At 44.3% G+C, this 144,179-nt stretch overlaps 2 protein-coding genes, 1 long non-coding RNA gene and 1 other non-coding gene across 4 annotated transcripts in view; 2 read left to right on the top strand and 2 right to left on the bottom strand.

The window, feature by feature from the left end:
* Nucleotides 1-470: 470 nt before the first annotated feature.
* On the bottom strand, nucleotides 471-66,486 carry TRAF7 (TNF receptor associated factor 7). The gene is given in 23 exon segments (XM_030211393.1): nucleotides 471-1,256; nucleotides 4,695-4,814; nucleotides 5,165-5,296; nucleotides 5,839-5,958; nucleotides 11,387-11,509; nucleotides 11,749-11,865; nucleotides 13,999-14,038; nucleotides 16,884-16,966; nucleotides 18,637-18,677; nucleotides 18,680-18,763; nucleotides 20,486-20,534; nucleotides 30,013-30,086; nucleotides 33,626-33,843; nucleotides 38,013-38,147; nucleotides 38,869-39,052; nucleotides 42,609-42,642; nucleotides 45,809-45,901; nucleotides 57,231-57,347; nucleotides 60,742-60,833; nucleotides 62,940-62,997; nucleotides 65,108-65,224; nucleotides 65,324-65,360; nucleotides 66,415-66,486. Coding segments are annotated over 21 exon segments (2,010 nt in total). The 5' UTR covers nucleotides 65,189-65,224; nucleotides 65,324-65,360; nucleotides 66,415-66,486; the 3' UTR covers nucleotides 471-1,241.
* Nucleotides 66,487-66,607: 121 nt separating this feature from the next.
* On the top strand, nucleotides 66,608-78,098 carry LOC115475542. The gene is made up of 4 exons (XR_003943062.1): nucleotides 66,608-66,682; nucleotides 70,154-70,203; nucleotides 76,992-77,037; nucleotides 77,347-78,098. It is a non-coding gene; the product is annotated as an uncharacterized LOC115475542 (long non-coding RNA).
* On the top strand, nucleotides 77,132-77,215 carry LOC115477017. The gene has a single exon (XR_003943266.1). It is a non-coding gene; the product is annotated as a small nucleolar RNA SNORD60 (small nucleolar RNA).
* A 12,082-nt stretch (nucleotides 78,099-90,180) lies between the features above and the next one.
* RAB26 (RAB26, member RAS oncogene family) overlaps nucleotides 90,181-144,179 on the bottom strand; it is a 166,166-nt gene continuing 112,167 nt past the window's right edge. Inside the window, exons 5-9 of the mRNA XM_030212107.1 lie at nucleotides 142,452-142,504; nucleotides 111,988-112,053; nucleotides 99,502-99,558; nucleotides 94,548-94,624; nucleotides 90,181-91,152 (exon numbers count right to left, since the gene is read on the bottom strand). Of these exons, the coding sequence (XP_030067967.1) occupies nucleotides 91,050-91,152; nucleotides 94,548-94,624; nucleotides 99,502-99,558; nucleotides 111,988-112,053; nucleotides 142,452-142,504 (356 nt within the window). The 3' untranslated portion in view covers nucleotides 90,181-91,049. The remainder of the gene's footprint in view (nucleotides 91,153-94,547; nucleotides 94,625-99,501; nucleotides 99,559-111,987; nucleotides 112,054-142,451; nucleotides 142,505-144,179) is intronic.

The raw sequence follows: 144,179 nt of genomic DNA on the forward strand, positions 1-144,179 counted from the left end.
TAATGAGTGCGATTGCCTTTCCTCTCTCCCATCTCCGGGGCATAGTCCCCTCTCTCTTGCTATGATGCAGTTTGCATGTTATCTGGACACAACCCTAAAGAGTCTTCACAAGCTGTTTTATCTCTTTTCTGTGAAACAACCCTTTATCAGAATTTTCTAGAAGTTGCCTTGCTGCTGGACATTGAAAGGCGGTCTACTAAGAGTCTAGATAAATAAATTACACTTTCAGACGTCAGACCAAGCAATTCAGATTCTCCAATACACAACAGCAGTACGTATTTTTGCTATGTGAGCTTAAGTGGAACATTCATTGGCCCCGAGCCATGTGATGCCAACCACACCACCTACCCCAAACTGAACAGAGCACCTGACATCACAAAGCTCACCGTGTTAGTACGCCACTTGTCCCAGGCTGTGAGCTGAAACGGAGCACCCACCGATCTAGAAAAAAGTCAGACTTATCTAAAAGGTATCAGTGCAGAATTTATTGTCACTAAAAGAAAAACACCTATAGCACAGCCTTAAAAATGTAGAAAAAGGTGAGAATAATCAATTCCAGGTGTTTCCTGCTGATTTAGAAGGCCATGATGTGTAATAATAAGCGAACAAAGATTTTTTTTTTTAACCTTAATTTGAGGAATTAATCTCCAGTATAAAAATCGTACCTGGTCACTCATTTACTGAGGAAATAATTGCCAAGGTCATATGACAGTTTGCTAGTCTTGTGAAGTACATGTGTACTGTCTCTAAAAAAGCAAAGAGAGGACACAATCCTTACGGACAATAAACAACCAATGAGGATGAGAAAGACAGTGGCTGTCCTTTCCTGGTTTCTCTCTAGGGTAAGCTGCCATCCTTTCTTGCTTCTGTGGTGTCCCTTTGGGAAACGTACTGTGGGTATTGGGAGTGTGATTAGGGCTGGTGATTCATTTTGGCTGAAGTGGTTTAAATGATTCAGTAGTAATGAGTTGTCCGGGATCTTTGAACATGCAAAACCTATAATGCAGGTGTGTATGAAGATGTCAGAAGCTGGAGTGCAGGAAAGCAAGGAGTGTGTTGTCTGAAGGAAGACCCTGTCTGAACAAATCCAGAGGTTCCTGTCTTCCAGTGAGGTTAATATTCCAGACTTTTTCTGCTGTGAACGGCACAGGTCCAACATGTGGCCACCGGAGCACAGGAACAGCTGCGCTGTTTGCAGTCTTCTGAGTAAGCCAGCCCGCCATGAGACACAGAGAGCAGCATTAGCACGTCCATACCTATGAGGAAATGCAGGGAAAGGTATTTAATAATACAACTGGGAACAAAAACTCAATATTTTACGTTTATGAAATCATTATCAGGTCAGGGAGGACACCGCCTGGCATTGGTATTGCACAGAAGACATCAATGAATACATTGAAAGAACCACCAAATCCAGAAGTCAATCACTTTTAAAGTCATCAGATTGTATCTTGGAGTGTTTCATAAAGGTCACCAGGGCACTTCCCAGGTAGAGCATCCTGGTTTCTTGAGCTACCGCAAGCAGACCAGAGGGAAACAGTGACCCAAATCAGACGTGAAGCGATAGTAGCATAGAGGGCCACAGACACGGGCCAGGTTTCGGCATTAACTCAAACTAATAAATGAGTAAGGCAAAACTTGGCTTTGCTAATTTATTCCCAAAGAGCCATGTCTAACTATATCGTCAGAAATGCTGGTTTTAAAAATACCTTCTACCACTTTGCCCAGTACCAACACTAGGCTCACGAGTCTATAGTCTGGCATTAACATTAGCCACCCTCCAGTCTATTTTAGGGGTAAATATTCATCTGGTGGCGGTCAGTGGCTTTTTTGGCCACCTCTGGAGCTATGCCTGGATATTCAATGCTAGGGTCTGGCATCGAGTATCTGGATTTATGCAGCCGGCTCTCTCTCATCCAGTTAAGGGCAATGTTCAGCACTTAACCAGCTAAGTGCTTCTGACTGACGATGTATTTGTGATACACTTTGATTTTTCTGTACTTGTTCATTGTATTTTTTTTTTATGAATGTTTGATTGACATGTGGGATCTCTTAGGAAAAGAAGAAGTTAGTGGTTACTAAGGAAGGGCAGACTCGATGGGCCATTTGGCCCTTATCTGCCATCATGTTTCTTTGTTTCTAACACACCCTGGATAAGGATGGGCTAAAAATAATAAATCTAAGTGAAACACTGCCCCTGGACCAACCACAAAAAGCCAGTTTTCAGTTTAGCGGTTAGTGTCCCTGAATATCAGCAGATACCCATGCAAAAGCAATTTAATCCCTTCAATGATAGGTTACAGATTGCTAGTAACGGATTAGTAATTTCCTGGTTCAGCTCTTTCAGAACTCTGCCATGAATACCATCCAGTCCTAATGATTTCTTACTCTTTAGTTTGTCAATTTGCTCTTTTACATCTGTTAGATTTACAGTAATTTGCTTTAGTTTCTCCTAATCATCACCATCAAAGATGTGAAGGTACAAGTCCAACATCCTGCTTAGTAAAAACTGAGGCACAGAATTAATGCACTTCTTCTTCTTTTACCTTATCCTCCCTGCGCTTTCCTTTTACACCTTGGGATTTTTATTTCAAATACTTGAAAAAGATTTTATCGTTAGTTTTTTTGTTTCTACGGCAAGCTTCTCCCTGAAGTCTTTCTCGGTCTGCCTACCACTGTTTTACAAATGATTTACCAGTGACAAGCACAGTAAATAGACTGTACGAATGGACAGACTGGATAGGCTATACGGTCCCTCTACAGTCATTTTCTCTGTTTCGTCCACATTTTCCTCTTTACAGTCTGCTTCCCATTTGCTGAAAGATGCCCTTTGGATTTTCACCACATTTTCCACCTTGCCATTAACTAGCAGTTGTTTGGTTTTCTTTCAACCTTGCTATGTTTTATAACACAGATTCCAAAATGTTTCTTTTTAATAATAATCGAGCCTGATGCAAACTTTTGACCCTGGCAAACGCTCCTTTTACTTTTTTCTTTTCTAGTTTCCTCATTTTATCAGAGTCTCCCTTTTAAAAATCAAATGCAGCAGCAGCAGTTTTCTTTACCGTCACCCTTCCAGTGTTGATGACGTATTTGATCGCATTATGAAAACTATTGCTTCGCACACCAGGCCCTGTGTTCAGCAAGGACTAGATATCTGGAGTGCAGGAGTAGCCGAATGGTTAGTGCAGTGGGCTGAGACCCAGGGAAGCCTGGCTGAAATCCCACTGCAGGCTCCTTATGATCTTGCAGGTGGTATAAAAGAAATAAAATGAATGAATACATATAAAGTAATGGCATCTAGAATCTACCTTTCTATCATGTTGAAGGGGGGCAGACTCAGGAAAGATGTCAGGAAGTATTTTTTCACGGAGAGGGTGGTGGACGCTTGGAATGCCCTCCCGCGGGAGGTGGTGGAGATGAAAACGGTAACGGAATTCAAGCATGCGTGGGACAGGCATAAAGGAATCCTGTGCAGAAGGAATGGATCCACAGAAGCTTAGCTGAAATTGGGTGGCGGGGGAAGAGGGGTTGGTGGTTGAGAGGCTAGGATGGGGGAGGGCAGACTTATACGGGGTCTGTGCCGGAGCCGGTGATGGGAGGCGGGACTGGTGGTTGGGAGGTGGGAAATACTGCTGGACAGACTTATACGGTCTGTGCCCTGGAAAAGACAGGTACAAATCAAGGTAAGGTATACACATATGAGTTTGTCTTGGGCAGACTGGATGGACCGTGCAGGTCTTTTTCTGCCGTCATCTACTATGTTACTATGTTATGTTACTATGTGCGGATGAGTAAAATAGCTCATCATTGCTACTACATTTCATAGCTTTCAGTTAACATTTCACTGTCTCTTTCTTCATCTTGACCAGCTGGATGGTAGTATAACCCCACCACTATGCTCTTCCTCAGTACACATGGAATTTCTATTCATAAGGATTCCATCTTAAATTATGTTGCCTTCAGGCCTTATCATCACGTTAGACTTTGTGCCATCTTTCACATTTCCTGAGCTTAGTGACTGCTCTTCCCTCAGGGCTCCACGGACAGCTCTAGATAAGCTCCAGCACTTTTAGTAAATTTTTTTATATACGACTGTATTCAGTCTCTCATTTTTATATTATATGCTGTTTTTGCTCCTTTGTTCTTCCATGTTTGGGATCTGGTGCCAACATTCGTTCGCAACGCCTTTGGAATTTTCTACGTCCTCCAATGTACTCGGTCTGATCCTAGCAGTTAACAGTCCTGGCCCAGAGGCAACGAACCACGGCTCCTTCTGGAACCCTACACAAGCTGTTTTATCTATGAAACAACCCTCTCTTAGAATTTTCTATAAGTTGCCTTGCCTGTTGGACATTGAAAGGCAGTCTACTAAGAGTCTAGATAAATAAAATACACTTTCAGACATCAGACCGAGCAATTCAGATTCCTCAGCCCCCGCCACTCAAGGAATGAAGACCCAACTTGGGAACTGAATGAAGGACTTTCTGTACGACATTACAACACTGATCACCTAAGCCACTGGCTGGCTCCTATATTATTCATTTTAATTCACATTGTGCCTTGTCTGTAATCACTAAACTCTCTAGAGCAAATGAAACAAGTCACAAAACTGAGTAACACAGCAAAAGAGCCATAATCACAAAATCCTGCACTGAGGAAGGCCTAATCACTAAATCATATAGCAGAAATACCTTGACAGTGCTGTCCACAGCGCCAGAAAAGAGTCTTCCCCTGGAGACAGCAAGAGCAGTTACACTGCCCTGGTGTCGTAGTAAGGTCTGGGTGCAAATCATATTATCCATACTCCAAACCTAGAAAGGTACAACGTAGGATTAGTACAAGTACAACATTAAACAGTATCGGACAAACTGCTCCACAGAATCACATCTCTGCAACAGCTCAGAAAGATGAGTCCAGGACTGGCTGCGCTTTATAGTGCACATCATGGACTGAATGTATTTTACTGAGGTCAGCAAGCGTGAGTTTAAATTAAACGGGTCTTTACTAAGTAAGAAATTGGATCAGTTAGACTTCAGATCTAGCAATGATGGCGTGAGCAGAGATGTTACCAAGATACAGTGCAGGAGTCATGGGGAGAAGACTAGAAGAGGTAGAGGGAGAGAGAGGGGGGTGGAGGGGAGAGGGGGGGTTGTGTACGTACTCTGAGCGAGCGATCGTATGAGGCACTGAAGACTTTGGTTTGATCTGGTGTGGAGATAACAGCCAAGGCATACACTGTGCCTACATGACCTGTCAGAGTCCGCACCTGTTCCTTTGACTCAATATCCCAGACCTAGGAGAGAAATGCAGGACAGATTATATCTACTGTAACAGTATCCGTGTTTTCCTCAGTCTTCCAGATTGCTTAAGAAACTTGCATATAGTCTTCTGGCTTTGCTAAGGTGAGTGCTAGGTGCCCTCATGAAATACTGAGGGCAGTGGGTTTGCTTTCCTAGCAGCACTGTGGGCAAAGGTGTAAACTGTCAAAGTGGAGATCTGTACATTACAGGGGGATATCTGGACACAGAAGGAGTTTGAAAGCTCTCACACAGTTTTCATCTCCTCAATCTTAGTGGTGATATCTCAGGCAGACAAGAGTGTATATGTGGGCCCCCCACCCCATACCCTCTTTCTGTGTGTGTGTGTGTGCTTATGTAGCTTTCTCTCACTGTGCACCATTCATGACAGCATGAATTGACTGTACCACAGAAAGCTGGTATATCAAATACATGACCCCCTTATGGTAGCAGCTAAATAAAATTGTGACCCCCTGGTCATGACCCCAGTTTGGGAAGCTCTGATTTATGAGGTAATACACCTCTGATGATCTCTTACATGGATGAGGTTTTCGTATGTCCCACACACTATGTGATGGTTTGTTACGGCAATGGAATACACACTCCCACCAGATGTCTGTAAAACATGGACACACTCCAGACTGCGAATATCCCAAATCTGAAACACAAAAACAAAGGTTTAGAAAGAGCTGACTCCCCTCAATACACAGCAGAGCATGGAGACCCTTCTCTGGGGATACCAGCAAGGTGCAGTCAACTGAAGGAAGGCAGTACCCAGTGACCTTGGACACTTTTATTCTTCAACTCCGCCCCTCATCTCTTCCCACCCTAGGTATCCCTCTGACCTTCTCAGCATCTCTCGGGCTTCACTGGGCCAGGAGATAGGTTCTCTGCCGTGGTTGCCATCTGTCATTTTTGTTTCCCACCACTGCCAGTTCTGCAGCCTATCAGGACTAGACTTAACTAAGACCTGTTTTACCCTACATTCCTGACCTAATAATGTGGGGTAGATAAAAAAAACCTGATGCAGAACTATCAAAGTGGCATCCTCAGGGGCCTTTCCACCCACATCAGTCACCGGGCCAGACATGAGACTGGAGCTCAAAGCACAAGCCACCTTCTCAGTAGGAAGAGCTACTATAGGGGCCGAGACCCTGCCTGCAGGTGTCAGAAGAGGGCTGGTCTGCTCTTGATGTCTGGAAATTAGTTTAGTCACTTACATTCCACAAAACCAACACAATATAAATTACATTAAAAAGGCATTCCATCTTCTCCAAGTAAACTAACCTTCAGAGACTGCTTAAAAAAAACATACCCATAAATTCTCAATCCTAAATGCTGAACAGAATGTGTGTTTTTAGAACTGTTTTAAACTGACTGGTGTCCGTCACCACAACCATGGACCAGCAAAAGAAAAAGCTTTTTGCCTTGTTTCTTCAAAATGAACTTTCAGCAATGCTGGAATAGACAGTAAACCTACATTCATCGATCTCAAAGATCTGGCTAGTTGATAAATGTTAAGAACTATTCTCAAATAATAATCAGATTTCGACAACACCACCTTATGAATTAACAATAATATTTTAAACTAAATTCTCATTTCTGCTGATAACCAGTGGAAATCCTTCAAAATTAGGGAAACATGTTGAAAATGTGGTTATCTGTCTGGAGACAAAAGAACTCTCAAAATTAACAGTTCAGGACCAAATCTGGCATTGGGCAAAAACAGTAAAAAGACACTGCCTGTTTGAAAATGGGTCAGATTGGACCAGGCTTCCAGAGAAATAACTCTCCCAAAAAATGCTACTTTAAAACCACCTCTTCCTTCATCTCTATGTCACACACATACCTGCAGAAATAATTCTGTAAGTCACGCTCCACAAGCTTTTACTCATCATGTACACACACCCTCCGCTGCTATACCACTATCCCTGCTGGGCTCTTGGTGATTCAGATGTGTATTTCGTTTTCCTTGTTGCAAATTGTACTGTGACTCATGCAACTGTTCTGTGTGTGCTGCCTCCTAGTGGTAGAGAAACATGGCAATATCTGACCCTGCAGTTAATCTGTAAAATCCATCCTCTGAAATGTTTGACAGTGACATCTAATGGCTTGATATATTATCACATTGGTTTCATTTTATTACTCTTTCCAAAACAGAATGTTATGAGGTGTAAATGTCTGCACTCAGATGATCAAATAAGCTAATAAGAAGATAAAAATAGTCATACAGGGTCAGACCAATGGTTCCCACACCTGGTCCTGGAGGCACCCCAGCCAGTCAGGTTTTCAGTATATTCACAATGAATATTCATGAGAGAGATCTGCATGCAGTGGAGGCAGTGCATGCAAATCTCTCTCGTGAATATTCATTGTAGGTTCACCATAATGATGTCAGCTAAAGATATTTATTGGAACTTTTTTATTTTGCCAAAGAGATGTCGTCATTACAGTGAACATTTTGAACTTTGAATTACGGATATACGATTTGAACGTTTGTTGTCAATCACATATATACGATTTATAGAAGGTTTTTTTGACCACTGATTAGTGGCTTTAGTCCAACATGCCGCTGACCCGCTGAAGTCTTTTTCCTGCTTCATCACAAACTATTTGTAGACGTGCAACAAAATAGTCAATAAAAGAGGTTTTTTGGCAAGTTTTGTTCACTATTTGTTTATATTGTGCTAACATTTTTTAAGATTAGCGGACTGTTTTTTCTTTATTTTGTTCAAAGGCCGTCAACGACAACTCCCACTCCCCTGATTTGAGGAGTGTTTGCCTCAACATTCTATACACTCCCACATGCAACTTTGCCCAATAAAGAAGAAAAAGAGCCTCTTGAGCCACTGCTATATTTTTCTGGCCTCCGTGTTTGCAGATGTATGCTACCGTGGTTGTATTGACAGAAAACACTCTCATCGTCTTGTCTTGAAGGAGAACCGATATACTCATATCACCCCTCTCCTCAGGTCACTTCACTGGCTTCCAATCAGATACCGCATACAGTTCAAGCTTTTCCTTCTCACCTACAAATGCACTCAGTCTGCTGCCCCTCACTACCTCTCTACCCTCATCTCCCCTTACGTTCCCGCCCGTAACCTCCGTTCACAGGACAAATCCCTACTCTCTGTACCCTTCTCCACCACCGCCAACTCTAGGCTCCGCTCATTCTGCCTCGCCTCACCCTATGCTTGGAACAACCTTCCTGAGTCCTTACGCCAAGCCCCCTCCCTGCCCATCTTCAAGTCTTTGCTTAAAGCCCACCTCTTCAATGCTGCGTTCGGCACCTAACTCTTCTTTCAGGAATTCCAGACTGCCCAATTTGTCTGCCCCTATCGGTCTGACTGTTCACGTGTCCTTTAGATTGTAAGCTCTTTGAGCAGGGATTGTCCTTCTATGTTAAATTGTACAGCGCTGCGTAACCCTAGTAGCGCTTTAGAAATGTTAAGTAGTAGTAACAGTGAAGGTGAGCAACATCTTTCTTACATCTCTCAGCTCCAGACAGTTGATAGACCAGGACGCTTTGTCACAGTCCATTTCCCCTGTGCAACCTAACCTTGACAGTGAGCCACCCAGTGAAAGATACCACTACTACTTATCATTTCTATAACACTACTAGACATACAACGTAGGCAGAGCTATACACATTATATGCATGTACTTTCTCTGTCCCTAGTGAGCTCACAATCTAAAGGTGTTTTCTGTATCTGGAGCAATGAAGGGTTAAGTGACTTGCCTAGTGTCACAAGGAATCGAATCCAATTTCCCAGGATCTCTGCTCACTGTACTAACCATTAGGCAAATATGTTGGCATTTGTGGTCAAGACTATCCAAGTGTGAGCTTCCTCTACAGGAGATCAGGCGTTAAAGCCACCAGCTCAAGCTGCTTCTTGCTTGGGTTGTCCAAGGCAACTGAATCTCATAATCCTGAGACTGCATGGACCACCTGCTCAGCAGGGATGCTTGCAAGAGAAACGGGATGGGACTTGATATACCGTCTTTCTGTGGTTACAATGCATGAACATGTATACCCTGGAGGAAAGGAGAAACAGGGGTGATATGATACAGACGTTCAAATACTTGAAAGGTATTAATCCGCAAAAAAATCTTTTCCGGAGATACAAAGGTGGCAGAACGAGAGGACATGAAATGAGATTGAAGGAGGGCAGACTCAAGAAAAATGTCAGGAAGCATTTCTTCACGGAGAGAGTGGTGGATGCTTGGAATGCCCTCCTGCGGGAGGTGGTGGAGATGAAAACGGTAATGGAATTCAAACATGCGTGGGATAAACATAAAGGAATCCTGTTCAGAAGGAATGGATCCTCAGGAGCTTAACCGAGATTGGATAGCAGAGCCGGTAGTGGGAGGCAGGGCTGGAGGTTGGGAGGCGGGATAGTGCAGGGCAGACTTATACGGTCTGTGCCAGAGCCGGTGGTGAGAGGCGGGGATAGTGCTGGCCAGACTTATACAGTCTGTGCCAGAGCCGGTGGTGGGAGACAGGGATAGTGCTGGCCAGACTTATACAGTCTGTGCCAGAGCCGGTGGTGAGAGGCGGGGATAGTGCTGGCCAGACTTATACAGTCTGTGCCAGAGCCGGTGGTGAGAGGCGGGGATAGTGCTGGCCAGACTTATACAGTCTGTGCCAGAGCCGGTGGTGGGAGACAGGGATAGTGCTGGGCAGACTTATACGGTCTGTGCCCTGAAGAGCATAGGTACAAATCAAAGTAGGGTATACACAAAAAGTAGCACACATGAGTTGTCTTGTTGGGCAGACTGGCTGGACTGTGCAGGTCTTTTTCTGCCATCATCTACTATGTTACTATGTAATACCTGGGGCAACAGAGGGTGAAGTGACTTGCCCAGAGTCTCAAGGAGCTATAGTGGGAATCAAACCCAGTTCCCCAGGACTGCACTAACCATTAGGCTACTTCTCAAGTGGGCATAAGGCTAAGGAACTACTGTCTAAGAATGCCACTACTAAACCCAGAACTTGCATACAGTCCACCACTCGAGAAGCTTAAGAGAGCCAGCAGCTGATGGATCAGGAAATGTACCTTTTGGATTCTCTGACGTGGAAAGAGAACTTTTTCTTCCTTGGTGTCAATATGTATCCCCAAATATTCAATGGGATGTGAAGGAGACAATTTGCTTCTGGTGTATTCACCAGCCATCCTGGCAACTGTAGAAGAGGCAATACTCTGACCATAGCTTGTTCACTGTCTTTACCCATGAATTAGCCTATAGTCAAGGTAGGGATAAACTCTGAATCCTTTTTTGTGGAGGCAAGCTGTTTATCGCTCTGTAAATGTTCTGAGAGCTGTTGCCAGGCAAAAGGCATTGCTCGAAACTGGAAATGCTGAACCAGAATCACAAACCTCAAGAACCTCCGATGCGAGTGTGAAGATATGACTCTTTCAGATCTACTGCGGTTAAGAATTCTCTTTTTTGTACTGAAGTGATGACCGAACTCAAGTTTTGTTCTGAAATAAGGGATCCACAAAGCCCAATTCACCTCCCTGAGGTCTAGGAAAGGATGAAACATTCTCTTTCACTTGTCAGCAGTAGTCTTAAAAAACTGCTTGTTTTTGTCCAACTTTAGAATAAAATAAAGTAAAAAAAATATTAATAAACTGCCAATCAGACTAAAAGATTGAGACAGAGAGAGAAAAAAATAGAGTCCTCTAAGAATTCCCCAAATAACGTCTCTTAAAACAATTAATTTTTATTTTTTTGTTAATTTGGAAAGGACACTCCCTGCTCTACTGAATCCCAGTTCTCCAACTGGCCCAGGAGCCTGCCTCACCAAACCATCCTGGAGCTGCACAGTCTGCCCATCACCATCCGCTGGAGACAGAGAAATACTGAGGAGCAATAGCTGCACAGTGCCCTTATAAGGCAGAGCACAACTCTCAATTCTGCAGCTGGCTTCCAACAGGTTGGTCATGTTTAAGCGCGTTGAAGTCAACTGATTGGAGTTAAGGCTTGGTTCTGGCAATGTGACAGATGTCTGCCTTCGTCACCGTTTTACAAATATAATTAAAAAGACTCTATATAGTCCAATAGGCAGCAGCATAGTCCAGTACCTTAATAGTTTGATAAGAGCCACTGTACAGATAGTTCTGTGATGCCACCAACGCTCGCACCCAATGATTCAGACCAGTCAGCTCCTTCTTTAGTTTCAGTTCTGTCCCCACAATATCCCACACCTGTAGAAGAAAGACATAGTTTAATGAAACCCTAGAGCTTCTCTCAGTCATTTGTAGTCTCTGTAGTTTAATTATCAGTACAGCTGGAGCTGCAGAAAGCTGTTCTACCAAGCAATAAATGAGTATGTAAACAAAGTGATAGTGTGATCTGTAAGTGACTCTGGTCCCTTTCCTCTGCATCTACACAAGCAAGCAAAGGTCTGAACTTTACAAAGATCATTTTCACACATTGTACATACCTTAATGGCTTTGAGGGAGCCACTGAACAACATATTATGAGAGGAGACCAACGTACACACGGGATTGTCATGCGCTCGGATGGTGTTAACCTTCAACAGGGTTTGTATGTCCCAAACCTTCACAGGAAGACAAACTGTTAGAGACTAAGTATTTCCAATTAGATATTTCTGCTTAGCGTAACCATGGATCTGTAAGAGTATCAGTTTATGGTTATTCTATTGGCCTCTCTCTTTGGGATTCATTAGCCGTTTTTGGTTGTGGTGAGACATTGCCCTCTACTGATTGTGAGTAAATGACAAAAGAAATGCCATACTGAGCCAGACTAACAGTCCATGAAATCCAGTGGCCAATCCAAGGTGCCTGGAAGAAATACCCAACAGCGCCTAATGGCGAGATCCCTTCACTGCTGTGTTCCCCAAACCTAACTGGCTGGTAGTTAATGGGCCTATCTTCCAGAAACTAATACAATCCTCTCTTTAAACCCAGCTCTGCTTCTGGCCTTAATCAAATTTCCAGCAACAATTCCACTTTTTTACTGTGCATTGACTGAAGAACATGCTTTCTCAAATTTGTTTTAAATCTAATATTGATTAGTTTCATAGAACATCTCCTTAATCCTAAAATGATCTGAAAGGGCAAGTAAAGTCTGTAATACTAAATATCTATCTTATCATGTATTTCCACTATTCATGATGTATTGCAAGCCACATTGAGCCTGCAAAGAGGTGGGAAAATGTGGGATACAAACGCAATAAATAAAAATTCTTTATTTACTTGTTGCACCCTACTCATAATTTTATAAACTTGTCAGATTCCCCCTCCCCCCCCCCCCCCCCCCCCCGTTGCCTCTTCTCCAAGCTGAACAGCCCTGAAATATCAATTCCTTCTTTATAAGGCATCTATTCCAAACGTTGCTGAAACAAAGTAAGGGATTCAATCACATTCGATTCCCATGCATCACACTTTGTCAAAATCCTACAATGAACTTTCCCAACATCTTGCAATTTAATCCATTTGTCACCCTGCAAAACATCTTCTCAAAGCCACATAACTTTCCAGCATCCCACAACGCATCTGTCTATCTGATAACATAGTAGATGACGGCAGAAAAAGACCTGCACGGTCCATCCAGTCTGCCCAACAAGATAACTCATATTTGCTGCTTTTTGTGTATACCCTACTTTGATTTGTACCTGTGCTCTTCAGGGCACAGACCGTATAAGTCTGCCCAGCACTATCCCCACCTCCCAACCACCAGCCCCTTGATTAGTACCTGTCCTCTTCAGGGCACAGACCGTATAAGTCTGCCCCGCACTATCCCCGCCTCCCAACCACCAGCCCCACCTCCCAACCACCGGCTCTGGCACAGGCACAGACCGTATAAGTCTGCCCAGCACTATCCTCACCTCCCCACCACCAGCCCTGCCTCCCAACCACCGGCTCTGGCACAGACCGTACAAGTCTGTCCAGCACTATCCCCGCCTCCCAACCACCAGTCCCGCTTCCCACCACCGGCTCTGGTACAGACCGTATAAGTTTGCCCAGCCCTATCCCCGCCTCCCAACCACCAGCCCCGCCTCCCGATCTTGATAGCCGCACCCTCCCCTCCCAATATATCCATACAATGCTCTACAATGTTTCTTCATTCCATTATTTATATACTGCTTAGACCTGAGCGGTTACAGTTTCATTTTACAGGTACTGGGTCCATCCCTAGTGGGCTCACAATCTAAGTAGTACATTGTACTACTGTTGTACCTGGGGAAGTGGAGGGTTAAGTGAGACTTGCCCAGGGTCACAAAGAGCTGCAGAGGAAATTGAACCTGGTTCCTCAGGATCTCAACCTACCGCCAACCGATCAAGCAGCAACGGGAATTCAAACTCAGTTTCCCAGGTCCGCAACCCGCTGCACTAACCATTAGGGCCATTCCTCCACTCTTCCCACAGAGCCCCAGATGTATCCAACTAATTTAAATTCCATTTTCCAAGCATTGCGAGATTATGATAGATAATACGAGGACATGGTATATCATATAAAGGTTGGGAGCTATGTTTTGTGAGCACCTAGGTTTGTCAGCATTTATCACACACAATTTTATAAATGCTGTTCTATATGTTCAAGTCACTTATAAAGTGACCTTATACATATCTATCTATATTTGCAGATACATCTCTCTACATATACACATGACTATAACAAAGCCTGCATTACATTTGCTTTCAATATGCTACTTGAGATCATTACTTACAATTATAGTGCAATCTGCGGATCCACTGTATAGCTTATTCCTATAACGAGGGACAAGAAAAAACATGTGGTTGGCACCACAACACCTCTGCCCCTCTCTCCCCCCCCCCCCCAAAAAAAAAAAAACAGTGTACAATGCAGATGACCTGCACAGCGTAACATAACTGGGTAGTTATAGTATATGCAGATGAGGACTATAGGTGGACAAGAACAGGGTCGCTAAGGTCCCTTGCGGAGCTGCTTCTCAGAAAAACACAGGCAGACTTACATAAGACCGATAGATGGAGCCCATCAGCACTGCTGACTGAGTCTAGAAGGCTACTCAGGACGAGCTCTCAGTAATTACCGACTTGCTACACAGCTCAAGACTGATCCCACAGACCTTACACATACGCGTTTTCATTGAAAGTTGCCCCAATCCCTCTAGTCTGTCTATCCCTGGACATCAGCTGCTTAACTGCTGCAGGGTGTCCCTGGAGCAAATTCAGCTTTCCAAACAGCACAAAAAAAAAAAAAAAAAGCAAAAATTAAAAGGCTCTTCAAACTACGCCTTTCTTTCAAATGGGCTGGTTGATTTCTGAACTAAGACAATACTGACTGGCTGAGCTTCTCTGCAGAACAGTCTCCTGGAGACAAAAACATCTTCAGTCGGATATTTTTTAATCTTTATTATTTTTAATATACTGCAATATGCCAAGCGTCAAAGTGGTTTACATTATATCCTAATAGGACCTAGACTCCTTCTTCGTTTCTACCTTTACTACTCAACATTATAAGCAATCTGTAAATCACAGCTCTGCTTTCCCTATACTCATGTGCTCTTGTCCTGAGTGGGACACCACCTGTTAATAATGTAATGAAATATACTCTAGAAACTGCAGATTTGGAACTGGAGGAGTGTGGGTGGAAGATGCAAAACAACATAATACTTTCTAACTGAACACTGGATTTTAGCTTTTTAACATTTTTGCTCAGTGGCACAGGATGAAAAATAATTTGGAAACTGAATTGGTGGTAATTTGGCTTGTCAGGGTCACACATCACATAAAATATATCTTTTTATCAGCCCTCAGAAAAGAAGAAACTAGGTCTTACCTGTTCAGGAACTGTAAGATTTGACACCTCCATTTTGCTTTTGAAGGAAGTTGAGAACATAAGAACAGCCATACTGGGTCAGACCAATGGTCCATCTAGCCCAGTACCCTGCTTCCAATAGTAGATAATTCCAGGACAAGCAGTGGCTTCCCCCATGTCTGTCTCAATAGCAGACTATGGACTTTTCCTCCAGGAACTTGTCCAAACCTAAACTACCATAACAAATGAAGGATTAGGAAAGATCTCATAAAAAGTGGCTCCACTGAATCGAGCCACGAAGTATCTCCTGTACGGACAAGCAGCAGGATTAACCAGGCAGTAACTTCTCTTGCTCAGTTACATCGTTTTACCCATGGCCACTCCCTGTCCATAAACAGATGCATTTTGGGTGGTCGTCATCAAGTTGTCTATCCAAAATGTAATCACATTACGGACCCTACCATTTCAAAAGGTCCATACTGTATGGGGTCTGCACTTGCTGCTGACTGCGCAAATGCTCCAAATATTGACCAGTCTATATTTAGGGGGAAGTTATCTAGCTGCATTAAGAGTTCTAAGTAGCATTATTTGCCCCTTAACATGCGTTAAAGGGCACTAAAGTGAGTTAGATTACAATAATGCAGTGATAACCACGTCACCGCGGGGTACATAGTAATGAGATGCAAAATATGTTAATGCATGTGAAGAAGCTCACAGTTATCTATATTCTATAACTCGAACTACGGCGAACGTCGCACGTCATGTTATAAAAGGAAAAATAATCCCAGCTCAAAGCTGTGGCCTAATGTTCCCGGGCTGCATCTCAAAGGGTCTGTGCTGCCCCCCCCCCCCCCCCCCCCCGCCTCAATCTGAATCCCTAACTCCCAAATGCCCCCTCCCCCTCTAGTACATACCTGGTGGACTAGAGGGTCCCATAGCAGGAGCGATCGATTCAGTGGAGCCATTTTTTATGACATCTTTCCTAATCCCTCATTGGTTATGGTAGCCCTTGGCGTCTGACGTCATGAGGACTGTATATAAACCGTCACTTCTAGGCACTTTGTGTTGCCGACAGCAATGTCGAGCTGGGATGCTATCGTTATAGTAAGGAGGAAGTGACTGGGATTTAATTTCTTCTTTAATGAATATAGCTGCTACATGAATTGTTGCTTTCTTTTTTTTGCGGCCGCCACCCGTCTGGACCCTGAAGCAGCATTGCTCTCTTTAGCACGAGCGAAACGCTGGCCACTGTCGGTCCGTGGGTTACCATTCAGCGTGAGGTATATGTGTTGTTGGTATTCAGGACAGTGAAGTTTTACCTCCACACCCACCGATTTTTTTGTTGTCACAGAAAAGACTGCAAGGGACACACTATGTCTGCCTGTTCAGCCCAGAGACAAAACACTTGTCATGCTTTAGCTAAATCAATTTTATGAGAGTAGCAACCAGCTGGGTGCTTCCTCAAACATGCAACATATTTCATTATTCTGAGATATAAGTACAAATGAGAGTGTCAAAAAAATCTTACAATCACTGAACTGCAGAGACTACTAGAAGCAACATGCATATCTCCCATGAAGAGATGCCCGTGATCTGGCATGACCCTAAAGGAGGCAAAGACAGATTTCATTGCTTGCCATAGCGTCACTACCACTGGATTACAAAATCAGGCTTTTTATTCCTGCAACTATATTGGGTCAAAGACAACAGAGCTCTTGAAATTTAGAATGTATTAAGTCCGTTCAGCATTAACAACTTGTTTATGGAGCTTAATTTCTAGGTTAACAAGAGAAATGAATGACTCAAACATACCCTTGAATACAGAGAGCAAGAACAATACCATCGTGACCTTCTAGAGTCTTCTGGCATTTATACGTTGTACAAGTATCCCAAACCTAAGAAGAAGAAAGAAAAAAAAAAAAAAAAGAGAGAGAGATTAATTCAGTCTAGTACCAATACCTCTCACTTCTTGGGAACCACAACAGTAGGAGAATGTCTGAAACAGGATATCAACCGATACAATAAAAAAAATCTAGGAAGGAGACCAGACTGTATCTGCTCTACATCTCTCTGTAACACAAATAATCTAAGCTAGGAAAGGAAATCCAGCATTATATGTCAGAGACTAATCTGAAGAGAGGGCCAGAGATCAATCCCTTTTATATTCATGCAGAGGGTCATCAAACTGGTATTGACTGAGCAGGAAACTTGGGAATTATCATGGTCAATTCAGCACACTGTAGTTTTTACCTAATTTGTAACATATTTTTAACCCCTTTTTTATTTTAATCACATTGGGAGAAATTTTAGAAAAGAGCCCACTTAACCTGTAGAGGTATTAAAACACTTGTTTCACAATATTTGCTACTCCACGAAATTACCAGAGTACATTTCACTTGCCATTAGTACACATAAAACTTTAGAGAACATTTACACTAGGGTTGCATTTTGATTAAACATTTTAATTGTGATAAATCACACAATCTCCCTTCCCTAAAGGACTGAGCTCCCTCCTTCCCATCCCCAGATCCAACATCTCTCCCTTTCTCTTCCTTCCCTCCCTCTCCTCTTCTCCCAGATCCATCATCTCTCTCTCTCTTTCTGGGGTCCATTATCTCTCTCTTCCCTTCCTCCTATTGTCCAGCATCTTCCCCACCCTCTCCTCCACCCCCATGAGCAGCACCAATCTCCTCTTGTGGCTGTTGGAGCTCACTTCCTCAGTCATAGCTTCCATTAATGGCCCCTCCAGTTCTGCAGCTCTCTCCCTTCCCCCCACCCGGGTTCAGCATTTGCCCCGCCTCTCAATCTCCCTGTCCATCTACCTTAAAGGTGGTTTTCTGTTGGTCCGCAGAAGTGGTAGTGTTGCACAAATACTGCCTGTGGCCTGCTCTGAAGCTTTCCCTCTGGCCTGTACCACCTCCTGTGACATCACTTCCTGTTTCTGCCTGGGTGGAATGCATCAGAGGGAAAGCTTCAGACCAGGATGCAGGCAGCATATGTGCAATGATGCCATTGGCGAGGATCAACAGAAGGCCACCTTTAAGGTAGACAGGCAAAGGTGGGTGGGTTGATGTTGAATCGTGGATGAAGGGGGAAAATGTTGTATTGTGCCGAGGACAGGGGATGGTAGTGGATGAGATGTTTGGAGAAGGTACAATAAGTTGCAATGTTATTAATTTTTCCAATCACGATTAGTGCAATAATCGCAGAGTTAACTTTGATTAAAATGTAGTCCTAATTATTTTGAAAAATCAAAAACAATATGTGTGACTCCAAACCCCACTTCAGCTCCATCCCGGGAAAGCTTCTGATCCTAGGAGTGATCTGGAATTCATGGATACCCTACACTACTACTTAACATTTTTCTAAAGCGCTACTAGGGTTACGCACCTGCACCAACCAAAAATATAGAGGAGAAGAGAGCTGCAGGTTGCAGGGCCCTGGATTAGTATTTTACAAGACACACATGTATACAAACACAGCTGGGAAGAAGCAACATTTTGGTCACCAAAACAGAATCAGTAGTTGCAGTTTTAGTTCAGGATAGGCGGGATAACAGTACTACCTTGATGGTTTTGTCTGATGAACCACTGAAGAGTAGATCCCTATGGAGTAAACACAGAGACACCACACTGGACCCTGGTGCCCCACGAAGGTGCCTTTGCATTTAAAGATCTGTTGGGGATCATAGGCTGAAAAAGAGGAGGCAGATGAGCACAGGATAAGATGAAGGTTAGAAAAATGCACCTGAAAACCAAGGCTTCACCCATCAACAGTCACATCCCGTCTCCTCTTAGTCTGAGCCATTTCATTTCTGGGCTTCTGGCCTACTCTGCCTCCCTCACCACTGTGAGTAGAACGTGGGCTTGAACCTGCGACTGCCCACACCTCACAGGCCTGACAACACATTTTTTTGGGCTACAGAAGAGAAGTATTGCACGTGCCTACTTCAGCCCCATCACACACAGCCAGGGGGCCAGATCCAAGGAATCTTAACTGCCTCAATCTTCTCTTTTTCCCATCTAATGAAGCAAATTCAGTACAATAAAATGGTCGCAAAAACTCAGAGCTTCAACAAGAAACATTTTTTTCCATCTACGACCCCACAAGGCTACCAAGACTCTGGTTTAATCACATGTCTATGCATGTGCTTTCCTCCCATCTGGAGGCAACCCCTGCAGGGCACAATGTGATTACCAGAGGGGACAGAGGACGTAACCCTAGGATGCTTTACAAAGACGGCCTCGTGTTTTGTTAGGTATTTAAAACTATGGAGCGGCAGTCATATTCAGCGCCCATCCACAGATGCCCTACCCAGTTCGCTATTCAGTGCCAGTGTCCCAATAACTTCACCCCAACTCTGCCTCTGGACAGTCACAGCAGGTATTCAGTGGCACTATCGCACTGTTTCTCAATCCAGTCCTCAGGGCACATCCAGCCAGTCAGGTTCTTGAGATATACACGATGAACATGCATGAGATAGATTTACAGACCTATGAGGCAGTACAAGCAAATCTCTCTCATGCACATTCACTGTGGATATCCTGAAAACCTAATCGGCTGGGTGTGTTTCGAGCACTGGGTTGATAGCCACAAAGTATCTCCTGTACAGACAAGCAGCATGATTACCCAGGCAGTAACTTCTCTTGCTCAGTTACATCGTTTTACCCATGGCCACTCCCTGTCCATAAACAGATGCATTTTGGGTGGTCGTCATCGAGTTGTCTATCCAAAATGTAATCACATTACGGACCCTACCATTTCAAAAGGTCCATACTGTATGGGGTCTGCATTTGCTGCTGACTTGCGCAAATTCTTCAAATATTGACCAGTCTACATTTAGGAGGAAGTTATCTAGCTGCGTTAAGAGTTCTAAGTAGCATTATTTGCCCCTTAACATGTGTTAAAGGGCACTAAAGTGAGTTAGATTAAGGTAATGCAGTGATAACCACGTCACTGCTGGGTACATAGTAATGAGATGCAAAACATGTTAACGCATGTGAAGAAGCTCACTGTTATCTATATTTCATAACTCAAACCACGGTGAACATCGCACGTCATGTTATAAAAGGAGAAATAATCCCAGCTCAAAACTGTGGCATAATGTTCCTGGGCTGCACCATAAAGGGTCTGTGCTGCCCCCCACCCCAATCTGAATCCCTAACTCCTAAATGCCCCCCCCCCCCAGTACATACCTGGTGGTCTAGTGGGTCCCACAGAAGGAGCGATCCCCAATCACTCTTACCCCTGCCACCACCGCCTGCCAATATGGTGCCCCTAGCGCTAGTCTCACATTGGGGGTATTTTTATCAAGGTTGAATTGGTTAAAATCTACTATCTAAAGCCTTATTTACACACAGTCACAGCAACAATCAGTGTTGTTTCTGCAGACATGCATGAAATGCATTACTCACATCCCAGGATTCCCATGTTCAGTCTTGCATTAATGTGGGAAAGTTCATCCTAGGAAACAAACAATGGGACAGATATAAATTGCTCTAACAGCCAAGGTGCACAGTAAAGAAGGAGAGATATATAATCACATTGCTCCCAAAGGGGTCCATATTCTTTAATCTGGACGGCAGAAACCATATTCAAAGAAGATGAACTCCCATATAAAGCGAGTGGAAGCCAGGGATGAAGTGCAAACTGACTGCGGATAAGGAATGGAGAACCTATCATTTGTTCAGTTTCACTGCTGGTGTGATGTCAGACAGATCCAAGTGGCTCTTTTACTAAGGTTTAGTGTGCACTGAACGTTAAGAAGCCCACTTTACAGCTCTGTGCTTCTTACAATTTAGCGTTCGCTAATGCCATTAATACACGCTAAGCTTTAGTAAAGGGACCTTGAAGCAGGTATTCTCCATGAACAGCAGGATACATGGCTGATGTCATCAATGGAACCTAAGTTTCTAGAACTTTTGAGCAGGCTGACCGCATACACATGCCACTGTCTTGTGGGACTGCTTCAGTCTATGTCAAAGCTTAGCTCAGCAGAGAACACAACTCCTTCATCCACAGAGAACACTCGCTACAGATAAGCAACTTGGTTTTCTCTGAGGATAAGCAGGATACTACAGGATGCCTTTAAAGGGAAAAAATGTGCGTCACAACAGACAGACATACAAACAGCTTCTTCTTCCCTTTTTTTTTTTGGCAATAATACATTTTTCTTGTTGGTCTCTTTTTTTCTTTTTATATAGGCAACCTTGAACTGAAAGAAACGAGTCTATTGAATGGGGCTGGATTTTAATCTCCAAACAGATTCTGGAGGACAGTCTGGCCAAACCTACTGTTGCACTGGAGTCTTGCTCTAAACAATAATGAAATGTGAAGAAACTTTTAAGCCATATCAGAAAAAACAGGTGGCCGCGCTTATGCGGTTCGCACCTTTCTTTTTTTTTTTTTTTTCATTTGTTTAAACTGCCGCCGCCAAAACGCAAGAAAATGGAGGAAATTAAATCTGACGAGAAAAATCGCTGTTTAAAGTCACAGACACTGAATTATTTTCTTCTGTTTGTTGTTTTTTTTTTTTTTATAACCCCTCAATCATAATAAAACACTGGAGCTGCCTGCTCGTTAGAAGTCTGGGGAAAGAAAGGCTGCTTCTTTGAATTTCCTTTTATTTGATTTAATTCTTTTAAAGCAGCTGCCTGTTAAAAGTGGCTGCCTCTCCCAAAGACGGTACACCTTTCCAGAGAAAGAGACGGCCCTTCCCTGCTAAGCCATGGAGATGGGGAGGAAGGGGGGTGGACTCGAGACACCCGAGTTTAACACCCCCGAGGCTGTCAAAGAAAGAAGAGAAAGGAAACCCTGTCAAGCCTCTAAATAAGATTCCAGGCACAGAAGAATTATCACAAATATCTGTAATATCTAAAGAGAAAAGGAGAGAGACTAATGGGCTCACTTCCTACCTGCTGGGAGACTGAGAAAATACTGAGGCTAAGGTCACATGGCCAGGGCTCCTATTGGCTCTCTAGAGTCAGAGTTTTTTCTCAGTCTCCACCTGCTGGTAGGCGAGCACAACTCATCAGTCCAATCCTGGTCCGGTCCGGAGGGACGCTAAGGAATAATGAAATGTGAAGCAAGGATAGAAATCCATATGCAAATCCATACGGGCTGACTTAAGGTGTACTACAGATGCAGCTATAGTTCTGACCTTAGGAGCTCTGACTTGACCCTCAAAAGTCAGACCTGCTTGGGCATAAGTAATACCTCGGTTTTTGTTGACTTCGGTTATCGTCAGTTTCGCTTTTCATTGATTTTTTCAGCGAAAATTTTGTCTCGGAATTCGTCGGTTGCCTCAGATTTTGTTGGCGTGCCCACGTGACCTCGCTGCTAATTTTGCAAAAACAAAGGGCGACCCACGCATTCTCCTGCCCATTGTGGCGTTGTTTCTCGTTGTGTGAGCATCACCCCGCGCGTCTAACGCAACGCACGTAAGATAAAATCACATGTGCTCAAATCTCATTGTCCCTGTTAAGTGTTTCCCTTGCTAATAAGTTAACCCTTTCCCTTTAGCTCCATCATGGGACTATATTTATTCTCTATAAAATGTGTTTTTGGTATGTATTTTGGAGTGTCTAGAACAAATTAATTGGATTTACATTGATTCATATAGAAATAATTGCCTCGGTTTTCGTCGGTTTTGGATTTCGCCGATTGTTTTCGGACTGATTATCGATGAAAACCGAGGTATCACTGTAATGGTTACCCTTTATTTGATACATCAGTATTACTACTACTACTATTTAACATTTCTAGAGCGCTACAAAGTGTACGCAGCGCTGTACAAACACAGAAGAAAGACAGTCCCTGCTCAAAGAGCTTACAATCTAATAGACAAAAAGTAAAGCATTTAAATTTAAAATATTTAAGCAGTCAAGCACAAGAGAACAGTCACAGAAGGACAGAAGATGTTGAAGGGTGGTCAGTGTGATTAGGTGTAACTCTGGTTGGAGTAGTGGGAGAAGGTGATAGAAGAATAGAAATGGGTGAGGTAAAGTAATGAGTGGGTTGATAGGGAGGTTATATAAGACATGTCACTCTAGGGGTGGGTGGGTAGAGGGGTAGCATAAGGAGGAGGAGAAGCAGACTGCTAGCCAATTAGAGAGTGTGCCTTTGCCGATGGCAGCTGCCATCTTGTTTGGGTCAAAAAACGAAAAACAAAAAAGCTGCTCTCTTGAAATCCAATGTGTGTCGTGGGTTTTCAGGTCTTTTGAAAACAGCCTTTTACATGTTAGCTGATTGTATTACTCTTCGAGTTATTAATATGTCTTATGTTCTCTACTCCTGTAATGTTTTCTCATTTTTGTCTTATCCTTGTATATGTATTTTTGTGCTCCAACAAGTACAGTGGTTCCAAAACCTGGTCCTGGAGGCACCCCAGTCAGGTTTTCAGGATACACATGATGAATATTCATGTGAGAGATTTGCATACACTTCCTCCACTGCATGTAAATCTATCTCATGAGTAGTCATTGTGGGTATCCTGGCTGGGGTGCCTCCTAGAACAGGTTTGGGAACCACTGACCTAATGTATAATGCAGAATAGAAATAAGTTAATAAATAATTAAACAATGTCTTGCAAGAAGTACCTGCCCATAAAGAGCAGGTAGGATGTTATACAAGATGTTAGCACAACATTCTAAAAAAGTTTCTCCCAAAAGACACTAGTGTCTGAGCAACCCTCACCAAGGATAATGAGCAGTAAGTCTTAGAACTTCTGGCTCTTTTACGAGTGGATTCAACCACTATGGAATTGTGAGGAAGCTTCTGCTTTTCAAATCTGGGAGCCTTCTAGACTCTTTACATCAAGTCGATCTTCTTGTTAATAGGAGGTACAGTCCTTCAAGATTCTGTGAACAGGCACTATTTCAGTTTTTTTGGGGTGGATTGGTCAAGAAATTGGAGAATGTTTCTGTCCTGGGCTCCGCCTCCACCTCTAACTTAAATGTATTTATTTGGATTTTGCACACACCTTTTCCAGGTGGGATAGCATCAGTCATCACCTGTGCTGGGAAAAGTCTTCTCTCATGAGGTGGGGAAGGATCTGAAGATAAGTCAGGTGAAGCCCTCTAACACAGTCAGTTCCAGGAGTGCTCAGATTCAGAAAAATACTCTGAAGAAGAAGAATGCTCAACCTACAGACCTTGAGGTCAGGTCTTGGATGTGGGTGTAGAGACACAGAAGACCTCTGATGCACTGACAAAGCTTTCTCTCTTGATGGACTGGAGATCAACACTAGTACAGTGGGCATCAACTCCGAAACCCTTTCAAGTCTTGGTGTTGATGTCTCGCCTGCAGGAAATGTATGGGACGAGACAAAAGTTTATCCAGCCAATCTTCAACACAGGCAATGTTGAAGCTGCAACACTATGCTGAGTTATCTAAGCCCTCCATCCACTCCTCAAACTTCTTCATGAACTGCTGTGACAAAACCCTGCATCCGCTCTTCAAACTTCTTCATCAGATGCTCATCAAAGGCTGCCATAGACAAGGGCGTGGGAAGAACACTAGGTGTGACTTTGTCCTATCACCTGGGATGTACTGGAAGCAAGGTCTTGGGTCCTTGGAGGCTGGTGTGTCCTCTCCAATGTCCTGGAGGAGGCATGGTCCTCACACTGAAAATGCTTCAAGGACATGGGTAGCCTTGGTGCACTGATGCATAGTTCCTAGGTGCCAATGAAGATGAGAACAAATCCTTCCCCTTCTATGGGCAGGACTCTGAGGATAATTGGTCCTTATGTCAAGGGAGATAGAGACCCTTTTGATGTCACTGCATCCCCCACTTCACCTGCGGGACCCATGGAAACTAATGCTTCCAATGCCAAAGTTGAAGGAACAAACTTCTCTGTACCAAAAATTCATTTGCATTGTTTTTCGTGATCACAAATCCTTTTCTTTGACATATGTGAACATAATTTACAATGAGACGAATCCAGTCATTGTCAGGTATCAAATATGAGTATCCATTACACATATGGTTCTGTTGCACCGGGTGCGTTTTCTGAAGCTGCTGGGACCTTCTTTTGGGACATGTTATCTGTAAAGTAGTTACAGTGACATCACATAACTCAATGATGAAAATTAGCCAACCAGGAGCTCAAGGGCTCTGAAGCCTGTGCAGCAGACACACACAAAAAAAAAAACAACAACAGAAAGAAAGAGAAAGAAACTTAAAAATTAAGGAAACTTAATTAAGGCTCTATCAGGAAAAACACAGAATGACAGCAACAGGCCTCAGGAAAAAAAATTATAAAAAAAAGTTGAGGATATGCAAAAGTCCAACACGACGTGGTAGATTGCATGTCTGACTAGCTCCGTGGAAAACTGAAGGGGCCCCATATCACAGTGGCAAGTGGGAAACAGGAAGCTTGCACAATGAACCTGCTCAATAGTTCTAGAAACCTACACGAGTTCCCGTACTGGGCTCTGTCTGCGATGTCACTCATGTTATAAGGAATTAGTACAGTACAGTCTCGATTATCCGACCTTCACTGATCCGACCATCCAGCATATCCAACAAGCCCCCCCCCCCACCCCGGTGAGATCACACAGTTTCTCTTTCTGTTTTTCGAACTTGGGACCCTACTTTTACTAAAGAACAGCACCATTGTGCCAGGACTTTGCTTTTACTGTCATTGTTCCTGCATCGTTTCAGGGGTTACCATTGTTTTCCAAATGATCCGACTTTTCATTTATCTGACAAAGGGTCGGTCCTGTTTAGGTCAGATAATCAAGACTTTACTGTATCTTGTCCTCAGAGAATCCAGCTGAACTCTAGCTTTCGCTTCACTTCTGCAATTAAGGATACTCTGCTTCGGATCTTCGGATTCTATACATGTCGCCAAGATGTGGACACAACTTAATTTGCTAGTGAGCTGTTAACCATCAGTAACTGGATGCTAACAAGCAACTACTGATGTTAACTGGTACAGATTAAGAATTGCATCTGGTTGCTTTACAACGTTGGACGTCTAAATTCCAACCCAAAAGGGGCCATGGGGGGGTTAGGAGTGTTCCAAAAGGTTGTGCGTAATGTTATAGAATAGGTTGGTGAACCTAACTTGGGAGCAAGGATTTACACCAGGTTTCAGCAGGTGTAAGTCTGGCGCCCAGAGAATCAGTGCTGTTATACAATAATGGACACACAGACTTTATAAAATAGAGCTTAATGCCAATCTCTTCTGGTGCCCATTTTTGAGTGCCATGCACAGAATTCCCCCTTCTGTGTTCTGGGAGAAATCAGTGGGGTCAGTCTTGGAACACCCATAGTTATCTATTAGATGAACTAGGAATCAAAGGACTGGATTTTCAGAAGTCAACCAGTTAAACTTCAACTTTTCCACATTTCTATTCGCTGGCTGACAAAATCCACCTGCTTAAATTCACAAGGTGGGTTTATGACCCAGATGCCTAATGTTCAACTTTAGCTGGACAATCTCAGCTGCAGAAAATAGCTGCGTCACATTTAGTCTGTCTAAATGCAGGAGATTTAGCAGCTGAAAACCTAGTTGGTTAGGTGTGACTGAAAATTCAGCAATGATACCCAGCTATAATTAAACAGTTATCTCAGCCACTCAGCAGGTCTTTGAAAGCTAAAAGCAGCAGCTGAAACTCCAGTCTTCCTCTATCTCAACTCATGCCCTGAACTGCAAAACAGAATGTTTTTTAGGAAGCTTGCAACAGATAGCCCATGGAATGGTGATTAGAAAAAGGGGGACAACAAGGAGCTGATAGTTATCTGGGACCAAGGAAAAACAGCCAACAGAATTTAAGTCATTTTAAAATGGACAAATTAAGTTTTACCTGTTTTCTTTCCTTCGGTCCTACCATACCAGTCCGGAACTTGTGGGTTATGCCCTTTGACCAGCAAATGGAGACACTAAAGACTTGTGTGCTCTGTCCTATAAGAGCTCTGTGCAGCCATAGGTCTTCAGTATTTTAAATGACAACGCAATGCAGAGTAGACTTTCTTTTTAACTGAACTATAGAATCAACTGACTCATCAACTTATTAAATCTGAAGACTCTTTTCGGTAAAATAGTTATGTCAAACTGAATTCTGAAACATCAGAAGAAACTTCACATATTGAATTAAAAGCAATTAAAACTAGCAGACAACTAGAACCCATAAAATATTGATTCTATACACAGGAGGGCCTCTGGACTGGTCTAGTACGACCAAAGGAAAGAAGATTAACAGGTAAGACTTAATTTCTCTTTGATTAGCACCCTTACCAGACCAGTCCAGAACTTGTGGAGTGTAGAAAAGCAATCCTTAAGATAGATGGGACTCAGAAATCACTCCCTAAAGTATTTCGGCTCCAAAAACAGCCTCTGCTCTCACTCCAATATCAGTTCTATAGTGCTTTGCAAAAGTAACATAGTAGATGACAGCAGATAAATACCTACACAGTCCATGAAGTGACAATCATGTCAGCAGGAACAACTATATGTAACTCTGCACAAGATATCGCTACTTTTCTAAGAGAACGCAATCTCAAACCTTGAGGATGTTGCTTGACTTTTAAAATGTGAGCTGAAGAATCATCTCCTTAAGCCACAAAGCACTCGTAGCCTTAGAGGCTGCTTCACCCTTTTTGTACCTCCAAGAAGTACGAACAGCCTATTCAACATTCAGAATTCATTGGTTACTACTAAATATCTGACGAGAGTGGGCAAACATCTAGAAAACGAAGGAATTTAGATTTTGCTTATCTCTGCAGAACGAAGTACCTAATCACTACTACTACTATTAATCATTTCTATAGCACTACTAGACGTATGCAGTGCTGTACACATTGTATGCAGGTACTTTCTCTGTCCCTAGAGGGCTCATAATCTAAGTTTTGTACCTAGGGCAATGGAAGGTTAAGTGACTTGTCCAAGGTCACAAGGAGCTGCAGTGGGAACTGAACCCAGGTTGCCAGGATCAAAGCCCACTGCATTAGGCTACTCCTCCCATCAACATGGAAAGAAGATATCACCTTAGAAAGGAAGGAAAGAACAGTTCTGACAGAAACTCCTACTTTAGTAAACTGAAGGAAAGAATTTCTGAACAATAAGGCTTGTAACTCAAATTCTGCAAGCTGATGAAATAGCTAACAAGAACACAGTCTTCAGTGTGAGATCTTTTAATGTCTCTTTCTTAAGTGGCTCAAAAAGGTAGAAGACCCAGGGCTTTAAGAACCAAATACAAACTCCATTCAGGACAAGAACTATGAACAGGGGGATAATGAGGAACTGGAACCCATCTGGATATGCCCCCAAGGAGGACTTATTCAAATGCCCTCAAAAACATGACAAAGCTGCTACCTGGACCTTTAAGGATCTTAGGGTCAAACCTCACTGAAGTCCACCTTGAAGAATGGCTAAGATGTAAGAATTAGAAGCTGAAAAAGGAGAAATTGCTCTATCAGCGCAACAAGATTCAAACACTTGCCAAATTTTTTCATATGTTGTGGAAGTAGTCTGCTTTCCAACCTGAAGTAAGGTGGCAACAACAAAATCTTCCAAATAACCTATGTGTCTTAAATGCGATCTCTCCAGAGCCAAGCCATAAGATAGAAGGGAATCAGACCCTCCATGAACACTGGGCCCCTGAAGTAGCAGGCCTTTCTCTTGCTGGTTGAAGTGGATGAGATGTACTAGGCACATAAATCAAGGCCTCCTGGACCAGTCTGAGTCTACGAAAATCAAATGACCAGGGTGTGACAAAATTCTCCGAAGCATTCTGCCTAACGATGGAAGTGGCGGGAATAAGTAGAGGTGCTGTTCTGTGGCCAAAGTTACAATGTGTCCAGACCCTTGGAACTGTGCTCTTTTTGATGACTGAAAACTGAAGGACCTTGACACTGGTTTTCATCACCATGAGATCTATGTGGGGAAGACCCCACCTGTTTGTTACATTTTCCCGATAAACTGTGCCAGTCCCCACAGCAGGAACAGCTCTGCCAGGGCTTCCATCAGGGCAGCAACCAACCTTTACCTCAGGAGTGCCAACTGCTAGAAAAATTGAGGCTGGTCCTGCGGCCTACCAGCTAAGGAGAAATAATGTGGTTTAGACCTGTCACGAATCCAAGCTTCTGAGGTGGATTGAGTGCTTAAGGATCTTGTCCCCCTGCCCCCGAATCCTGTAAGAAAGAAAGACTCCTGTGGTACTAAGAGGTCCACAGAAGCACTGCAAGTAAAGATTGTTCTCCTGTTAGCCTCCTTTATTTTTCTCCAGATAAAATACTGCTCAATTCGAGGGTAAGTGGGTTGGGGGGGGGGGGGGGGGGGGAATAGTTTGTGCTATAAATGTTTAAAATAAAAAATAAAGAAATTAAAAAAAATCTCTGACTCTTCTGAAATGTCCTGAGCTCCAAAATGTCCTTTTTTTTCCCCTCTTGAGCAAAAGCCTATATATAGGCATCCCTTGTTCAACTGGGTACCAGTTCTCCAACTGAATACTGAGGATCTATGGCTGCATGGAGCCCTTATATGGCACAGCACACAAGTCTTTTGTCTGTCTCCATCTGCTGGATGATAGGCATAATCTATAGAGTTTGGATTGGTTTTTTTTAAGGACACTAAGAAAGGAACATTTTGGGGGAAAGACTCCCTGGGGGCTCTTCACCTAGAATGCAGTAAGGACTGCCTGTCGACTCACAGCTAAGTAGAAGGCCTTTCTGCTTTAAAAACAGGACATATTTAGCAATGAGTTCCTAGACATACACTATCTTCATACCTGCAACATGATGTTCAGTGGGGACCTACTATGTAACCTAAGAGGGTGAGATTTGTACTTGCTTGCTCGTTTCACCGCCTAGAAATTTTTGCAGGGTTTATTTACTTTCCCTTTCTTTCTGTAAGTGATGGGCGTCCTTGAGTGCAAGCTTTAACAAGGGACCATCTCCCAAGGAGACGTCTGACAAGATGAGATCTGAGAGACTCACATTAAGCATGGATGCATCCCTGCGAAATTCCATCATGTCCTCGCTCAGCTTGCTCTGGTTCTCATCCAAAACATCTAACAAAACAAAACAGCAATAACAACAAGACATCGGCACAAATTAAAATAAGCCAATACCAGCACAAATTGGTAGAGCTACACTGTTAGATAGTGCATCGTCTCCTTACAGCATCTACTCTGGAGATGTTTCTTCAAGCAGCTGCAGGCAGCGGTCATTTCAAATTGCAATGCATCTGTCACAGGCTGTATTTTATACCAGGGTGCCTATGTAAGAAGTCCAAAAAGCTGCCCATAGTAAGCCTATTTTATAAAAGCAAAAAATATACTCATCACCAATAATCAATAATTATTATTATTTATTGCATTTGTACCCCACATTATCCCACCTTTTTGCAGGCTCAATGTGGCTTACAGAGTGTTGTTATGATGCAGTCATTACATGATCTTAGATACATAATTATGGATGATGTGTATATATTTTTTTATATTTAATTTCATTCATTCTATTGGGATTCTTTTTTTAATTTCACTATTATACATAAACAACATAGGTACCTATGTGCCTCTATAAAAAAAAAAAAAAAAAGACTCCCCAACTAGCCCAAACAGTGTATAAAATACCAATGCACAAATTTACACCAACTCTGAAGCAGTGTTTTTTTTACAAGTACTCGTGTGCCAGGAACACTCACATGTAGCTCACAAGTACATGTCACCTTGATGGCACATATACACAATAGGGCAATTTCATAAAAAAGCTTTCCAGTGTTAAAACAGCCTTTACGTGTGAAAAAAGCTTTATAGCCCCTCCCACGGACATGCTAGGAAGACTAGTATCAAACCTCCAAATTACTCAGAATGCCGCAGCAAGGGTAGTGGCCAACTGTGGATAATAATCGAGTTGCTAATCAGCAGACGTTAACGGGGTACGACTGCCTCCCACCTAGCTAATTCCCATGGACCGGGTCCAGAACAGATATTCAGCAGACGTTAATGGGGGGGTTCTGTTGAGTATGTGCTCCGACTGCCTTAACATTATATCCGGTTACTGCCAGGATGGGCCCAAGGAAGCGAATGGGCACTGCCAATACTCGGTGCCGGTCTGGAGAACTTGTGCAGCACAAATTTGGCCAGATAGTTACGATACTGGCTCTGAATAAAATACGGTGCCCAGAAAGCTACCAGCAACTGCCAACGACCTTGCAACTAGTTATTCAAAGAACCAAAGTTTCAGGTTCTTAAAGTCTGTGATCACTTGTCAGCTGGGTTCTTTAGGTGGTTCAAAAGTCATTGCCCTTGGCAGTGTATGGACATCGCTGCTGACGACGACATTTGGAAAACAAAAAAGGAAAGTAGAGTGGGAGAAGGGGGTTGAGGAAGGAAGCGGCCAGACCATGGCAAGGGAGGGAGTTGGGAGAAAGAGATAGCATGAAGGCCGAGATGGGGGGGGGGGGGGGGGGGGAAGGTGCTGGGGGCACCATCTCATCCCTCGCCTCAGGCAGATTACTTGGGCTGCCCCTGCTGCTACCCCCTCCAGGGCTAGGGTTGAGGAATCTATACAGTGCAGGACCTCAGCGCTAGAGAGCTCCAAAATGGCAGCTGCTTCTGTGCAGAAGAAACCTCAGCACCTTGCCTCAGAGAAGTAGCACCTGAAATCAAGATCGGTTGGGGCCTCCTCATGGAGAGGTCAATTCTTACTCCAGATGCAGTAGCATCACGATCAGTGTGGCTCACTGCCCTACTGTAGCAAGATCTACAAGAGCTTGAGTTGTCGTGGCAGCCCCCACAGCGGTAACAGAGATTTGCATGTTTGCAAGTGTCGCCATATCTAAAACGGGCTGCCTTTGCCTCAATCACACACACCCTCTGGGTGCTCAAAAACAACTATCTGCCCTTTTCAAAGCCAGAACCACCAATTATCAGGACCTCCCCATTTGCTTGCTTCCATAGGTTACATTGCTCCTGACGCACTGCTGCTACTGGCTCTTCCATTCCCTACTGCCCGAGTTGTGTGGGAACTCATTCCTGTTTTCAGCTGTCAACAAACTCTGACATAGCCTCAGCTCCCCCCTCTTTCCTTGGAACCAGCAGTCTTCAAAGATGCCCTACTGCTACACAGTCCACACCATAGCTCTCCGTCAAAGCGAAAAAATTAACCGATAAGGAACTTGGAGGGAAGGTGGTGAAAGAAGCCCTCACACAGAACAGGGAGGAAAAGCCAGAGAATTTGAGAATGACAGAAGAGAAGGAACCTGAATGCCTCCAGATATCCCCCAGGGATCAGGCCCTCTCCTGTCTGATCTCAACTGGATTACCAGTTCTCCAACTGGGCCTAGAAGTCCTAACATAGATAGTCCATCACCAGAGCACAGTGGAGACAAATAAATACTGAAGAGCAGGTGGCAACTCGAAGCCCTATAGAGGGTAGAACTCACAGGCTTCTGTTCTCTGTCTCCATCTACTGGTAGAGGGACACAAGTCATCCATTCTGGACTGGCCATGTGGACAATAAGGAATTTACAAATACGTGGCTATGCACTGAGTTTTACCTGTATGTGTGCATTCGCACACATGCACAAGTTCCTCTTGCCTGTAAGCAGGTATCGTTCCAAGCAGGAACTTCTGGGGATGCAATTTTATAAAGACACATTGGAACACTTGACCACGTAGGCACCCTTTGATGAAGCAACTCTCTTGGAAGACAATTTTATAAAGCATTTCCCAAAAAGAACGTTTTATACACAGAAAATGGCTCTTCTTAGGTGCAAAACAAAAACAAAAAAGGAGGTAAAAACCCTCACGGAACCGTGAGATATAAACAAAAAGTGAGGAGAGTGAATGAGGATACCAAAAATATTTATCACATGAAAAATAAAAATTAAAAAGACTGTGCTTATTTTTCTGTGATCTGCCCACAGGCACTCATGGGGTTAGTCCTGAGTGAAGCAGGGTGGAACTGCAATATACGTTCATATTTTATAAAATACACATGTACACATTTGCACCTTCTTTGTAGTATGGCAGGTGTAAATCTCTGTGCTATTGAGGCTTATTGTACAAGTCCATTTGTCTATATAAAACAGGATCTTCTTAGTAGTTAAGGAATCAGCCCCATGGTACATATGTTTCACCCAAACCAAGGGTGAATAAGATAGACTGTTTTATACAGAAATTACTTTTAAAATTATCCTCTTACTGGTCAGTATAGGATTTTATTGGATTCCATAGCACCAACTTACAGGAACAAAGCAATGCAACTGTGGCTCTTCTCATGTTAGCCCCGAAGAAGGGAACGCACGCGTAGGACCCTTCACTTGCATGGCACTTATTCAAAACCTTTTCATTTTATGCAACATACAGTTCAAGTTGTGTACCAGCAGAAGGAAGGGAGTGGCTATCATGCCCTTTATAGAGATATCTGTGGATCAATGTTTGTAATGTACTATAGGGATCGGCGGTCACATCCTTAATGAAAATGTGACCACGATAGCCAATGTGCTGGTTAGCAATGACATGTGTCCATTTCACAGTATGTTTAAAACAAGGTGGCAGGGAAAGAAAAAGTGAGCATGAGCAGGTGCCCAAGACAAACCCACCAAATTTCAGCTCCAGGTTCTTCTCCAGCTGGTCGATTTTCTCTGAGAGTTTTCCTAGCATGGAACGAAGGAAAGCGATTTCCTGATCCTTCTGAGCCACTGCAACCTGCATCTCATGGAAGCGATCGTCTGTCTGCTGCAAGAACTCCTTCAGCCCCTCAAACTTGCACATCTCCAAATGGGTCTCATAGGTGTCCTGGTTTCCTATAAAAGTGCAGCTGTAGTGAAAAGGAGGGGGAGCAGGGTTAGAATGCATTGTCCCTGCTTGAAATACTTCTAGGAAGATATTTATTTATTTATTGCATTTGTATCCCACATTTTCCCACCTCTTTGTAGGTTCAATGTGGCTTACAATATATCATGAATAGTGGAAATACATAAGAAAATATACATTTGGTATTACAGAAGGATCTTGGGTGTTATGATAACAACAGAACATAGTAGTAGATTAACAATCAAATATTATAAGAAAATTCTGGGTGAATGTATAGGAGTTCATATTTGTTGTTCTTTGTGGTATGTCTTGTTAAAAAGATGGGTCTTCAGAAGTTTGCGGAAATTATTTAATTCGTAGGTCGTTTTTAAGTTGCATGGTAGTGCGTTCCAGAATTGTGTGCTCAGGTAAGAAAAGGTTGATGCATGCGTTGTTTTGTACTTTAGACCTTTGCATTTGGGGAAATGCAGATTAAGGAATGTGCGGGATGACTTTTTAGCATTCCTGGATGGTAGGTCTATCAGGTCTGACATGTAGGCTGGGGCATCTCCATGAATGATTTTATGAGTTAGGGTGCATATTTTGAACGTGATGCGTTCTTTAAGTGGGAGCCAGTGTAACTTTTCTCGTAAGGGCTTAGCACTTTCATATTTTGTTTTTCCGAATATTACTCTAGCTGCAGTGTTCTGAGCTGTTTGGAGTTTCTTGATTATTTGTTCTTTGCAACCAGCGTAGAGTGCGTTGCAGTAGTCTAGGTGACTTAGTACTAATGATTGTACCAGGTTACGGCAGACTGTCCTTGGGAAATAAGGTCTTACTCTTTTTAATTTCCACATTGAGTGGAACATCTTCTTGGTTGTGTTTTTCGCATGGTTCTCAAGTGTTAGGTGTCGATCAATAGTGACTCCAAGAATTTTTAGGGTGTCCGAGATTGGAAGAGTCAGTTTTGGTGTGTTCATGGTGGTGAATTTGTTCGTGTTATATTGCGAGGTGAGTACTAGGCATTGGGTTTTTTCTGCATTGAGTTTCAATGAGTTACACTGGAAGTTCCTAAATTGTATAACTGGAGAACAAGCCTGTCAAGTAATGCCTTAGCATTACCCCTAGAACCCACCTGGAGGGTCTGACACAGTTCTGCCCAGGCCCGCCTGCACCTGTGCACATTCCTCTACACTGGCATACCCTCCACTCACCCGCTGGGTCTCGTTTGCCTCTGAACAAGTTATCCCACCCGCATGTTATTTCCTGGTGGTTTCCATGGGCACTGGGGCCACAATCCTAGGGGTCCCGCAGTTCTTAGAAAACTCCCACAGAACAAGAACACAAATTGCCAGGATTCTTAGTCAGTCCAGGACAACAGAGACAACAAACTAATAGGTTTATTATCAAAAAAGTAGAACAGTGAATGGTAAAAGTCTAAACAGCAAACAGGAAAAGGTAAACAACAAGGATCTAGTGTTAATCTAACTGAATACTTTTTACTACCTAAGTAGTACCTGGGGAGATCAGGGAAAGAAACTGCTCACAGGAATTGAACAGGGCCTCAGCGCAGAGATCTACTTCCTCCCAACTAAGACTGAGGAGCTTTAGCAACATTCTGAGCTATGTCTTTCGCTTCAGAGCCAATCAAGGCACAGAGCATTAACACTAAGAATTTTTGACCAATGACACTGCAGGTTACTTTTCCCTTTTGGGGAATGTAACTAAAATAATAACAGAACTCTGTTACAGCTATAATGCAGAGGTGAAACATCACCTGGTAGACAACCAAGGGAAATACACTGAAGGGAAAAAAAAGTGTAATAGGGCGGCAATACAAATCACAAACCATGGGAGCCTCCTGTTACACCACAAAGCCATCTCTGGTGATTTATTTGTTCTTATATCCCACAGTATTCCAAAAGCTAAGTTTTGGTTCCATGTGGTTTACATATAGCAGTAATAAAAGTTACAATAATATTATGCAATTAATTGAACAGTATCAACAATAGTTATAAATTATTGGTTACAAGATAAACTCATATGTGCCCTTTCTGCCTCGCCTCACCTCATGCTTGGAATAAATTCCCTGAGCCCATACGCCAGGCCCCCTCCCTGCCAATCTTCAAATCCTTGCTCAAAGCCCACTTCTTCAATGTCACCTTCGGCACCTAACCACTACACCTCTATTCAGGAAATCTTGACTGCCCCAACTTGACATTTCGTCCTTTAGATTGTAAGCTCCTTCGAGCAGGGACTGTCCTTCTTTGTTAAACTGTACAGCGCTGCGTAACCCTAGTAGCGCTCTAGAAATGTTAAGTAGTAGTAGTATAGAAAGTTAGTAGTAGTTTCTGAAAGTGAAAAATTTGTAACACTTATTTCCATGGGGATTAATTTCCATTTGAAACCTAAGTAATCAAAACCAGCAGTGTAAACAGATTTATTACGTTTTTACAATTAGGCAAATGCAAGTCTAACATTTCTGATTGATAGTTTGATTCGGTCAGGTGACATTCCATACAATATTTTGCATATAACGGTTCTAGATTTGAACATTAGTCTTGCCCTAATTGGGAGCCAATATAGCATTACAAGCAATGGGGTTGCCCTTTCATTCTTTGATTGGCTGTATATCAAGTGAGCTGCTTCATACACTATACTACAATAAGCCAGTTGGGGTAGTATCATAGATTGTACTATGAGATGAAATGACTGTTTGGAAAAATAATCTGATTCTTTTTAATTCCCATAAATTCTTGAACAATGTTGTTGTGACTTAAGTGCTTGATTTGAGAAAGACAGGTGTTTGTCAAAAATAATACCTACAATTTTTAGTTGTACTTCGATTGGATAGGTGTGTTGATTGTACATTGATCAATTTTGAAATTAAGATAAGAAATGGGATTGTGTGAGCTACATATAATCAGAAATTTGGCTCTTATCCCTATTCATTTTTCCATTAGGTCCAATTCTTTTTTAACCTTGTCTAGTATTTCTAAGATATCATTGAGGAAAGGGACATATATAGTGACATTGTCAGTATAAATGAAAGGGTTGAAACCCATCATGTCTAGTTTCCTTTCAAGTGGAGCCAGGGTCGGTCTTAGGCAGGGGCGACAGGAGCTCTCGAACAGGGCCCCGCCACTGTTGTGATCTCTTTGTCTCCCCCCTGGTGGTGTAGTAGAGTCTTCAGGGCAGGAAAGATAAGTACATAAGTATTGCCGTACTGGGAAAGACCAAAGGTCCATCAAGCCCAGCATCCTGTTTCCAACAGTGGCCAATCCAGGTCACAAATGCAAGATCCCAAAAATGTACAAAACATTTTATACTGCTTATCCCAGAAATAGTGGATTTTCACTAGTCCATTTAATAACGGTCTATGGACTTTTCCTTTAGGAAGCCGTCCAAACCTTTTTAAAACTCCGCTAAGCTAACCGCCTTTACCACATTCTCTGGCAACGAATTCCAGAGTTTAATTACATGTTGAGTGAAGAAAATTTTTCTCCGATTCGTTTTAAATTTACTACATTGTAGCTTTATCGCATGCCCCCTAGTCCTAGTATTTTTTATTTTTGGAAAGCGTAAACAGATGCTTCACGTCTGCTTGGCCGCCAACACTGAAGTGCAGCAAGTACAGATGCCGCTTCAGACAGGCTGTGGTTTCAGCTGTTCCTCTGGTCCCGCCCTCATTTCCTGTATGTGGAAGGGCAGGACCACAGGAACTGCAGAAACAGAAGCGAAATCACAGCCTGTCTGAAGCGGCGTCTGTACTAGCTGCACTTCAGTGTTGGCGGCTGAGCAGGAGGTAAAACTTTTTAAACAGCACACGTCCTTCTTGCACTCAGAGTTCACAGACACAGAGGGAGGGAGGCGCTGGCCAGTGGAAACGGGAGGAGAGGGAGGGCACGGACATCGGAGGAGGGGGGGGGGGGCGTGGAACTTGAATGGCAGTGGGGCTGTCGCGGCCTGTGGAACCCGGACGACGGGAGTGGAGGGAGGGAGAGTGACGTCAGGAGATGGTTACGAACGCAGTGAGAGACACTGGAATGTTGCAGGAGCTAATTATTATATTAGATACGTAATGCAATGTAATAATGTAACACTTCAATTCTGTCCAATACCTGCCTCTGTGGCAGAGCGATGCACAAGGACTCAGTAGCATTAGATGGAGGTCCTGGCAGTGTCACAACTCACCCGTATTTGGAATGCGGACACTTGATGTGTTCACACTCTTTCAGATGGGCCTCAAGGTTCATCTTCAGCAATGGTGGACAGTTGGGGTTGTTGGGACAACGGACAGGTCTATAATCACAGCTTCCCTCATGGTCTCTAACAGAAATAGAAAGCAAAATTAGAGCAATAGGGAACAGCAGAAAATGTGGACTAAAAGTCAAAGGACTCAATCCTATGAAACCCACAAATATGCAACTAAGCCACACCAAAGAACATAAGACTGGAATGGGTGAATGAAATTACATAGTGGCACATCTAAAACAAACAGGAGAAAATATTTTTTTCACTCAGCGTACAGCTAAGCTCTGGAACTCGCTGTTGGAGCAAGTGGTAAGAACAGTTGACGTAGCTGGTAGGTTTGGACAAGCTCCTGGAGGAAAAGTCCATAAACGGTTATTGCTAGGCCTCAGATTAAACAGCCTGAAATCTTGCTACTCTTTGGGATTCTGTCAGGTACTCGCGACCAGGACTGGCCATGTTGGAAACAGGATACTGTGCTAGATGGACCCAGTAGGGCAACTCTTATGTTCTAAAGCAGCTACATAGCATGCACAGGCCGTCACTCAGCAGTTTCAAGACTTTATATCAACCCATACCAACAAGTCCATACAGAGGATTTCAAATGTATGTGGATAAATAAATCTACTGAAGAAAATAGCACACTCAAATGCAAAATCAACGGAAGAGAAAACAGGTATATTCAGCTCAATGGCTTGGGGTAACACAAAACAAAGCATGGGCCCCCTGACAAGCTCAGTGTGGGGGGGGGGGGGGGGGGGGGGAGAGACGGACAGACTCAGAAACAGAAGACACTTACTTCCTAGAACTTAGTTTGTTAGTGAAGGGGCAGCCACAGGGGTCCACTTCAAAGGCCGGGGGCTTTCCGTTGCTGGAGGGCCGGCAGCCGTATTTACAGTGAATGAAGAGCTCCCCTATCTGTTCCGCCACTGCTATGTTATTTACAACCACTGTCAGTTTGGCATTGTCCACTGGGCATTTCTCTAACAGGAGAGAGAGGAAGAGTTTATGTACATTTTACCTGTTCTACGGTCTTTAAGTCAGGCTATTTATTGGGTACATTGCTCTGTTCGCTAGAGGTCTTCTCTGGGGCATCAGAGCAACAATTTGGATTAAGGACTGTGAGGATAGGAATATTTGTAACAAACAGTTCCTGAACACTGAGTCTCTAAAAATTCAGGCAAAATAACAAAAGGAAATTAAAAAAAAAGAGATACATGCTTCATCCATGCCTTCCCTGCACACATGGGTTTTTATAAACTGTCCACTGGTATACACATGTACATCCTGTAAACACACAAGTTTACTAGCTGTCTGAGGAGGCATCTGAGGGCAGGGCTGCAAGGGTTTAGTACTTATCTGGCCAATTTTCAAAGTAATGCAAACAGACAGGAGCCTCTCCTGACCGTATTGATCACTTCCTACCACCTAAGTGAGGATATTCAGTGACACTTAACTGGAGAGTATCCACGCAGACTGCCAGACAAAAAAGCAGGCAGGTCAGGGGTGGTGCTGGAGGGTGGCATTGGGGAGAAGCCGGGGGTTATGCAGGTGCTGGCACCCGCATAGCTAAGTAGCTTAATTTAGGACAGCTCAAGAGCCCGCGAGCTGCTGCGAGAGCTTGCAGCAGCCATTATGCAGAGGCCCGCTGCAAGGTGGAGTCGCTCCTGCTACCAGTGACTTCTACGGACCACCAGGGACAGAAGGCAGGCCCCTGACTTCGGGGGTGGTAGGGGACTTTAGAGGGACCAGATTGTTTTGTGGGTCCCAGCTGATATGCATAACTGTCCTATGTGGGCCCCGGCAGAATAGGCCAGGACCGCATTGACTCCAGCAGGCAGCCTGGCCACATATAGCCCCCAATATTCACTGTCAGTGAATATTGGGGGCTACTTTAGCCGGTGACAGCGTTTTTAAAAAATGCTGACCGCCGCTGGCTAAATATCGGGAGGGGAATATGTACATATTGTACAATTAAAAACTTATTTTAACCCTGTTAAACTGTGCACCTCAAATCCCTGATGTAAATTTGTATACATAATTCAAAAGGGGTAATTTTCAAATCAAAAGCACATGAATACTTTCACTTTGAAAATATGATAAGAGTTGGCACATAAAAACACATACATTGTGTTCACTAACTTAAGCAATCATAAAATTACCCCTTACATTTATTTTCTGGGCTATTTATGCCACACCCCACCTAATTCAGGTGTGGAAATAGCCCTGCACTCCCATACCTCAACTCCATCCTAAAAATCGCAAACTGTCACATGCAGATTGCCTCACTACAGGCACATATGAAAGGACAGGGCTTCCCAAAACCAGGCAAGCCTCAGGATACCCACAATGAATATGCATGAGATCAATTTGCATACATTAGGTTTCCCATCTCATGCATATTCATTGATTCATTGCGGATCTCCTGAAAACCATAACAAGTTTGAGAAGTCTCAATTCTATTAGTCTATCCACTTAGGGACATTTTTTTTTTAAGTCCCGATATTCAGCTGGACTTAGGGAACTATCTGAGCAGGCGTAGCTCCTGGGACATATTCAGATTTTCAGCAGTATTTATCTGAATAGTACTACTGAAAATCCAGTCAGACCCCCCTAGAACTGTCCAAGCAATGCCAGGGCAATCAGGGGTTGTGTCTGGGGGAGCCAGGAGTTACCCAATTAGCGGCAATATTCAGTACCTAACCAGGTAACTATCTGGATACAGTTAGAGCAGCAAACAGCTGACCTAGCTTTATCTGGGTACTGGTCTGAATACTGAAGGTACCCTAGTAAGTGCCAACAGCCGCATCATACCTGAATATTCAGCACAGGTATTTGGGTACAGCCCAGCACTGAATATCCGATTATAAAAAGCCCTTGGCAGCTGACGTTTACAAAAAACAGTGAACATCTCTGTGGCAAAACAGAGGACTTTCATGCTTGTGATTTGTAATGTTGCCTTATGACGCTTTTTCCCTTTCATGGTATTTTCCGTTTGGCCAGCAGGTAGTGTCTGTCCTCTAGAGACTAAAGCTACAGCAGAGGTCTGTTTTCCTTTTATCTTACCTTCCCCAAAGAAAAGAGGAAAAACCCCCAGGAGAAGAGCAACCTGCAATGCCAGTGGTCAAACACCCTTAGGGCTAAAGCTCTGTACCTTGATTGGCCTTGAAGCCCAAGATCTAGCCCAGAAGGTGCTGGAATTCTCCAGTCTCAGAGACCTCTGCACTGAGACCCTGTTCAGAAAATTCTGTGAGCAATTACTTTTCCTGATCTCCGCAGGTACTACTAAGTAGTACAAAAGTGTTGAGTTAGCTTTAATACTGAATCCTTTCTAATTTACCTATTACTGTTTGCTGTTTACAACTTTTACCGATCACTGTTCTATTTTTTGTGATAGTAAACCTATTAGTTTGTTAGCTCTGTTGTCCTGGACTGATTAAGAATACTGGCAATTTGTGTTCTCAGTCTGTGAGTGTTTATCTGGGCACTGTGGGACCCCTAGAATTGTGGCCCCAGTGTCCCTAGAAACCACCAGGAAAATAACTTGTGGGTGGGAGACTCGCCCAGAAGCAAGCGAGATCCAGCAGGCAGGTGGAGGATATGCCAGTGTAGGCGCACGGGTGCGTGCAAGCAGGCCTGGGAAGTGCTGGGAAGGACCCTCCAGATGGCCACAGAGTTAACCCCAGGTGGGTGCTACAGGCGTTACATGACACCATCACAAACTGAATATTTACCCATTCATTTCTGGGTAATGTAGGGTGATGATCTTTATGTCTGTAGCATTTCCATATAGTAACAGAAACAATTAAATAAATAAAAATAAGGAGGTACCTCTGTACTGGACTAATTACATACATTAACACCCCCTTCCTACTGGCAGGCCTGCAAGATGATTTACAAAGGAAAACTCCCTATGCAGGTTCCTTTGAAGATTCAAGGAGTCCAGAACCAAAGTAATTAATAAGCATACTGTGAAAGTATAAATCACTGAAAAGCAGACATGTGGTCTTAAAAATAAATCTCTGGGTATACTTTTCAGATCTGTCCCCACCTCTTTTCCCTGCAGAAGACCTGAGGAATTTTTGTTTCCAGGGGTATATACATCACTTCACGTGCAGAAATTCTGACTTCAGTTCAAGTACTTTGTGTTGATTTTGCAAGAGTTTGCAATGGGAAGGAATCTCTCAGCTGGTCCCATTTTACTAGTTTAATTTATTGTTATTAAAGACACTTTATGGAAAATCGTCAGGAAGACATGACAAATGAGGAATCCAGCTCTGTATCAAATGTTTCAGACATGCAAATTCTTCCTTTTCTCTGGTAACAGAAAACGTTTTTCAATTTCTGTTTCTTAAAAATTCCTCATCTCTGGTATATATCCCTCCATTCTGTTCTCTGATCTCACATTTAGATGATAACCTTTTCCCCCAAGAAATCCAGTGCTGTCTTTCCCCTCTTTGTGAGAGCTCTCAATTGTCGACATGTGTAATTTGAGTACTGTTTGCACAAGTTAGTAGCTGAAATAATGAGGGCACCTACCTGATGTCAGGGCACATCGCCTACAAAACGTATGCTAAGGAGAGAGAGAGAGAAAAAACAGAAGTGAATAACAAGATTCATACTGTCTCCAGAAGGAAACGCAGCTTGGAGGTGTGGTGTGCACTGGTTTAGACCAGTCTCCCTGAGCCCAGTTACAGCTGATCTATGGAGGCTTTCCTTCCTGCTTTACAATTAACTGGTAGGAACAGGAGGTGGTCACAATAGGAAAAAAGAGTTCACTCAGTGCAGACCAGCAACTCTATAACTGGAGAATTCAGAACCAGAGAAAATGCTGCCAGGATTTTAAAAAATCAGGAAAGCAAAATGCTTCCTTCACTTTCTGTTTACTGCAAAGGAGAAGCAGGTCAGAGTACAAAAGAGAGGGAAGAAGCATTCCCTGAGGACAGACAGACTATCTTCATTTATCCATAAAGGATTAATCCTGGAGAATTCTGCACACAAAAATTATGTGTAAATCTTTTGGGGCAGCAGTACTCCCATCATAAGGCCCAACTCCTCCCCACCCCAGTTCAGACACCTTTCTCCTGCCCAGCCATTTCATTCTCCAGGTTCCACCCTCTCTCTCTCCATCCAGATTAGCTTGAACCCCTTCCTATGCTTCCCATCTCCCTTTGAAAAGCTTTAACCCTCAGCTTTCTCTGCCCCGTGGTGGCCACCTCCCAGCCTTTTCTCACTGGCCCCCTAGTATTATGACCCCCATGTCCCCCAGCTTTTCTTTTCTGCCTATAGTTCTTTCTCTCTTTACTCTTCCAGTTTCTTTTCCCTCTCTATGTGTCTGTGTGTGATAAAGGGGATGGAACTCTTCTCGTATGAGGAAAGGCTAAAGAGGTTAGGGCTCTTCAGTTTGGAAAAGAGACAGATGAGGGCAGATATGATTGAGCTCTACAAAATCCTAAGTGGTGTACAAAGACAAGAAGCAAATCGATTTTTTTTTTACTCATTCCAAAAGTACAAACCCTAGGGGACACTCGAGGAAGTTACATGGAAATACTTTTAAAACAAATAGGAGGAAATATTTTTTCACTCAATGAATAGTTAAGCTCTGGAACTCTTTGCCGGAGGATGTGGTTAATAGCAGTTAGTGTATCTGGGTTTTAAAACGGTTTGGAAAATTCTTGGAGGAAAAATCCATAGTCTGCTATTGAGACAGACATGCGAAGCAACTGCTTGCCCTGGGATTTGTAGTACGGAGTGTTGCCACAATTTGGATTTCTGCCAGGTACTTGTGACCTGGCTTGGCCACTGTTTGGAAAACAGGATACTGGGCTTAGCTGGACCATTGGTCTGACCCAGTATGGCTACTCTTATGTAGAATATTGTGTACAATTTTGGAGACCACACCTTCAGAGAGATAAAAACAGAATGGAGTTGGTCCAAAGGGTGGCTACTAAAATGGTCAGTAGTCTTTGTCATAACATAGTAACATAGTAGATGACGGCAGAAAAAGACCTGCACGGTCCATCCAGTCTGCCCAACAAGATAAATTCATATGTGCTACTTTTTATTTGTTGCTACTTTTTATTTGTACCTGTCCTCTTCAGGGCAGACCGTATAAGTCTGCCCAGCACTATCCCTGCCTCCCAACCACTAGCCACGCCTCCCACCACTGGCTCTGGCACAGACCGTATAAGTCTGCCCAGCACTATCCCCACCTCCCAACCACCAGCCCCTTGATTTGTACCTGTCCTCTTCAGGGCACAGACCATATAAGTCTGCCCCGCACTATCCCCGCCTCCCAACCACCAGCCCCACCTCCCACCACCGGTTCTGGCACAGGCACAGACCGTATAAGTCTGCCCAGCACTATCCTCACCTCCCCAGCCCTGCCTCCCAACCCCGGCTCTGGCACAGACTGTACAAGTCTGTCCAGCACTATCCCCGTCTCCCAACCACCAGTCCTGCTTCCCACCACCGGCTCTGGCACAGACCGTATAAGTCTGCCCAGCCCTATCCCCGCCTCCCAACCACCAGCCCCGCCTCCCGATCTTGACTAAGCTCCTGAGGATCCATTCCTTCGGCACAGGATTCCTTTATGCTTATCCCACGCATGTTTGAATTCCGTTGCCGTTTTCATTTCCACCACCTCCCACGGGAGGGCATTCCAAGCATCCACTACTCTCTCCGTGAAAAAATACTTCCTGACATTTTTCTTGAGTCTGCCCCCCTTCAATCTCATTTCATGTCCTCTCGTTCTACCACCTTCCCATCTCCGGAAAAGGTTCGTTTGCGGATTAATACCTTTCAAATATTTGAACGTCTGTATTCTATAACGTACGTGCCAGAGTTGCTTAGGGCATAATGGTGGGGGGGGGGGGGGGGGGCATACACATGGGTGGGCCATCTACATGTTGCCAAGTGAAGCCCACAGCTTATATAATGCGATCAGCTGTGTGAGTTGCAGGCCAGTCATTGATCTGTCATAAGTGGTTGTCAGTGCAGCTTTGCACTACTGTTCTGAAGCTGTTACAGAATTGGTGCTAAGCAGGCCCTACTGTGCTTCCAATCTACTGAATAGCCCCCTTAGTGCTGGGATGGTCTGGGAGCAGAGTCTGGGCAGAGCTGAGATTTACCTGGTTAGGAGCAATTTTTAGACCTTTAAGTGATAACTGCCCAGGTAAAGTTAGAACAGCCTAGATGTAATGTATATTTATGAGGCCATTTACCTGGGCAGTGGCTGTCCAAGACCCAGATATCCAATGGCAGTGCCTGGAATAGGCCCAGCAAGTCAAAGTAGGGTATACACAAAAAGCAGCAAATATGAGTTATCTTGTTGGGCAGACTGGATGGACCGTGCAGGTCTTTTTCTGCCGTCATCTACTATGTTACTATGTTACTATGCATAACATTTCTGCAGTTATTGGTGCTTCTGAGGTGTGTTATTCTGTAACACACAGGCACACCTCACATCTAACTTTAGGCAGTAAGTTACAGAATTGCTCGGTAAGTGGGCAGTGCACTGCTATTACTGGCTCTCTCTGCATAACTGCTGCTGAATATCAGTGACAGCGATGGGCAGAGTGATTTAACCAGAGAGGAGCCTTTTCTGCCCGGTTAAATCACTCTGAACACTAGCTGGCTAAGTCTCCACCAGGACCAATAGGGATATCTGAACTCAAGAAACCACTTACAAACCTAATCTAGGCCATACAACATGACCAGAGACAACACAATTTTCTTACCCCACAAGTGGTGATCACGGGATCCTTGAACACACCACAACACAACTGGCAACACAGTTTCACTGAAGGCTGTTCAGAAAACACCAGGGGCTCCTGAAAACAAGAGAAGAATAAGTCAAGGAACAAAGACAAAGACGGGAACTGGGCTTATGAGACTGCCCAACATGAACTCCACAGCCTGAACTGTTATTTCATCTTAATGGCTGCCGACAGCCTAGATAACGGAATTCTGTGTGTAAAGCAGAAAGGTCTGTACTAAACTAGATACAAAAAACAACAACAGGACAGTAGTTAAGAAGAGATGCTACATTGCCCAAGCCCTACAAATGAAGGAAAAATGAAGTCAGTCTTACCTTATAAATTTCTTTCCTTTAATCACAGCAGATGAATCCAGAGACTTGTGGGTTATGACCATCTACCAGCAGATGGAGACAGAGAGCACTAAACTGAACTGACATATAGGACAGTATGGTCCTTGGTCAATTAGTATTTCTCATAACAAAGCAGAAGGAAAAATTAATTAAGCATACATTTCTCCTTCCTCACAAAGGCATGAATAAAATTACAACTGGAACGATGCACACGAATATGCAGCAAACATTCTAAACAAAGAAACTACTTGAGATACAGATAGGAGCACTGAAACGAGAGGGTGGGGTTTTGGATTTATCTGCTGTAAATCAAAGGAAAGAAAATTATCGGGTAAGACATAATTTTTCCTTCCTTTTCATCAGCAGCAGATGAATCCAGAAACTCGTGTGATGTAGCAAAGCAGTCCGTACATAGGTCAGGAATCAAACACCCACGTAGAGAACCGATGTTCCGAAGGACACCTCCAACCGAGCTGCAATATCCAAGCGATACGGCATGAAAAAAGTATGCAAAGAGGACCAGGTGGACGATCTACAGATGAGCTCACAGAGAAGACAGGAGCTGCTTTCATGAAAATATAAGCTGAGGTTACAGCCTCCTTAACCCAGTGAGAAATGGTTGGCTTGGAGGCTGCATTTCCAAGATCCAGGACCAAGAGGAGTATGAAAAGGTGACCAGAGCACTGAAACTCATTGGTAGCTTGAAGGTACTGAAGCAGAACCCGACAATACTCTTTATAATCATCCTCTCGAAATGATGGAAAAAACAAAGGTTGATTCAGGTGAAATGTAGACATCACTTTCAGAAGAAAAGAAGGAATTGTGCAAATGGTTACTTCCACTTCAGAGAAATGGATCTCTACAAGACAACACTTGCAATTCAGAAATCCTGCATGTGAATGAGATTGCAACACGAAAAGCAAACTTGAGAGTAAGATCTTTTAGTGTAGCTTCCTCAGAGGTTCAAAAGGTGCCTTCTATAGGGAGAGAAGGCTTAAGATGACTAACACATCTCAAAAAATGCACTACATCTCGATACATGGCTAAGAAGGCGTTACAAATATGACCTCTATAACAGGTGAGGGCTGCTATCTGATCCCTTAGAGAATTGTAGGCCAGATCTTTCTTAAGGCCCTCTGGTAAGAAGGCTAAAATCCGGGGTAAAGAAAAACCACTTTTTTGCCATCCAGTGCCTGGAGGAGCATTTGAGAGTCAAAGCACAATAATAGCAAACTCAAGTCTTGATCTGTGATATGCAAGGTCCATCTTCATGGAACAAACTGCCAGAGAACCCAAGTATAACAGAATTGTCTATTTATAAAAGACAGTTGAAAACACATTTCCTTATTTTTGTTACATTTGTACCCCACGCTTTCCCACTCATGGCAGGCTCAATGCGGCTTACATGGGGCGATGGAGGGTTAAGTGACCTGCCCAGAGTCACAAGGAGCTGCCTGTGCCTGAAGTGGGAATCGAACTCAGTTCCTCAGGACCAAAGTCCACCACCCTAACCACTAGGCCACTCCTCCACTGTTGCTACTATTTGAGATTCTACATGGAATGTTGCTATTCCACTAGCAACATTCCATGTAGAAGTCGGCCCTTGCAGATCACCAATGAGGCCGCGCAGGCTTCTGCTTCTGTGAGTCTGACGTCCTGCACGTACGTGCAGGACGTCAGACTCACAGAAACAGAAGCCTGCGCAGCCTTCTACATGGAATGTTGCTAGTGGAATAGCAACATTCCATGTAGAATCTCCAATAGTAGCAACATTCCATGTAGAATCTCCAACAGTAGCAACATTCCATGTAGAATCTCCAATACTAGCAACATTCCATGTAGAATCTCCAATAGTATCTATTTTATTTTTGTTACATTTGTACCCTGCGCTTTCCCACTCATGGCAGGCTCAATGCAGCTTACATGGGGCAATGGAGGGTTAAGTGACCTGCCCAGAGTCACAAGGAGCTGCCTGTGCCTGAAGTGGGAATCGAACTCAGTTCCTCAGGACCAAAGTCCACCACCCTAACCACTAGGCCACTCCTCCACTGTTGCTACTATTTGAGATTCTACATGGAATGTTGCTATTCCACTAGCAACATTCCATGTAGAAGTCGGCCCTTGCAGATCACCAATGAGGCCGCGCAGGCTTCTGCTTCTGTGAGTCTGACGTCCTGCACGTACGTACAGGACGTCAGACTCACAGAAACAGAAGCCTGCGCGGCCTTCTACATGGAATGTTGCTAGTGGAATAGCAACATTCCATGTAGAATCTCCAATAGTAGCAACATTCCATGTAGAATCTCCAACAGTAGCAACATTCCATGTAGAATCTCCAATACTAGCAACATTCCATGTAGAATCTCCAATAGTATCTATTTTATTTTTGTTACATTTGTACCCTGCGCTTTCCCACTCATGGCAGGCTCAATGCAGCTTACATGGGGCAATGGAGGGTTAAGTGACCTGCCCAGAGTCACAAGGAGCTGCCTGTGCCTGAAGTGGGAATCGAACTCAGTTCCTCAGGACCAAAGTCCACCACCCTAACCACTAGGCCACTCCTCCACTGTTGCTACTATTTGAGATTCTACATGGAATGTTGCTATTCCACTAGCAACATTCCATGTAGAAGTCGGCCCTTGCAGATCACCAATGAGGCCGCGCAGGCTTCTGCTTCTGTGAGTCTGACGTCCTGCACGTACGTGCAGGACGTCAGACTCACAGAAACAGAAGCCTGCGCGGCCTTCTACATGGAATGTTGCTAGTGGAATAGCAACATTCCATGTAGAATCTCCAACAGTAGCAACATTCCATGTAGAATCTCCAATACTAGCAACATTCCTTCTAGTATCTTCTTATGAAAAGGCTAAAGTGTCTACGGCTCTTCAGACTCACAGAAACAGAAGCCTGCGCAGCCTTCTACATGGAATGTTGCTAGTGGAATAGCAACATTCCATGTAGAATCTCCAATAGTAGCAACATTCCATGTAGAATCTCCAATAGTATCTATTTTATTTTTGTTACATTTGTACCCTGCGCTTTCCCACTCATGGCAGGCTCAATGCAGCTTACATGGGGCAATGGAGGGTTAAGTGACTTCCCCAGAGTCACAAGGAGCTGCCTATGCCGGGAATCGAACTCAGTTCCTCAGTTCCCCAGGACCAAAGTCCACCACCCTAACCACTAGGCCATATTGCTGTAATATTACAGCATTGCCATAGAACTGGCTGTATGTTTTTCTGTTGCTGTTATTGCTAACTTTTCATGTACGTTTATATACTAGACAAGCTAGAAATGTACAAATAAATAATTAAATGTAAAGAGACAAAGCAGTTTCTGAACCATGCTTCAAAAATTCACCAGACTCAAGCATAGGCAGGCTGCTTTCAAATGAAAACAGCTTCTAGAAACTGTTTGCATTTGAAGGCAGCCCGTATGTCAGGTTGCTCTGGCTGCTGTAACTGTTGCTTATAAAAACAAACCTCCTGTTAGTTTCTAGTGTTGTATTGCAGTAACCAGACAGGGAAAACATTGGACTGACCCTGCCGGTTATTTGTTTAGCCCCCTGATGCAGCCCTTGAAGGGCGAAACATGGTCGTGTTGGGCGATTAAAGGAACTTGTTTGCTGTTTTGACGACTTGGAAATAAATATCATTTTACTTTTTATGTGGTCTGCTCTTTTTTTTCTGTTGTTGAGGTCCAGAAAGAGCAACCCCTGACATAGGTACTACTACTATTTAGCATTTCTATAGCGCTACAAGGCGTACGCAGCGCTGCACAAACATAGAAGAAAGACAGTCCCTGCTCAAAGAGCTTACAATCTAATAGACAAAAAATAAAGTGAGCAAATCAAATCAATTAATGTGAACGGGAAGGAGGAGAGGAGGGTAGGTGGAGGCGAGTGGTTACAAGTGGTTACGAGTCAAAAGCAATGTTAAAGAGGTGGGCTTTCAGTCTAGATTTAAAGATGGTCAAGGATGGGGCAAGACGTAGGGGCTCAGGAAGTTTATTCCAGGCGTAGGGTGCAGCGAGACAGAAGGCGTGAAGTCTGGAGTTGGCAGTAGTGGAGAAGGGAACAGATAAGAAGGATTTATCCATGGAGCGGAGTGCACGGGAAGGGGTGTAGGGAAGGACGAGTGTGGAGAGATACTGGGGAGCAGCAAAGTGAGTGCATTCATAGGTTAGTAGAAGAAGTTTGAACAGGATGCGAAAACGGATAGAGAGCCAGTGAAGCGACTTGAGGAGAGGGGTAGTATGAGTAAAGCGACCCTGGCGGAAGATGAGACGAGCAGCAGAGTTTTGAACCGACTGGAGAGGGAAGAGGTGACTAAGTGGGAGGCCAGCAAGAAGTAGATTGCAGTAGTCTAAACGAGAGGTGACAAGGGTGTGGATGAGGGTTTTGGTACAGTGCTCGGAAAGAAATTTTACGGATGTTGTAAAGAAAGAAACGACAGGTCTTGGCAATCTGCTGGATATGAGCAGAGAAGGAGAGAGAAGAGTCAAAGATGACTCCAAGGTTTCGAGCTGAGGAGACAGGGAGAATGAGAGAGCCATCAACAGAAATAGAAAACGGGGGGAGCGGAGAGGTGGGTTTGGGGGGGAAAATGAGAAGCTCGGTTTTGATCATATTTAATTTCAGCTTGTCCACCAGGAACTAAGTACATAAGTATTGCCGTACTGGGAAAGACCAAAGGTCCATCAAGCCCAGCATCCTGTTTCCAACAGTGGCCAATCCAGGTCACAAATACCTGGCAAGATCCCAAAAAGTACAAAACATTTTATACTACTTATCCCAGAAATAGTGGATTTTCTGCAAGTCCATTTAATAATGGTCTATGGACTTTTCCTTTAGGAAGCCGTCCAAACCTTTTTTAAACTCCGCTAAGCTAACCGCCTTTATCACATTCTCTAGTAACAAATTTAATTTACACGTTGAGTGAAGAAAAAATGTATTTGATTCGTTTTAAATTTACTACATTGTAGCTTCATCGCATGCCCCCTAGTCCTAGTATTTTTGGAAAACGTAAACAGAGGCTTCACATCTACCAGTTCAACTCCACTCATTATTTTATAGACCTCTATCATATCTCCCCTCAGCTGCCTTTCCTCCAAGCTGAAGAGTCCTAGCTGCTTTAGCCTTTCCTCATAGGGAAGTCGTCCCATCCCCTTTATCATTTCGTCGCCCTTCTCTGTACCTTTTCTAATTCCACTATATCTTTTTTGAGATGCAGCGACCAGAATTGAAGACAATATTCGAGGTGCGGTCACACCATGGGGCTGAACCAGGTTTGTATACCACAGTTTCCTGGGTCAGACTGGGGCAATCAGAATTATCAGCCCTTGGTGAAGAAGGATCCTGCAGAATACCCTATCATCAGACACAGAGGACAGATTTAAAGGTGATCTGACTCCAGCCCAGGCTAGAGGAGAGCGTCTAGACCCTATGAACCAAATTCTTCTTCTGCTAAAAAAAATCTGGTGATTCTGGCATTGTGACGAGAAGCCATAAGATCCAAAATTACGGTTTCCCACTTCTGAAAGACAAGCTGGAAGGCTTCCGGCAACAGCTCCTATTCCCCCAGGTCCACGGAGATCCTACAGAGGCAGTCCGCTTCAACATTCAACATTTCCACAATGTGGGCTACCAAGATCTGTTGCAAATGGGCTTCTGCCAAACGAATGAGATGGCGAACCTCTGTCGATACAGGGGCACTGCAACTGCCTCCTTGCCAGTGTATGTAAGCCACCGTCATTATGCTATCTGAGAGAACGAGGACAGGCTTGCTCTGTAAAATGGCCGAAAGGTCAAAAAAGCCTTGCAGACTGCTCTGAGCAGCAGATGGTTGATGGGCCACAACAACTCTACTTCATTCCACAAACCTTGAGTTTTGTGTTGTTGACAGTGCGCCCCCCCCCCCCCCCCCCCCCCCCCCAAAAAAAAAAAACCCACATCCTTGCAGACCACCACGATCCAGGATGGAGATTGCTGGATTGACATACTGCTCTTTGCCTGAGAAATCTACAAAAGCCGGAGGTCATGGTCCTGAGTCACCAGTGACTACCGGCACAATAGAGATTGCTGAAGTAGACGCATGTGAGCCCTGGCCCATGGCACAACATCCAACTTAGCTGCTATGGAGCCTAACACCTGGACACAATCCCATGTGTGAGGCATAGGCGCCGACTCCGTGGGTGCTTGAGCACCCCCAATATTTTGACCCGGCGGAGGTCCCCTTCCCAGCCAGCCTGACTTGCCCGGTGCCCGCCCTCTTCTCCCTCAACAGTCCTCCACTCTCGCCTTCCCTTCTCTCTCAGCTCTGGTCCTGCCCTCATTTCCTGTTTCCGCAAGGGAGGGACCAGAGCTGAGAGAGAAGGGAAGGCTGAAGCACAGAGCCTGCTTGCCTTTCACTGCTGCCGCTGGGCCCCCGAGGTAAGAGGAGTTTTAAATTCTGGGCGGCACGCAGGAAGGCGAGGGCGGAGGACTGTTGTGGGAGAAGAGGTCAGGTTGGGGTTGGGACTGGCACTCGGAGGGGGAAGAGGAGGAGGAGGGGGAGGGGGGAATGCACCACCTGTAAAAAAAAAAAAAATTTTCAGCACCCCCCCCCCCCCCCAATCATTTTGAAAAGTTGGCTCCTATGGTGTGAGGACTCAGGGTTTGCAGCAAAAGACAAATGTGAGTCTGCAGTTTGATCCTTCTTTGATCCAGTAAAACCACCTTGCCCTGAACACTGTCAAAATGAATTCCTAGGTATTTCAGGACTTGTGTGGGTACCAGGTGACTATTGGGAATGTTAAGTACCCAACCCAGATATAGCAAGACAAAAATTACCCAGGTAGTGGTCGATGACTTTTCTAAACCAAAAAAGCACTGATCAGTCAGTTGTCCAGATAGGGATGCACTCAGATGCCTTCCTTCCTCATAAATCCCACTACTACTATCATAGCCTTTGAAAAGGTCCTGGGAGTTGTAGCAAGGCCGAAGGGCTTTGCCTGGAACTTAAAGCGCTGACCCAAAATCGCAAACCGAAGGAATGCTGATGAAGCGGTCAAATGGGAATGTGCAATATGCCTTCGAGATCCATCAACGTGAGATACTCTCCAGGTTGAACCACCAACATAACAGAGAACAAGGTCTCCTTGTGGAAATGTCGGATCTTTAGAAAACTGTTTACCTTTCTGAGGTCAAGAACAGGGCAATAAGCCCCTCCATTCTTTGGTACCACATATTAAATGGAGCAAAACAAAGTTACTTACCTGTAGCAGGTGTTCTCCGAGGACAGTAGACATGTATTCTCACATGTGAGTGACGACATCCACGGAGCCCAGCTGGACACTGTCATTTTTTACTTTGAGCCAGTGCCCCCACTTTGCATGCACGAGTATCGATGCTGAGGTGGTATGAGGCACCTCCTCGTGACTCTCTCCAATATATCTACAGGCTGGGCTGAAACTAGCACAGGCACCCTGTAAGACTGAATAGATTGCGTATGCAGTAGCCCTAAGAAATCCTCTTTGATGTCCTCCTGTAGAGTAGGCATCAGTTCTGGCTGAGACAGAGATGTGGAGACAGCCTGAGTTATAGTCTGTGCAGGCGTAGATCTTGAGGACCTCGAAAGTTCTCGATGAGACATAAATTGTAAAGAAGGAGAGTGGTCACTGTGGCATGGATGCTTCCTGTGCATCGGGGAATGTCAATGCAGGGGAGGTGTTGGCAGAGTGTCTGAAGGGAGAACGAAGGTGATGCTTCTTTTTATGCTACAGGTCCCTTGATGAACGCAGTACCAACAAAGAGGATGCAGAGTTCTTACACAGTCATGGTACAAGTCTAATGGAAGATATCCTCGATGTTGTGTCAGTGCATCCATTGTCAATGCCGACGCAGGTTCTGCATCCAGTGCAGAATCCCCTACCATGCTTGATGCCGACATAGAACCAAAAAGTGACCCACACCAGTTATGGGGGTCGGTGAATGAAATGGTCCTATTACACTTGTTAAAAGCCACTTGGCACCCTCAATGACATGGAGGGAAAAACAACAGATGCAAAGTTTGGCATGCTGAGAAGAAATTAGAAACCCAGCCTCTCTGCTCTGTGGAAAACACTAGACTGCTGGTCCTGCTCTTGAGCTTCAGGCAGGAAGGCACCCGCACATGCGTGGTGGAGGCACTGCCTCAAAGTTTTAAAGTGACAGTGCACTATGGCAGTGTCTGCACCGGGCTCCGTGGATGACATCACCCACATTGAGAATAAGTACATAAGTAATGCCACACTTGGAAAAGACCAAGGGTCCATCGAGCCCAGCATCCTGTCCTGTCCTCGGAGAATGGCTTTGACCATGTTCATGAGAGGGAACTGGAATCACTGCTCAAATTTTCTTTAAGAAGTGGAGAGAACTACTGCTTGCTTGCACGAGAGGCTGGGGAGGATCTGGAACCTTAATTGGAAGATTGCTTGACGAATGAAAGGACTGCTTCTGTTGAAATCTAGGTTTCTGAAAAGAAGATGATCTACCAGGCCAATACAGGTTGGAATCCTTAACTCGGGAATGAACTTGAGTAGATCTAAAAGAGCACCCTAGGTGTGTCCTCAGGCAAATGCTGAGTTTTAGAGTCACCAAGATCCTTGACCAGCTTCTCTAGATCCTCTTCAAAAAGCAGCTTTCCCTTAAAGGGGAGTTTTGTAAAGCGTTGCTTGGAGGCAGAATCTGCAGACCAGTGTATCAGCCACAATAAACACTGAGCCGTCACTGCTAATACCATCTGTTTGGCAGATTTGCAGATAAGATCATAGAAGGAGTCTGCAAGGTAAGCTAGGCCTGTTTCCATGTTAGGAAATTCAACGGATAGTTGCAGGGAGACCTTAGGAAATTGGAAGACTGGGCCTACAAATGGCAGATGAAACTGTGGACAAATGCAAAGTGATGCACATTGAGAAGAATAATCCAAATCATGGTTACCTGATGCTAGGGTCCAACTTGAGAGTCAACACCCAACAAAAAGATCTAAGTGTCGTTGTAGACATACACTGAAATCTTCTGCCCAGTGAGCAGCGGCAGCCAAAAAAAGCAAACAGAACACTAGGAATTATTAGAAACGGGACGGTGAATGAGACCAAGAATACTATAATGCCTCTGTATTGTTTCATGGTGCGACTTCGCCTTGAGTACTGCTTTCAATTCTGGTCGCTGTTATCTCAAAAAAGATATAGCAGAATTAGAAAAGGTTCAAAGAAGAGCGACCAAAATGATAAAGGGGATAGAACTCCTCTGAGGAAAGGCTAAAGAGGTTAGGGTGCTGCAGCTTGGAAATGAGCTGGCTGAGGGAAGATATAATTGAGGTCTACAAAATCTTGAGTGGTGTAGAATGAGAAGTGAATCAATTTTTCACTCTTTTAAAAAGTACAAAGACTAGGGGACACTCAATGATGTTACATGGAAATACCTATAAAACAAATAGGAGGAAATATTTTTTTACTCAACGAATAGTTAAGCTCTGAAACTCTTTGCCGAAGGATGTGGTAATCAGCATTTAACCTATCTGGGTTTAAAAAGGACAAGTTCCTGGAGGAAATGTCCATAGTCTGCTATTGAGATAGACATGGGGAAGCCACTGCTTGCCCTGGGATTGGTAGCATGGAGTGTTGCTACTACTATTTAGGCTTCTGCCAGGTATGTGTGACCTGGATTGGCCACTGTTGGGACCAGAATTCAGGTGCACTCCCAGTGTCGAAAGGTGCCCTGGCAGCCATCAAGGTCGATGTCAACAGACCAAACTTAGAGAAACCAAAAAGTTCCCTCTGGCAGGCCTGACATGCTTTCTGTGTTCTTTCCTGCATTTTTAAACAGAGAACACAGTTAGATCCATCATAGTCAGCCCCCAAGAACCCCACACACCAGCTGACTGGATCAGTGCTAGATATTACACAATTGCATCTCTTGAAGCCACTGGGAGTCCTCTGGGGCATGTCAGAAAGAACAGTGGGTAAATCAAAAGGCTCACTGGTGAGGCCAAAAAAGGGCTTACCTCAAATTGAGCTCGGTGCTCCAGCCTAAGAGTGCCCCAGGAGCCGCAAAAAAAGAAGGAAACATAAGAGCCGAAAACACTACAGAAATTAGAGGGTAAAGGAATATTGTGAAAAAGTAATAAAATAAAAATAACCACAGAGTAAGGCACAAACATAAAGTAAAAAAAAAAATCGACGAGTAGATTGAGATGTGACCTTCTAGCTCCGTGGAAAAAACTAGACTGAGGATCCCGTGCACACACATCAGGTGGGAATGTACTCAAGCATGTGCGATGGGACAGCTGCCAAAAGTCTCTTAAAGTAATAAGAACAACGCTGGGTAGCGTCCACACCGGACTCCATCAGGATGACGCCACCTAGATTTAAGGGTACAACTGCCCTGCTTATCCTTGGAGAATGTTCTGAGTTTACTCCAGTGCATGCTGGGACGTGTAGTCTTACTGTTCTTAGGGAATGCAATGAGGAAATCAGAACTACAAGTCCCTACATGCAACAGGGTAAACCCAGGACTAGATCGACACCGTCCTCCGAATCTGGATCCAGTTGGCAGCCTCAGTATAACTCTTAAATCTTCATCTAGCTTTTAAATGACTGTAGCAGCCCAGTGCGCGTACACTGCATAGAATCAGAGCTGTACTGCCGCCCAGCTTTAAAAAGCAATAAAATTAAGGAGGTGAAAATCTGTGCACTTTACTTTATCCATGACTGCATTCTGAAAGCAGTGTGGTAGCCATGTTAGTCCATTTTAAAAGTTAATACAAGCAAAAATGGAAAATAAGGTGATACTTTCTTATTGAACTAACTTAACCCCCTTTTAGGCCAGCTCTCGGAGGCCAGAGACCTCATGCCTCAGAAGAGTCTGGACCTGAGGAAGTAGTTTCTGGCCTCTGAAAGCAAGTCAAAAATGTATTCAGTTAGTCCAATTAAAAAAACAAAAATGGAAAAGAAGCAATGAGTTATCTATCAACTGTGCAGTCATGTTAAGCCCAGACTTTATTCCACAGTCCCAAACATGAAGACACACTTACAGACTCGTCCTCTTCCTCGTGGAGTGAGAATGTGGAGCGCAAGGACATGTTTGACTCTGAATGCATCGAGCGTATAGAGATGGCTGAGTCAGAGCGTCGGGGAGTGTTGATAGGAGGCTAGAAGGGAAGAAAGGGTTAAAGATGGAGCTTTAACGAGAACTTGAGCGAGATAAGCAACCTCAAAAATACAGTGAACTTCTGAAAACGTCCTTATCTTTATATTTTGAAAAAATGTTAACAAATCTGTTCCTCCCCACTTTATGCCTTGCAATTCTATGAGACATGGCATGCACATGCATAGACAGCACCCCTCCCCCAACACTATCAGAAGCAAAGGTTTCATTAAGCGTAAGGATCAGTCAATTTGAAATGAAGTCACACTGAAGCACCAACCAAACTCTATCAGAGCTCAGAAGAGGTAATCACATGTGAGAAAAAGAGAAGGTGGGCGATTGATTCACTCCCAGGTACTTGGTCATCTTTACACAGCCACTTGCCAAGTTTCTCTATGGAAATGTGGACACTTCCTGCTATTGAATTCTACGAGAGCTCCACTTGGCCATTTCCTGTTTTGGCAGGGGAGCGAAGGATGCAGGACAGGTCCAAGTGAGAAAGCAAAACAGCAATACTGCAGCCTGCTGCCACAGACAGCATGTCTGCAGCTGGCTTTCAAAGCATTTCCAATTTAAATAGGAAGTACTCCCGCGTCTTGCTGATTTAAGGTAAGTTTATTTAGTTTCTTATAAGAACATAAGAAAAGCCGTGCTGAATCAGTCCGAGGTCCATCGAGCCCAGCAAGAGCCTTTCATAAATCTCCAACACGATTTCAACTAAATGAAGTGCTTAAGACCAGCGACAGCAAGGCTAAGACAAAGGGTGCGGAGAGGGAGAATGGGTGAGGGGGTGGAGTCATTATCTTTCACTGATTGGAGACTGTACTTTATGTATTTATTACTTATTAAAAAGCTTATATTCCACACAATCCAAACGTTCTAGGCAGATCACAAATCAAACATTCAAAATACATAAAATACATAATACTACAAACAAAAACAAAACATTTTAAAACAATGTAAAAACATCTCCTCTGCTACATGAGACAGTAGATTTGTTTGCCCAATGGGTAACCACTCACTGGGCATTTGGAAGTACAGCTGTCAGGACTCACTGTATAGCTTTAACTGCGGTTGGCCCCAATGACCACCTGGATTTCCTAAGGATAAGCCGGTACTGAGCATTATCACAGAGCTGACTTGAAAAACATTAGATTTCACACTGGCTTGCCACCAGTAAAGACCTCTTAATTACAAGAAGTGCACTGGAGGGCTGTTCATATACCCTATCTGTGAAAAAGAGGGATTTGTGCTGTTCAGAGATGCAAATGAAAAGGACAAAGTTGCTATGGCAGACTGTGGAACAGTGCAAACTGCAGCTCCTGTATAAAGCTTTGTGTGAGAGGTAATCAGCTGTCATTACCTAGAATTAAGTAAAATGCTTTGTCGTTTATTAACGGTTTGCGCATGTTATCTGCTGCAAGGTTCATAGGAATAAAACAGACCTGATGGAACGCGTTACCCGTTAGTAAAGGACCACCATATAAAAACTGTAAGGTATACAGGTGGACTTCTCCAGGCAGAGGAGGCCTCTGGGAACTGTCTGTTTCTATATAGCATAAACTTCACCCTGGAGTGACTCAAACAACTATAGATCAGAATAAAACTTCAAAAAGAAAAAGGTATCTTTCTGCTCTGAGTCATAAAATAAGATATATCCAATTTTGTATCCTGTATTTTTCTCCATGCAATTGAACAGAGTTCGGTTATTTTTTTCCCCAATTATAAGACAGGTTCCATACTTCCCACATACAAAATTAGCGCATTGTTGGAATCTAAGTTATCAATTTCACTTTGAAAATACCCAAGGAAAAAAGTGCCCAAAGATACATTCACTTCCTTTTTTTGCAAGATCTTCTTTCAATTAACACACAAACACATTTAGTCCCATGCAAGACTAACACACACAAATATTAAATCACATGCAAGACTAATACACGCAGAAATTTACTCACATGCGGGACTAACACACACACATATTAATTCACATGTAAGATTAATTATTTGACTGATTCTTGATGTACACCACCTTGAGTGAATTCTTTCACAAAGGTGGTAAATAAATCCTAATAAATAAATCATACGCGCAGACTAACATACCCCTAAGGAAGAAGGAATTAGCGAAGTGGACAGCTCCATAGAGCCTAGTGAGCCTTGAAAAGATGTCTTTTCAATTTCAAAAAATATATGTGAGTGCTTTTTGAAGAAATAGGAATTGGACAATGAAAGGTATGGGGGGTTTTGTAGGCCAGTGATGGTGGTCTTCTTGTGAGACTTTCTAATGCGCCTAAATTAAGGCCACTAAAGCCACTGAGGTCTTTTTCCCCAAAGAAAAAATAATAAAAATTAAAACATTTTTATAGGGGGAACGTTAGGATTTAGTTATTTTCGTTGCATGGTGGTAAAATAACAGAAGCCCACATTGGTACGTTCCCTTCTTCATTTTCCCCCCACAGTACAGATGTCTGTACCTTGACTATTTTCAGGATACGTAACGATATGAATCACCATCAGTCTCAGGTATTTCTTGCTGCAGGGTGTTATGGGAATGTTCTTTCAGTCCTAAGTCCTTCATAAGCTGAATTTTCAGTATCACTGGATCATCATCATCTCTTCCCTCTCAAATCTCCAAAATATTCTCAGGTTTTTTTTTTTTACTACACCTGATACTACTGGTATCTTCAAAGACCCTTTTCAGTTCAGAAATTATTTTCACTTTGTCCTGCAGCAGCGTCGCAGACTCCCTAGCAAGGAAATTGTTTTGTCCAAACCATTCACTCCTGTGACATCAAGGAAATTGCGCTGTTGTTTCTTTTTTTTAGTTGCATAACTTCTCAGTACCTGTAAGGATTCCGGTTGCTTTATGACATTCTAACAGCTCTTTCCAGTGCTCATCCAAGCCCCTGTTCTTGCCCTAGCACTTTTCTTGGGCGACATAGTGCAATATGAACTTGCAGGCTTCACTGTTTTCAGCAGCTCTCACATGCTCTTCAGAAAGTAGCTGCCCCCTTAAACTGGAACTATGCTGTTCTTTCACAGAAATTAGGTTAAAATTTCCACAATGCATCAACCAAGTGCAAATCACATAAGGCATAGAAGCTCTTGTCATTTATAGGACCCCTGTATTGCAGTGCCAAGATCTCGATGTACAGGATCTCTGCCAACGCACTACAGCACCCTCAGATATTTCAGTATTACCCCCGCCCCACACACCTACAGCTCTGCCAGTGCACCTCTCAGCCCTGTACCAGCTCACTCCTACCCTGCAGCAACCTTGAAAGTTCCTGTCCCAAGCCTGAACAGAATCACCAATAAGGATCTCACATAAGACTCTGAAATAAAAAGAAGCCTCTTTAGCTAATTACTTCCCATCACAACACTGCACTCTGGACACATACCATGACATCATCCTCGTCCCTGGGGGAGTAGGTGAGTGTACTTGATGAGGAGGGAGTTCTGCGATGCTGTTTAAATGTGTTCGTCCCATCAGCTGAAAAAGAAAAAAAAAGTGTATATTAAACATACATTGAAGAGCAAGTAATGAACTTTATCACACTACTAATTAAACCCTTTGCTCTAGGAGCTGTGAAATGGGAACAGAAGCCTCAACTACCCCAAGGTTCAATAGCCCTGAAATTCCTGGCAACGTCTTACTACAGGAGCTAAAAGACCACAACAGTCCCACGGAATAGACAGAGTCAAAAACAAGGAGTGGGAACTGGATCAGGCTTTTCAAAACAGACCACGGACTCACAATGTAATTCTATATTGTGTGTCCGTGGTCTGTTTCGAAGAGCCTGATCCAGTTCCCACTCCTTGTTTTTGACTCTGTCTACAGGAGCTTCCACGTTCCCTCAGTGATACAATGTTTATTTATTTTATTCATTGGGATTTACTAACTGGCTTTACGAAGAGATTCACCGAAGGTGGTGTACAACAGGTGAGTTTTTAACATAAAACTTACAATAGTAAAATAACCAAGAAAAGAACATAAATACAATAAATAAGTTAAACTTGAAAACCTTTTCAACCTAATGACGACACCCCTGGCCAAATCGTTATCCAATCAAGGCCTTAACCCACACATATATGCAGATGACGTTACGATTTACATCCCGTTCAAACATGATTTAAAGGAAATTACTAATGACATCAACCACAGCTTCCAAATCATGCATTCATGGACGGATGCATTTCAATTAAAACGTAATGCAGAAAAAAACACAATGTCTTATACTTTCATCACAACGTAATGCAAGTAAATTCACCACTATAACCACACCAAACTTTTCCCTTCCAGTTTCAGACTCCCTAAAAATTCTTGGCATTACCATTGATCGAAATCTTATACTTGAAAAGCCATGTGAAGAATACAACAAGGAAGATGTTCCATTCAATGTGGAAACTCAAAAGAGTAAAATCTTTCTTCCCAGGGGGTATCTTTCGCAACCTGGTACAATCAATGGTGCTAAGTCATCTAGACTACTGCAATGCACTTTTTGCTGGCTGTAAAGAACAAATCATCAAGAAACTGAGGTCTTCCAAAAGGTGGAATTACAGAATGGTGTCACCGACTAAAGAAAAGAAAATTATCCGGTAAGACAATGTCTTCTTTCTTAGCGTCATCTCCACTGTTCTGCACAAATAGGATGTATCAAAGCAGTCTATTGGGTGAAGGAAGACAAGCCCCCCCCCCCCAAATGACAGCTCTGTCAAAGTCTGAGCAAACTCTAGCCAACATGTCCAATCTGCAGTGCTTAGCAAAAGAATGGAGCAATGACTAAAGTCGCCGCCCTGAGTCTCCAATTAGGCAGCGGACTGAACCCTAGTAGAGTGTGGCCATCAGCCCTTGAGGCACCGGATGATTCTTGCTGATGTAGGCAGACTGAATAGCCGCCTTGATCCACCTTGCAGGGCCATGGAAAGCACAAAGAGGTGGACAGAGATGAAATTATTCATCTCCCTCACCTGTTACTGGAACAACATCCTCTGGACATCTAGCTCAGGATTTCCCCACTTTTTCAAGCCAAATACCTCCTAAGTGTAACAAGCTTCAACCGAGTACACCTCCCCCCCGCCATACCCTTTTAACGTTGTCTTAGAAAGGCTACTGGCAGCAATTCACAAAACGCTGCCTGTGTCGACATCAAAGCCTTCTGAGAAAAATAAAGAGTCATTGGATAGGAGACAAGGTTCTGGTGCGTATTAGGAATTGGTTATTGGACAGAAAGCAGAGGGTAGGGTCAAATGGCCATTTCTCTCAATGGAGAATGGTGAACAGTACAGTGCCACAGGGATCTGTACTAGGACCGGTACTATTTAACATATTTATAAATGATATGGAAATCAGAATGACGAGTGAGGTGATTAAATTTGCAGATGATACAAAACTATTCAAGTTACACTCGAGCGGACTGTGAAATATTGCAGGAAGACTTTGGGAAATTGGAAGACTGGGCATCCAAATGGCATCCAATGTGGACAAATGCAAGGTGATGCACATTGGAAAGAATAATCTGAATCACAGCTACCTGATGCTAGGGTCCACCTTGGGGGTCAGTACTCAAGAAAAAGGTCTAGGTGTTGTTGCACTTACCCTTGGTGATAGTTGTAACAGCAGAGTACGCAGGACCAAATGTGGTTTCCATCCTAGTCTGTAACAGACAAAGCATATCATCTTAGCCTGTGTGTATTTACTTTTCATTTCATTTAATTGTTCAACTTTGTAATAAATAAAAAAAAATTCATAAAATCAGTTTTCTGTTTTTGGAGCATCTATGTACTGAACAGGCAATAAATCATGTTAAGTAAGAAAAGTCCCGTTTTCCAACCCAAAATTAAATCATTTCTTAAAACAGTTGATGATTAAAAGCACAAATGCCTTGCATTGTATCTAGTTATACAGACAGAGAGAACCTGAATTTATTTATTTCACATGCATGGACATCAAGCAGAGAATGCAGTGAATGATCCCCACAGCACAGAAAGATGCTGGTGCTGGGGGCTCAGCCTTGTGTGAATAAGAAGACGGCTTGATGGCACAGTTCCTGCTTTGACAAGTTCTGTCCCTTGGTATCTTACATAGTAACATAGTAGATGACGGCAGAAAAAGACCTGCACGGTCCATCCAGTTTGCCCAACAAGATAAACTCATACGTGCTACTTTTTGTGTATACCTTACCTTGATTTGTACCTGTTTTTTTCAGGGCACAGACCGTATAAGTCTGCCCAGCACTATCCCCGCCTCCCAACCACCAGCCCCGCCTCCCGATCTTACGACCAACATACGACGTAACAGTTATTTGGCCCATTACATCAATCCGACTAAACATCTGAGAAGCCTCGGGTAGGCCTCTGGAATAGTGAGAAGGACTAATGGAAAGAAAATGATCTCCTTCTATTACGTAGCTTCCCACTATTGTATCTTGAGCCCCTTTCTGTACTGGTGGCAGAGGCTGAGAAGAAAGGGAAAGGGAAATGGGACTTATATACCGCCTTTCTGTGGTTTTTCCAACTACATTCAAAGTGGTTTACATATTATATACAGGTACTTATTTGTACCTGGGCAATGGAGGGTTAAGTGACTTGCCCAGAGTCACAAGGAGCTGCAATGGGAATTGAACCCAGTTCCCCAGGATCAAAGTCAGCTAGGCTACTCCTCCACTCCTTACTCTTGGGGATTCTGGAATCTTGCTATTCTTTGGGATTCTACATGGAATGTTGCTACTCTTTGAGATTGTGCCTGGAACCTTGTTAATGGGACTTGATATTCTGCCTTTCTGAGGTTTTTGCAACTACATTCAAAGCGGTTTACATATATTCAGGTACTTATTTTGTACCAGGGGCAATGGAGGGTTAAGTGACTTGCCCAGAGTCACAAGGAGCTGCAGTGAGAATCGAACCCAGTTCCCCAGGATCAGAGTCCACGTTACTAACCACTAGGCTACTCCTCCACGAAGAGACAGCTGAGGGGAGATATGATAGAGGTCTATAAAATACATTTAGATTCATTAAAGCTTATCCTTCCCAGACCTGAGTGGTTTATAATACATATCGCAGAAAAATAAAAAAAAAGAACTGCATAACATGACAGGACAGTCCTGCTACATGCACAGAAGAATCATATCCAATCCTATAATAGCAGAGAAGGCCTTCTAATCGCTCTACCCCCTGAACGGTACATTAAAAGCTAGCCTAAAGAAATGAGTTTTCAACAAAATTAGCCCCCCCTCGGATTTCTCTAGGCAAATCATTCCAAAGAGCAGGGACCAGCCAAAAGAACCCTTGTGAATGCCCAGTGGGGAGGGGTCGTCTTGTAATGACATCACCGAGTCGAGTGGAACGGGTAGACGTGAATTGCTTGTTTACTCTTTCCAAAAATAACAGGTACTAGGTGGTACGCAATGAAGCTACTAAGTAGTAAAGTTTAAAGAAAATAGAGAAAACATTTCTTAACTCAACGTGAAATTAATATCTGAAATTGGTTGCCAGAGAAATGTGTTAAAACAGCAGGGTTTTTAAAAGGTTTGTATAATTTCCTAAAAGAAAAGTCATCATTAAGATGGACTTGGGAAAATCCACTGCTTATTTCTAGGACAAGCAGCATAAAATCTGTTTTACTCTTTTGAGATCTTGCCAGGTACTTGTGGCCTGGATTGGTCACTGTTAGAAACCGACCTTTGGTCTGTCTTAACACTTACGTTCTTCATGTTTGTATGACAAAGAAACCCTATGAGGACTGGTAACTCTATTCAACTCTCTTACCCCATTAATATTTTCAGCAGGATTGCCGTTTGCTGCTCCACTGGAGAAACGATTGTAGCGTGGATTCTTATTTCCGCTCATAATCTAAGTCAACATTTATTTTTCCAATGATGACACCTTTGAGAAGAAATATTCATTTTAAATAGAAAAACAAAAGAGAATTCTACTTTAATACACTTTAATGCCTCTACAACAAAATTTTTGCATGTTACGTACCAACTATCCAGCAGAGAATGGCTGGTGTCAGGTGAAACTGAAAGAAAAAAGTGAGATGCTCAGAAGTTGATACTATCATTTTAACTAAACAGCTCTGCGCTATTCTATGCTTGAATACAGACGCACTGCTACATTTTCTCCACAGAGATATATACTGACAATAAGTTAACAGGTGTGTGTTTTACTTAGCTGCAGAACTGGTATAGCACAGGCAACAACAGTGCAGCATCACGCTTACCCAGCCACAAAAGGCGTAAGGCAGCGGTGACATCACTTCAAGCTTTCCCCACACAGACCCCACGCCCTGTCCTACCACTAAACACATACAACACAGGCAGCAGAGCAAGCTTCCCTCCTGGTGGTTGGAAGGCGGGGATAGTGCTGGGCAGACTTATAGGGTCTGTGCCAGAGCCGGTGGTGAGAGGCGGGGATAGTGCTGGGCAGACTTATACGGTCTGTGCCAGAGCTGGTGGTGGGAGGTAGGGTTAGTGCTGGGCAGACTTATACGGTCCGTGCCCTGAAAATGGCAGGTACAAATCAAGGTAGGATACTTAGATTGTGAGCCCTCAAGGGACAGAGAAAGTTCCTGCATATAATGTGTACAGCGCTGCGTACATCTAGTAGCGCTATAGAAATGATTAGTAGTAGTAGTAGTAGCAGTATATACACAAAAAGTAGCACATATGAGTTATGTTGTTGGGCAGACTAGATGGACCATGCAGGTCTTTTTCTGCCGTCATCTACTATGTTCCCTTATCCTTTTTGGTCCTGTTTGTCCTGATTTTGATTGTAAGCTCTTTGAGCAGGAACTGTCTTTCTTCCTTGTTTGTGCAGCGCTGCGTACGCCTTGTAGCGCTATAGAAATGCTAAATAGTAGTAGTAGTAGTAGCTATGGCCTCACTTCCTCCAATATATTAAAATATAAAGCTGTCTCCGTAGCCCCCCTCCCCCCCTATTTTAAAGCACTTGCCCCTATAGTGTTTTAACCCTCCTCCCTTCCAAAAAAAAAAACCAACAACACTCCCTGGCCCTCTAGTAGCGCCCCCTCCCACCCTTGTGTCTAATGGCAGCGCCCCTCCTCCACCCCGTACCTTAAACGAGGCAGGAGCGAAGCCCTCTCGCTCCTGCCTCCGCTGCCGTCATCTTCAAAATGGCGGCGCCCTGTCCCGCGCGGTGCATACCGGGATACGCCCCGCCTCGCGCCCTGCATTGTGGGAATGGACGTTTCCCCTCCCACACGTCCCAGGAGGCATTGCGCGCGCGCGCGCGGGAGTTAGTTAGTTGGGCTCCGCCATTTTGAAGAGGACAATGCTGGAGGCGGCTGCGAGTGGGCATCGCTCTCGCCTTCCTTCCTTTAAGGTACGAGGAGGGGGAACTCGGGGCGGTCGGTGCTTTGTGGGTGTCTCACCAGTGTGAGAGGACCGTGTGCTCTTTCGGTTTCCCTCCATCTTCTTGTGCTCTGATTAATAATAATAATTAAAAAAAAAAAGGTATAGTTTATGGGTAGAAAACCTGATCCTGGAGCGTTTATGCATTTCTTAAGGGGGGGTGGGGGGTCGGAGCGGGCCCGGTCCTGGTCCTGCGGACAGAGTGCTGACAGGTAAGGTTACCCAATGGCTCCGGAAAAAAGAGGACGGATTGAGCCAGCAATGGAAGTAAAACCTTTTTCTGGAGCCATAAGTTAACCCTACTGAAAGGCCCCGATTCCTCGGTTGACGGGGTCCCGTGCGGCGGAAGCTGCTTGAGCGGTCGGTCCGGATTCGCTCTTTGGCGGGAACCGCCGCCATTTTGCTGCCGACCCGCGTTGCTGGCAAGTTGCCAATTGGGCTGGTTTTTAAACTAGGATGCGGGAAATTGGGCTTCTTTTTCACTGCAGCTGTGCAGGGTGTGGGTTCTTTTTTCGGGGCTTCTATTGGTCTAATTTGGTCCAATAGAAGCTTTTCCGGGGCTTCTATTGGTCCAATAGAAGATTTTCCGAGGCGGGGAAATGACGTCAGAGGTGACGTTGGGGGCGGGGTTTGACATTGGGCTGGTTTAAGGCTGATTTTGGGCGGGGAAAATTTTTCCCATCTGGCAACCTGCAACTGCTGCTCATCAAGGGCTGGAGGTCGGCTGTGGGGGATGGACGGACTGGGCTCACCATTTTCCCTCTTGTGCTTGAAGAAGGCCGGGCCAGCGGGGTCTCGTAGTTAAGCTCTCTCTCGTCGTCCCCCTTCTTCTCCACTGCTAATTCCAGGCTTCGCTCCTTTTCTCTCGCTGCACCTTAAGCCTGGAATAGACTTCCTGGACCTTTACGTCTAGCTCCATCTCTACCTGTTTTCAAATCTATGCTGAAAACCCACCTTTTCACTGCTGCTTTTAGCTCCTAACCACAATTGCCCTCCCCTTGTCCCTTCCCCCCCCCCCCCCCCCCCCCCCGTGCTTACCTCGCCCTTAATTTGTCTTGTCTGTATTATATTTTTAGATTGTAAGCTCTATTGAGCAGGGACTGTCTCTCTGTCAGGTGTTCTGTGCCACGTGCGGCTGGTAGCGCTATACAAATGTTAATAACCTAGAATGGACTGCTCAGAGGGTTTTAAGGAAGCATTGTCAGATCAGCAAGAGGAGTCAGCGTGGGCAGATGGGAAAAATTTTCCCCACCCCAAATCGGCCCTAAACCAGCCTAAATCCCACCCAGTCAAACCCCGCCTCCAACATCACTGACCCTGCCCCCAACGTAACCTCTGCCATCGTTAGCCCCACCCCTGACATCATCTCTGATGTCATTAACCCCGCCCCTGATGTCAACCCTACCCCAGAAAAGCTTCTATTGGACCAATAGAAGCCCCCGAAAAAAGTGCAAACCCCGCACAGCTACAACAAAAAAGAAGCCCAATTTCCCACAGCCTTCGAAAATTTCCAGCATCCTGGCTTAAAAACCAGCCCAATTGGGTGGGAAACCCATCCATCTGACAACACTTGAGTCAGCCTAGTTGGAGCAGACACCTCACCCCCGCCCCCCCCCCCTTTTTTTTTTTTCCCCCTATGCATCAGGATCTTTGAGATAGAAGGGCTCGCTGGGTGCACCCTTGGGTATTGCCCTACTATTGCTGTAGGAGAGCGTAGGGGACACCCTTCTGTTTGTATAGTGGATGCAGTGAAGTCTTTGGTTACTAGGAAGATGATCCTGAGATTAGCATTGGAGGAGCCCCTAGAACCACAGGATGGATGGATGCACTTTTCAAGCAAAGCTTTAATGTTGCTGTTGGCCTTGCAGGTGGGCTGGTAACCATAGAGTGTGTTTGTTGGACTCGGGGATGTCTGCAGCAGGTTAGGTCCTTGTAGATCAGATTAAGATGGGTCCTCTGACTTGAGGGCATCTGTAAAAGAAAATTATGGCCCTTGAGACTGCACAATTGGTCAGCAGAAATGGCATCCAAGTCGAGCGGACTCCCTGCCGTGTTCGTGTTTGGGGAGGAATTGGACCAGCTGTTACCAGGATCTGTGTGTCTCACCTGTAGGATTAGCCGAAAGGTGCTGAGAGGCATCCTTTATTAAGAGCTTAAACGTTATGCTTGCTTAGTATCCCACAGATTAGTCCAGATCTTGTGGGTTTTCTGACTAGTAGATGGCGAAAGAGAAGTTCACTATCCCCCACTTAAAGGTGTGATGCATCCCTGAAACACTCCATATTTATCTGTATTCAGCGGATGGTGACTGTTCACCTTGTAGCTCCTAGACTGCAAAGGCTTTTTATAGGATCCTGATCTAAGTTGAGCTTTATTCCTCAGCAGTATATAGAATATGACATGTCACAAGAACGTTTGCTAGGGAGCACTTGGAGGGGCCCAGCCCCCCCCCTCCCCCCCCCCATTACTCTCCCTTTCCTCATTAAGGATTCTTTGAGTTCAGGTTTCTCAATTTGAGTAAAAGGTGACCTGAAGCCAGCTTTCTGCCGAGGATAGTCTGAGGTCTTTGGCTAACCCTCCCTTCCCTGGGGTCCATGCTACACTTGGTTTCTCTGCTTAGACTTTATCAAGTCTTCACTTTTTATTCTATTTTGATGTAACATAGTTACATAGTAACATAGTAGATGACTGCAGGAAAAGACCTTGATTTGTACCTGTCTTTTTCAGGGCACAGACTATAAGTCTGTCCAGCAGTATTTCCTGCCTACCAACCACCAGTCCCGCCTCCCATCACCGGCTCTGGCACAGACCCCGTATAAGTCTGCCCTCCCCTATCCTAGCCTCTCAACCACCAACCCTGTTAATAATAAACCATGCTGCATAAATATAATGAGAACCAGTTAAACAGTAGAAAGTTCCAATACTCAGTGGAGTGCAAGTATAAGGCAAAAGAGCTATGAGTCACAAACATGTGAAAACAATATGGGTGTCATGGGATTAGCCTTGAGCTGTGAAACAGACGGGAAGTCTGTGCAGGGGCAGAAAGAATGTTGCTGACATTTGCAGATAAGAAAGAACAGGCTTCAAGGATATGGGTTGCTGACGTGCAGGAATTGGGTGCAGTACGAATGTAAGTGTATATAAGCTGAGTAGAATATATGTAACATAAGCAAAAATATTTCTGTGTATTGTTGCTGATTGTGTATTGTGAGTATACTTTGCTTCCTGTATAATGTTCTTATACAGCCTCTGTCCAAGGGAGGACAGTTGATAAAATAAAAATTGTTGATTATTCTTCTTTATAATGGTTGTCAGTTTCTTTGTTTGCACTCATATAAGGTGTAAATAAACAAATTGGCGACCGCGGCAGGACGCAGCTGCCGTTGTTCTGATTAAGTTGTTGAATTGGTAATCGTGTGACTTTCTTTCCTATGATCTCCAGAAATGGCCAGTCTGGATTGAGTAGGTCATAGACAGTCTATCTTCCAAACCGTGAGTATTTGTTCTCTTGAAGCAGAGTATTTAAGTCATCATTGCTTTTCTCTTTATATATCTCTTTGTAGCAGTACTATTGTTTGGATTATATTTTGTATTATTGACTTTAACTTGTTATTATATAATGAAACGCTTACACGCTCATAAACAGACGTCTCCCACTCCCGCTGCAGAGGGACAGGGTGAGACAGATAATACTCCTTATGTTCTGTATGTAGATAGTCGAAAGAATTGCTCACCCCTTGTGCATGTTAAGGATACTTTTCCCTTCGAGGCACCCGTTATTCAAAAGGTCTGTGAGAAATGGGCAGGATATGCAACTAAGGACCCATTCCTGGCATGGCCAGGCACGGGCTCCTTTGTTCGTCCCCAACTATTGTCAGTTCAAAAATACATACAACAGCACAAAAAGGGTAAATCCCTTCAGAAACATCTGCATGTTCTTAATCTTTTTATGGTAACGGCAGATTTGTTTCATTCTGATAAAATGAAAATGGATACGCAGGCACGTGAAACTGCTCGTATGAAGGCGGATGAGGAGGCTCAAAAGCAACCCCCGCCATATCAGAGTTCTCTAGGTACTCACCTAACTTGTCCTAATTTAAATAAACCTCAAAGACCCCAAACCTGCGTTAGGATATTGTTCAGTTTTTGATGATCCCCCTCCCCAAGAGTCTCTTCAGGATTCGGTAAATCCAATGCCCTCACTTACACCTCATTCCACACCTAATCCTCATTCCTCACCTAAATCCCTATACCCGTCAACTCTCTGCACTTGCAGCATTACAAGTCAACACTGATTTAAAAATAATACAGAAATACCAACTATTGTGTCCACCCCAGCACACAGCACAGCATGCAGAATTACTAGCAGTTATAACCGCCATACAACACATGCCGCGTCAAACGTCAGCTACAATATATTCTGACAGTTCCATCTCCTGAAATGGCAACGTAGAGGTTTTATTACATCTAATGGAAAAACATTACAGCACCTCCGGTATTGGGAATTGCTCTTTGATCTACTTCAGGCTCGCTTTAGGGGTTAAGACAGCTTTTATTTGGGTTCCGGCACACACAGGTGCTGCCAGTTTTGAAGCCCGTGGTAATCAGCTTGCTGATATAGCGGCTACGGAAGTTGTTAGTTCTCAGACTATCCCCTTATGCATGGTTGTTACACGCACTGGTAAGAACACTGCCCAGACTGCTCTACCCCCCCCCACACCATTGGAACAAACAATCTGGAAAACTTCGGGTTGTACTTCCACCCCCAATGGATGGATACACCCCTCCGGTAAGACTTGTTTATCTACTGCTGAAGCTATTACTAAGCTCACTGCCCTACACGGTGAGCACCATGACTCTATTTCAGCTTTGGTTGATTCTTTATCTTTACTGTATTGGAACCCCAATCTTAAAGAATTGGCGGAATCTATTGTTAAAACATGTCTTTCTTGTGCCGTGACCATTCCCCGTAGAGGTCCAGCCATACCCATGGGATGCTTGCCTACTCCAACAGGACCCGGTATTGAATGGCATATCAACTTTACTGATATGATACACCCCATACAAGGTAAACGCTATATCCTTTTATGGGTCAATGCTTTCTCTAGATGGGTGGAAGCATTTCCCTGTACTAAGGAGACATGTGGTTGTACATATCATGCCAGCACATGGTTGTCCACATAAAATTGTTTCAGATAATGGGTCACATTTTAACAATGTACTCATGCAGGAATTACAGACTATCTTGAATATTACTCACCGCAAGGTGTCAGTATATAGCCCGACTTCTAATGGTCTGGTTGAACGATACAATGGTATACTGAAAACTAAATTGAGAACATTGTTGCATGACTTGGAGTCTGTGGCTCCACATAATAAGTACAATTGGTATGATTTACTTCCAGTGGCTTTAATGTCTATACGTAGCTCGCCACTGAGTAAATTAAAAATTTCACCTTTTCAATTGCAAACAGGCAGACATATGAGAATGCCTGTTGTTACTCCGTTGCATACGCCTCAAGTCTACTGGCATCAATTGCAACCAGTTATGGAACTGGTTCAGTCTTTAGCTAAACCAACTCAGAAAGAGTCTCGTTGGGACAAAATTGATGATCTCTCTCTTTCCTTTTCTATAGGACAGCAAGTTTTAAGAAAAAACTTCACTCACAAAACCTGGAAGGATCCAGTTTATGTGGGGCCATTCACTCTCACTGATTTAACTCGCACAGCAGCAAAGTTGTCGGATCATACCACCTGGATACATCTATCTGATTTACGCAAGGCTCCTGATCCAGGACCACCTGAGCAAATAGGTTATTAGAACTGAATTGCGAGATGCGCCTGGTTACAAATATTATGTAGAAGGTATTACTATGGCAAAAGATTGCCTACAGGAAAATCCCCTACAGATAACTGCCCCCATTCTGATAAAGCACGATAATACCGGCGCTCCATTGGCCACTTATAAGCCCTATACTCCCATTGACATCAGTACTATCGTTACCAAATTGCCCAGTATCCAGAAAGGTAGCCGCATCTAGCTGGAAGCGGTTGACCAGAACACTTAAGGGTACTAGGCTAGCAATTGGTGATTTTAAAGCTTTGTGTGCAGCTTCGGGAATTAGTCTCCCACAATTGGCGCAACAGGCTGAAATGCAGATGCTTACATTTACTGATGCGGATGGACACCCATTTGAAGGGCGCGCACGCACCAGGTTAAGTAATGCCCTAGATGTGCTCTATCCTACACCCGTAGGCTTTTCTTCCATTACATCCCTTAAATGGGATCCTAAAGAACCATTCACCACACATTTAAGTAAATGTTTGTCATTATACAAGGCTCAGACTGGACAAGATGGTGATATACAGCCTGGTTGCGCTGTTTTCATGCATATTTTCTACCACACCTTACCCAGAAATATGAGATCCAATCTAGATGGTGTAGTCGCTCTTATGACAAAGCCATGGCCTGAGATTCGTGCTACTTTATTACATTTCAGCACAATTCATTGCAAGGTTGTTGAGGGCCCACAAAAAGACCAACAGAAACTGGCAGCAAAATTACTTACTCCGCAGATCAAAGATCTAGAACAGAAGCACCTCGCTGATCACGGTCAAGATCAGAAGGTCGTCAAAATACAGGGAACTATGCAAGACAACATTTCTGATCAAATTTTTTGGGTTTCTCCTGCTCCCATAGTCCCCCGAGGCAGAGGTATGCGTCGAGGTCAAGTAACTAGGGGTCGCCCATATGGCCACCCCTCACCCGATCATAGACACGTACAATGTTGGAACTGTGGCCTGTTCGGACATTTTGCTTCAGAATGTCGTAGACCCCCACAACAGCAGTATAACTTCCAAATGTAAATCCTGATCAACAGTCCCTCTCCCGTCCTACGTCTTTTTCTACCTGGCAGCCTCCGGCTGGCCAAGGACAAGGGCCAGCGGACCAGGGTACATATTGACTAACACAGCAGCAGCAGGGTCCTACTATCTTTTTAGGTAAAGCCGAACCATATATCACATTGGCTGTAGGTCCTAAGCAAGTGCCTATCAAATTCTTATTGGACACCGGAGCCACTACATCTGTTCTTAGCTGTCGACCTGATGGAATTCAGGTTTCTAAATCTGAAAGTGCTACCATTGGTTTTTATGGCCAATCCCGTAAAAGTATAATGACCACTGAGACGTCCGTAATTCTAAATTTACAGAATCAAGAATCTCGCCAAGCCTTTACTGAATTCATTCTCGCCCCGCACTGCCCTGTAAATTTGTGTTGCAGGATCTGCCATTGCAGCTGAAATGGGTATGTCAATCAGACGATTACAATCACTGTTACATGTTGTAACACATGAATTAGACATAGCTTTAACAGCAATTCAAGAGCAAACTGATGATACAGCCAGATATGCAATGCACACACGCATGGCAGTTGATTTTATGTTAGCACAATCTGGAGGAGTATGCGGAATTGTGAATGATACATCATGTTGTACAGTTATTAGAAATCAATCATTGTGAAAAATGTAATGCAGCGCATTCTTTCTCTAGCAAGAACTCAAGTAAGTGATTATGAAGGAATATTAGATATGTCATGGTGGGATTCCATAAAAAATTGGTTTGGAGGATTAGGTCCATGGTTAAGAGGGATTGTGACTGGATGTATTGTTTTCATATGTGTTGCAGGACTCTTATTATGTTGTTTGCCTTGTTTGCTTAGCTGCTGCAGACGAGCATGTCAAAATTCATTGAAGATGACCATGGTAACTCAGATACAAAATGTAATGCCCGCTGACAATGAACCAAATTGTCCTGGGTTACTGATGACTCCCGAAAGTTCTATGGTTTGATAGAAAATGTTTGTCATTGCCATGACGGCCTGAGGTGTTACCTATTTATAGGACGATACCCAGTCTAACAGTGATGAAAACTATAACCATGAAATTTTGGTGAACCTTGCTTTACAAGGTTCAAGGGAGGATTTGCTAATAATAAACCATGCTGCATAAATATAATGAGAACCAGTTAAACAGTAGAAAGTTCCAATACTCAGTGGAGTGCAAGTATAAGGCAAAAGAGCTATGAGTCACAATATGGGTGTCATGGGATTAGCCTTGAGCAGTGTAGCCTTGAGCTGTGAAACAGAGACGGGAAGTCTGTGCAGGGGCAGAAAGAATGTTGCTGACATTTGCAGATAAGAAAGAACAGGCTTCAAGGATATGGGTTGCTGACGTGCAGGAATTGGGTGCAGTACGAATGTAAGTGTATATAAGCTGAGTAGTATATATGTAACATAAGCAAAAATATTTCTGTGTATTGTTGCTGATTGTGTATTGTGAGTATACTTTGCTTCCTGTATAATGTTCTTATACAGCCTCTGTCCAAGGGAGGACAGTTGATAAAATAAAAATTGTTGATTATTCTTCTTTATAATAGTTGTCAGTTTCTTTGTTTGCACTCATATAAGGTGTAAATAAACAACCCCTCTTCCCCCCGCCACCCAATTTCAGCTAAGCTTCTATACTGTCTTCAAGCAGTTTACAAGCAAGAGAATATCCAAGGGGTGGACATAACTGACATTATTATAGTGGACTACTAATGTACAGTTAAATAGGTAAGATTTTTAAACTTTCCGAAATAGACCATAATAATTAACTATAATCCGTATAGAAACTGGAATAGTATTCCAAACCTTTGGACCTTGGAAGGAAAAAAAATGTTCCCAAACTGATTTCAACTTCAAATTCTGTACAATAGGTATATCGTGTCACATTTTCCGAGCTTCTCAAGAGCTCTCTAGCACACACAACAATTGTCCCACAATATTCAAATTCTTCCCATAAAACCTTTCATGAACTTGGCATGCAGTAACTTTTATTTGTAGCCAGAGTAGTTGCTGTAAATTGCAGTAATTGAGGAGTAGAGGGATCAAAATTGCCTGTGCAGTAGTTTTAAAACTACATGAGCTCAAAGAGGATTGTAAATGGAAAAAAAAATTTCCATACCAGAACATTAATCTGGTACTTATAAGTGAGTTTAGAATCTAATATTATTCTCAACGCTCTGGAGTTTGGTTCGATCTTGAATGAAGTTCCTGAGGAAAGGGTAATTGTTTCTGAAGCAACCTTCTGGTAGTCACCAAACCATACCAATTTGGTTTTTTATGTATTAAGTTTTAAAAATTTTACAAATGCCTACTCAAAGCTTTATCAATAAGAAAGTGTTATCTAGAGATTTTTTGCACTGGAGAAAGAAAAAAAAATGTCGGCATATGATGAAGAGAAAATATTCAGAGACTGCAAATATTTACCCAGGTGGCTCATATAAAGTTGAAAAGCTGGGGGGGGCAGGGAAGATCCCAGATCTCCAACTACTGGATATCATACCATTCTTCAAAGCACTGTATTTAGAACTTTAAAAAGAAGAAAGCTATTTGAGCACTGTCCCTTCAATTCCCATTTCGCTCAGTCTAAAAAGTAACAGCTCATGGTTAATGGCATCGAACGCAGCTGAGACATCAAACTGCAGTAACGCAAGCAGCACCAGTAGCAACATCTCTTTTACACTTGTTCACTGACTTGCACAAGTTTTACTTTTTAGCATTTCCTTTTAGTGCTGGGGCCTTATTTACTCCCACCCCTTCCCCCACAGTAAGGAACTTCCTCAGTGCTCCGTGCACTTCATATCTTTCATTCACATCTTGTACATTGCTAAAAGCATCTGATCAGTTTGCAAAATAAAATGGTTTGTACATAGGCAGATGAACCTGGAGAAATTCAGCTGCCAGCTTTTCAAGGACTTCTCCTTTTTAAAGTTAGGTAATTGAAGGTTTTGAACTTCCCACCATAGGCAAGCGAGCAGTCTTTGAAGAACTGGTTCTGGCATGAAGAATTCTGGTGGAGAGCACCAGAGAGGTAGGACACAGTGTTCTGGACATTGCGCACTGCAGGATCTTATGGTCTAGTCTGTACTCGATGCCCCTTGTTCCCGCTACGTAGTAAATGTCCACCTGTGCTCAATTCAAGTTACTGTAAGGCTTGCTGGCTCTACCTCATATTAAATAACTCACAAACTGGGAATTAAATGTTCAGCTTTCCTTTTAGGATAATTGACTCCTTGCTCAGCTGGAGTATAATAGTTTGTACTGTACTTATGACCTGTGATGATTCCACTGATTATTGCCCATGTAGTGTCTGATTTGGGGCAGAGGTGGTTCTGTCTAATCTTAGTCTACTAAGAGCTAGTTGCCAGTGTAACATTTCTTGTACATTTCTCCTTAGATGGGATCTGATGCTTCTGTGATTGCTTCTGGTGACCTTGTCTAAGGTAAGCATAAAAGATCTCCTGGGAACGTTTAGAGGCTTAAGCACAGCTGCGAAAGATACCAGCTTAATCTCTTCTAGGAGTGTGACTTGTCCCAAGCCAGTGATGACAGCTTTTCATTTCTGACACCTCGTCTGACAGTGCAAGCACAGCACCTGATTACATTATGTAACTGAGGCTTGGGAAGATTAGATTTAAATTTGTTTTATTCATGAGGGTGGTGATATCTTCAACAGTAGCAGTGTATAAATGTCCTGTCTCTTTTTGTGAAGAGTACAGCTAGTAACTCATTCTATTTTATTTTTTGTTTAGGGTGACAGGATCACAGAACTTCAGACGGTACTTGTATTTAAAATGCTGTAAAGATATTCAGATAAACATTTTAGTTCAGTTGGAGTAAATATCAGATGAATTTTCTAATTCTGTGTTTGTGAATCAGAATTATGCAGACAGGAGCACAGATCATAGGCTGTGCTGTTGAGGTAAAGGATTATGAACTTAAACTGGCTGCAGGAATGCTGGGGTTTGCAGGAGACCTCACTTCCAGAAACGTGAATGAAGGAAAAATGGAAAGAACACCTGAACCTTGTGAGAGGGGCCTGGTAAGGGACTTGTGCAAGCAGCTGTGAGACTGAGTTCCTATTGGGCATTCTCAGCGTACTAATCTTTGAGTACCCCTTGGAATAGGTAATCTGTTTTTGGACTGTCTTTCATCAGTTTTGCCATTACTCAGATTGCTCACTCTTGCCACTACACTGACTCGTCTGCCACAAAAACGTAAGCCTGTCTTATGTTGTCTAGGTTAGATGGCAAGAACATTACATTATTGATTCCGCGCATTAGCATGTTTCGGCTATAGGATTCTGTACTGTGCAGGTGTAGTTGTATGTTTCTGTCGTAACACAAGATTCTTTATAACTTCTCTCAGATTCGCATTAATTTAATATACTTCATATTATTAATTATTGCGATTTTGCTTAATATGTGATAAATGAATGTCAGAGTCAACTGACAATCCCACTTTACCCATTTGCGTTGTTGGAAAAAAATTGTCGTCAACTTGCCACCATCGTTCATTTTATTCTAAAGAAATTGGGCTGCATTATGTGCACAGCTTGACCGCCAATTAAAAAATTCTCATTACTCGGCGATCGGAGGTGGTTGGTTGCGCAGGGACCACCAGACCACTTGACATGGAATGACCCTTAAAAGACCAGTGGTCCATGCAGCCCAGCATCCCATCTCCAATGGTGGCCAAGCCAGATCACAAGCACCTGGGAAGAACCCAAATTGTAGCAACACTCTACCCCACCAATCCTAGGCCAAGCAATAGCAGATCATGGACTCCTTTCAGATCAAGCTCCTTTCAAATAAACACCAACTGCTGCCACCATATCCTCTAGCAAAGAGTTCCAGAGCCCAACCAGAACAGAAGCCTAGTTTTGGGTTTACCCTCTGTCCTTCTGCTGGTACTTATGTTTCAGTGGACTTGAGGAAAATACGCTGCTTGCTTCTAGAATAAGCAGCATAAAATTTATTTATTTATTGTTCACTTATATCCCACATTTTCCCACTCATGCAGGCACAATGTGGCTTACAAACATTAAATAAAATAAATGTATTGTACTTTGGGGGATCTTGCCAGGTATTTGTGACCTGGCTTGTCCACTGTTGGAAACAGGATGTTGGGCTTGATGGACCTTCGGTCAGTCCCACTATGGTGGTACTTACGTACTTATCTTGGCACTGGATAGCTTGAATGAGAATGTAGGGGGTTAAGCTCCCTGTCACACTAGTATGTGTGTATCAGACCATAATTATACCAAGCTTAGTGGTGCTGGTCCATGTGTTTTTACCCTGTCTTGTATTAAATATGAGTAATAGCTGTGACCCTGATTAAACAATTCATCCAATGACTCATCTGCTATAGTCTGGAAGAATGGCGGCAACTTCGGATAAGAACTATTTGTGTAGTCCCAGCCTGTTTGAAGCCCTAGCTATTGGGGGATAAATGGATGCTGTTGGACATTCAGTGGTTATACCTAGCTACAACAACTGGACACTACCTTTTGTTTCCTCACAGATTGTTTATAATATGCAATTTTTAAGGTAGACATTGTATTACGCATTTCCTGGTCTTTTAATGTGTTTTAATGCATATCCATTTGTTTTATATTTTTGTGCTGTAAATGTAAAACCCAATGATATATTTGCATTTATTATTTATCTTTTTACATTGTTTTTATGCACTTTATGTATTTTATCTTCAGACTCCTGAAACAGGCACTTGCTGAAACACAGTGCCTCCTTGCGTCTTTCATGAATAAATACTGTTTGATTTCCTCTGTCTCCCTTGTGTTTTGTTGGTCACACTGCTTCTTGACTTTTAACGTTCCTCGACCATGGGTGGTTGATTCTTTTATGTTCTGAAGGACACATTACTGATAAATGGTATAAAGATGCACACGCTGAGGCATAAGAATGATAAGATTGATGTCATCAACAGCATAGCAGAATGATGAGTGAGGGAATTGTCTTACCAGCTTGGTAACTGCTGTTTTAGCTGTCATAAAGGAGATGGCTCTGCCAGTGTGCAAAAGTCATATATTTTTAAAATTCTGTGATTATTATTAGTTGGCTTTTGCCAGTAGGGAGTGTGTTAAATCTGACTTGTGTTCATTTCCTTAAATAATGCATATTAGGAGTGTTGAGTACATTCAGAATTGTGGTATATAATAGATTGGAAAAAACCAGCGCATACCAGGTTTGACAGCAGTGCATCTGCTTGCGTTGTGTTAAGAGTCACATCATTTTAGGCATCTGCTGTATGCGCTGGTTTTTTTCCAATCTATTATACACCACAAGTTTTTAGAGTTGCTCCTTTCAGAAGGTTTCAGATTAGCCCCTGCTGCAGCCCTTGGTGGGCAAAACAAGGCCTGTGTCGGGCAATTTGTTTACATGCGGTATCTTCAATAAAATCTTTCTGATGTTATTTTGATCTGCTGGCTTCTTTTTCCAAAATGGGTTCAAAGAAGCCACTATGCTAGGAGTCACAGAAAACACTACTCTCCAGGTTGAGTGCTCCCAGAAGCCATCACATGTTTATCCATAAGACCAATGACTTGTTCACTAGGCAGTCTAGTTTTATGTTTATTAATGGTTTGATGAATCAAACAGCAGACAAGTTGAAATCTCCCAACAGTAGCACCTCACCTTTCATACCAATCTTTTGAATATCTTCTATCAGATCCTTGTCTAGCTTCTCCGTTTGTGCCAGAGGGCTGTAGATAAACCCCCATGTGGATACAGGTTCCATCTTCTCTTTCCAGGATGATCCATAAAGCTTCTTCCTTTCCTCCCCAGGTTCCTGACATTTCAGTGGCTCTGATATCGTCTCACATTCAGCGCCACTCCTCCACCTCTGCGGCCCTCTATGCTTCTTAAAATGATTATAGCCTGGTATAGTCACCTCCCATTCATGGGAATCACGTCTCTCCAATAGCAACAATATCCAAATTTTCTTCAGACATCAGGGCTTGCAAGTCTTGAACCTTTTTACTTAGACTATGAGCATTTGTGTTCATTGCTTTCCATGTGCTTAGTTAGTTTAGGTGGTTTTCTATATATATAGATGACTTTTCCCTCTGCCATCATGTTTATTCTTGGGGTGACTTTACAGTTTGCTATGTAAGTCTTGGAAGTTATCAGGCTCATTTTCAAAAGAGAAGGATGCCCATCTTTCGACACAAATCGGAAGATGGGCGTCCTCACAGGGTCGCCAAAATTGGTATAATCGAAAGCTGTTTTTGGGCGTCCCCAACTGCTTTCCATCGCAGAGACGACCAAAGTTCACGGGGGCGTGTCGGAGGTGTAGTGAAGGTGGGACATGGGCGTGCCTAACACATGGACGTCCTCGACTCATAATGGAAAAGAAAGGGTTTCCCTGACGAGCACTTGGACAACTTTACCTGATCGTGTTTTTCTTACGACCAAGGCACAAAAAGGTGCCTGAACTGACCAGATGACGACTGGAGAGAATTGGGGATGACCTCTCCTTACTCCCTACTACTACTTAACATTTCTAGAGCGCTACTAGGGTTACGCAGCACTGTACAAAATAAAGAAGGACGGTCCCTGCTCAAAGGAGCTTACAATGTAAAGAACGAAATGTCAAGTTGGGGCAGTCTAGATTTCCTGTGTAGAGGTTAGGTGCCGAAGGCGACATTGAAGAGGTGGGCTTTAAGCAGAGATTTAAAGATGGGCAGGGAGGGGGCCTGGCGTATGGGCTCGGGGAGTTTGTTCCACGCGTGGGGTGAGGTGAGGCAGAAAGGGCAGAGCCTGGAGTTGGCGGTGGTGGAGAAGGGTACTGAAAGGAGGGATTTGTCTTGAGAGCGGAGGTTGCGGGTAGGAACGTAAGGGGAGATGAGGGTTGAGAGGTAAGGAGGAGCTGCAGATCAAGTACATTTATAGGTTAGTAGCAGAAGCTTGAATTGAATGCGGTACCTGATTGGAAGCCAGTGAAGTGACTTGAGGAGAGGGGTGATATGAGTGCAGCAGAGTTCTGAACGGACTGAAGGGGGGATAGGTGGCTAAGTGGGAGACCAGTGAGGAGTAGGTTGCAGTAGTCAAGGCGAGAGGTAACGAGAGAGTGGATGAGAGTTCGGGTGGTGTGCTCAGAGAGGAAAGGGTGGATTTTGCTAATGTTATAGAGGAAGAAGTGACAGGTCTTGGCTATCTGCTGGATATGCGCAGAGAAGGAAAGGGAGGAATCGAAGATGACACCGAGGTTGCGGGCAGATGAGATGGGGACGATGAGGGTATTATCAACCGAGATAGAGAGTGGAGGTAGAGGAGAAGTGGGTTTGGGTGGGAAGACAAGAAGTTCGGTCTTGGCCAAGTTCAGTTTCAGGTGGCGGTTGGACATCCAGGTAGCAATGTCGGATAAGCAGGCCGATACTTTGGCCTGGGTTTCCGCAGTGATGGTCACTAACCCCCTCCCACCCTAAAAAAACATCTTTCAAAATATTTTGTGCCAGCCTCAAATGTGATACTCAGGTCTATCACAGCAGTATGCAGGTCGCTAGAGCAGTTTTAATGGATGCAGTGCACTTCAGGCAGGCAGGCAGGCGGACAGGCCCATTCCCCCCCCCCCCCCCCCCCCCCCACACCTTTTACACTTCTGGTAGTAAATGTGAGCCCTGCAAAACCCACCGTATCCACATCTAGGTGCCCCCTTCACCCGTAAGGGCAATGGTAGTACTGTACAGTTGTGGGTAGTGGGTTTTGGGGGGGGGGGCTCAGCACACAAGGGAGACGCATGCAGAGGAACTTCCAGAGAAGATTAGGAAGGAACGCGAAGGGCACAACAACACTTCGGCTGTTGGGGGTTTGGGTCCCCCATCAGCACAGGTAGTACACAACGGCAGCGGGGGGCGAGGGGGACGTAGCACCGGGGGGGAATTGCTTGCCTAGGGCCCGTTTCCTTGCCTACAGCAATGGGCCTTTTTTTACTGGTATTATATAAATGTAAGGGTTTGGAGTAAGAGCCCAATGAGTGCTTTAAAGATATTGGCTACAAAGTGAGTCCCCGCACCCAGGTGATTTTTTAGGTCTTTCCAACTCTCAGTGGTTTTTCGAACATCACTCCATAACAGTAAGAAGAGAGTTTCTACAGTTTATGGTTTGGACTCTATAAAGGGCAGTTATACAAAAAAACAGTATGGGCTGTTAATCCTCCTTTAGTAATCTAATACCACAAAAAACAGGAAATAGCCAACCACAATCTCAAAGGGTTGTATAGAGTGAACAATAACAAACAAGTCAGAAATACCCTCAGAAACCAAGGTCTTCACCAAGGGCCCCATGTTGGCTTCAGTCTCCAGTATTTGTCTCCAGTGCAGGTGTTGGGAGTGTTAGGTAGTTGGAAGAGGCCCTAGGGTGACGACAGTCTCTGGTTGCTGTCCCATAGGTTGTTTTGGGCTGAGCATGTGGACTGTTGCACTGGTTTGGACCAACTTCTGGGATTTTGGTCAATGGATGTTTCTAGAATACCACTGTATGCAAATGGTGTATCAGAAAGTGACTGAATGAACATGGCATTGGGGAACACTGACATTACACTGTAGGAAAGTTTTAGATTTGGTGTTCATTGCTATGGTTTCCAGATCATATCAGCCTGGTTTCTTCTACCCTGCTCTTGCTCAGTGAAGTTTAGAAACAGACAATGAGGGCAGGTAAAACCCAGGTGGCTTATCTAGTAATCCATACCAACTACTATACGTTCTGTGTTGTACCCTCTGGCCATTATTCAAGCAAAAAATCTTAAGCAGAAATTCTTGGGAGCATATCATAAGCGGGGTTTGAAATCTTTTTTTTCTCAAGTTTCTTGGGTTAACACTTTTTTTTTTTTAGTGGATTGCTTGCTTTGGTTTTCTTTTTACGGAACCTAACGATAATTGAGTGAAATCTTGGCACTTCAAATGCTTAAGAATCCTACCTAGCTGTGAGACTGTAATAGGCAAGATTTTTTGATTCTTTAAAAGTAACACAAAAGCATTTCTAGTGGTAAGTTCTAACCATTGTATTACTGAGCAGTGAACATAACACATGGAGACTTGAAAACCACAACTTTATTCAGAATTGTTTACAAAAACTTCAGTGTGTTAAATGCAAACATCTCACTCCTAGGCTTGAGATGTTTTGTGCTATCTAACTGCTTTCAGCCTCTGCTCTTTGCTATTAAGAACGATGAGGGAATTTCTCCCATATATTAGATGTACAGTATTAATGCTGGCCATTCTTCTTTGATAGTAATCAATGGTGGTGGCTGTTTAAGATGCATAACCTTGCAAGGAGTGTACAATTACTGTTGGACATAAGTGACAGGTTATCCTTAAATAGCGCTTGTACAAGCTGGTCATATACTTTCAGCTTTAGAACAGTTTCTTGCACTTGTTCAAGAGATGCGTCTGGCAATAGTGAGTAATTAAACATCACTTTGTTTTGCATAGGGCTGAGGTTCTGTTAGCAGCACTCGTACCTCACTCAAGAGGTAGGTAGTACAGAAAGGACCCACGTCAAGGACTTTTCCTGCTTTGCATGCCTACGTCCACAGGGAGCCGAAGCAAAATTTTTGCTGAAGGTACCTTATAACATGGGGAGGGGACTCTACCAACACTGAGCACAGCAGGGCAACATTACTTTTAAGTAACCACTGCCTGACCTCTTTTACTCAGTCCTGCCCAGCAGACAGATTCACACTAAAAGCCATGAAATCAGAGGTCTTACTGCAAGACTTGGACCTGCCAGCAGGAGATGCTGTGTCAGAACAAGTAATGGAGGATGTCTGCAAAGCTTATAGCAACAGTTCAAAATACAGTGCCGGACACTGACTCTGTCCTGCAATAATGTTGCTGCTTCTACAGATCTTATGGTGCATCTTTAGTGAATTAAGCCTGTGAAAAGCAGCTCCTTTAACAGGGTAGCATTAAGGTGTAAGCGAACGTGGCACATACCTATGGTCCAAATGTTCAAGAGGGATCCTTGCAGATTTTTTGTCCCATCTGCTCACTGTGTGAGACTAGACTCTACCCGACATTCAGCCTTCTTTTGCCTCGCTCATTTTCTGTGAAACTCTACAGACCTGAAACCAGAATTTTCGTATCCTCGTTTGTCCCCTTAAGGCCCACTTATTCTCTATCACATTTAATGATCCCTCCCAAATGTTTCTCTGCACTGTGGAAGTGCTCAGTTCCCAGCCCAGCGAGTTGTCAGTTTCTCTTGCTTCCTTTCCGCTGCCTCTTTCTTTCCCCTCCAATTCCTCTTCTTGCAATTTTCCCTGTCCTAATTTTTGTGGAGTTCCTTTCTTTTTCTTAGTATTGTACACTGCTCTGACTCTTGGACTGAAAGGTGATATTTTAAGTACCTTAATAAACCTAAACACTGCATCTGGGTTTAATAGTTTAATACCTTCATTACCATGAGATTTAAATGATCCATGCGCTGATGTCAGTGTGAATCTTTGCTACGTTAGTTTTTGTAACAAAATAGGGTACCAACCCATCTCTGCACCACACCAGAAGCCTCACAAAACTATGCACAAAGCATTACACCGGTTCCAGGGTATTTAAAGTTTGTATGCAGACATTTCAGTAGCACCATCCAGAGGCGGGTTTCAGTACTGTTATCTAAAGCTTGCTGCTGAAAATTCTACATCTAACATTAGACTGCAGGAAGATAAGACATCCAGAGTACTGTTGCACAAAGATAACTGAAGTTATACCTGCTCTTGGAAGGCTAAGTTATTGGTTTAGATTTTGAAAAGCAAAGCACTTATTCCCCTGCTGCCCATACAGGTGCTTTGAATATCAACCAGATTGTAAATTGTTCTTGAAGGAAGTTACTAAGCATTGGAAGTTTTGTGGGAGAGCACTGAGCCTGTATTAAATAGTACATATAAAGAATGCTGAAAGATAGGAAATGTGGCTGTTGGTATGTAGAAGCGTGCTTACTGGCAGGAAGAAACCCACATTTAATCCAATTAAACCCTTCACGCCTGCCATTGGTCGTAATGCACGAATCTGAACTTGAATTGACTGTACACAGATAAAGTAATGGCCATCATGTAATAAATCTCAACTATGACAGCGGCAATCAAATTTAAATTGAATGTAACTACTAATCTCTCCCAAATAATACCTTCCAACAACATTTTTTTTGTTCCAGATTAATTGAAGCCTGTTCAGGTCAACCTAATTCCATCACTAATATGGAGTGGAGGAGTGGCCTAGTGGTTAGGGTGGTGGACTTTGGTCCTGGGAAACTGAGGAACTGAGTTCAATTCCCACTTCAGGCACAGGCAGCTCCTTGTGACTCTGGGCAAGTTACTTAACCTACTACTACTACTACTATTTAGCATTTCTATAGCGCTACAAGGCATAAGCAGCGCTCCATTGGCCCATGTAAGCCGCATTGAGCCTGCCATGAGTGGGAAAGCGCAGGGTACAAATGTAACAAAAATAAAATAGATACTATTGGAGATTCTACATGGAATGTTGCTACTATTGGAGATTCTACATGGAATGTTGCTATTCCACTAGCAACATTCCATGTAGAAGGCTGCGCAGGCTTCTGTTTCTGTGAGTCTGACATACGTGCAGGACGTCAGACTCACAGAAGCAGAAGCCTGCGCGGCCACATTGGTGATCTGCAAGGGCCGACTTCTACATGGAATGTTGCTAGTGGAATAGCAATATTCCATATAGAATCTCAAATACTAGCAACAGTGGAGGAGTGGCCTAGTGGTTAGGGTGGTGGACTTTGGTCCTGGGGAATTGAGGAACTGAGTTCAATTCCCACTTCAGGCACAGGCAGCTCCTTGTGACTATGGGCAAATCACTTAACCCTCCATTGCCCCATGTAAGCCGCATTGAGCCTGCCATGAGTGGGAAAGCGCGGGCTACAAATGTACTACTACTACTATTTAGCATTTCTATAGCGCTACAAGGCGTACGCAGCGCTGCACAAACATAGAAGAAAGACAGTCCCTGCTCAAAGAGCTTACAATCTAATAGACAAAAAATAAATAAAGTAAGCAAATCAAATCAATTAACGTGAACGGGAAGGAAGAGAGGAGGGTAGGTGGAGGCGAGTGGTTACGAGTCAAAAGCAATGTTAAAGAGGTGGGCTTTCAGTCTAGATTTAAAGGTGGCCAAGGATGGGGCAAGACATAGGGGCTCAGGAAGTTTATTCCAGGCATAGGGTACAGCGAGACAGAAGGCGCGAAGTCTGGAGTTGGCAGTAGTGGAGAAGGGAACAGATAAGAAGGATTTATCCATGGAGCGGAGTGCACGGGAAGGGGTGTAGGGAAGGACGAGTGTGGAGAGATACTGGGGAGCAGCAGAGTGAGTACATTTATAGGTTAGTAGAAGAAGTTTGAACAGGATGCGAAAACGGATAGGGAGCCAGTGAAGGGTCTTGAGGAGAGGGGTAGTATGAGTAAAGCGACCCTGGCGGAAGACGAGACGGGCAGCAGAGTTTTGAACCGACTGGAGAGGGGAGAGGTGACTAAGTGGGAGGCCAGCAAGAAGCAGATTGCAGTAGTCTAAACGAGAGGTGACAAGGGTGTAGATGAGGGTTTTGGTAGAGTGCTCGGAAAGAAAGAAAGAAACGACAGGTCTTGGCAATCTGCTGGATATGAGCAGAGAAGGAGAGAGAAGAGTCAAAGATGACCCCAAGGTTTCGAGCTGAGGAGACAGGGAGAATGAGAGAGCCATCAACAGAAATAGAAAACGGGGGGAGCGGGGAGGTGGGTTTGGGGGGGGAAATGAGAAGCTCGGTTTTGGTCATATTTAATTTCAGGTGGCGTTGAGACATCCAGACAGCAATGTCAGACAAGCACGCTGAAACTTTGGTTTGGATGCAAGGTGAGATATCAGGGGTAGAAAGGTAGATTTGGGAGTCATCAGCATAGAGATGGTAGGAAAAGCCATGGGATGAGATTAATGAACCAAGGGAAGAAGTGTAGATAGAAAAGAGGAGGGGACCAAGAACAGAACCCTGAGGTACGCCGACAGGCAGAGGGATAGAAGTAGAAGAGGATCCACCAGAGTGAACACTAAAGGTGCGGAGGGAGAGGTAGGAAGAGAACCAGGAAAGGACAGAGCCCTGGAATCCAAGTGAGGACAGGGTATCGAGAAGTATGCTTTGATCGACAGTGTCAAAAGCAGCGGAAAGATCAAGAAGAATGAGGATAGAATATTGACCTCTGGATTTAGCCAGTAATAGGTCATTGGAGACTTTAGTAAGCGCAGTTTCGGTTGAGTGGAGAGGGCGAAAACCAGATTGTAGTGGGTCAAGAATAGCATTTGAGGAGAGAAAATCAAGGCAGCGGCGGTGAACAGCACGCTCAAGTAATTTGGAGAGAAAAGGAAGGAGGGAGATGGGTCGGTAATTAGAGGGACAAATAGGGTCGAGTGAAGGCTTCTTTAGGAGAGGTGTGACCACAGCATGTTTAAAGGCAGCAGGGACAGTCGCAGTGGAAAGTGAGAGGTTGAGAATGTGACAGATAAAAGGAATAAGAGCAGGAGAGATGGCATTAAGAAGGTGGGTGGGAATGGGATCAGAGGAACAGGTGGTACATTTTGAGGAAGAAAAGAGAAGTGTAGTTTCCTCAATAGTAACTTCAGGAAAGAAGGAAAGGGAATGAGGGGAAGGAGAGAGAGGGGAATGGACTAGTGGAGGGAGAGGTGGTGAGGTAGAGAAAGCAAGGTTTATCTTTTGAACCTTGTTGTGAAAGAATTCAGCAAGGGTCTGAGGAGATAATGAAGGGGGAGTTGGGGGAGGGGGCACATTGAGGAGAGAGTTCAATGTGGTGAAGAGAAGTCGAGGATTAGAGCCAAGAGAGTTGGTCAGTTGGATATAATAATCCTGTTTGGCATGTAAAAGAGCAGATTGGAAGGAGGTCAGCATGAACTTAAAGTGTAAGAAATCAGCAAGGGCCCGAGATTTCTGCCAGAGGCGTTCAGCGGAGCGGGTACAGGAACGTAGGTAGCGGATATTAGAAGTCAGCCAAGGTTGGGGTTTTGTACGCCTTACAGGGCGGGTCATCAAAGGTGCAAGAGTGTCTAAGGCAGAGGATAGAGTATTTTTGTAGGAAGAAACAGCCTCGTTGACAGACGTGGATGGTGCCACAGTAGAGAGGAGGTTTGAAACATGGGAGGATAGAGATGAAGGGTCAATATCGTGAAGATTCCTAGATAAATTAGATAAGATAGGACGGGACTGGGAGGGAGGAGATTTAAGTGTGAAAGTTATAAGATGGTGATCAGAGGAGGGAAGATCAGAGGCAAGGAAACTAGAGGGTGAACAGTTGGAGGAGAAGATGAGATCAAGACAGTGACCATTTTGATGAGTGGGGGAGGTGGAGCATAGTTGGAGATTAAAGGAGGACGTTAAAGCGAGTAACTTGGAAATATAAGAGTTGGAAGGATCATTAGCAGGAATATTAAAGTCACCAAGGATGAGAGAGGGGGAGGAAGGATCATGGAAGAAGGCAAGCCAGGCATCAAAGTCACTGAGAAAGGATGAAAGGGACTTATCAGGGGGACGATAAATGACCGCTATTCGAAGAGGCAGAGGAGAGAAAAGGCGGATAGAGTGGACTTCAAAGGAGGAAAAACAGTGAGATTGAGGTGGAAGAAGGGGTTGAAATCTGGAGGAGGGAGAGAGAAGTAGTCCAACACCGCCCCCACAGCCGGCAGGGCGAGGAGTATGTGAAATGTAACAAAAATAAATAAAATAATATATCTTTTCTATCATTTTACTTCCAAGAAGTGTCCTACTCTGAAAACAATTCATCTCTCTTCATGTAATATAAACACACAGCTTCTGTAGCGGTTCACATGATGTATCTTAATGTCTGTTAACTTTCTCTAATGTTTGCTGTGTAAGCCACATTGAACCGGAATATACTCTCTGGATAATGTGGGATATAAATGTCATAAATAAATGAATGAATGAATATTTGACACTTCACCAGTACTGAGCTGGTATTTTCCGTACTGTTGTTCAAGTTTAAGTTGGCAGAAGTTTTTTTTTTTTAAATATAAGAGATTCATCTGAAGTATAAACACCTTACTAATGGTCAATTTGTAATACTACAGGAATGATTTAACAGTAAAATGTCAATGGTAATCAGCCTCGGGACATCTCATCACTGGAAAAAAAGTTTCCTTGTATGGGAAAAGCAGCAGGAGCCAGATGCAGGCTTTAATCAAGTAGAGCCCCGTTTACCAAGCTGTGACAAAAGGGGGCATATGCTGGCATCAGCTCGTGTTTTTGATGCGCTCCGAGGCCTCCTTTTTCTGCAGGTCTTTGTTTTCGTCAGGAAATGGCCACACACCAATTACCAGAAGGTCATTTTTTTTTTGGGGGGGGGGGGGGAGCCCTTACTGCCATCCACTGATGTGGCAGTACAGAGTACAGGCTCCCGCAATAACCCGGCGGTAACCGGGAAGCATGAAGCACTACCCAACTACTGCCAGGTACACATCAGCGCTACAAAAATACATCGCTGGGGGTGGGAAGTACCGCCAGGCTGCTGTGGTAGCCTGGTGTTACTTCCTGTTTAGCGAGTGGTAAGCCCACATTGGGCTTACCGCTGCTTTGTAAAAGGGGCCCATAGTTTTCATTAACAGAAGAGGACCCTTCTTCCCTACAACCTTTTTAAATAATTATAAATAATGAGCAAATCTAAAAACAAACTTATTTTCTTGTTCAAAGTCCTAGAAATAACTCTCCTAAATAACAGCACTATCAAACACACAAAGCAGTAATGGGCTGGATTAGGGTTTTGTAGGTCAAGTGAACAACTGCCAGTTTTCAGTTGGGAAGGGTCTGCTAAGCAGGTCCCAGCCCTTAGGGAATTATGGAGCAATTTAAGAAAACATGTCAGCATAACACTAGAGTTCACCTGCTTGCAATGTGAGCACAGTTTCACCTGTGGCCTGGTTCAGGCATGGTTTTCCCAAGAATGACATAATTCTTTCTACTACTTGGATAAGAAGTTGTTAGATCCTTGTCCATTCTTCTTCCCCTTGCAAAATTCCAGACAGGAAACTGCTTCATTGCTTTACAGCTTAAAAAAAACCCAACAAATTACTTGACAATTCTTCATCCATCTGGTTTCTTTAAAGGATTTCCTGTAGTGCCAGAAAGACGCAGGAGCTATATACAGTAATTCTCTGCTTTTGATATTTACAAGGAATGCCCTCAGTTTCAAGGACTGGAGAAGATATTGTCAAATGACATGTCAAGCATTGGCAAAGTTTCTGGATAAAGCAGCCATTGGAAAATGAAGCCCACTGCGAACTGTCATCTGACTCCTGAGCAACACAGCTGCAGTGATCCGTGATGAAACTGAATGCTGTCTGTACTGTACAAATACACACACAAAGTACAGACATGCACAGAAGAATGGAGCACGCGTGGCATCCGTGTATACATGTCCTAGTAGCCTAGGACTTGCAGCAGCCAGATCCCTTCACTTCCTTTCTCACATATTCATGAAGCTTGAATTTGGGCTCGTTGGGCAGCTTCATCGATCTGTGCTTGAGTTCCCTGGGAGGACAGCAACAGAAAGAGAAGGATTGAGTATCTGTTCAATCCCCCATAGGAGTTTACACTCTGGAACTTAGAATTAGAGATGAGGTATCAGGGTACAGCCAATGCTCAATATTTATGTATAAATTTAAGCAGTGGTCAGTATGTGAAGTAAATGTTGTAAATAGTGTGTGTGTGTGTGCAGGGGGTCTCTCCATAATGCATATAAAATGAGAAGTTCATTTTGTGTTTGTGTGTATTGTATATGTGTGTGTACATAGATAGATAGATAAAACTTCTTACGCTACTTTCCAAAACTTCCTACCTTGTAGCTGACTCATTTCTCCCTCTTCAGTAGTATAGTACTACAAGTGGTAGTGAGTGTGTGCATAAAACCTCTTACACTACTTCCCCAAACTTTGCATTTGTCCACATTACATTTCATCTGCCATTTAGATGCCCGGTCCTCCCAGTCTCTCAAGGTCCACCTACAACTTCTTACAATTGTCTTCTGATTTAACTATTTTGATTAATTTTCCAAACCATTTATAAGTATAGATCCCTGGGGTATTACACTATTTATCTCTACGATGAGGACAGATCTAGAAAAGGAATGGCGTACAGTACAGCAGCTAAGATTTAATGCTAAAAATACAGGTTATGCATGTGGGCTGTAAAAACTAAATGAAGGTTAGAACAGGTAGAAAAGGTGATGGCAAAAGCCAGGATTGCTTTGATGCATAGGGAGAGGAATGGCCAGCAGGAAAAAAAGAGGTAATAGATTCTTTGTTGAAAAGATGGAGTTGGTCCATAAGGCAGCTATTTAAATTGGTTGATGGTCTTTGTCATAAAGCATGTAAGTCAAAAATGTACACATGTATACCCTGGAGGAACAAAGCACAAGGCATTGATGGCATTCCCATTGAAGTATTACAGCAATCAGACGCAGTTGTTAGAATACTTACAAAGTTCTGCTAGGAAATTTGGAAGATTGGAAAAAAAATCTGTGTTCACACCAATATTGAAGAAAGGAGATCTGACTGACTATGTAAATTATTACATGACTGAAGTTCAACTAAGGATTAGAAAAGGGTGAGGAACATAAGACATCATCACGGACGTGAGATGGAGCTTTGAAAAGATGAAATAATACTAAAAGGATATGTACATGTGTTTCATTGACTACAAGGTCTTTGTGGAAATCATGAAAAACTTTCAGCCACATTAAGAAGTGTGGAGATACCAGAACACCTGACAATTAATCATGCATAACCTTTACATTGATTAAGAAGCGGCAGTTCAAACTGAACAAGGAGAAACAGAATGATTTAAAATTGGCAAATGTATAGACCACAAGGCTGCATAATTTCCCTTTACCTGTTAAAATCTAAACACTGAACAAATCATCAGAGAAGCAGGACTATATAAAGAAATCTGAGGTATGAAACTTGGAAGACTCATCAACAACTTTCATTATGCCAATGATACCGCTTTACTGGCTGAGAGTGAAGGCGATTTGAAATATCCGATTATCAAGATCAAGGAACTTAGTCTCAAAATGGGCTGGACCTTAATGTGAAGAAGACAAGGATCCTGACATCTGGTAAAATTAATAATTTCATCCTTGATAGAGGAAGCAGTAGAACTAGCAGACAACTTCAACCTGCTTGGAACAATTTTCAATAATGAAACAACATGTAATCAAGAAATCTGATGATGTATCACTCATAGAAGAATGGTTATGAAGGACCGTGACAAGATCCTCAAGTGCTGAGATATATTTCTGCGTACAAAGATTCAACTTGTCCAAGCCATGGTATTTTTAATTATGTCATATGGATGTGAAAGTTGGACAGTGAAGCAGCAGGCCAGGAAGGAAATCAATGCCTTCGAATTATACTGCTACAGAAGAATACTGCGTATACCGTGGGCTGCTTGGAGAACAAATTTATTATTTTTTATTTTTGTTACATTTGTTCCCTGCGCTTTCCCACTCATGGCAGGCTCAATGCGGCAGGCAATGGAGGGTTAAGTGACTTGCCCAGAGTCACAAGGAGCTGCCTGTGCCTGAAGTGGGAATCCAACTCAGTTCCCCAGGACCAAAGTCCTTGGAAGCTCAAATGATAGAGACTTTGACTTTCACACTTCGGACACATGAAAAAGAGAAAAGTCATGCTGGATGATATTCAGTGCTATTTAACCGGCTATCTACGAATATTCAGTGGGGCATAGCTAATTGACTGGCTATATTGCACACTATAGCTGGCTAGCTGTGACTATTAAGTGCATTGCCGGCTAAGTTTGGCAGCCAAATTGGGCTGCCCAAATAGCAGGCCTATTTTGGCCACTATAAACTTAACCGGCCAGCGCTGAATATTGACTCGGCAGGTTAAGTATAAACCAGATATTCAATGCCGGTCACTGGAAATGTCCTGAATATCTGGGCTCACTAACCGCAGGAGTTAGATGGGTTGCCTCCCACGGTCTGAATATCAGCTCCTTCATGTTTGGCGAGGTTGAAGGTCAGTGCAAAAGAGGAAGACCAGCAATAGAATAGATCAATACTGTAACAGGTATGGGTGTCCCTCTATTAATGATTAGCCACCTGACTGAAGATCAAACACAGTTCAGGGCAAATATCCAGAAGGTTGCTATGAGTTGACAGCAACTCGACAGCACTTAAACAGAAATGACCCTGGAGGAGGAAAGGGGATATTTAATTACTGTCAATGTATAAATCATAGATGTTAAGCTTTTTTCAATGGAAAGAAGACTCTGGGACTAAGGGTCATAGGAGTGGGTTGAAAGGGGACAGACACTGGAGTTAATGTAAGGAAATATTTCTTTAGTGGTTGGAAGTGGTGAAGAGGAGGCTGATATCTGAATTTAAGTAAACATGGGACAAGCATAGAGGATCTCTGATGGAGAAAAAGGGATCTTGCTTTCGGTGTCCAGTAATGAGAGCAGATTTGGTGATATGATGGATGGTAATCCCTTTACTTACTCACCTACCCTTTTTTTGTGTGTCCTCACTATGCCTCGACCTTCTCTGTCTCTTTCTTCTATATGTCTTCTTTACCTTTTCTTTGTCATGTGTATGGTTGGCTATTGTCCCTCTGTCCTGTCAGATTATCTAGTTCCTTTCTATTTCTCTTTCAGTCTGTAAACCACTTAGTCCTGCTCGATAGTCTTAGCGGTATAGTAAACATTCATAAATAATAAAGACTGGACTGATCGTTTGGAGGGACAGACTGGATAGGCCATATGTACTTCTCCCTTCAGTTTCTCTGTTTCTATTTAGTCCTACTCTGTTTACTGGTTCACAGTAGGGCACTGCCTCCGATTCCATGACTTTTTAATTTTCAAATGAGACTCATACAGGGGGCTTTGTGTACTGTTTCACAATAACTTACTTTCCAATAGCCATAAAAGCTAAATCAACATTCAAGCCCGTTTTGGCACTGGTTTCCATAAATGGCACACCATACTCCTGAAAGATGAGACAAGACAGAAGAAAAGGGTGTTAATTTCACTGATGGAAATCCTTCCTGACTCTAGTTTATTACTAGCTTCATTTCCTCATCACGCCTACCTGAAAGATGCAATAGTTGGTGAGTGCTAGATACGTACGACAGAACATTGTTGGGATGGGTTTTAGTGGCAGTTGTTATCGGGCCGTTCCTTTGTTGAGCTTTGAAAGTGATCACCCTGCCATCTCTCCAGTCTGGGAGAAAATAGATACACAAGGCTCGAAATACAGACTATGGGAAGTAGGCGAGCTGCCTCCTCTGGTCGGTGCTGAGCCCGGATATTCAATACCGGGCTGTTTCCAGTGACCGGCATTGAATATCCGGGTGTTTTTTTTGGCCGGTTTCAGCTGATATTCAGCACTGGCCGGTTATGTTTAAACTGGCCAAAGATATACCTGTTAGTCTGCTGGCCTAATTTGGCCACCAAACGTAGATGTCGATGTGCTGAGTATCGGCGGATAGCCAGTTCTGTAGTGTGATATAACCAGTTATCCATTAAGCACTAACTGGCAATACTCATCGGGAGAGAGCTGGCGATTACGTCCTGTCTAACCGGTCAGCCGTCCCTGGCTGGTAAAATGGTTTTTAATATCGAGTGGACTGTGTCTAATGGATGTACTTTCCCCCATAGAGCTAAGGAGCAAAATCACCCCAGAAAAGCACATACAGGAAATTAATGTTCATACTCTAAATCTGGATTGAAAACCAGAGCTATAGGAAGTCTAATGATTCTATATTCCTGAATCCATTCCCCCAGCCCTCAAATACTAGAAATGATGAGTTCAGTGGTTCTGTGCCCCTGTCCTAAGAGCTTAAACCCTAGAGATGACAGGTTCTGCATCCTCGTATGGGTCCTCTGAGCAGTCCAGCTGTATTGGGGAAAGAGTCCCCTGCTGCACTTTCCATATTACATAAGAGTAGCCATTCTGGGTCAGACCAATGGTCCATCTAGCCCAGTATTCTGGTTTCCAAACAGTGGCCATGCCAGGTCACAAGTACCTGGCAGAAAGCAGGAGAGCCCTCTAATTTACAGAGCTGCTGAGTTACCCAGATCCAGGAAGGAGAATTTTTGGCCAGTTCAAAAGCAGTGTGGGATTCGTAGACCCTAATTCTACCCACTGCAACTGGTGCTGCAGCCCCCACAGTGCATCAGTATGGAGGTGTCAGAAATCCAGGCCTGGTCTAAAATTGGCTGTTATGCATTTAGCAATATTGACACTTCAGAATTAGCCCCAGGGCTGTCAGCATCTTGAATTCACGTGCTCTGCTTTCCCAATTATAGATCATCCAGCTGATACTCTGAGCGATTTAAACAGGCAGGAGAGGTTCTGGCCTGCTTAAATCGTGGTGAGCCGTTCAGCTGCCAAAGTTCAGCAGCACTAAACTCGTCCTTTATTCTAATATACTTAATTTTTACCCTCTAATAATATTTTGTACTCCTTTTACTGTGTAAGCCGCATTGAACCTGCTTTGAGTGGGAAAGCGCGGGATATAAATATAATAATAGTAATATTGTCTCTGACCGTCCATGTTAAAAGTGGGTAAATCAAGGGCAGCACTGTAGAGCAGCAGATGGTTATGCAGGTGCCAGCACTATTGGCCGGGACCCACATAAGTCCCCCGATCCCCCTCCCATCCCAAATCCTCCCTCCTTCCATTCAGAAGCCACCGTACCCCCCCCCCCCCCCCATGTTCTAGGTAGAACCTCACCTATCCCTGATGGTCCAAGTGGGATCAATGGGGGCAGGAGCAAAGCCCACACACTCCTGCCTCTTGCAACAGCCTCATGGTATGACACCAGCAGGGTCTAGCTATACTGTGGCGAGGTTGGGGGTGGGGCGATGCTTGGGGGGATTCTGCATGGCAGGAAGGAGGGGTTTTTTTGGGGGGCCAGGAGGGGTATTGAAGGGGCTTCAAAAAAAGAAGAGTTTTGCAGGTCCTGGCTGATATTTAAAAAAAAAAAAAAATACTGATCTTGATAACATATCCGAGGCTACTGGACTGTGCAAGCTGGAAAGGTCAGACAAGAATGAACAAAATCAAAGCTCATTCACTTGTGGGAACTGAATAAGAGAAACTCACGGTAGAGCTGGTGTAAATTTGTCCCTTTCTAGGGAGCAGTATTCCTCCTGCCCTGACAAACGAATGTAAAATACTGCTGTATTTAATATATCAAATCATAATGAATAGCAACTGCTTTTCCATCATTTTAGATCATTTTCAGGCTCGATATTCAAAAGGGTTTAACCAGGCAGGAGAGGCTGAGGTGGCCAGGCAATATTCGGGTACTGCTGCTGAACATTGCCTGTGAACACCCAAGCGCTCTCTGGGTATTGCTGTGGCGGCCTGGGGGTGGAGGGAAAAGGAATGGGATTTATTTACTGTCTTTCTGTGGTACAATGAAACCATTTACATATAATAGTAAAGTCTCATTTATCTGACCTGAACGGGACTGACCTGTTGGATAAATGAAAAGTCAGATAATACAGAAACCAATGGTAATCCCTCAAACAATGCAGAAGCAAAGGCAATAAAAGCTGGGTCCCAGGTTTGGAAAACAAAGAAAAGCTACTTGACGTCACTGGGGGTCTGTTGGATATGACGGATGATCAGATCAGCGAAGGTTGGATAATTGAGGCTGTACTGTATATGCAGGTACTTTTTCTCTATTCCTAGTGGGCTCATAAGTCTTTTTGAACCTGGGCCTGGGAGGAGCTGGAACTTAGTGGCAATATTCAGTTTATTAATCAGCTAAGTAAGCAGACAAAGTTAATTCAACAAAACAGACTTTTACAGTCTGTGCCCTGCAAATGATAAGCCAGATTCGGATAGGCTGGAGTGGGCTTTGACGGCAACTCCAGTAGTTGGAACATAAGGACACAGCCGGGCAGACTTCTACGGTCTATGCCCCAGAAACACCAAAGAAAGACCATGGTCAATTGTATAATATGTTCATTGCTGATTTAATTTTGAATTGATAAGGACTGTGACTGTTGTGCAGAATGGATGGACCATTCAGGTCTTTAGCTGCCATCACTATGTTACTATGTTAAAGCGGCTCTCCTAACTTTATCCATCAAGCTAATGGGCAGCGGTCTGAATACTGGCCGGTACGCGGTTAGCTTCTGGGTGGCCACACACACACCTGATATACCACCAAAGGCTTAAATATAGGCAATTACATGGTTTACATGAAAGGAAGATTAGAAAAAAGGTACTTGATCAGTTCTGAGTAAACACATGGAGAAGCAGAGAAAAGATGGGTCTTCAGAGCTTGTTTAATGGCAGGGAGCGAGGGTTGGTTCCTGATGTAAAGTGGTAAATCATTCCAGAGTTTAGGACCAATATATCTAAATGCAAAATGACGGGATACAGAAAGGCAAAGTTGGGTGGGAGAGGGCAATACTAGAAGATTGTTATAAGTTGAGTGGAGACAGTGGAGGTGGGGCACAAAGAGTGAGGAGGTTATTGAGGGGCCGATGATCAAATTTCCCCATGCTGTTCCGAACAGTGTTGAAAAATTAGCGCTGGAAAAGCACGGGGAATTAAAGCCTCGATGATCAAAAGTAATAGCATGCAAATTTATGTGCAATATTAATTTTGATCATGCAGGTACTTCTGCTGGAGGATTGTGCCTGGGCATGTGCCCAAGGTACAATCCTCCCACGGAAGTTGTTTAACAGATCCAGGCTGTCAAAAAAAAAAGCCTAGATCTGTCAAACGGGGTCCTCCCCCCATGCAAGGGGCTGGAAGTCCAGTGGACCAGCCCCCCTAACCCCCTTGGACAAGTTTCCCTTCTCCCTCCTGCCCAATGACACAAAGGCGCTGGAGGTCCAGTGGACCTCTAGCCCAAACCCCCTGACACCAAAAAACTGTCCCTGTTGGCCCAGTGGGCTACCCTACCCCCAACCCACCCTCAAGGTGGCCTAGTGCCCCCAAATACCCCGTACTATATATGGTATTGAAGTCCAACCCAGTGCATCCCAGGATGCACAGGGCAGGGTGCTACAATTTTGAAGGCGGCACGCCAGAGGGGGGAGTTTACTCCCTCTTCCCTTCTCAAGATATGGGAGGTTTGGGAGGCACTAGTCCACCAGGGTGGCTGGAGGTAGGGTTGCCCACTGGGCCACCAGGGACAGTTTTTAAGTATAGGGGGGGCTAGAGTTCCACTGAACCTCCAGCTCCCTTGTGTCAGAAGGGGGAGGCGGAGGTCTGCTGGACCTCCAGCCCCTCTTGTGGGGAGAGGACCTCCTGTTTGACAGATTCCAGGCTTTTTTTTTTTGACAGCCCGGATCTGTCAAAGAATTTCTGCGGGATGATTGTATCTTGGGCACCAAGGAAACTTGTCTGGGGGGGGGGGGGGATGTAAGGGTGCTGGACAGGGCTCCCCATTCCTTTGCAATGCTCTGCAAACCCCCTCCAATTCCACCACATCCTTCTCGAGACGCAGCAACCAGAACTGCACACAACACTCGAGGAATAGTCACACTAAGGAGCGACACAAAGGCACCATAATGTCCTCATTTCCGTTTCCCATTCCCTTCCCAATAATACCCAACACTATTTGCCTTCTCGCTGTGGAGATCTGACCGACCTCTGAGTTTTAAGGGGCAGTAAAGTATACATTATTCCAATTCCCTTCAGCTTGGCTAGAAATAAAAGTTTAAGTTCTGACTGGCATCTGACATAAATATAGTTACATGCAAAATGTTTAAATATATGCGTTAACACAGGGGTCCGTTTAGAAGAAACTGAAGAGGGGCCCCTTAAGTGCTGAAGAGCAGTCCAGTTGGTTATCAGAGGCCCAGGGTCCTTCTGGTAGCATCGACCCACTTACCTTGGCCAATTTCTCCCCTTCTTCCCTTTTCACCACTCTTTCATGTGTCGAATCCACCTACAGTGGGGAAAAACAGTACTTTAAAAATAAATCACAACCAGAGAAGGGAAGGGAAATGGGACATGATATACTACCTTTCTGAGGTTTTTGCAACTACATTCGAAGTGGTTTACCTATATTCAGGTACTTATTTTGTACCAGGGGCAATGGAGGGTTAAGTGACTTGCCCAGAGTCACAAGGAGCTGCAGTGGGAATTGAACCCAGTTCCCCAGGATCAAAGTCCACTGCACTAACCACTAGGCTACTCCTCCACTCACATGGAATAATTTGATTTTATTTCATTTGACTGCTGCTCAAGTGAAATACACCACAGGTAACTGTCCAACAAACATACACGAAGGACCTCTCTGTGCTCCCTACCCGTAGAATTTCCCTTCACATTGCAAGAGATGGGAGATTGGAGGTCTCTGTGTTCAATTCAAAGATTGGTCGGAAGAGAGAAACTGTCCAGATCCATGCATTGTAACATAGTAACATAGTAGATGACGGCAGAGAAAGACCTGCACGGTCCATCCAGTTTGCCCACAAGATAAACTCACTTTATGTGTATACCAGACCTTGATTTGCATCTGCCATTTTCAGGGCACAGACCGTAGAAGTCTGCCCAGCACTAGCCCCGCCTCATACCACCAGCTCTGCCATCCAATCTCCGCTAAGCTTCTGAGGATCCATTCCTTCTGAATTGGATTCCTTTATGTTTATACCACGCATTTTTGAATAAATCACAACCAGAGAAGGGAACATATATCGCTTAAACATGTCCAATGGTGCGACACCCGTTTTTTTTTAGGGAAATTTAACAGGCACAAATTCCTGCGCCTGACTGTATTTTCCAAATTCTCACATTTAATCAACAGATTTGAATTATCTCTACTAACTCCTGAGCATAGTCCACCCTAGAAAAATCTGCTTCCAACTTCTAAAGTCTATTATTTGTAGCCACCCAACAAATTTCATGGTCTTCCAATGTAGAATCCAATTTACTAACATGGGTAGTATTCTGCATTAGCTGATGCGACAGATTCTGGCCTAAGGACACTATTAATGACCACAAATCATTCAGAATGAAATTGTCTGGCCTTATCGGGTTAAACTCCTTGATTGTAGTGACAGATCCCTGCAGCAAACTCTGGCCTTCTGCTTCAGCTAGAGGCTTTCTCAAGATGGAAGAACTCTCCCTGACTTCTTCCTTCCTTTGCAGTCCTGATGCAGGTTCTAGGGTCAGTAACACCGCAGCCTCACCCATGCCTCTCCTGCGCCTGGCTCATTACAGACGCAGCTTCCTTTGCCCTTGTAAGATTGGTCAGCAGAACCCACTCAGGGGACAGTGAAGCACTACGATCTAGGGCGGTTGGAACCAGCATCTCACCAGCGAGCCTTCGGCGGTAGATGGAATCTTGACCACAAAAGCTTCCATCATCGAGGAAAACACAGAAGAGGTAGGTAAAGATGCTGCCGAAGCAGTACTCAGCCTTCCTTTCCTCTTAGTTTTCTCAATTGGCATTGCAGGGAAAGGAGCTAGTGCAATCACGTCCTACCTCTAAGGCGCCATCTTGAAATTCCCCCTAAAGCTGTTTTTTAACTGATGTTTGGAAAAGGGCCCCTTAGAATGCTGCAGGAAGATTGTAAGTGTCATGACCACATCACACCATTTCTGCAAAAACTTCATTGGTTGCCAGTATAATACACAGCTAAATTGAAACTTTCTGTCTGATCCTCAAGGCTCTTAAAGGAACTGGCCCAGGTTTCCCTCTTCACACCTCCAAGGTCACTAAAGTCCTCCCAAGGAGTATCCCTAATCACACCCTCTCCAAGGACATCACACAATGTGATACCCACAAGCGAGCCTTCTCCGGAGTAGCCCCCACACTGGAATGCACTGCCTGAAAGGCTTTGCTTAACACAAGACTATCTCTACTTCAGGAAGCAGGTGAAAGCTTGGCTCTTCAACCAAGCCTTTAATGGAAGTAACTTGCTAGTCACACACACACATGAAGAGAGACACCAGTTACACAAACTATAGCAGGACATGTTCATCCACTCTTACCCTAGCCCAGTGGCGTAGCCAAGGGTGGGCCCAGGCCCATCCACTTTGGGTTCAGGCCTACCCAATAGCAGCACATCTCTAGTGTGGCTGGCAGGGATTCCCAAGCCCCACCAGCCGAAAACTCCCAACTGTCCCTCCTGCATACCTTTTAAATAGCAGATCTTTGCCTGCTATAAGCAGCGACTGATACATATTGTTCGCACCGGCCCTGCAGCCTTCCCTCTGATGTATTCCTGCTTATGCAGAAACAGGAAACTGCATCAGAGGGAAGGCTGTGGGGACAACATGAGCACTGTGTATTAGTTGCTGCTGGTTGCCAGTGAAAATCTGCTATTCCTCAGCGACCCTCCAGACCGGTCAAGACGCGTGGGTTATGTCCTCCTACCAGCAGAGGGAGACTGAGAAAACACTAAGCTTTTGAAGCCTGTATATATAACCTGTGCAGAACCTCCACTAGCCAGTATTTTCTCAGTCTCAGCAGAGGTAGCAGTTGACAGCCTGTGCAGTCTCCAATAATCTGGTGAGGTAGTTTGTCATTGGGTCGTAGGATTTTTTCCTTCCAAACTTTATTCTGTTGCAGTACCCTGTACGCGTGTGTAAAAAAAAAAAAAGTGCTTTGGGGCCCTGGGTCTGGTGGGGCCCAGTTTTTCCCCCTGGGGTGTTACACCTATGTTTGGGTCCCTCCCCCTGTGCTGCTCTCTATTTCTGTTGGCTTGGCAGCTTTGTGCCTCGGCTGCTTTCTCAGTATTGTAGCCTTGAGTGCCTTACAATTTCCAGATGCCAGAATTAGAGTACTGTGCCTTTAAGGTCAGTTATTCTATTGGTTTTGCTTGGCAGCTTTGTGCCTCGGCTGCTTTCTCAGTATTGTAGCCTTGAGTGCCTTACAATTTCCAGCTGCCAGAGTTAGAGTACGATGCCTTTAAGGTCAGTTATTCTATGTCATTTTGCTTGCCAGCTTTGTGCCTCGGCTGCTTTCTCAGTATTGTAGCCTTGAGTGCCTTACAATTTCCAGATGCCAGAATTAGAGTACTGTGCCTTTAAGGTCAGTTATTCTATTTCGTTTTGCTTGGCAGCTTTGTGCCTCGGCTGCTTTCTCAGTATTGTAGCCTTGAGTGCCTTACAATTTCCAGCTGCCAGAGTTGGAGTACTGTGCCTTTAAGGGCATTTATTTCTTTATTTTCAGCGGACCGAACGGGGGTTTTGATTCCTTGCTGGAACGAGAGAGCAGCGCTTTCTCCAGTGCTTTTGCAGTGTGAGTGAGTTTTTGGTTTGGCGCGTTTGCGGAACAGCTTTTCCCTTCCCTCGTGGTTTATGGTGGCCCAGCTCCTCCGATGTCGCGCGTGCTCGTGGCGAGGGGTAGAGGCGCCGGGCGCTCAGTGTAGCTTTGCGGTGCACCTATAAAGGTGGCTGCGGCACCCCCCGACTTGACCGCGGAGGGATCGATGGTGTCGGGAGTCTCCGGGTCAGCGGGAGCGTAGGCAGGGCCGCTGTCAGCGGGAACAGTTTCGGCGGGAACAGCCGCCATCTTGAGTCTGACGCGGCCCATGGAGCCGGCTGGTTTTGGGCCTGCGGCCTCCGTTTTTGGCACAAAAGGGCCTAATGACGGTCCAGGAATGGTGGGCTTTCCTCCAGATTTTGTCTGGACGCGGTATCAGGCCTGGAGATCGGGACCCCCCCCTCCCCCCCCCCCAATTGGAAGAGGGGGCTATTTCCGTCTTGGCTGAGAGACCACGGTTAGAGTGGTCAGAGGACAGGCAATGTTTTTCTCCTGTAGCTGCAGAAGCTGCGCTTAGTGATCTGGGGGAGTCAGATGGAATTGACGGCTCTCAGGAGCAGGATTGTTGGATTCCTGGAGAGGATCCTTCAGTAGTGCGGATTTTCCATAGAGATGAGCTATCAGAACTCATAGATCAGGTGTCGTCCACCCTTCAGTTTGGTCCTGAGGTGGCGTTGGGGGAAACTGTCCAGGATCCGTTGGTGAAGGGCATTCAGCGTCAGGCGTGATCCTTCCCTATGAACAAGGATCTCCGGGAGATGATTTGTCAGGAATGGGATTTGCCGTGTAAGGTGGCAAAGGCAATGGCGAGGCTTTATCCCCTCCCTCAGGACGATAGGGATTCCTTTAAGGCTCCCACGGTAGATGCAGTAGTGACGGCAGTAATTATAGCTACGGCTATCCCGGTTGATGGAGGAACGGCTCTCCGTGATCCTCAGGATAGGAAGTTGGGATCTTTTCTCAAGCGTAGTTTTGTTTTGTCGGCTCTAGCCCTGCAGGCCTCGGTTTGTGGGGGTCTGGTAGCTCGGGCATGTTTTTGTTGGGCCGAGAAGCTCCTGGATGATTCGGTAGATGTTGGTTCTTCTGGGGGTCAGGAGTTAGCCGACTTGGACATGGGTTCATCCTTTTTGTCTGAGGCTTTTATGATTTGTTGCCTACTTCAGACAAAAAATATGGCTATGGTTGTGGGTCTCTGCCACTTAAGGGAGCTATGCTCTTTGGAGAAGATTTGGACAAGTTAGTGTGAGGTCTTAGTGATACCAAGGTTCTATGGCTTCCAGATTTTCGGTTCAAGGCAGGGGCCAGAACTAGTTCCTCTCGGGGACGGTTTAGGGAGGCTCAGCGGTATAGGCCGGGCAGATCGAGTGGGACCTACCCCTAGCTGTCTGTTTGTCCAATTTAGATTGTAAGCTCTGTTGAGCAGGGACTGTCTTTTCATGTTAATTTGTACAGCGCTGCATAAGTCTAGTAGTGCTATAGAAATGTTTAATAGTAGTAGGACCTCTAGGGGTCGGTTTTTCCAGCGCACACAGTTCTTTCGTGAGAGTCGTCGCGGAGGGCATGGCTTTTCCGCGGGAGGTTAGTATTCAGGCCACAATTCCCAATGAAGGTGTGCGGGCTCAGGCTCTGGTGCATGTTGGGGCTCGGCTGAGTCTGTTTTACCAGAGTTGGGCCCAAATCAGGTCAGATCAGTGGGTTCTCAAGGTGTTTCGAGGCGGATGTGCGCTGGAATTCGAAAGCTGTTCTCCCGAAGTGTTTCTGGAATCCCTCTGTCGGTCTTGGAGCAAGAGGGCAGCAGTGAGGGACACTCTGCGGTGGCTGCTCGCGTTGGGAGCCGTGGTTCCTGTTCCTTCAGATCAGCAACGCTCAGGGTGCTATTTGATCTATTTTGTGGTCCACAAGAAAGAGGACACTTTTCGTCACATTTTAGATCTCAAAAGGGTCAATGCGGCACTCAAGGTGCCCTCTTTCCGGATGGAGACGTTGCGGTCGGTCACTGGTGCGGTCAGGAAAGGAGAGTTTCTCACTTCCCTGGATTTGACGGAAGCTTATCTTCACTTTCCTTTGTGCAGCCTTTTGGTTCCAAGTTACAGGGTCCGATTCGTCGGTTCCTTGCAGAGAAGGCGCCGACGGCCCGTACTTATCGTCAGGTCCTGGGCCTGATGGCGGCGACCATAGAGGTAGTTCCGTGGGCCAGGGCGCACATGCGTCAGGTACAGTCAGCTCTGCTCAGTCGTTGGTCCCCTCTGTCGCAGGACTTGGAAATGTGTTGTCCGCTGTCGGTGGCCCCTCGTCTCAGTCTCCGCTGGTGGCTCAGTCCGCGCAATTTGGGAAAGGAATGCCGTTGGAGTCCCCACAGGGGCTGGTAATGGTCACGGATGCCAGTCTGCAAGGTTGGGGGGCACATTGTCTCAGTCAGGTAGCTCAAGGCCGGTGGTCTCTGGCAGAAGCAGAGTGGTCCATCAACCGGCTGGAAACTCGGGCCATTCGGGTGGCGCTCCAGGCCTTGACGTCGGTGGTTCGCCACAAGGCAGTCCGAGTGCTCTGTGACAATGCCATGGCAGTAGCATATGTCAACCGTCAAGGGGGGAACAAAGAGCCTTGGCGGCGCAGTTGAACTCATCTTCAGGCTCTCTTGGCAGCGCATGTGGCCGGGGTAGGTCACATAGATGCAGATTATCTCAGCAGGCAAACTCTAGATCCCAGAGAGTGGTCTTTTCTTCGGTCAGTGTTCCAGTGAGTTGTGTCAGTCTGGGGACTTTCGGTGATCTTAGGGCAACGGCTCGCTATGCGCAAGTTCAGAGATTTTTTTTTTTCAGTCGCTGAAGAGACCCTTGAGCGGAGGAAATCGACACTCTTCTGTTGCCTTGGCTTCGGGAGTGACTGTATGTGTTTCCTCTGTGGCTGTTAGTCGGTCGAGTAATATAGCGCATCGAACATCACTCCGGTCGGGTGATTCTGGTAGCTTCGGATTGGCAGCGTCGACCATGGTATGGAGACCTGGTGCGGTTGGCAGGGGCGGCGGCCCTGCCTTTGTTGGGATCAGTTCTGTGTCAAGGCCCGATAATCATGCCGGATCCGGCTCGGTTTTCGCTTATGGCTTGGCTCTTGAGCGGCACAAGTTGAAGAAGAAGGGGCTTTCGTCCAGTGGCTTTGCTACGATGTTGAGTTGCCGTAGACGATCCACTTCCTTGGCGTATGTCCGGGTTTGGAGAATCTTTGAGCACTGGTGTGAAGACCATCGAGTTCGGCCGTTTCACTCTTCGGTGGCGGAAGTTTTGGAATTTTTGCACGATGGTGTTGATAGAGGTCTGGCCTTGTCTACACTGAAGGTTCAGGTGGCAGCTTTGTCATGTTTTCGTGGGAAGCTTCAGTGAAAGTCCTTCGCGTCTGTGCCTGAGGTAGTGCGTTTTTTGAAGGGTGTTAAGTTGCTGCGTCCGCCTCAGTGACGGATGGTGCCTCCGTGGGATTTGAAGCTAGTTTTGGATGCTTTGATCAGGCCTCCGTTTGTGCCTCTGGTATCGGCATCTTGTAAGGATTTATCTTTAAAGGCGGTCTTGTTGGTGGCGATTACTTCAGCACGGAGTGTTTCAGAGCTTCAGGCTTTGTCTTTTAGGGAACCATTTTTGTCCTTTCTGAGGGAAAGGTTTCGTTGCGGACGGTGCTTTCCTTTTTTGCCCAAGGTGGTTTCCGAGTTCCATGTTAATCAGGTCATCTCTCTGCCAGTGTTGGGTGATATGGCTGGAGATTCGGAGCAGCGTGGTATTGCCAAGCTGGATGTCAGGAGAGTTTTGAGTTGTTATCTCTCTGGAACTCAGGACTTCAGAGCCTCTGACCGTTTGTTCGTTCTTCATGGTGGCCCAAAGAAGGGTGCAGCGGCTCCTAAGGTGACCGTAGCACGGTGGTTGAAGGAGGCGGTTGCATCTGCTTACTTGGTGAAGGGTCCTGTGGTGCCTAGGGGCTGGTCTGCTCATTCCACTAGGGGAATGGCAGCCTCGTGGGCGGAGAATAGTATGATTTCTCTGTTAGATATTTGTCGGGTTGCGGTTTGGTTTTCGTTGCATTCCTTTGTGAAGCATTATAGGATTCCTGTGCATGCAAAGGACGAGGTGCGCTTTGGGGCAGCAATTTTGACCTCTGGCCTTAGTAGGTCCCTCCCATAAGTTAGTTACTGCTCTGGTACGTCCCACGCGTCTTGACCGGTCTGGAGGGTCGCTGAGGAAGGTGAAATTAGATCTTACCTGCTAATTTTCTTTCCTCTAGACCCTCCAGACCGGTCAAGAGCCCGCCCTGTCTGTATTGGAGGCCAGGAGGTGTGTTTGTTGGATAATTCTTGGCTGCTATAAATTGTTGTTTCTCTAATTGCAGACTGTTTATTTCTCTTTTGTGATAGGAGTCCGGGACAGGTGGGGCTCTTCTTTGATAGTCCACCTGTAGAAGCCCAACTGTTTTATCAAAGGCAAAGGAACATGTTTCCGTAAGAGCAAGCGGAAGATGTTTCTTGTTTTTGCAGTTTACTGTGACCACGTACAGGGTTGCTAGTTGTTGTTAGTGTTTTTTGTTTCTCTGCTTTGTCAGGGGTATACTGGCTAGTGGAGGTTCTGCACAGGTTATATATACAGGCTTCAAAAGCTTAGTGTTTTCTCAGTCTCCCTCTGCTGGTAGGAGGACATAACCCACGCGTCTTGACCGGTCTGGAGGGTCTAGAGGAAAGAAAATTAGCAGGTAAGATCTAATTTCACCTTTAAAAGGTATGCAGGGGAGGGGGATGTTTGAGAGACCATATGGCATGCAGGCAAAAGAGAGAGAGAGAGAGACCAAATTACTTGTGGGACAAAATTGGGTGTCTGGCTACGCCGCTGCCCTAGCCAAGATTAATTACCTCTCTGATCTCATGTGCAACTTTCTTTAAATTAGTCCCCTTATTTTCTAACTCCTCTTACTCTCTTACCAAAGGTCCATCAAGCCCAGCATCCTGTTTCCAACAATGGCCAATCCAGGTCACAAATAACTGGCAAGATCCCAAAGAAGTACAAAATGTTTTTTACTGCTTATCCCAGAAATAGTGGATTTTCCCCACGTCCAATTTAATAATGGTCTATGGACTTTTCCTTTAGGAAGCCACCAAACCTTTTTTGAACTCTGCCAAGCTAACTGCCTTTACCACATTCTCTGGCAATTTATTTATTTATTACATTTGTACCCCGCTCTTTCCCACATACAGCAGGTCCAGTGCGGCTTACATAGTAAAAGAATGAATTCCAGAGTTTAATTACACGTTGAGTGAAGAAAAAGTTTCTCCGATTCATTTTAAATTTACTAATTTGTAGCTTCATCGCATGCCCCCTAATCCTAGTATTTTTGGAAAGCGTAAACAGACGCTTCAGGTCTACCCATTCAACTCCACAAGGAGACATGTTGGGGGCGTTTTGAAGGCGGGATTAGGGCATGCCTAACACATGAACATTTTACAACTATAATGGAACAAAACAAAAACGTGCATGACTAAAACCAAGGCGTTTTGGTCTGGACCTCTTTTCAGAATGAATAAGGCACAAAAATTTCTCTTTTGCTTGAGACTACTGACTCTGAACTTGCATCAGCCGCTACTTTGGTGGCGACTGTTGCATTATTGCCAGATAAGAATTGGATTTTCTGCATATTCTTCCGTAATAAAGAAAAGCCTTTTTTAGGTTTTAAAATCCTTTTGTTTCCTGATGTCTCTACTACTACTACTACTATTTAGCATTTCTATAGCGCTACAAGGCGTACGCAGTGCTGCACAAACATAGAAGAAAGACAGTCCCTGCTCAAAGAGCTTACAATCTAATAGACAAAAAATAAATAAAGTAAGCAAATCAAATCAATTAATGTGAACAGGAAGGAAGAGAGGAGGGTAGGTGGAGGCGAGTGGTTACAAGTGGTTACGAGTCAAAAGCAATGTTAAAGAGGTGGGCTTTCAGTTTAGATTTAAAGGTGGCCAAGGATGGGGCAAGACGTAGGGGCTCAGGAAGTTTATTCCAGGCGTAGGGTGCAGCGAGACAGAAGGCGCGAAGTCTGGAGTTGGCAGTAGTGGAGAAGGGAACAGATAAGAAGGATTTATCCATGGAGCGGAGTGACGGGAAGGGGTGTAGGGAAGGATGAGTGTGGAGAGATACTGGGGAGCAGCAGAGTGAGTACATTTATACGTTAGTAGAAGAAGTTTGAACAGGATGCGAAAACGGATAGGGAGCCAGTGAAGGGTCTTGAGGAGAGGGGTAGTATAAGTAAAGCGACCCTGGCGGAAGACGAGACGGGCAGCAGAGTTTTGAACTGACTGGAGGGGGGAGAGATGACTAAGTGGGAGGCCAGCAAGAAGCAGATTGCAGTAGTCTAAATGAGAGGTGACAAGGGTGTGGATGAGGTTTTGGTAGAGTGCTCGGAAAGAAAGGGGCGGATTTTACGGATGTTGTAAAGAAAGAAACGACAGGTCTTGGCAATCTGCTGGATATGAGCAGAGAAGGAGAGAGAAGAGTCAAAGATGACCCAAAGGTTTCGAGCTGAGGAGACAGGGAGAATGAGAGAGCCATCAACAGAAATAGAAAACGGGGGGAGCGGGGAGGTGGGTTTGGGGGGGAAAATGAGAAGCTCGGTTTTGGTCATATTTAATTTCAGGTGGCGTTGAGACATCCAGACAGCAATGTCAGACAAGCACGCTGAAACTTTGGTTTGGATGCAAGGTGAGATATCAGGGGTAGAAAGGTAGATTTGGGAGTCATCAGCATAGAGATGGTAGGAAAAGCCATGGGATGAGACTAGACGGCGGAGGAAACAATTCTTACTCCTTAAGCCTGAAATTTTGCATTTGGGGGGTACCTTTTTTTTAAGATACCCCTGCAAATGCATAGTAAGACTTGGGGAGGGAAATATGTATTTATGGAACCTGCTCCTGTATCTACACTTATAGCCTCAGCAAAAATGGATAAGCGATAAAGAAATAAGGCAACCCCACTTAGTGAAGTGTGATATCCTATTTTATATTTTCTTGCTGTTTCTCCAGTTGTTTTCCTACATATTGGACTCCTGATTTATGGACTTGAGTATCAATTTCTTAAGAAAAAGTGAATTATTTTACTTTTCCTGGTTTATTTTTTTCCGAGCAAAGTTTTATATATGTATTTGATGATACTTTCTATACAAGAAGTTTCTTGTAATAATTTGAATAATTGAATAAATAATAAAAAAAAAAATAAGGCACAAAAAGGTGCCCTAAATGACCAGTTGACCACTGGAGGAAATCAGGGGTGACCTCCCAATACCCCCCAGTGGTCACTGACCCCATCCTACCCCCCCCCCCCAAAAAAAAAAAATGTAAATAAATATATGACTTACCAGGCTCTATGAGAGCCTCAGATGTTAAAGGCAGGTCTATTAGAGGAACATGCAGGTCCCTGGAGTAGTGTAGTGGTCAGTGCAGTACACAGTGGGGGACCCAGGTCCCTCTCTCCCTCTCCCTTCACACTTGTGGTGGAAACTGTGACCCCTCCTAAACTCATCAAAACCCTCCTGTACCCACATATAGATGCCCCCTTCACCCAGAAGGGTTACTGTAGTGTTTTACAGTGGGGGGTCAATGTGTTTTGGGTGGGTTTGGTGAGATGGGCACCTGGGAGCATTTTTATGAAGTGCACAGAAGTGACCTCTAGGGTGCCCCATTGCTTTCCTGGGATGTCTGGGGGACCAGTCTACTAAAAATGTTGGCTCCTCCTACATCCCAAAAACCAAAACATCCAAAGGACAAAACCTTGTTTGAAACAGTATTTTCGGAAAAAAAAAAAAGATAAGATGTTTTTCTTTTTCAAAAATGACTTTCTTATTCGGATTTTGGATGTTTTGTGCAAAATGGCCAAAATCAGACTTAGACATCATATCGAAAATGCCCCTGCACATGACTTTGTAAGTCTAAGTGCTTTGAAAATCAGCCTCCATGCCATACTATGCACTATTATGTGAATGTTTCTACTTCTGTAATTATCTCTTGCATATGTCTGAATTATTCTTGCTGTACGGGCTACTTTGAGTGAAACTCTTCATATAGGTGGTAAATAAATCCTACTAAACAAAGACATGGGAGATGGAGGTCTCTGAGAACAAGCATTTATTTCAAAGCCAGTCCCCCATTCAAGCAAGCAACAGCTGGTCCCTTACAGACCACATTGTTCTTCTTCTGTTAAAAGGCCTCTGATGAGCTATTTACATTCCTGCATATTTATGCATAATGTTTTCTCTGTTTAACTGTCTTCTGAAAGCTAGAAAATCAAACCAATTTCTTTCAGGCACCTTGCAAATGGAGCGGAGGAGTAGCCTAGTGGTTAGTGCAGTGGACTCTGATCCTGGGGAACTGAGTTCGATTCCCACTGCAGCTCCTTGTGACTCTGGGCAAGTCACTTAACCCTCCATTGCCCCTGGTACAAAATAAGTACCTGAATATACCGCATTCAATTCAAGCTTCTCCTTCTTACCTACAAATGCACTCAGTCTGCTGCCCCTCACTATCTTTCTACTATCTTTCTACCCTCATCTCCCCTTACGTTCCCGCCCGTAACCTCCGTTCACAGGATAAATCCCTCCCCTCTCAGTACCCTTCTCCACCACCGCCAACTCCAGGCTCCGCTCATTCTGCCTCGCCTCACCCTATACTTGGAACAACCTTCCTGAGCCCTTACGCCAAGCCCCCTCCCTGCCCGTCTTCAAGTCTTTGCTTAAAGCCCACGTCTTCAATGCTGCGTTCGGCACCTAACCCTTACCATTCAGTGAATCCAGACTGCCCCAATTTGACTGCCCCTATCGGACCGACCGTTCACTTGTCTATTAGATTGTAAGCTCTTTGAGCAGGGACTGTCTCTCTTTGTTAAATTGTACAGCGCTGCGTAACCCTAGTAGCGCTCTAGAAATGTTAAGTAGTAGTAGTAGTAGTAATATATGTAAACAGCTTTAAATGTAGTTGCAAAAGCCTCAGAAAGGCAGTATATCAAGTCCCATTTCCCTTTCCCTCTTTAAGGCTGATTCAACATTTACTACAGGAAACGTTAGAAGCATAAGAAATCTAACTCTTTTACCTACCTTATTCCCCAATAACATAACGACTACATCTTGTTGTGCATATTCATGGATTTCTGTAAGCCAAGCCTGGGGAAACAAAATGGTTTATTGGCAGAGAGTCATTAATAGGCACATTTTAAAAAGCACAGAGCTCTGTTTTAAAATTAGGGCTACTTGAACATATGACTTTAGTTATTTTATTAAGAAAATGGCCAGTGTTTTACATTTAGAAAGGGGTGTAGTTCGGGGCAGAGCAAGAGTGGGTGGAAAATATACTTTTGGAGGCAAAATTCAGCCTCTAAACTTGTAGGTAAATAACAGGTACAACTTTAAAGTGATAAGAATTCTATTTTAAACTTATAAGTGAATTTTCAGTGGCAGCTAGTTATTTTAACTCACTGAAAATACATATAACTTTAAACATATAGGGCTAGATTCTATATATGGTGCTTGAAAATTACACATATTCTGTAAAGTACGCCTAAATTTTATAGAAGAGGCTTAAATTTCCATGTGGTATATAGAATAACGCCAAACGCCTCTCCAAGTGACCAAACATAGTTATAGCCATTTACGTCATGCTTATTAGCATCCAATTAACAGAGCTGATTATCTAGTTAACTAATTAAGTTATACACATTGGTACAGAATATGCTTCGATTTCCGCATGGGAATTAAGGCACCATATATAGGATCCTGGGGTTATTTATTTTATTTATTTGTTGCATTTGTATCCCACATTTTCTCACCTATTTGCAGGCTCAATGTGGCTTAAATAATACCGTAGAGGCAATCGCCATTTCCGGTAGTGAAACAAATACAGAGAGTTGTAGTAGACGAATAAGGTTCATGTGTTATAGGCACATTGGGGAATCGTAGAGGGGAAGAGTTGCGTAGAGTCTGTTACGAGCTTTGGTTTTGTTGTGTTGCGAGGTTTAGGCACTTAGGTTGGGTCGGATGGGTATGCCTTTTTGAACAGGTTAGTTTTTAGTGCTTTCCGGAAGTTCAGGTGGTCGTACATGGTTTTCACGGCTTTTGGTAATGCGTTCCACATTTGTGTGCTTATGTAGGAGAAGCTGGATGTGTAGGCTGATTTGTATTTGAGTCCTTTGCAGCTTGGGTAGTGGAGGTTGAGGTATGTTCCTGTTGATCTGATTGTGTTTCTTATTGGTAGGTCTATGAGGTCTGTCATGTATCCCGGGGCTGCGCTGTAGATGATTTTGTGGACCAAGGTGCAGATTTTGAAAGCGATACGTTCTTTGATTGGTAGCCAGTGTAGTTTTTCTCTGAGTGGTTTGGCACTTTCAAAGGAGAGGGGTGTGTTCTTGGGAAGGGGTGTGCTAGGAGAGGGCCTGCTACGGGGAAGGAGGGTTTGTTTCAGGATCTGAATATTGGCTGAAGCTTGCATAAGTTCCAGTGGCGAGCACATGTCCAGTGAGAGCCGGATATTCAATGCCCTTGGAGTCTTGTGAATAATACGTTGAAATAATTCAGCCCTGCACGCTAGAACTGGCAAATAAAATGTTAGGGGTTATCCAAAAAGGGATGGAAAACAAATCTGAGAATATCATTAGCCTCTGTGTGTCCGCATCTTGAGTACTGTGTGAAGGTCTGCTCACCTCAACTCAAAATGGATACAGCACAACTAGAAAAGGTTCAGTCATGGGTGACAAAAATAACAGAGGGGATAGAACACGTCCCTTATGAAAAGAGGATAAGCAGTTGAGGGGGGTTTCAGCTTGGATAGTGTATGTGAGAGAAGTGAATAGAGGTAGGTAGTAGTAGGTGGAATCGGTTAAATGGGGAATGTTTTTTTTAACTTTTTGGACAAGAGGATGCTCAATAACATCAATAACCATCAGACTGAAAATAAATCACAGGAAATATTTTTCTGTGCAGCTGAATCTGTTGCCAGACTACACGATCAAGGTGTAGGGTTCAAAAGAGGAGAAAAAGTCCATAAAAATAATTAGCCAAGACAGGTAGATTTGGGAAAGCCATCGCTTATTCATGGAAAAGAGTTTCAAAGTACCGATCTACTTTTGGGATCTGCCCCGATCCTTGTGAACTGGTCCGGCCACCGTCGAAAACAGGATTAACGGACCTTGGTCTGATCAGCATGGATTTCCTTCATGCTTAACTCACACTGTAGTACCACTCTTGTCCATTAGGCGGAGCCCGAGAACCAGTGTAACGATGAATGCGGTTTGGGCTCCAGCATCTCCTGTCTGTTCCCTGTCACACAGACTAATGCACGTTATCAGTAGGACTTCAGACTTGTCCAGACTGAAAATCTTTATTAGTCTGCTCAGAGCAAGGAGATGCTAAATCACTGAAGCTCAGAGCTCACTGGAGGGCAACACCCACCCTGCTTAGCTAGCACCAGTAATGTATGAAGAATGGTGAAGGTAGTATGTGTGGGGTGGGGGGGGGGGGGAAGGGAGGAGGGGGTAATAGGAGCTATTACTGATTGATGGTTTAATATGTTACCAACTCCCCCTTCTTCCTGCATCATTTTGTTACATCATATTCTGATACCCCAAGAACTCCAGGGTTAGGATAGATTTTTGTATCAAATACTTGTAGGTTTATGCTTTCGCTTTTAAGAAGGCAGTCTATTCTTGTATCTCCCTTCCCTCCCCTCCCACTCCAGGAGCATGCAGTGAAACAGCAGGCAGTCCAATCACATTGCTGGATGGGCATCTTGCTGTACCTGCCTTACTGGCAATGCAAATTCTGTTCCAGTTCTATCTCATCTCATGAATCAACTTGTAGATCTACTTTTATTAAAGAAACGAGAACTACTGCAGACCCACTGAGTGTGTGTGTGTGTTACCCTTCTGCCGCAGACTCCCTACGGAATGAGAGTGTGTGTTACCCATCTGCTGCAGACTCACTACGGACTGAGTGTATTTTTACCCATCTGCTTCAGACTCTTATCTGCACCCTTCTCCTCCACCACTAACTCCAGACTCCGTTCCTTTTATCTTGCTGCACCATATGCCTGGAATAGACTTCCTGAGCCGGTACCTCAAGCTCCATCTCTGGACGTCTTCAAATCTAGGCTAAAAGCCCACCTTTTTGATGCTGTTTTTAATTCCTAACCATTACTCACTTGTTCAGTACCCTTATTTTATCATCCCCACCTTAGTAATTCCCTTATCTCTTATTTGTCCTGTTTGTCTGTCCTAATTAGATTGTAAGCTCTGTCAGCAGGGACTGTCTCTTCATGTTCAAGTGTATGGTGCTGCGTACGTCTAGTAGCGCTGTAGAAATGATAAGTTGTAGTAGTAGTAGACTCACAGTACAGACAGTGTATTACCCATCTGCTGCAGACTCACAGCTCAGACTGAGTGTGTGCTTTACCTCCCATATGCTGCAGACTCACTATGGACTGAGAGTGCTCCACCTCCCGCCTGCTGCAGACTCACTATTTTTTTTTGTTACATTTGTACCCCTCGCTTTCCCACTCATGGCAGGCTCAATGCGGCTATGGACTGAGTGTGCTCCACCTCCCGCCTGCTGCAGACTCACTACAGACTGAGTGTGTGCTCCACCTCCCGCCTGCTGCAGACTCACTATGGACTGAGTGTGTGCTCCACCTCCCCCCTGCTGCATACTCACTATGGACTGAGTGTGTGATCCATCTCCCGCCTGCTGCATACTCACTATGGACTGAGTGTGTGATCCATCTCCCGCCTGCTGCATACTCACTATGGACTGAGTGTGTGCTCCACCTCCCCCCTGCTGCATACTCACTATGGACTGAGTGTGTGATCCATCTCCCGCCTGCTGCATACTCACTATGGACTGAGTGTGTGCTCCACCTCCCACCTGCTGCATACTCACTATGGACTGAGTGTGTGATCCATCTCCCCCCTGCTGCATACTCACTATGGACTGAGTGTGTGATCCACCTCCCCCCTGCTGCATACTCACTATGGACTGAGTGTGTGATCCATCTCCCGCCTGCTGCATACTCACTATGGACTGAGTGTGTGCTCCACCTCCCCCCTGCTGCATACTCACTATGGACTGAGTGTGTGATCCATCTCCCACCTGCTGCATACTCACTATGGACTGAGTGTGTGATCCATCTCCCGCCTGCTGCATACTCACTATGGACTGAGTGTGTGATCCATCTCCCCCCTGCTGCATACTCACTATGGACTGAGTGTGTGATCCATCTCCCGCCTGCTGCATACTCACTATGGACTGAGTGTGTGCTCCACCTCCCACCTGCTGCATACTCACTATGGACTGAGTGTGTGATCCATCTCCCGCCTGCTGCATACTCACTATGGACTGAGTGTGTGCTTTACCTCCCATATGCTGCAGACTCACTATGGACTGAGAGTGCTCCACCTCCCGCCTGCTGCAGACTCACTATTTTTTTTTGTTACATTTGTACCCCTCGCTTTCCCACTCATGGCAGGCTCAATGCGGCTATGGACTGAGTGTGCTCCACCTCCCGCCTGCTGCAGACTCACTACAGACTGAGTGTGTGCTCCACCTCCCGCCTGCTGCAGACTCACTATGGACTGAGTGTGTGCTGCACCTCCCCCCTGCTGCATACTCACTATGGACTGAGTGTGTGATCCATCTCCCGCCTGCTGCATACTCACTATGGACTGAGTGTGTGCTCCACCTCCCGCCTGCTGCAGACTCACTATGGACTGAGTGTGTGCTCCACCTCCCGCCTGCTGCAGACTTACTATGGACTGAGTGTGTGCTGCACCTCCCCCCTGCTGCATACTCACTATGGACTGAGTGTGTGATCCATCTCCCGCCTGCTGCATACTCACTATGGACTGAGTGTGTGCTTTACCTCCCATATGCTGCAGACTCACTATGGACTGAGAGTGCTCCACCTCCCGCCTGCTGCAGACTCACTATTTTTTTTTGTTACATTTGTACCCCTCGCTTTCCCACTCATGGCAGGCTCAATGCGGCTATGGACTGAGTGTGCTCCACCTCCCGCCTGCTGCAGACTCACTACAGACTGAGTGTGTGCTCCACCTCCCGCCTGCTGCAGACTCACTATGGACTGAGTGTGTGCTGCACCTCCCCCCTGCTGCATACTCACTATGGACTGAGTGTGTGATCCATCTCCCGCCTGCTGCATACTCACTATGGACTGAGTGTGTGATCCATCTCCCCCCTGCTGCATACTCACTATGGACTGAGTGTGTGATCCATCTCCCGCCTGCTGCATACTCACTATGGACTGAGTGTGTGCTCCACCTCCCCCCTGCTGCATACTCACTATGGACTGAGTGTGTGATCCATCTCCCGCCTGCTGCATACTCACTATGGACTGAGTGTGCTCCACCTCCCGCCTGCTGCAGACTCACTAAGGATTCTCATTCCCCAGGAAGCAAGGGACACTCACTGTCCCATCTCTCATTCCTCTGAAAGAAGGGTACAGCAAATCATTAGGGTTCTCTCACCACTACCAGTCTGGCAAGAAATCAAGCAATGAATTTGTCTTTTGTTAGCTCTTCTGATCTTTAAAAAGCTTTAATTGCAGTTCTAATGGAATCTGAATCAGAAGTGAAGACACAGCAAACATTACATCAGGCTATGAGTTAATTGCAGAAGCCGCACATCTGAACCAGATTTAAAAAAAAAAAACCATGATCATATCTGTCTGCTGTGTCCAGACTGGAATGTAAGGAGTTATAAAAGTGTAACTAAAGGGCTGGGGAAGTACAGTCAGTTCTGTTTTAATCTTACAGGGAAATTACTGATTTTTGAAGCTGCATCTGAGAATCCTGCTCTTTCACGACCATGTTTAGAATCTGCTGTTCACTTGGCCTTATTCAAAGTGAGTCCTTTTAGTAAGAGCTAAGAGGTTTAGTCTCTTCTTTCGTTTCCTCCCACAGGTATCAAACCCACCACCAACTTCCTCAGCTTTTTCCACTAATATCAATTGAACTATAGCGGCTCCATGATGGAGGAGCAGCCTAGTGCTTATTGCTGTGGGCTAAATCCTAGTGAAGTCAGGATTCAGATTTTGATGCCGTTCCATGCGACCTTAGGCAAGTCATGTCACCTTTAACATAAGAACATAAGTGTTGCCATAATGGGACAGACCAAAGGTCCATCAAGCCCAGCATCCTGTTTCCAACAGTGGTCAATCCAGGTCACAAGTACCTGGCAAGAAACCCAAACAGTAGCAACATTCCATGTAGAACCCCAAAGAGTAGCAAGATTCCATTCAGTATCTCAAGTACATAAGTTTTGCCATACTGGGACAGACCAAAGGTCCATCAAGCCCAGCATCCTGTTTCCAACAGTGGCCAATTCAGGTCACAAATACCTGGGAGAAACCCAAAGAGTAGCAACATTCCATGTAGAACCCCAAAGAGTAGCAAGATTCTAGAATTCTAAAGAACAACAAAATTCCATGGAGAATTTCAAATTGTAGCAACATTCCATGCAGAACCCCAAAGAGTAGCAAGATTTTAGAATTCTAAAGAACAACAAAATTCCATGGAGAATTTCAAATTGTAGCAACATTCCATGTAGAACCCCAAAGAGTAGCAAGATTCCATGCAGAACTTCAAAGTGTAGCAACATTCCATGTAGAACCCCAAAGAGTAGCAAGATTCCATTCAGAATCCCAAGTACATAAGTGTTGCCATACTGGGACAGACCAAAGGTCCATCAAGCCCAGCATCATGTTTCCAACAGTGGCCAATCCAGGTCCCAAAACAGTACCTTTCATTGCTCAGGCCTATTTACTTAAACTGTGCTAAAACAGCATATTTGTAAGCTACTATACCATGGGATTCTCTAACATGTGGTATCACAGGTTAGGGAATCCCACAGCTAATTTGATTTTCTGATGCTTCAGCTGGGAATATTATGCATTCCCTGCTGCATCGATAGCAAGGCCCCAGATCAGGCCCATTCTCTTAAACGGTGCATTCCATGATCTTGCAAAATATGTTTATGTGGTCAGATTATTGTAAACACTTATTACTTCCAGGTACCATTAACTCTATTGATGAATTGCATGTGATATTTATCATTTATTTGAAATTATGTCCGGCTGATATTCAGAAGGATTTAAGAGGACAGGAGAGGCTCTGGTCCACTTAAGTCGCTCCTAGCTACACAACCACCAATATTGAGCACCGCAACGGGCAGTGCCACTGGATATCTGCTCTGACCAGCCATAAAAATATTGGGCAGGTCAGGGGAGGTCACAGGGGGCAGCGTTAGGAAGGAGCCAGCAGTTATGCAGGTGCCCAGCAATACTCAGCACAGCACTTGCATAGCTAAAGTGGGTGAATTTAGGACAGCTCAAAAGCTGAATAACAGCCGGCACCCACACAGCGAAAAAACAAAAATGAGCAGAGGCCCTCTGATCCTGCCCCCCTCTGTTCCCAATCCTGCTCCCTTCTGGTCCCATTCCCACCTCCTCTCTCCCCCTGACCATGCAAATATTACCCCTCCCCATCATGCAAGATACGTCACCCCAAGGTAGGGTAACCATATTAAAAAGAGGAGACAAAAAAATAAAATGCTGCCCTGCCCCCAGCCCCACACTGCACCCTGCCGCACAGTCACCTTGAACCCTCACCCCCCCCCCACCCCCCAAAGAAAGCCAGATCCTATAATCAGTGAAAAAACTGGTAAAAGTAACAGAAATGCATTTTCTTCTGTACTCTGCTAAATACAAAATTAAAAAAAAATATGTACAGTTCCAAAAAAGCAAACATCCATGAGCAACATGTCCCCGTCTCCTCCCCTCTCCATCCACTTCTGTCTATGTGCTGCATTTCCCTCTTTTCCCTTCTCCCTCTCCTTTCCCTTCCCTTAGCATTCCTACTACTAAATATTGGAAATAGTTTGCTCAGGTATTTTTTTTCTTCTAATTCGTACATGATGTTTAGGAGAAGGGTTATTGTTCCAAAAATGTGTTTCAAAATAATTTCCTTTTATTATAATTCCCAGAGGTTTGCTCTGGTTTTGCCTTACCTTGTTTCCTACTTTGAACTGTGAGGTATTAGCGGGATATAAACTTGAATGGTATGGTATCCACGTGCAGCTTGTCCCCTTCTCTCCCTCCCATCCATATGCAGCATATCAACCCCCTCCCCCCTCCTATCCATGTGCAGCTTGCCCCCCCTTCTCTCCCTCCCATCCATATGCAGCATATCAACCCCCTCCCCCCTCCTATCCATGTGCAGCTTGCCCCCCTTCTCTCCCTCCCCTCCATATGCAGCATATCAACCCCCTCCCCTCTCCTGGCCTACTTTACAGCCCTGGTGGTCTAGGGAGCTCTTTGGGGCAGGAAAGAACCCTACTCTTTCCTGCCTGCTGCCACCGCTTCTTTAAAATGGCTGCCGAAGTGGCCTCACACTCCTCATAACCAAATCCTTCATAAAATGTAGAAGTCTCAGCCACCCAGTTCCCCCACTTACTTGGTGTTTAGTTGGTGACAGCCCACTAGGGACAGAGAAAGAACCTGCATTTAATAAATGTAAACCGCTTTGGTTGTAGCATAGAAAAGTGGGTATATCAAATCTGTGACCCCAGGCAGTGACGATCCTATGTCGACTGCCACCCGGGGCGGATCGCCGATGCACCCCCCCCCCCCCGGGTGCAGCATGACACCCCCCCCCCCCCCCCCGTTCCGGGGCAGAGGGAGCAGGGAACCAGCGGAGCCGACAGGCGCGTGGCTGCTCTCTGCACCCCTCCAGGGGCGTGCACCCGGGGCGGACCGCCCCCTCCGGCCCGCCCTTGGTACGCCGCTGACCCCAGGATCCCTGGTTGCTTTCTCTGGTGGTTCCCTTTGTGCAACTGGTGGCTGCTGAGCCCTAGCAGAGGGATAAGAGGACTAGGAGTGAGGGAGGGGGACTGCACTTCTGTTTTTAAGCAAGTGGGGTCTGTGGGGATCAGGTTTTTTGTTTTGCTTGCAGTTACTTTTCACATCATCCTCGGGAGCACTCGCTCACTGTTTGCAGCCCGAAGCTCCTGGATGAAAATTAACATCATAACTTCAGGGTTAATTTTCAATGAATAATGCAGCTTGTAAAGCTGAACATGGTCTGTGGTATTTACTTTGCATAATAATGAGCTGCTTTGCATATATTTCCAAATAGCTCAGCCTAGTAAACAGATCCCTTGGATCGTAATTCATCGGGGGAACAGTGACACACACCACCTATACCTGATTATAACTCGCCTTGAGCTGCATCCAAAATATGAATAAAATCATCCCCTGAAATAATGAGGCCTTCATCAGAACATCTTAAAAACGTGTGCGAGGTCTCCTGCAGTGAAAAGAAAGGTAAACACAAGAGTAAAACTCACTCCTGGGGACATCTGTACTGCTATCAAATTGGTTTACTGCTTTTTCAACTATATTTCTCCCGTCAGATATTTGAAGTCACAGTTTTCAAGATTTGAATAAACAGCAGAAGCAACAGCACCACGAAACACTAAACAGATTCTCTTCCCAGCAGAGATTCGACTTGCAGGGCAGGAAAGAGAGACAGCTCACAGTCTGGTAGTCACAGGTCTAAAAGTTTGGCAAATTTGCCTCACATAAGGCATCATGAATGCCACTCTTCAGGTCATGCAGCATGGCTCAGTAGCCCTCAGTTTGCTGGGCACATTGTCTTCTTTCCCAGTAGCCTCTTTTCTAGCCCTGAGGACCAATTTTATTCCTCAGGGGAGGGATCACTGACTCTGACAGTAGATTCACTACAAAGTCAGTTTAATCTCTTGCTTAATCCCCTCAATGTTCTTCAGTTGTTCAGAGATCAAAGTGCCCATCTCCGAGCTAGTCAGATCCACCAGTGGCCAGTTGTAACAAAACCTTCCCCAGGTGAATTTCTCTGATTCTGTTTCCTCTGTTCTCCAATGGCACCAGCAGGGTTTCCTCTTGTATCTCTGCTCACTTAATCTTCATTTAATGTATGTAATCACGTATTTAGCCCACTCTGAAAATGCCCAGAATGGGTTTCAAAAATGACATACAAAATAAAATTACAAGAAATAAAAATATAAAGAAATAATACATAGAGCAAAATCACTTCTGTGAGGTTTCTACACTTCATTACACTGGAGACTTAAACCAGTCCCTTAGAAAAACAGAGAACATGAAGACAGATAAAGGCCATGTGGCCTATCCAATTTGCCCAGGTCCTATGTATATGTCCCAAGCTCTCTTGAATTCAGATACTGTTTTCGTCTCCACCATAGGAGGCCGTTCCACGAATTCACAACCCGTTAAGAAATATTTCCTCGGGTTACTTCTGAGTCTGTTTCCTTTTCACTTTCAGCCTATGCCCTGTTCCAGAGCTTCCTTTCAATTGAAAGAGACTCGCCTCCTGTGCATTTTATGCCACCTAGGTATTTGAATGTCTCTATCATATCTCCCGTCTCTCACCTCTCTTCCAAAGTATACATATTGAGATCTTTAAGTCTGTCCCCATATGCATTATGAGAAAGACCACTGACCATTTTAATAGCTGTACCAGCTCCATCTTGTTTATATCCTTTTGAAGGTGCCATCTCCAGAATTCTACACAATATTTTAAACGAGGTCTCACCAGAGTCTTATACAGCGACATCATCGCCTCCTTTTTTCTACTGGCCATTCCTCTCCTTATGCACCCAAGCATCCTTCTAGCTTTCGCCGTCATCTTTTCTACCTGTTTAGCCACCTTAAGATCATCGCATACGATCACACCCAAGTTCCGCTCCTCTTTCATGCACAAAAGTTCTTCATCCCCTAAACTGTACCATTGCATCAGGTTTTTGCAGCCCACATGCATAAACCTGCATTTTTTAGTATTGAACCTTTTAGTTGCCAAATTCTAGACCATTCCACTAGCTTCACTAAGTCCTTCCTAATGTTATCCACACTATCAGTAGTGTTTCCCTACTGCAGATTTTGGTATCATCCACAAAGAGGCCAACCTTACCAGACAGCGCTTCAACAAGATAGCTTACAAAAATATTAACAAGAACCGGCCCAAGCACCGAACCTTGCGGCACACAACTGGCAACATCCTTTTCATCAGAATGAGCTCCATTTACCACTACCCTGTGACACCTTCCACTCAACCAGTTTCTATCCCAGTCAGTCATTTTAGGGCCCATATCGAGGGCACTCAGGTTATTTACTGGTCATTTATGTGGAACCATGTCAAAGGCTTTGGTAAAATCTAAATACACCACATCTAGCACTCTCCCTCAATCAAACTCTCTGGCTACTAGTCAAAGAAATTAATCAGACCTGCCTCTAGTGAAACCATTTCACCTCAGGTCCTGTAATCCACTGGATTCCAAAAATTTTAGTATTCTCTGTTTTAAAAGCGTTTCCATTAATTTACTTACCACAGAAGTCAGGCTTAACGGGTCTGCAGTTCCCAACCTCTTCTTTACTTCCGCTTTTGTTGAGAGGGACCACATCTGCTCTTCTCCAGTCCCAACTCTAGAGAAGCACTGAAAAGGTCAGCCAGTGGAGCCACTGGAACTTCCCTTCTTCCGTACCCTCGGATGCATGCCATCTGGCCCCATCGCTTTGTTCACCTTTAGTTTAGCCAGCCCCTCGTGAACACAGTCCTCTGAAAATCATTCAGGGACTACCACCCCTCTGTTCCTGTTTGTGTCTTCTGTGGCCCTGCTCCTGGCCCTTCAGCTGTGAACACAATTCAGCCTTATCTTGATCAGCTTCTACATATTCCTTCCCGTCACCTTTTGAGTCTTACAATGGCACTTTTGCACCTCCTCCTTTATTAACATATCTAAAAAATGTCTTGTCCCCCCCATTTTGTCCAACAAAAAGACACAGGGAGAAGAGTGGGAACAGAATCAGACTCTTCAAAAAACAGACCAAAGACGTCCAACGTAGATATTAAATTTATTAAAGAATACGAGTCAACAAAGCGAAGCCACTTTTTGGACGTTTTTCTCTTTCGAAAATGAGCCTGTATGTCTTGTTTTTACATTTTTGCATGGAATTTGCTCTGATTTTTTTTAGATGAGTTTAACCCATTAGTGCCCAATGTTCCCATAATAAGCTCCCATAAGCTCCCATATGTAATTAGACTCTGGAATTCATTGCCGGAGAACGTGGTACGGGCGGTTAGCTTGACGGAGTTTAAAAAGGGGTTAGATAGATTCCTAAAGGACAAGTCCATAGACCGCTATTAAATGGACTTGGAAAAATTCCGCATTGTTAGGTATAACTTGTCTGGAATGTTTTTACGTTTGGGGAGCGTGCCAGGTGCCCTTGACCTGGATTGGCCACTGTCGGTGACAGGATGCTGGGCTAGATGGACCTTTGGTCTTTCCCAGTATGGCACTACTTATGTACTTATGTAACATCGGGCACTAATGGGTTAAGATCTTAAAGAATTTTATCACATCAAAAACATGTAACTTTTTGCTACTGGCATTTCCATCAACTAAAGGAATTAATTTTAAAGCATTATTTTCAGATCTTTTTTATTCTCTGCTATTCTCTTATGGAACAGATTACCGGTTCAGCTTTGACTGGTAATGGATCTTTTTGCTTTTTGAAAAGCTTCAAAAATGTATCTTTTTCCTCATTATAAATCATCATAATACTTTTTCTTCTCCGACTTTATTTAGTATGTAACATCCTGACTGTATGTTATCACTTTTAATTTCTTTTGTTACCTCGCCTTGAATTCATGTTGGAAGATTTGGCGGGTTATAAGACTCAGATAACATAACATAAAGAGAGGCTTCCCTCAACTGCTATCTGTGCTCTAAACTGATGCTATGCCAAGCTCTAAATGCAACCTAAAATACTAAACTAGACTCTAAAATGCTGTGTATAGAAAACCCTAACAGAGACTTAAAAGGTTACACTGTTGTGTAAACTGATTTGCTAAATGAGTAATTTAACAGAAAAAGACACAAAATTACCTATTCAACCCCAAGTTTACCTTTTCCCATATCTGAATGCAATTTCCAGCAGGTAAGATACACCAGCGGCATTCAATCCGGTTAATCATAAGCTGTTGCTCACACCGTTATCTTTGGGAATTGGTGGAACTGTCTTAGCTTGGTTTGTTTCGTTTCTTACTAGTCGTTCTTACAAGGTTGTTATCTCCTTCTCTACTACATCACAGCACCCTCTAACTTACGGAGTTTCGCAAAGTTCAGTCCTGCCTCCCCTTCTTTTCAACCTATTCCTAAGTCCCCTCACTATGTTGATCCAATCTAACAGAGTGTCTTTCCATTTTTATGCTGAAGATATCCTTTTACTGTATCCTGCCGATCCATATAACCCAGTATTGGGGCCACTCCATGACTGCCTAATGCAGATATCTAACTGGTTAACTACCAATAAGTTGGTCCTGAATAAAGAAAAAACGGTAGCATGTTGGTTTCCTGGTGGCCTCATAACAGCTACTGCCCCCTTGAATCTATTTGGGACTTCGATTTGTTCTGTCAAATCGTTTCACTATTTAGGAATTATACTGGATTCTGATCTTACTTTTTCCACCCAAATTTCTAGTTTTTGCAAATCCAGTTTTTACTTTCTCCGGCAATGACGCTCAAGCCATAGATTTTTTTTGACTTAGATACATTTCATTCTCTTGTACTGTCTTTATTGATAACAAGGTTTGATTACTATTATATTGTATATCTCGGATGTTCTCGCGCAAACATAGAGGCTGCAGTCCATATAAAACACAGCCATTAAACTTATCTGTCACGCACAAAAGCTTGACCATGTTTCTCCCCTGTTTCAAAAATTTCATTGGCTCCCAACAGAACAACGAATCACGTTTAAACTTCTTACACTTGTTTTCCAGGCTCATAGAGCTGGTCTTCCGGATTACTTTTCTGCTCTCACAATTCCATATTCACCACAATAACTTCTCCGCTCAGTAAACGATCGTCGGTTTGTACTTCCCCATCCAAAACTGGCGCAACTTGAAAGTATCCACCGTGGTGCATTTTTCTTTGTAGCTCCTGCTCAGTAGAACTAACTTCCACTGTCCCTAAGGTCTGAACCGTCTTTTAAGAAATGTGAAAAAGCCCTGAAAGCCTGGCTGTTTAAACAGGTATTTCAGTAGTAAGTAGAAAAGAGTCCTGAGACTGCACTGACAAGTTTCCCTTCTGTTCCCTTCTTTTCTACCCTGTTTTCTATGCTGTTCTTCCCTCTCCCCTCTTCCATCCTCTGACCCTTTTAAGATCCTGAGTATTTGTTACTGCTGAGTGATTTTGTCTTTTCTATCAATATATTGTAGTTCCTTTCTGAATTGTACTTTTATTTTTTAGTTTTGTAAACTGCACAGATCTGCAAGTCAGCTTGGGCGTTATAGAAAGTGTAAGTAAACTATAAACCGGTGAAGTTTTCCTCCCCTCAGCAGCGAAAGTTATGCCAGTTGCCATAGAAATATACAGAGACAGACGTGCGAAAGCAGCAGAATTCAATGTTTTATACACAAAAGAGTAACCTTCACAGACTACAAGAAAGAGGAAGATAGATAATAGTATCTAAAAAGCTAAGAGAAACTGGTAGAGTACTCAGAAATGGAAGAAAAAAATAGCCAATAAGGTAAAATGGAGGAACAAGACATTTTTTTTAGATGCTAGTGATAGAAGGAAGTGCAAAAGTGGCATTGTGAGATTCGAAGGTGAAGGGGAGGCATATGTAGAAGCTGATAAAGATAAGGTGGAATTGCTTAACAAATATTTCTGTTAAGTGTTCACTGCTGAAGGGCCGGGAGCAGGACCGCAGAAGACAAATAGGAATGGAAGGGTGGTAGTCTCTGAATGATTTTCAGAGAACTCTGTTTGTGAGGAGCTGGCTAAACTGAAGGTGGACGAAGCGATGGGGCACACATCCAAGGGAACTGAAGGAAGTTCTACTGGCTCCACTGGCTGACCTTTTCAATGCTTGCCTAGAGTCGGGAGTGGTCCCGGAGGACTGAACAAGAGCAGATGTGGTCCCTCTCCACAAAGGAGGAAGTAAGGAAGAAGTTGGGAACTACAGCATGGTTAGTTTGACCTATTGGGTGAGTAAATTATTTAGATTGTAAACTCTTTTGAGCAGGGACTGTCTCTTTGTATCAGGTGTTCAGCGCTGTGTGCGTCTGGTAGAGCTATAAAAAATGCTAATAATAATAATAAATTAGTGGAAACACCACTGAAACAGAGGGTAGGGAAGTTTCTGGAATCCAATGGATTACAGAACTAGAGGCAACATGGTTTTCAGTAGAGGCAGGTCTTGCAGACAAATCTGATTAATTTCTGTGACTTGGCGACCAGAGAGTTTGGTTGAGGGAGAGTGCTAGATGTGGCATATTCAGATTTTAGCAAAGCCTTTGACATGGTTCCACATAGACCACTAATAAATAAACTGAGTGCCCCTGGTATAGCCCCTGAAATGAGGAAAAGGATGTTATCAGTGGTGTGCCACAGAGATCCATTTTTGCCTGATTCTTTTAAACATTTTTGTAAGCGATATAGCCAAGTCTGTCCAGTAAGGTTTGCCTCTTTGCGGATGATATCAAGATCTGCAATAGGGCAGACATCCCTGATCATGTGGATAACATGAGGAGGAACCTAGCAAAGCTTGAAGAATGGTCCAGAATTTGGCAGCTAAGATTTAATGCTATAAAATGCAGGATCATGCATTTGGGCTGCAAAAGCCCAAGGGAATGGTACAGTTTAGGAGGTGAAGTGCTTCTATGCATGAAAGAAGAGTGGGACTTGGGGGTGATCTTATGTGTTGACTTTAAGGTGATCAAACAGGTAAAAAAAAAAAAAAAAAACAGCAAAAGCCATAAGGATGCTTGTGTGCATAGGGAAAGAAATGGCCAGCAGGAAAAAGGAGGTGATGATACCTCTGGTGAGACCTCATTTAGAATATTGTGTACAATTCTGGAGACTGAACCTTCAAAAAGATATAAACAAGATGGAGCTGGTCCAGAGGGTGGCCACTAAAATGGTCAGTGGTCTTTGTCATAACGTGTATGGGGACAAACTTAAAGATCTCAATATTTATACTTTGGAAGACAGGCAGGATAGGGGAGATATGATAGAGACATTTAAATACCTCTGGAATGAATAGGATGAAGGTGAAAGGGGACAGACTCAAAAGTAACCTGAGGAAATATTTCACGGAAAGGGTGGAGAATTTGTGGAGAAGCCTCCTGGTGCAAGTGGTGGAGACAAAAACAGTATCTGAATACAAGAGAGCAAGTACACAGGATCTGTAAGGGAGTGATAGGGAGAGTAGATGGCAGACTAGATAGACCATATGGTCCTTATCTGCCTACATTTTTCTCTGTTTTCATTCTGTGCATGTGAATGTCTGGAATGCTATTTGGGCCTAATGTTGGTATTTATAAATTTTTGCAAAGTGTTTTACTCTTCCTTTCACAGTCACATCACCTCCCTCTTAGCTCTGCATTTGGGGACTAAACCACCTGAGTTCCTCATCCCCCTGTCCTTTTTATTTTTTTGGAGTCAACCCCATCTACAAGGCGAGTGAAAGGTTGTGGGTCCTTCATGCTTGCAAAAAAGAGAAGAAATAAGAAATCATCATTAACACCTGCCCCAGAAGAACAAGCAAACTTTTCAGTCCTCCTCAGGCCACACAGTAACGTCCCAGCCTTCAGATCTTCTGCGCACTGCTTTCCAGCTGGGAATAATATGGCTTGACACCTCCAATCACATGAGATTTAATATACAGAGCGTTCTTGTGCCGTAGACTTCCTTCAGCACAGGGTGGCCAAACTTGCGAAGAAGAACCCATGTTAAGGTCCATCCTGAGCATCCACATCTTATGATATCAGCCCCTCAGTGGCAGAATAAAGGATTCAAACTGAGAGAAAGGGTCATGCTCAGGGTCACACAGTCAGAACTAGCGTCAGAGCTGGACACAGATGCCAGTGCACTCACATGAAGTCCTAAGTTGGGAGTCCTCCCTGTATCCCCTTCTGCCCTGAAATGCCATTGAGGTATAGCCTATAAATAAAGTGTTCAGAACCCCAGGGCCTGTCCAAAGGGCCAGTAGGAGCCGCATTGCGTAACCCATCTTCCTGCAGCTGATCCAGATACAAAACACCAGCAGAGAAAGTCCTCTGAATGTCAACGCTCACAAAACCAATCTAATTCAAATTAAAGCAAACGCTCAGAAACTGCGCATCAAGTTTTAATGAGATGGAGACTGAAAAGGAAGCCGAGAGTGAGGCAAAGAAAGAAATTTGCTTTATACCAGGTAGAATAGAAAAGAAATGAGATTTTGAAAGAATTAGGGTGGAACTGTATAACTGCGCAAATGCATAATTAGTCTTTACATAGTATTCTCTGGGCAGACTTATTTTGGGGTTTTTCAAGTGACAACATACATGTATTACCCACGACAAACTATGCGCACATATTTGGAAATCAAACCTAACACTAGTCTGGGGAGGAGGTTTCTCAAATAAGACTAACTATAGAAATTTATGCTTGCTTTTTGGCACACACAAATTAATTTTCAGGGCTTATTTCCACACATGAACTAAAAGTAGGGTGTAAATGCAAGCTCGGCCTCCCCAGACCTCCACTCAAACCCAGCAAAACTTTAGCATATACAGGCAGTACATTGAGAGCTTTACCTTCCATAAACCTACTCGCACAAGTAAAGCACTGTTTTGTCTGAGGAACGTTACATTCCCTTTTTCAAAATCAGGAAGACGCAGAGAATAACAAGGGGGTAATTACACTGTTGTGGTGGGATCTCTCTTTCCAACTCCCCTTATGGTTCAGAACAGATACCTGCAATGGACTGTTCATTTTTCTTGAGTCTTGAAGTGACCCCTAGATCAGGGGCCTCCCAGCAATATCTGGTCCCGTTCCAAGAACCCTGATAAAAACAGATGCTTGTGCTTCCATGTGGAGGCAGCTGCAGCCATGAACTGTGTGCAGGGTAGAGGCTCTGACTGGGGGGAAGCAACCATGAGCGTTATGTATTGCTTGCAAGGTGCCTATGTTGTATGTTCTACTGCTGGGTGTATAGCTTGTACTGTTGCTGTTTGTCCTGTGATGTAGTTGTACTGCTGGGTCTGTGTCCTGAAAATGACAGATACAAATCAAGGTAAGGTACACATAAGAAGTAACACATATGAGTTTATCTTGTTGGGCAGACTAGATGGACCGTGCAGGTATTTTTCTGCCGTCATCTAGTAACATAGTAGATGACGGCAGAAAAAGACCTGCATGGTCCATCCAGTCTGCCCAAGACAAACTCCTATGTGTATACCTTACCTTGAATTGAATTTGTACCTGTCCTTTTCAGGGCACAGACCATATAAGTCTGCCCAGCAGTATTTCCCGCCTCCCAACCACCAGTCCCTCCTCCCATCACCGGCTCTGGTACAGACCGTACAATTCTGCCCTCCCCTATCCTCGCCTCCCAACCACCACCCCCTCTTCCCCCCACCTGCTCCGCCACCCAATTTCAGCTAAGCTTCTGAGGATTCCTCTATGCATATCCCATGCATGTTTGAACTCTGTTACCGTTTTCATCTCCACCACCTCCCGCGGGAGGGCATTCCAAGCGTTCACCACCCTCTCCGTTACTATGTTACTGCTGGGTGTATAGTTGCACTGTTGCTGTCTGTCCTGTGCCTTTTGTTTGGCAGGTGCCTGTGCTGTATGTTCTACTGCTGGGTGTATAGTTGAACTGTTGCTGTCTGTCCTGTGCCTGTTTCGGTCAGTGTTGTTAGTCTCTTGTTACAGGCACTTAATTTTCTTAAAAATTAAAGTCAAAAGGCACTGATGACTTTGTAGCTTTCAGCACTCTGCAAAGAAAGACTGATTTCTGCAGATTGGATTATTTTTACTCAGCTCTGGGAGATTTTCTGAAATGATTCTTTGTGCCACTTACTGTGCTCAAACTGCGGATGTACAAAATTATTGTAAAATGCAGCCTGAAAGAGAATGTGGTAGGAGGGAAGAAAAATAGAGCATTTTAGCCTTAAAGGCTTGACGTACATCCGACAGATGCTCTGATCCAATTCCCATTTCAGCCTGGTGGAAAAATCATTTAGAAAACCAAACAAGTCATGTTGCTTGGTTGGTCTTGTTAGGTAAATACCAGCTGCCTCCTGTTTGCTTTGAATACATAAAAAATGTTTCAAGCGCTGTCTGCTACAGGAGCACAAACCATGCAAAACACTAAATTATCTCCAAGCCCGGAGGAAAGAACCTGTCTCAGGCCTCCATAATGGGGAGGAGGGCACGACATGTCTATCATTTCTAACACTAACCCTACCTTAATCTGCACATGGGCTATGACTTCCCAGCCTGCAGCTTTCCTGGAGCGAACTATATATGGAGGTGGCTGGCTGCAGTCACTGGCCGCTCTGTACCTCCCTAGGAAGTGCTGCTGTCGTCTCAGGACTTCTGGTCTCAGGAGAAGAAGGATTCAGGTTTGTAGGTGTTTCAGGTCCTAGGGGAGAGTCTCAATCAGTGTCCACTGTGCTGTCTATTCCTTTAGTATTATGGAAATAAGAATTACTAATCCTTAAATCGTGCAGGCAACAGCCTTTACCTCACTCTCTGCGGCTATCTGCTACCTCTATTGCCACAGAGCTTTGAGGCCACGGGAGATGACCCACGATAGATCTTCATCCCACTCGTTATTCTACACACTACAGGTAGCCATTAATACCAAGACACTGTCCCCTCATTCTATAAAATTGTGCGCATAATTTCATGCTTATCCCCTGATTCTATATAAGGCGAGACGAGCTATGCATGGTAAATTGGGAGTGCGCCCAATTTACATGTGCAACTTAATTGGGTAACGAGCCAGTCAGCACAGATAACTGGCTCAGCCGTCTTTTCTCCAAGCTGGAGAGCCCTAGCTGCTTTAGCCTTTCCTCATAGGAAAGTCGTCCCATCCCCTCTATCATTTTTGTCGCCCTTCTCTGAACCTTTTGTAATTCCACTATATCTTCTTTTTTGAGTTGTGGTGACCAGAATTGCACACAATATTCAAAGTGCAGTCGCACCATGGAGCAATACAAAGGCATTATAACGTCTTCACTTTTGCTTTCCCTTTCCTAATAATTCCTGACATTCTATTTGCCTTCTTAGGGAAAGGGAAATGGGACTTGATATACTGCCTTTCTGAGGTCTTTGCAACTAACTTCAAAGCGGTTTACATATATACAGGTACTTGACTTGCCCAGAGTCACAAGGAGCTGTAGTGGGAATTGAACCCAGTTCCCCAGAATCAGAGTCCGCTGCACTAACCACTAGGCTACTCCTCCACTAGCAACATTCCATGTAGAATCTCAAATAGGGAAAGGGAACTGGGACTTGACATATCGCCTTTCTGAGGTTTTTGCAACTACCAGGGGCAATGGAGGGTTAAGTGACTTGCCCAGAGTCACAAGGAGCTGCAGTGGGAATTGAACCCAGTTCCCCAAGATCAAGGTGCACTGCACTAACCAGTAGGCTACTCCTCCACTCCTAAATTCAGGCATGTGCATTTGCTCCTGCTGTTAACATGGCGTAAGTGGGGCACCTCACCGTAGGCGCACAGATGTTGATTTATGCCAGTCATCTATAACGGAATCTTGGTGCCCAGATGCAATGATAAGCACATGATGCCCAGTTACAGAACTGCCCCCACATATGTGTACATTCAGCACCAGCTGACTATCTGCATAGCAATGTTGAATATACATATTTTTAAACTGCCACAGCTGACATTTATAGATATTCAGTTCCTGTTGGCTTTAAAAAGGATGTATCTGTGTTTGGGAGACCCCTACGGTTACAGTATCATTTGAAAGTACTTCCTTGATTTAATCTTGCTGTACACCGCCTTGGGTGAATTTCTTCATAAAAGTGGTAAATAAATTGATGCTCAGTAATGAACTCCTGTAATCTCTGCAGGAAGTAGAATGGACAGCTGCAATTTTGAGAAGCAGAAACTGTCACATCAGCAAAGCAAGTCCTGTTACACTTTCAAGGGTTTAAATAGACATTTGTTACAGGATATGTAAAACCAGATCATCCTTCTTAGTATTAATGAAAAGCATCCAAGTCCTGTGTGCCTGACCTAACACGGAGGATTAATAACGGATCTCCTTGGAAAGTGTTTATTGAAACAAGTCAATCCATGGAAACCAGGGCCCAATAATTTCATGTCTAGATTTTATGCCCCAGTACAAAACACAGAACAGTGGAGCTATAGCCACCCTTCATCAAAATACTTCACATCTTTAATTCATTGTTTGATGAAAAATTATGTGTACATATGGGGGGGGGGGGAAAGAGTAAACAAGCGATTCACGTCTACCTGTTTCACTACACTCAGTATTTTATAAACCTCTTTTATATCTCCCCTCAGTCGTCTCTTCGCCAAGCTGAAGAGCCTTAGCCAATTTAGCCTTTCCTCATAGAGAAGTTGTCCCATTCCCTTTATCATTTTTGTCGCGCTTCTCTGTACCTTTTCTAATTCCACTATATCTTTTTTTAGATGCGGTGAACAGAATTGTACACAGTATTCAAGGTGCGGTTGCACCATGGAATGATATAAAGACATTATAACATTCTCATTTTGTTTTCTATTCCTTTCCTAATAATACCTAACATTCTATTTGCCTTCTTAGCCGCTGCTACACACTGAGCAGAGGGTTTCAATGTATCATCAACGATGACACCTAGATCCCATTCCCAGTCGGTGAGCCCTTATCCCCGCCCAAAATCCATGTTCAGCATTGTTTCAGTTTTAGCTGGAACCAAAAATGCTGCATAGCCCCCAGGCCAACTCACTTGCTAGTGATGGCTCCCCTCCCGGACACCCCCACTGGCATGAAGCCCTCTTCCAGGCACCCCTCCCCCCCCCCCCTGACGGCGGGCTCCCTCCTTTGCCTATCTCTTTGTTGGTAGGGTAGTGGGCGCGGGAGTTATCCACTCATTCCTGCACTGGGACTGGCACCTTCGGACTTCTAGCGGCATTTAAGTCCCAGCAGCCATTTAAAAGGAGGAGCCAGCCCTGTGCAGGAGTGTCTCCTAATCTTTCTACTTTTTGAAGAGTAAACAATCAGTTCATGTTTACCTGTTCCACTCCACTCAGAATTTCATAGACCTCAATCATATTCCCCTCCCCCCAGCCGTCTTTTTTCCAAGCTGAAGAGGCCTAACTTCTTTAGCTTTTCCTCATACGAGAAGAGTTCCATCCTCTTAATCATTTTGGTTGCTCTTCTTTGTACCTTTTGCAGTTCCACTATATCCTTTTTGAGATGTGGTGGCCAGAATCGCACACAATACTCAAGATGCAGTCTGGCCAGGGAACAACACTGAGGCATTATGATAGTCTTTGTTTTATTTTCTATTCCTTTTCTAATAATTCCTAACACTGTTTGATTATTTAGCTGCCACTGCACACTGAGCAAAACATGTCAACATATTGTCCACGATGATATCTAAATCCTTTTCCAAGGTGAGGACTCCTAATACGGAACCTAGCGTCAAGTAGCTGTAATTTGGGTTATTCTTCCCAATCTGCATCACTTTGCAGTTGTCCGCATTAGATTTCATCTGCCATTTGGATGCCCAGGCTTTCAGCTTCCCAAGTGGACTCACATGGCAGCCACACAATGGGGCCCTTTTACTAAGCTGCATTAAGCAGCTTGTGTGGGTTTTACAGGGTGCCAGACATTAGCAGAGACTTGCGCTGTCTCCTATGTAGAAAAACCTTGTGCTGGCTGTTTAATGCATATATGGGTGAGAGTAACCGAGGGAATGCCAGGGACAGTTAGTGTGGGGCGCAGTACTGCGCAGTCATAGCTGCCACCTCAGTTAAGTAGCATGAACCGTCAATGAAAATGTGGTGACACCATCAGTCACAACCTCTTTCTGATTCCCCCCCCCCATCACTCTTCATTCCAATCTCCCCAACAATCACAACTCCCTCTGCTCCCGAACATTATTCCGATTCCCCTCTACAACAGTCACCCTGCCTAGTGGTTAGGGTGGTGGACTTTGGTCCTGGGGAACTGAGTTCGATACCCACTTCAGGCACAGGCAGCTCCTTGTGACTCTGGGCAAGTCACTTAACCCTCCATTGCCCCATGTAAGCCGCAATGAGCCTGCCATGAGTGGGAAAGCGCAGGGTACAAATGTAACAAAAATAAAATAGATACTATTGGAGATTCTACATGGAATGTTGCTACTATTGGAGATTCTACATGGAATGTTGCTATTCCACTAGCAACATTCCATGTACAAGGCTGCGCAGGCTTCTGTTTCTGTGAGTCTGACGTCCTGCACGTACGTGCAGGACGTCAGACTCACAGAAGCAGAAGCCTGCGCGGCCACATTGGTGATCTGCAAGGGCCGACTTCTACATGGAATGTTACTAGTGGAATAGCAACATTCCATGTAGAATCTCAAATAGTAGCAACAGTGGAGGAGTAGCCTAGTGGTTAGGGTGGTGGACTTTGGTCCTGGGGAACTGAGTTCAATTCCCACTTCAGGCACAGGCAGCTCCTTGTGACTCTGGGCAAGTCACTTAACCCTCCATTGCCCCGTGTAAACCGCATTGAGCCTGCCATGAGTGGGAAAGCACGGGGTACAAATGTAACAACAACAAAAAAAAACCCAGCAATCATAACCCTTTCCCAATCCCCCCTCATCACCTTTCACTCTGATCTCCCCAATAGCCACAATCCCCTTCCAATGCCCCAACAGTCACAACCCCCCTCTGGCCCTGAACATCAACCTTCATTCCGATTCCCCTCTACAACAGTCACCCTGCCTTCCAAATCCCTTCCCAATCCGCCCTCATCACCTTTCGCTCTGACCTCCCCAATAGCCACAATCCCCTTCCAATGCCCTCAACATGCACAACCCCCCTCTGCCCCTCTAACATCACTCTTCATTCCAAACCCCCTTACAACAGTCACCCTGCCTTCCAAACCCCCCAGCAATCACAACCCTTTTCCAATTCCGCCATCACCCTTTACTCTGATCCTACCCATCAGTCACAACTCCAATCCTGTGCTCAAAAGCCTGCCCCCAAGGACAACCTCCACCCTACCCTCCACCTCCACCTCCATGGTGGTCCAGTGGTACCTGGACAGCTGCAGTGCTGGAGTCATGGCACAACCTAATACACCCAGCGAAATCACAAGCTCTTATCCACTAAAAGCATTGAGATAAAGGTGGGAGAGAAGATTCTAGCAGCAGGAAACGCTCAAGCATTTATAACTACAGAAGACAAGAAGTAAAATCCCTTAAGCGGTATGGATAACACTTCAAATTATGGTGGGACAATATTCAAAGCCTCTTATCCAGATCAATGGTGTAGCCAATGCTGGCTGCAGACATTCAGTGGCACTATCTGGATAGTGTCTCTGAATATCCTTAAGGACCCCCTCTGTACTATCCGGATAGTGTCTCTGAATATCCTTACGGACCCCTTCTGTACTATCCGGATAATGTCTCTGAATATCCTTACGGACCCCCTCCTGTACTATCCAGATAGTGTCTCTGAATATCGTTATGGACCCCCTCTGTACTATCCGGATAGTACCTTTGAATATCCTTACGGACCCCCTCTGTACTATCCGGATAGTGTCTCTGAATATCCTTACGGACCCCTTCTGTACTATCCGGATAGTGTCTCTGAATATCCTTACGGACCCCCTCTATACTATCCGTATACTGTCTCTGAATATCCTTACAGACCCCCTCCTGTACTATCCAGATAGTGTCTCTGAATATCGTTATGGACCCCCTCTGTACTATCCGGATAGTATCTTTGAATATCCTTACGGACCCCCTCTGTACTATCTGGATAGTGTCTCTGAATATCCTTACGGACCCCCTCTGTACTATCCGGATAGTGTCTCTGAATATCCTTACGGACCCCTTCTGTACTATCCGGATAGTGTCTCTGAATATCGTTATGGACCCCCTCTGTACTATCCGGATAGTATCTTTGAATATCCTTACGGACCCCTTCTGTACTATCCGGATAGTGTCTCTGAATATCCTTAAGGACCCCCTCTGTACTATCGGATAGTGTCTCTGAATATCCTTACGGACCCCTTCTGTACTATCCGGATAATGTCTCTGAATATCCTTACGGACCCCCTCCTGTACTATCCAGATAGTGTCTCTGAATATCGTTATGGACCCCCTCTGTACTATCCGGATAGTACCTTTGAATATCCTTACGGACCCCCTCTGTACTATCCGGATAGTGTCTCTGAATATCCTTACGGACCCCTTCTGTACTATCCGGATAGTGTCTCTGAATATCCTTACGGACCCCCTCTGTACTATCCGTATACTGTCTCTGAATATCCTTACAGACCCCCTCCTGTACTATCCAGATAGTGTCTCTGAATATCGTTATGGACCCCCTCTGTACTATCCGGATAGTATCTTTGAATATCCTTACGGACCCCCTCTGTACTATCTGGATAGTGTCTCTGAATATCCTTACGGACCCCCTCTGTACTATCCGGATAGTGTCTCTGAATATCCTTACGGACCCCTTCTGTACTATCCGGATAGTGTCTCTGAATATCGTTATGGACCCCCTCTGTACTATCCGGATAGTATCTTTGAATATCCTTACGGACCCCTTCTGTACTATCCGGATAGTGTCTCTGAATATCCTTATGAACCTCCTCTACTATCCGGATAGTGCCAGAGTAATGCAAAGACAGAGGTGGCGCTTATCAAGAGAGCGGGAAAGAAACACTGTCCTACCCTCCTCCAAATTGCTCTCTGCACAGTGGGTTGAATGTCGCCATCATCTGGACAGCAGTGACAATTGTGGCACTAAATATCCGTGTTTTAGTTAGTTGCTGCAGCCAGTGTTTAAAGACGATGCTGACTATAAAATGATGCCCGTTGTGGTCCATGTTTCGTCCATTCATCAGCTGCATCTTCTGTCTCGCTGCACCCTATGCCTGGAATAAACTTCCTGAGCCCCTACGTCTTGCCCCATCCTTGGCCACCTTTAAATCTAGACTGAAAGCCCACCTCTTTAACATTGCTTTTGACTCATAACCACTCGCCTCCACCTACCCTCCTCTCTTCCTTCCTGTCCACATTAATTGATTTGATTTGCTTACTTTATTTATTTTTTGTCTATTAGATTGTAAGCTCTTTGAGCAGGGACTGTCTTTCTTCTATGTTTGTGCAGTGCTGCGTACGCCTTGTAGCGCTATAGAAATGCTAAATAGTAGTAGTAGTAGTCTGTTGTAACCAGAGCTAATATTGTGATGTCATAATGCCTCAGTCCACCAATAAGAGCCAACCTCATCAGTGATGTCACAATGGCTTGATTGTCCTATACTTGGCTCACTTTTATTACATAGCTCTTTGAGCAGGGACTGTCTTTCTTCTATGTTTGTGCAGCGCTGCGTACGCCTTGTAGCGCTATAGAAATGCTAAATAGTAGTAGTAGTAGTCTGTTGTAACCAGAGCTAATATTGTGATGTCATAATGCCTCAGTCCACCAATAAGAGCCAACCTCATCAGTGATGTCACAATGGCTTGATTGTCCTATACTTGGCTCACTTTTATTACATAGCTCTTTGAGCAGGGACTGTCTTTCTTCTATGTTTGTGCAGCGCTGCGTATGCCTTGTAGCGCTATAGAAATGCTAAATAGTAGTAGTAGTAGTAGTCTCTTGTAACCAGAGCTAATATTGTGATGTCATAATGCCTCAGGCCACCAATAAGAGCCAACCTCATCAGTGATGTCACAATGGCTTGATTGTCCTATACTTGGCTCACTTTTATTACATAGCTCTTTGAGCAGGGACTGTCTTTCTTCTATGTTTGTGCAGCGCTGCGTATGCCTTGTAGCGCTATAGAAATGCTAAATAGTAGTAGTAGTAGTAGTAGCAACATTCCATGTAGAATCTCAATAGTAGCAACATTCCATCTAGAATCTCCAATAGTAGTAGACTTTGCGCCTTCTGTCTCGCTGCACCCTACGCCTGGAATAAACTTCCTGAGCCCCTACGTCTTGCCACATCCTTGACCATCTTTAAATCTAGACTGAAAGCCCACCTCTTCAACATTGCTTTTGACTTGTAACCATTTATACCTCTCGCTTCTACCTACCCTCCTCTCCTCTTTCCTCTACACATTAATTGATTTGCTTGCTTTATTATTATTGTCTATTAGATTGTAAGCTCTTTGAGCAGGGACTGTCTTTCTTCTATGTTTGTGCAGCGCTACGTACGCCTTGTAGCTCTATAGAAATGCTAAATAGTAGTAGTAGTAGTCTCTTGTAACCAGAGCTAATATTGTGATGTCATAATGCCTCAGGCCACCAATAAGAGCCAACCTCATCAGTGATGTCACAATGGCTTGATTGTCCTATACTTGGCTTACTTTTATTACATAGCTCTTTGAGCAGGGACTGTCTTTCTTCTATGTTTGTGCAGCGCTGCGTACGCCTTGTAGTGCCATAGAAATGCTAAATAGTAGTAGTAATCTGTTCCCTTCTCCACTACTGCCAACTCCAGACTTCGCGCCTTCTGTCTCGCTGCACCCTACACCTGGAATAAACTTCCTGAGCCCCTACGTCTTGCCCCATCCTTGGCCACCTTTAAATCTAGACTGAAAGCCCACCTCTTTAACATTGCTTTTGACTCGTAACCACTTGTAACCACTCGCCTCCACCTACCCTCCCTCTCTTCATTCCCGTTCACATTAATTGATTTGATTTGCTTACTTTATTTATTTTTTGTCTATTAGATTGTAAGCTCTTTGAGCAGGGACTGTCTTTCTTCTATGTTTGTGCAGCGCTGCGTATGCCTTGTAGCGCTATAGAAATGCTAAATAGTAGTAGTAGTAGTCTCTTGTAACCAGAGCTAATATTGTGATGTCATAATGCCTCAGGCCACCAATAAGAGCCAACCTCATCAGTGATGTCACAATGGCTTGATTGTCCTATACTTGGCTCACTTTTATTACATAGCTCTTTGAGCAGGGACTGTCTTTCTTCTATGTTTGTGCAGCGCTGCATACGCCTTGTAGCGCTATAGAAATGCTAAATAGTAGTAGTGCATCAGAGGTTATCATACACCAGGGAGGAGTGTCGGCCACACACACGCCCAGTGCTCAGCACAGCAGCTTGAAGCACAGCTAAGCACAGGCTGTGATTTTGGATTTGGATGTGTGTGTGGCCTCTTTGTGGACTCCAGCATTAAAAAAAGAGACATGATCTGCAGCAGACCGGGGCAGGATTTAAAGTCATCCACAGAACAACAAAATCGGTTTAACTATCACCACAGAAATACTACTACTACTTAACATTACTAGAGCGCTACTAGGGTTACGCAGCGCTGTACAAATTAACAAAGAAGGACGGTCCCTGCTCAAAGGAGCTTACCATCTAAAGAATGACATGTCAAGTTGGGGCAGTCTGGATTTCCTGAGTAGAGGTGTAGTGGTTAGGTGCCGAAGGCGACATTGAAGAGGTGGGCTTTAAGCAGTGATTTGAAGGTGGGCAGGGAGGGGGCCTGGCGTATGGGCTCAGGGAGTTTGTTCCAAGCATGGGGTCAGGCGGGGCAGAAAGGGCGGAGCCTGGAGTTGGCAGTGGTGGAGAAAGGTACTGAAAGGAGGGATTTGTCTTGGGAGCAGAGGTTACGGGTAGGGACGTAAGGGGAGATGAAGGTAGAGAGGTAAGGAGGGGCTGCAGATCGAGTGCATTTGTAGGTTAGTAGGAGAAGCTTGATCTGTATTCGGTATCTGATCGGAAGCCAGTGAAGTGACTTGAGGAGAGGGGTGATATGAGCATATCGGTCCAGGCGGAAGATAAGACGGGCAGCAGAGTTCTGAAAGCACTGAAGGGGGGATAGATGGCAAAGTGGGAGGCCAGTGAGGAGTAGGTTGCAGTAGTCAAGGCGAGAGGTAACGAGAGAGTGGATGAGAGTTCGGGTGGTGTGCTCAGAGAGGAAAGGGCGGATTTTGCTAATGTTATAGAGGAAGAAGCAACAGGTCTTGGCTATCTGCTGGATATGCGCAGAGAAGGAGAGGGAGGAGTCGAAAATGACACCAAGGCTGCAGGCAGATGAGATGGGGACGATGAGGGTGTTATCGACTGAGATAGAGAGTGGAGGGAGAGAAGAAGTGGGTTTGGGTGGGAAGTGAATTTCCAATGAACTGACTTAAATGGACAGGACCAGCAAAAGCAACTCTACTGTTCTACAGAGAACATATTCGTATAATTTTCAAATTTGGCTCCTGGACAAATATTAACTCCAGAGTTTTTCAAAGTCAATAATATTCACAGGATCCACCGGGAGGGTCTTTTACATCATACTGTGCTTAAGCAGTCCTGGCATGTGTGTGTGTATTTTCACCTCAGATCCTGTCTCTGAGATGCTCTCGTAAGTTAATAATGACCCGGTACTTAGAATTTCTTGTCAGGACATTTCTACCACTTCCCGAAGGCACAGGTTAAAATGGCACTTGTTGCCCTGCAATGGGAGGTCGCCCAGACCTGAAATTTCCTCGGCTGCTGCCGTTTCTGGCTAAGCTCCGAGACTTGGGACCCGTCTGCTGCACTCGCATTACCAGCATAGAAATGTCAGAGACCATCAATAGAGATTCAATTGCCCATGTTCTCCATTGCTTAAATGCCAAGCCATAACTTGAATTTTAAATCAGCAGTCCAGATCTTTTTTTTTCTTCTAAGTAATACAGAATCTCATTTTTATTACAATGTTCAAAACTACTTTGCTTGGTACCCAATAAGAGTGTTGCAGAAAAAAAAAGTAGCCTCTGCTTGTTTAAAACTCAGCTTTCTTGATTTATTGGGCATTTTTTTTCCATTCTTATTTTCTTTTAGGCATGCATAAAAATATGTGCAATCAATTGTATGCATGTCAGTTTGTGGGTACACACGCATACAAATGATTTGTGCTCATTTTGCAGTTTTCGGTGCTCAAATAAACTGAATGTATGCTTATGAATAATGTCTGATCTTTCTTTGCGCAGTCATTTCTCATAAGGTTGTATTTACTGTTTCATACAGAGAGATGTGAGATTACCTGGGCCAACTTAACCATCAGACACAACTAGACAGTCGCCTAGGGCAGCAGCAAAGAGCCCCTGCTGTCAAGGCAAAACAATATATCCTAACAGACACACTCACACCAGAGGCGTAGCCAGACCTCACGGTGGGAGGGGGCCAGAGCCCTAGGTTGGGGCACATTTTGAGTGAGATTTCTTTTAAAGCTTACTTTTCAAAGCCGTGGTCAGAAAATGCACAGACAAAATCAAGAGTTGTGTAGGTAGAATGGCTGAATCCTGCCTAAGCAAATTTTTATTAGACCAGAAGTATCCAGGTCCAGGCTGCTACGATTCTTGTTCACAATACAAATTAAGAAATTAAGCAACAGCGCTAACTTTTGAAGAGAACAAAATAAATGGAACCCACCATAATTACAGTAGCTTGATGCGAGATATTTAGTGGGGAAAACTTACCTGAATGTTGTCAAAGGAGGTTTTGTTAGTTACATCGTAGAGCAACAGTAAAGCTGAAAAGAGAAAAAGAGACAGGAGTAAAGTCTCCAAGCTCTACAGCTGTCACCAAATCAGTATGTAATCTTACACATGAGAAGAGGGACCATCAAAGATCGTTCAGTGTGCAGTCGCAGTGCTGAAAAGCTGTGTTGCGTATCGAGCACACCTTATCAACTTATTGTACAGAAGCACAAATCAGATAATTCAACAAAAATAAGTGTATTTAGATCAGAAGTTTGTGTTTCCAATCAAATCAGAGCTTCAACCACCACAAAACACAGGGGTCCTTTTACTAAGCCGCAGCATAAAATGGCTTTGGTAGTGTGGGTGCGTGTTTTTATCACGCGCTGGGCCAGATTTTACCACGTGTGGGGGAAAAAGGGGTTTTTTTTTTCATTGGGCTGTGAAAAGGAGCTACAGTAAAACTGAAACCAGCGTTCGCCTATTTACGCCTGAGCCCCTAATGCCACCCACTGACCTAGCGGTAAGGGTTCACGCGCTACACATGCAGTGACTGGTCAGCGTGTGCCAACTGCCGATTAACGCCGGAAACGCCGTGTGGGGTAAGAAATAAAAGAATAAATTGTCCGGCGGTATGAGCCAGGGGGACGCACTAGCCTAGTGGTAGTCTTGTTTTGGCGCATGCTGCACACGCGTAGAACCTACCGCGCTTTTGTAAAAGGGCCCCTCAGTGACCTACAAAATATTACCAATGAGAAGCACAAATACTGATAGCAGTGTTGAAAAAAATGGGGATGTTGATGTAAGGGTGAAGAAAAATACCTGTGGAAAAGAAGGTGAGGAATTACAATCTAAGGGGTTCTTTTACTACGGTGCGCCGAAATGTGGCCTGCGCTGGTGCGGCCGCGTGTATTGGATGCAAGCAGGTTCATTTTTCAGTGCACCTGCAACAAAAGGCCTCTTTTTGGGCTGAAAATGGACGTGCAGCAAAATGAAAATTGCCGCGTGTCCATTTTAGGCCTGAGACCTTACCATCACCCATTGACTTAACGGTAAGGTCTCACGCATTAACCGGGCAGTAATCTAGCACGTGTACAATGCCGATTACCACCCGGTTAGCGTCACACGCTGAAACATTTCTGATGCACCTACAAAATGAAATTACCGCTCGTGCCACATGGTAGCCGGGCGGTACTTCCGAATTGGCGCACGTTGGGTGCGCGTAGGCGCCTACGCAGCTTAGTAAAAAGGTCCCCAAACCTTACAGCACAAGATCTGAGAACGACGGCAGCAGAGAACAAGGAAGAGTTTTTCTACAATCCAGACAGCGGCATTAAATGCTCTAAACACAAAGACCTGAGTAATTCAGTTTGGAAATGCCTGTCAGATTTTTCAAACCAATTATTTTCTCACTGAAACAGAGTTCTAACTTGCAGCAAAAAGGTTTTCCATATATTCTTCTACCCACACAGTCAACCTCTGAAGTACGCAGCACAAAACCAAAATTATTATAAATGTATTAAGAACTGAATCAAGAATTATGATCATTGCTAACAGAGAAGGGTAATTCATAAGGCAATGGCATTAATTGCCTCTTTAAAGAATGATTTGGATCGTCCTGAAGTGATGGAGTGGGGATTCTGGTTAGATCCGAGGTCAAATAGTTGAGGGTTCTTCTCAACAGTGACCTCTAGCTGAGGGGATGTGCAACACAGATCTCATAGTGCA

This window comes from Microcaecilia unicolor, chromosome 8 (genome assembly GCF_901765095.1).
Source record: "Microcaecilia unicolor chromosome 8, aMicUni1.1, whole genome shotgun sequence".
NCBI classification, from domain to species: domain Eukaryota; kingdom Metazoa; phylum Chordata; class Amphibia; order Gymnophiona; family Siphonopidae; genus Microcaecilia; species Microcaecilia unicolor.